Source organism: Neomonachus schauinslandi, chromosome X (genome assembly GCF_002201575.2).
Source record: "Neomonachus schauinslandi chromosome X, ASM220157v2, whole genome shotgun sequence".
Taxonomy (NCBI): domain Eukaryota; kingdom Metazoa; phylum Chordata; class Mammalia; order Carnivora; family Phocidae; genus Neomonachus; species Neomonachus schauinslandi.
In genome coordinates, this window is record NC_058419.1 from 10,365,940 (window position 1) to 10,510,118 (window position 144,179).

Genomic DNA, 144,179 nt, shown 5'->3' on the forward strand with positions numbered 1-144,179 from the left:
GTTTTAGAATATGTCCCTCATCCTCCAAAGTTCCCTCCTGCACCATTGCAAAGAATCCCCACCCCTATCCTTGACTCCAGGCAACCAACAAACTAATTCGTATCACTATAGTTTATAGTTTCGTTTTTGTTTTTGTTTTCTATTTTTTATTTTATTTTATTTTATTTTTTTAAAGATTTTATTTATTTATTTGACAGAGAGAGACACAGCGCGAGAGGGAACACAAGTCGGGGGAGTGGGAGAGGGAGAAGCAGGCTCCCCGCTGAGCAAGGAGCCCGATGTGGGGCTTGATCCCAGGACCCTGGGATCATGACCTGAGCCGAAGGCAGACGCTTAACGACTGAGCCACCCAGGCGCCCCTTGTTTTTGTTTTTTAACAAAAGAGAAGTTTATTGAGTCTGCCACAAGGAAGCGGCAGGCAAGATAGCAAAGGACAGGTCTGCCTACATCACTATAGTTTTTACATTTCCTAAAAATTCATGTAAAGGAGAGTAACAAAGTTTTCCACAGCCTGTCTGCATTTGGGCCCAGCAGAGACCAAGGCCTTGGTTGCATCACCTAGGCCGCCTGCTGACTCAATCTGGGAATTGCTCCTGGAAAGATAATCTGATCAAAGTCCAGAGAAAAGGGCAGTAAAGCTATGCATTTGGGCAGCCATTTTCTTTTTTTTTTTTAAGATTTTATTTATTTATTTGACAAAGAGAGAGCACAAGCAGGGGGAACGGGAGCGGGAGAGGGAGAAGCAGGCTCCCCACTGAGCAGGGAGCCTGATGAGGGACTCCATCCCAGCACCTGGGGACCATGACCTGAGCCGAAGGCAGACACTTAACTGACTGAGCCACCCAAGCACTCTAGGCAGCTGTTTTCCATATATATATATATATATATACTTAATTTTTAAAAATGACTAGGAAAAAAAAGAACTCCACAGGATATAAATCTATGCAACTAACTATACAATGATATAAAGTAGATTAATAACTATTATAAAAACAAAAATAAGTCCTTAGATGAAATTTTAATTTAGGATAGCTAAAGGGACACCAGAGATTATTTGGCTAAATGGTTTTTGGTGAATTGACAAATGGACCTAGAATACCCATCCATCTGGCTAACTTCATCAAGATTAATTTAAAGTATCTCCTTCTTTGGGGAGATTTTTCTAATGTACTGTCTTTGTGCACAGCACCATTTCCCGCATTATACTCCATTACGTCTTTTTCTTTTCTTTTTTTTTAAGATTTTATTTATTTATTTGACAGAGAGAGAGAGACAGGGAGAGAGGGAACACAAGCAGGGGGAGTGGGAGAGGGAGAAGCAGGCTTCCCACTGAGCAGGGAGCCCGATGTGGGGCTCTATCCCAGGACCACGGGACCATGACCTAAGCCGAAGGCAGACGCTTAACGACTGAGCCACCCAGGTGCCCCTATATCTTTTTCTATGTACACAAATGTCTCTGTCCTCTTTCTCAGTATGTTCAGGGCTTGAGATCTTTTGATTCCAAAAAACACCGGTTCTGAAACCTAGAGGTACGTGAAAATCAGCTAGGGAACTTGTAAAAACTGATGCTGGGACTCCATCTCAGATCAATAAAGCCAAAATCTCTGTGGGTGGGGCATAGACATTGCTGTGTTTTATTGTTGTTTCTGTTGTTTTGTTTTTTAACATATCAGGTCATTGTAATGTTCATTTAGGATTGAGAACCATTGTTCTATCCTTTGGTAGTTGTTAATAATACAGATTTCTGGGGCCCACCACAGACCCACTGAATCAGAAATTCCAGAGATTACCCAGTAATCTATGTTCTGACCAGCCCTGTGGTTGATACAGGCATATCTCTAAAATGTGGGAATCATTGATGTAGTCAGTGTTACTCAACTTTAATAGACTGGAGGCACCTGGATGCTTTTAAAAATACTGATGCCTGGGTACCTCCTCCCTCAGTAGTCTGATTTAATTGTTCTGGAGTGTGATCTTGACATTGAGATCTTTACAAAAATGCTCCAGATAATTTTAATGTGTAGCCAAGATTGAATACCTTACCAGTTTGTGAGCCCCGTGAGAACAGAGATCATGATATAACCAGCTTTGTAGGTTCTGAATTTGGTACAGGATTTGACACGTTGAATGAGGAGGAAACAAAAATGAAGGGGATCTTGCAGGGTATAGGGGAAGAATAGATCAACCATACTAAAAAGGATTAAGCATTTGGATTTTTCTGAAGGAATGCAGGTCAATTGCATAGTCTTCAAAAGTTATCCAGAGGTTCTGACTTTCTTCATATTAACTGAGACTTTCTTCATTTTGCTTTACAAAAATAAAAGGTATTGGTTCTAGAAAGACCACCTTTGGATAATAGGATCTACTCTGCTACTGCTCGTAAATAATCAGTTGGAATAGAAAATATATTCAAATGCTCAACTATCTTTCAGGTTTAAAAAATGTATCAGGCTGATCATAACTGGAAACCATTCAGCACCGAATGGATCTGTTAGGAAAATAAGGAATTTAAAATACATTCACTCCAGGAAAAGATCAGTCATAACGATTATTAAAATAATCAGTTTAATTATTTATGAAGACAGCTGCATTTCCTTTTTGAAATCTGTTTTATAGCAAAATCTTCACATTTCAAATTGTTTTAAACCAAAAGCAAGAAACAAATATTTCATTATCTTCAAAAAGACAAAAAAATTAATAATCAACCAAGTTTAGGAGTTACTGAAGATTTTCTAATTGAAATTTGATTAATGCTGGAAACAAGAGGGGAAAAAATCCCTTATACTATTTTTCTTCTCAATTTGGTAATATAATGTTAAATTACTTTTTAGTCTTTCATTTATCTATTATAATAATTAGTATCAGAAGTAGGTTAAATTAAAATGTGTTGTTGAAAATACGATTTTCTCAATCATAATATCAATATATTAGTCATGTTCAAGCAAATACTGTGAAAACATTCAACCAAAATGTTTTCCCATATAGTATTATTTAGTTTTATAAAACAAACAGCAATAATCAAAATTTTATCAATAGTGAATCAGAATCCTAATCAAATAGAGTTTTCTTTTCTTTTTTTTTTAATTTCACTGACACTTGAGCTTGGCTCTCTATAAACTCCTCAAGCTTCTGAGCTCCTCTGATCATTATGACCTGCCCTTCACTGAAGCAGATGATGAATAGATCCTAATCAGAGGAAATGACTACACATAGCTTCTAAGCATGATGGCCTCAGTAGACAAGAGGACACATAGACACAACAGCTCATACAATTTGCATAAAATGGCTGATGATTTGGTGAATTCTGTGTTGCAATTTTAATAACAAGGATCTAGATCACAACCATTATCAGAATGTTGGAAGTTGAATGGATCATCTTCCTTGCAGTCATACAATGAAACTCATCTTAACATTGCCTGCTTCTTATTTCAAGAGAGTTTTAGTATAACTAGTTAATATGCTTGGATGCAAAACTAATAACAGGTTAAACCTGAGGCATAAAGTATAACCACCATTCAGTTTAACAGTTTTCCCATGAGCACTTGGCACTGTATATAAGAGTAAAGGTAAATGAGCTTAAGTTTTCAGATCACACTGTGATGGTCTTGAATGCCAGGCTTTTTAGCCTCTCGGTAGCATCTTCCAGAGTAGGTAGATGCCCTTGGGTGGAAAACACCTTCAGTCCTATGATCTCCACTCTGGGTTTGTATCTTCTCCTGAATATTGACCTCGTATGTTCCTCACTGTCCTATTAGTTCTGCAATCCCTTAAAGCTATCTTATAAAAATGTTGTCCAGACCCTCTGGTTGTCCCCAGCATTATTGCTGGTCTCAATGACCTGATCTGCTTTTATTAAAAGAAGAAATATACATTGTTTTAAGTTTATTGTATATTTCATTTCTTGAAGTCTGTTTCTATGGTAAATTTGCTAGATCTCTGTTTATGGTTTCCTATTTCCAGACAGTTTCATACTTACAAGTTATATCTTGTAATAATCAGTTGTTTTATCATCTCTGATCACTCCAACATGAAGTTTTTTTTACTCCATTTCTACTACCTACGTTTATTTGTTTCTTCTTGTTCGTGGCACCTTAGATGTTAGGTTATTCTTGATTGTGTATGTAATGCTTATTGGTACCGAAAAAATTATTAGTATGGAGAATGTTACAAGCAAAAAAATGCCCATCCACAAATAAGTCCATGTCCTAATCTTTGGAGCCTGTGAATATGTTAGGTTACATGGCACTGGGAAGTTAAGATTAAAAATGGAATTAAAGTTGCTAATCAGCTGAATTTAAAATAGAGATATTACTCTGAATCAGGTAGGCCCACTGTAACCACAAGGGTCCCTAAAAGTGGAAGAGGGAGGCAGAAAAAAATATTGAGAAGGAAATGAGAATATGAAAAAGAATTGTCAAGGAGATGCAACATTGGGGACTTCAAAGTTGTGTGGACCGAGAAACATAGGTACCCTCTAGCACCTAGAAAAGGCAAGTCAATGACTTTTGACTTAGGGAGACACACGGTTGGACTTCTGCTATATAGACTCTGATCTATAGATTCTTCTAATCTCATCTAATATGTAGAACTTTCAGATAAATCTGTCTTTTAGGCCACAGAGTTTGCAGTAATTTGTTAAAGCAGCAAAAGAAAAGTAATAAACTCCTTGAGGTCCAGAGTAGAAGTACCTTGCTCCAGAGAAGATTTGTGTTTGCATCTGTCAGGTGCCTGGCAGCGATACTAGCCCAGGAATTCCTTAAGGCAAGTTAATATCTTGAGATTACCAGTTTGCAAATATGTGTGCTGGCCAGCTCCATTCATTAACAAGAAAATCTTTTCTATGGTTCCATGTTGTAGAAAAGAAGTGGGTGTGTTAGAAACCATTGAATTGTATACTTTAAATTCATGAATTATATGGTATATGAATTATATCTTCATGAAGCTGATGTATATATTTTATGTGGCTGTAGTTCTTTGGGTTTCTGCTTTTCTTACTAGGTTTCTGCTTTCACTCTGATATTGGCATGAAAGTTCCTTATTTTTGCAAAATGCTTCATGGATTAAAGAAAAAAATTATACATGAACATGCATATATATAATTTTGTAGGTATTGAAAAAATTTCAAATGTCAGGAGATAAAATAATATTTGGACTTTTCTGTGTATGCACGTGCATGTGTGTGTATAATCTTTGACAAAGCTGGTATCCTTACTTTTGTTTACATGCCATGGTCAGACTCCTGCCCATTTCTTTACTCATGCTCCTTATGTCCTCCCAAATCACAACACTACCTTTGTTTGGTTTGGTTCTATATTTCGTTAGCGTTTTTCTTTAGTCCTTAAGGGTTAAAGCAATAAATGCTATATAAACATGTATTAAAATGAAAGGTCTAGCTATTTATATTCAAACATCACTGGGATTGTGGCAAAGCACTAGAGAAAATCTTTCCTGGCCTAGAAAGGTGATGAATAATAATCATGCCTGATTTCCATTAAACTCCTGCTGATATCTTTCAGTCAATCATTTCTAAAGGAATTATACTGTGTATAAGTGATTATTTTTATTAGTAGACTTTATATTTTAGAGCAGTGCTAAGTTTAGAGAAAGCTTGAAGAGAGAGCACGGTGGGGGGGTCCTCTTGGCAGCAGTTTCCCCCATGACCCTCTTGTAGTGCCCTACATTTGTTCCAGTTGACTAACCAATATTGATATGTTATTGTTAACTAAAATCCATAGTTTACATTAGTTTTCACTGTTTGTGTTGTACATTTCCATGAGTTTTGACAAATGCATAATGTCATACAGCCACCATTACAGGGTCATTGAGAATAATTTCACCACCCTAAAAATGCCCTGTGCTCTAACTAAGCTCTCCGTTGCTCCCTCCCTCAGAAATCCTGGCAACCAATGATTTTTTTTTTACTGTTTCTATAGTTTTAACTTTTTCAGAATGTCGTGTGATTTTAATTCATTTCTGATCTGAGAACATGCTTTGTGTGATTTACATTCTTTTAAATTTGTTAAGGTATTTTTTTTACGGTCAGAATTTTGTTTATCATGGTGAATGTTCCATGTGAACTTATGAAGGATGTGTATTCTGCTATTGTTGGATGAAGAATTCTATAAATGTCCATTAGATCCAATTCAGTTCAACTATATCCTTGCTGATTTTCTACCTGCTGGATATGTTAATAATATTGTAGTGTTGAAATCTCTGAGTGTGATAGTGGATATGTCTATTTGTCCTTGAAGTTCTGTTAGATTTTGGTACAAATGTTTTGATTCTCTGTTATGTTAGATGCATACATGTTAAGGATTTTGATGTCATAGAGTTATGTCTTCATTATGTTTTGTTGACTTCTTAGAGAATTGACACTTTTATCATTATGTTAATACCCCTCTTTACTTGTGATATTTTTCCTTGTTAGGAAGTCTGACTTGTCTCAAATTAATATAGTTACTTCTGCTTTCTCTTGGTTTTGGTATAACTCTCCATCTCTTTACTTTTAATGTAGCTGTATTTTTACATATAAAGTGAGTTTCTTGTAGACAACATATAGTTGGGTCTTGGTTTTGATCAACTCTGGTGGTCTCTGTCTTTTAATTGGTGTATGCAAATGTATGACCTTACATTTAACATGATTACTAATATGGTTGGATTGATATCTATCATACTAGTAATTGTTTTCTATTTGTTGCCATTGTTCTTTGTTTCTTTTTCTTTTTTTGTTCTTTCCCTATTTTTCTCCCTTCTCTAGTTTTAATTGAGCATTTTATATGATTCCATTTTTCTTCCTTCTTAGAATATCAATTTTACTTCTTGTTTTAATTTTTTAATTATTTTCCTAGAGTTTGAAACATACATTTACAACTGGTCTTAGCCCATTTTCAAACAATACTATATTGCTTCATAGGCAGTACAGGAATCTTAGAATATTCTAGATTCTTTCTTCTTGTCCTTTATAACATTGCCATCATTCATTTCACTTATCCATAAACTATAGTCATCTGACACATTGTTGTTATTATTTTGAACAAATGTGTAAATGATTTTTTATGAAATCTTTGAAGAATACTAATTGATGTTTAGATAACACAATTATTGTCTTCAGTGAAATGCACCACTCAACATATTCACTATTGATTGGGCTGTAATTTCACATTCAAAAAGATATATGTGTTTCTTTCACTGCAAACCTGAGTGAATGATAAAACTAATAAACACATAATTCACTGACCACCTGCTATGCTCTAGGCACTGCTTCAAGTTTCTTACATGCATTATCACATTTCCTTCTCACAAAATCTCTGTATTCTTCTCTATTTTACAGCTGAATAAACTACAGCACAAAATATAATATAACTTGCCCAAGGTCCCAGGACTAGTAAATTCCAGTAATTGGAAACATAAGACTTGAACCTATGCGTTGTGGTTCCAGAGCCTTTTTTTTTTTTTTTTGTACACTATTCTGTCTCCAGGTTTAGGGGAAGAAATATAAAATAATGAAGGAAAGGAAACGAAATATTTATTAAACACTTACAATGTGCCAGAAATCATTTAATTACTTTATTTAATTACTAATTACTTTATGTATATCATTTCATTTAATCTTCACAACACCCTACTAGATTATATTTATCACCATTTATAGATAAGGAAACTATAGTTCAGAAAGATTAAATAATTTGACCAAGGACACGTATCAAAACAGTGACAGGGCCAGTATTGTAACTAAGTTCTGTCGGACTCCAAATAATGTGCTATACTACACTTACTGAAAAATCACCTCAGATTTCTCCATTGGGAAATACTTATAGGACACTTGCCAGGTTATTATACACTTGAAAATAACAGGAACATTAAAAACAGAAAACCCGGAGATAAAAGGTCCAGGCACCCTAACTGAAAATCATGGAAAAGCCCTTGGTTACTCTTTAAAAGACCACTGCTGTCATTATCATCACCACTATCATGATTTTCATGATCATCATCATTGATTTGGCCAATAAAAAGAACCTTAATTTCATTGTCTTCTAAAATATGATTTATGTGGTGATGGACTAAGTTATGCCATTACGAACAAAATATTTTTCTGGACTCATTTTAGTAAATACATGTTAAATACTATATAGTAAGTTATGATTTTTTCTTCCTCAAAATGCAAATGCTTTCAACACCTTTCCTTTTCCAAAGCTTAATGAGTTTGATTTAATGATCGGCAAATCTGTGGCGTAAGTTGTGAGAAATATTGACATGAAAATAATTCAGGACACTTATTCAAACTTTAAGAATTCTCAATTTAGAGCAGCTTTTGCAAGATCACCAGTTATAAGTTGTTATTTTCACAGAAACAGTAATGAGTTTTAAGACAAGCTGCGATTACTCACCCCAGTTTGTCAGAACCTGGAATAGGCTATACACTTTTTAGGGGGAATTGTTGAACTTTGGACATCATTTAGAGCCTTCTGCTACTTTTACCAAAGACCAATGACTTGAGGAATAGAGAGGCCCTCATAGTTTATGCCTAAGTGTTTCAGTATTTGTCCAAAAAAAAAAAAAAAAGAGAGAGATAATGTAACATCACTTTTTGTGAATCTTCTTTATACACCAAAACTAAACATAAAAAAGCAAAAATAACTCTTTCATCTTACTAAGTATCATGTAGTAATCATAATTGCCTCACCTAATTTTCACAAGAACTTTATGAGATAGCTCTTAATTATAATCACCATGTTATAGAGGTAGATGAGGCCCAGAGAGATTATTAAGCCTTACCCAAAGCTATATAGCTCTACTCTAGTAACATGTGAATCTAGAATTTGAACCCACATCTCTCTTTTACCAAAGCCTATGCTCTGAATACTGATTTTGCTTGCCACAGTGAGTATATAGTCTTAGTTACCTAATACCAAGGTTTCCTCTTGAAAGAGTAATTTCTGGTTCCATCTCATTACTTCTCTATTCAAAAGTATACTTCATAAGAGAACAAAATAAACTGGTAAATAACTCTGTTGGCAGCAAAGTTATTTTTTTACATTGATGTAAAACTTGCCTGTCACTTTCCTCCAGTGGTTTGCTTGATATGTAATATGAGACCGAAAGAGTCTTTTAAATCACAAAGAACAGAGACCCTCAAGATAGTAAGACTGGAAGAAGCCTTTTGAGCCACTATATAGGTCATTCTAGTTTCTTTTCCTTCACTGGGATTGTGATTCTCACAGATAAATTGAAGATGGAATTAAGAAAATGATGTAAACTCAAGGGAAAAAACAGCTTCATTTCCACTGGTGGTTTTAAAAATGACTGACAGAAATACTGAGTTGAAATATGTTCATGAAATTTAAGGCGAGCCTCCAGAAAGCCGTCATACAGGGACGGTGGAGGGCCAGGAGCCGAAAATTTACTTTATGAATCCATTGCAATGTTTAGTGAAAACGAGGTCAGTCGGACTCTGTGATCTTTGGTAACTCCTATCTCAGCAGACACAGGCATCTTCTCCAATGTTAAACCACAGAGCAGAAAGGATTTTCCACAAAATAATGTTTTCCTATGATTTATCTTTTTGGTGAAAAAAATATAGTGCAAAATGGAGTTTGGGGTTTTTAAAAAATAGTTTAGTATATGAAATATTATGTAGTAATATGAAATAATGACAAATTTTATGTCTAATAGACAATATAACCAAACTGAGAAAATAAAGTTAGACTCCCTCTGGTTCAACCCTCCAGATGAAAATACACAGAGCTGAAAAGGGAAAGAACATACCTAAGGCCTTCGTGGTATCAAATATCAGAGTTAGGGCTATAAGCTCTGTCCTTTAATTCTGTCTTCTGCACACGGAAACAATAATAGGTGACATTACCATAACATATATACATACATACAAAGACACACACACACCTAAATACGTATACACCTCACAAAAACCCTATGAAGTGAATACTATTCACAGCATGTTGGATGGATGAGGAAACAACCAGAAAGGATACAATACCTTTTGCAAAGTTACATAACTAGGAAGTGGTGAAACGGAGATTTGAATTCAGGTAGCCTGAATGTAGAGTCTATACACATAACTACTTCACTCTGTTGCCTCTGTAGTCCAATCTGAACCTTAAATATAACTAAGATTTAAGGAAAACTTTCACTGAGGTCTCAATTATGGGTGCACCTCAGAATGTTATTACCTTTATTTCGTCACTTAGTAAATAGCAGATGTAGATATACCTTGCCACTCAGAGGGCTCTTATATAACACTAATTTCAACCTCAGTTTCCTGTCATGAGGAAATGAAAGCAAGGACTTGTAAAGGACTCACTCAAGGTTCCAGGATGAGGAGAAAAATAATTCCAATACTGGAGCTCAGACATCCTTACTAACCTGTCGACCAGCACCATGTATTCCCAAAGCACAGAGGTTTGTCTGGCCCAGGGCAGGACCACGGCAGGGAAGGGACCTCTAACATATTCAAAGGCCATGGACCTGAAGGTTTTCGAAGAAATCTCCAAGCTCCTGGATATGCTGTAAATTATTCTCTCGGTAACTGAGGAAAACTATTTCTTCAGGTGGTCTCTCCCGGAAAAAGCATGATTTCTGGGAAGGCTGACATGACCTCTAAGGTCTGATGTCACTCTTTCACTCATCGTCTGACACATGAATTCAAGTCAGAGGGCATTATTTATATTAATCAACAATCAGCCTTATAACTGAAGATTCTTGAAACCACAGTTCAGGAATGTTCTAGTTGCTCCTTTAAATACACATTCTCAAATATATATTCATATGTGTAGACACTCTGGAATTTTAGTAAGGTGGATGGAATGAATATGCCAAAATTTATCTGTAGGGATACCGTGTCATTCTGAAATTAGTCATCCTAATAGATTTTAGATTTACATAATACAGTATATGGAGGCAAAATTTCTGTGTTATACCATGCTTATGATATTTATTTTTTATCTCTTTTCGATAAGCACGAGGTATTCACAAGTGTCAGGCAAAGAGAATAAAAAGAGACAGGTACTCCAGGAAACAGGAATTGCACATACATAAGTCTTGCACCAAGCTAAGGAGTGAAGATTACCTCTCATTTGACCCTTCCTTCCATGCAACACAACTAAACTTTTTTAAGAGTTCTGTGAATGCCTGAGTTCAAAATGATAGCTCTTCATTCTTTGAGAATGGTAAAAAAACCCCAAAAAAACCCCACTTATCTGATTGTAAACTTCCTCTCCATCCTGTCTTTCCATCATCACACCCCTAATCTTCCCCAGATCTGCTTGTTGAAATCTACCCACCCTTCAATAGGGAGATCAAATGGAATTTCTTCAAGGAATCCACCATTAAGCATGACCACCCGCATCATATTTCCACATGAAATTATTCTTGCTTTCTCCTCTGTGCTCCTGTATCACCTTTCTCATACCATCATCATTGCACTTATATATATTTAAATCAAAACACCAAAGAAAAGGTCTCAATGGAAATCTGTCTTGATCAACGAGAAAGTATGGATGATCACTTTCAATGAAAGCTGACAAAAAGGAGCAGGAAGCAGCAGGGGTCTTTGGGGCAACAATTCCACCACATCTCTCTCTCTCTCTTTCTCTCTCCTTGTATCTCTCTCTTTCTTTCTCCTAAGTATAGGCTTTCATTTCCAGGTACCACCCCTCTTGGGGGGGCATTTGACTTGTTTTTATGACCTTCCGAGGTTCAGGAGCCAATTGTAGTTTTACTCCTAGAGCCAGTCTGGTCCATTGATTTGAATTAAAGGGAGAAAGTTGTTTCTAAGAGAGATGATTTGTGCACCTGCTGACTGCTAACTGCAGTGGAACAAAATTAAATCATTGCTAACATAGGCCCCAAAAAGCTGGTTTCTAATGGTAAATATGGAAACCTTTCATTGCCTGAGTTTCTTTTTTTTTTTTTTTAAGATTTTATTTATTTATTTGACAGAGAGAGAGACAGCACGAGAGGGAACACAAGCAAGGGGAGTGTAAGAGGGAGAAGCAGGCTTCCCACGGAGCAGGGAGCCCGATGCGGGGCTCGATCCCAGGACCTGGGATCATGACCTGAGCCGAAGGCAGACACTTAACGACAGAGCCACCCAGGCGCCCCTCATTGCCTGAGTTTCAAGTTGAGCAATTGAAAAGGAGTCTTTTTTCTCAACCAGACTCCTCCCAAGGACACAGTGGTAAACCATAGGTTAGAGTGTCATCATTTAGGCTGTCTTAATAGCAGTGATTAAATGAGAAGGCTAGCTTACATTAACTTTAATAAAAATTGGGTATAGAGTTCAGGGAACAAGGTAAAATACTGCATTTGATTCACAGTATAAATATGACAATGTTTTGGGGGCGCCTGGATGGCTCAGCCATTAAGCGTCTGCCTTCGGCTCAGGTCATGATCCCGGGGTCCTGGGATCGAGCCCCACATCGGGCTTCCTGCTCGTCGGGAAGCCTGCTTCTCCCTCTCCCACTCCCCCTGCTTTTGTCCTGCTCTCGCTAACTCTCTCTCTGTCAAATAAGTAAATAAAATCTTTAAAAAAAAATGACAATGTTTTATACACATCACCATTATAATTTGGGAAAATCAAGACTATTTTCAAAGCTTTATTATATTTTGGCAAATAGACCACTTTTAAAGGCTATAGTTTATTGTTCTCTGTGATATAAACTCAGTTTATAACATGTCTACAAAGATTGAAACACACCTGTACTAGTTCATTGGCATTACCAATGTCAATTGAAATTATTAATCGCTTAAGCCCAACAGTGGGAGTCTCCCTGTTTACTAGGTACTTTGGAAATCCATCAACAATCAATACCAGAGGTGTTTTTAATTTAATTATAACAGATTTATGGAGTTATGATTGATATGCAATAAACTTTACATATATAAGGTATGTATTTGATAATTTTTGACATATATATATACATACACATGAAATCATCACTGTAATCAAAAAAATCACTCTCAAAAGTTTCCTCATGTCCCTTTGTAAGCCCTATTCCCACTTTCCTGCCTCCTGTAAATTAGTTTGCATGTTCAGGAATTTTAATACAAATAGATTCAATGGAATCCTTTTTTGGCATATTTCACTGAATGTATTTGCATTAAGATTCACCAAGGTTGTGTGTTGGACATTTGGGTTGTCTCCAGTTCAGGTGTAATACAATCAAACCTGGTATAAATATTTATGTACAAGTTCTCATGTGAGCATATGAATTCATTTCTCTTGGGCAAATACCGTGGAGTGGAATGACTGCAATATGATAGGCATGTGTTTAATTTTTTAAGAAACTGGCAAACTGCTTTCCAAAGTGGTTGCGCCACTTCTGATGAGGCTGAAATGAAGATTTGTTTTCCTGCCTTATTAAACACAGGGACTCTGAGATGTGTCAGGTATATATAGGTCATCTGGATTTCAGACAAGAGAACTGCCCCATTTTGTAATTTGTGCTCTTGTAAAGGGAAGCATCTGTTGGCTGATTTTTAACCATATGTCCTTTTGTTTCTCTTGGGTTTTGTTTTTGTGTTTTTGTCTGAGAAAGTTTTTATTTCTCCTTCCCTTTTTTTAAACAAGTGTTTTTGAGGATGTGGAAAAATTGTCACCCTTGCACAATGTAGGTGGGAATGCAAAATGGTACAGCCACTATGGAAAGCAGTATGGAGGTTCCTCAAAAAATTTAAAATGGAACTACTATATGATCCAGCAATCCCACTTCTGAATATTATCTGAAAGAATTGAAATCAGGATTTTGAAGTTTCTTTCATTTCTTTTCATGGCTTGATAGCTCACTTCTTTGTAGTGCTGAGTAATACTCCATCATTAGCTTGGCTTTTTTACTCTCTTAAAGGTGCAATTTAAAAAATAGGAATTTATAATTTTGATGAAGTATGATTCCCCAATATTTCTTTATGTTGTGGATCACCTTTGTTTTATTGTATTTAAGAAATCGTGGCTTAAAGGGTGCCTGCGTAGCTCAGTTGGTTGAGCGTCTGACTCTTAGTTTCAGCTCAGGTCATGATCTCGGGGTCCTGGGATGGAGCCCAGTATCAGGATTCTCTCTCTCCCTCTCCCTCTGCCCCTCCCCCTGTTTGCGTGCTCTCTCTCTCTCTAAAATAAATAAATAAATCTCTAAAAAAAAAAAGAAATCTTGACTTAAACCAGGGTTGCAAAGATTTCTTATGTTTTCTTCCAAAAATTTTGTAGTTTATGGTTTTACATTTAGGTCTATTATCTGTTTTGAGTTAATATTTGTATATGGTGTGAGATTTGGATTGAAGTTCGTTATTCTGGCATATAGAAATCCATTTGTTTCTGTAGCACTTCTTTTTTTTTTTTTAAGATTTTACTTATTTATTTGAGAGAGAGAGCACATGAGAGGGGGGAGGGTCAGAGGGAGAAGCAGACTCCCTTCAGAGCAGGGAGCCCAATGTGGGACTCGATCCAGGGACTCCAGGATCATGACCTGAGCCGAAAGCGGTCACTTAACCAACTGAGCCACCCAGGCACCCTCTGTAGCACTTCTTGAAAAGACTATTCTTCCTCTGTTGAGTTGACTTTGTACTTTTGTTGAGGAACAGTTGCCCATATTTGTGAAAGGCTACTTCTGGACACAAGGATATTTATTGATTTATTTTCTTTCTTAATGCCAGTATTACACTGGCATGATACTGTAGGTTTTTCAAGTTTTATTTTATTTATTTATGTAATCTCTACACCCAGTGTGGGGCTTGAACTCACGACCCTGAGATCAAGAGTCGCATGCCCTCCTGACTTGAAACCACGTTGTGTTTTTTCCCTAAATATATTCTTTTTAAAAAATTTGTTTTGGTTATCCTAGATTATTTCATTTGCCATGTGAATTTTAGAATTAATTTATTAATGTTTGGTAGAATTCACCAGTGAAGCCATCTGGTTCTGAAATTCTCTTTGTAGGGTGTTTTTTAAAAATAAATTTATTTCATAAATATAGGAATATTCAAGTTATCTATTTCTTCTTAAATGAGCGTTCGTAGTTTGTGTCTTTCAAGAAATTTATTCATTTTCTCTAATTTGTTGCAAGTATTAATATACAGTTATATATAATGTCCTCTTATTATCCTTTCAACATCTATAGAGTCTGTTGTGATGTCAGCTCTGATTCCTCAAGTTGGTAAGTTGTGTCTTTGCTATTTTTGTTTCCTGATCACTCCAGGAAATGTTAGGACATTTGTACTATTTTCAGTTAACATGGCTATCAATAAGTTCAGGGTTTTTTTTCCTCTAATACTCTGTCTTGAGAATTCTGCCTTTATCTCTTCAGATGCTCAGGGTATCTGTCAGTCTTTGGCTCCTGGGTTCCCCTATTTGCATCACAACCTGGAAAATATCTCAAGACAGTAAGGCAGAGGCTAGGGAACTTACTTGGATACCTCATTTGTTACCCATTTCTCAGGGATCACTCTCCTCTACTTCCTGATGCTCGAAAACCATTGTTTCATATATTTTGTCACTTTTTAAGAAATTGTTTTAGGCAGGAGGGTAAATCTAGTATCTCTTATGGCATTGTGGTTGAAAGAAGGAGTCCCAAATAATTCTGGTTATATTACATTTTATTCCACACATTCAGCATACAGAAAGATGTTTAAACATGTAAAATCTACCTAGTTTGTGACCATGAACAAATTACAGATGGATTTCATAAAAGCATTATTATCAAAACATATTTTTATCATGTTTACTTAATAGATTATGGTAAGGATTAAATGAGAGGTACTGCTTCATAATGAAGCCTGCTTGGACGTTAGGAATGAAATGATGGTATAGTATAAGCCAGGAGAGTTACTTAATTATGTCGCATATGATAGATATCCATGTTTCCACTCACTGGGAGATCTATTTTCTTTTATTTTATTGAGCTATTATTGACATATATCATTATATTCATTTTAGGTATGCAACACAATGGGAAATCTGTTTTCAAATCAGACCCCAAATAGTTGCTTTTCCTGCATAAGGAAGCAGATTAAATTGTTTCCTAAAATGTCTGGGTTGACTAACTGCGTGAAGTGGCTTAAGAGCCCTTGTATTAGATCTCTAAGCTTACTTCCAAATTTGGGAATCTTTAATTCTATCTTTTCATAGAAACATTGTACACCTATGTATAAGTAGAGGGATAGGATATTTTTTAGAGAAATAAACATAAAGTATTGACTTACATAGATGATAATGGTGATAATAGCCATCTTAGATTTGCACATATCTTTTCATTTCTCAAGGTTCCCTATCTAAAATTTATTTTCTCAGTAAAATACATAAGATGATCATAAATGTGCCCAGACTTACATTTCTTAGAGCTATTTAAATATTACTCATCTTTCCAATAGTGACACAGTGCATGTCATTACTCATCAAAATGGTTTTAATATCAATGCCAGATGATTTCATAAAATAAAGTAAATATAAGACTAACTGCTCAGGTTAATGAATAAAGTACATAATTATTCTATTTATGAATATAATTACTGTCATGACTAACATGGTTGGAAATAGCGGCCTTACAAGTCACATTATCAAATTCACTATGCAAAATCAGAGGGGGAATTTACCCTTTAGCCTTTTAAACATGACTCATATTCCGTTTACAAGGTATTGAGCTTCACTGTGGTTATCTAGCCTATGTAATAGGGAGCTGAGTAGGGGCCTATATATCATAAAGAGAAGAAGGAAAACGACAGACAGCCATCAAGATGTGTAGCACATGTTAAGAACACTGGACCCATAGCTTACATTTTTAAAGACATTATAATACCAAAGTATTTTTTATCATATTTCTTCATGTTTTAAGAACATCAAGAGGTGGTGCTTTATCTTTAAACATTTACTGTTAACCTTCTATTTCTATAATAGTATTGGGTTGTATAGATATCATTTTGCATTTTTTTATGGATTTGTTTTTGTGGAATTCTGGGGATCTGCTGAATAAGCACATTTATATCCTGACATTCTGTTAATCTAATATTCCCCCAATTTTATTTGATATTTGATTGCCTTTGGTGGTATCACACATCACTGCCATAAAGGTTCCTGTGGAATCATAAACAATCTTTACTAAGACTTTACATTTCTTATCTTTTACAACTTGGATGTTTTAGGACTTAAAGGAATGAGAATTCTATTACCATTTTAGTATCAGCTTCTTATAAACAACTTAGGTATATTTTCACCTTTATTTTTGCCATTTAACATATTTTGTGGTTGTGTTGGTCCTACTTTCCCTAGAAATATGGTTTGAGTTTTCTGTAGTTACTACATAAATTTAAGTCTTTCGAATATCCAAACCTTTCATCTGATATTATTTGCAACTCAAATATCCAAACCTTTTATCTGATATTATTTGCATCTCATATAATATATGAGATTACTATGAAAGTTATGAGATTATAAGGACTGTTAATAGTCAAGTCAAAGAAATATCTTTGTTTTGAATATGAAACAGGAGTCTTCATGAACTAGAAACAATATACTATAGGTGCCAAGGGTAGGCTTCAAAACGTGCCACAATGGTGTATTGATTATTTTAAATAAAAGTTACTTGAGAGACAGCTTGCGCCAGAAGGACCCTCCTCTGTCCCCCTGAAAGCAGAAAATAAATCTCCCATGTGAAAGGTACCCTTCCTGTACCAGGAGGAACAAGGACATCCTTATCACCAGAGGGGAAATTCAGAGCCCAGAAGACTGTTACATTTTATTAATTTACTGTCTCAGCTCAAATTCTGTTTAGAATTCCTTACTACTTGAAGTGTCCCAAGTTTTCTTTGTCCTGTCAAGTGCTCACAGATTTATTGTCTCTTTGTCTAGAAAATATAAAAACTGTTTGTGTCTTGGTCATTTCTTTAGGTCTCAATTTCATTATTGGGCCTCCATGTGCACATAATAAAACTGTTTTTTTTCTCCTGCTAATCTATCTCATGTAAATTTACTTATTAGTCCAGCTGAAAGACCTTATGGGTAGAGAAGACTTTCTCCTTCCCTTCAATATGCAACAAGTATTTCCATGATTTTTGTTAAGTGTGTATACAATTAATCAGTCATTTTCAATCAGTTCATTTTCTTGACTGAATTGGTCAAAAATGGTCAAAATCTTGGATCTTTACAGTTCTAGTTCAAGCAAACCTATGTGTCAACCACTGGTTCAGAAGTTGTGAGTGAACATCACTGAACATCATGTGTGTCAGACAAGATATGTGTGGTTGTGCTGATTACAATAGCCATACAATTTCAAGGGCTTAAAACAATAGAAGGTTTACTCTTGCTTATGCTATATGTAAATCTCCAGTTGGCAGGGGCCCTGATCATCATTGGTACTCAAGGACCCACACAGAGCAGCCACCATCTCAAATGTCCTTGGTTACTTTACCTTTGGTAATAGTCTTCTGGAGGGTGTTGTTTTGACAATTAAATCCTCCTGCTGGGAGTGATCATACATTATTTCTACTTACAACAGATCTCAACTTACTGAACAGATCTCATGAGACCCCACTCAACTGCAAGTTTAATCTTACCATGTGGCCAGAAGACAGAGTCTTGGATGTATTTGGTGAAAAGCATTCATGACTACTTCATATTATATATTTTTCACAGTTTGATTAAGAAAATATGCTTAATTAAATATATGTCTCAATTTAAAAGACAAACATGTGGAACTGACTTACATGTCTTATGTTCAAGTTAAATGCCTCATGTTCAAGTTAGATGTTCAAAGTTTAAGGTAGATATTTCCTGCTCAAGTTAAACTACCTCGAAAGCCAAAACAAACCAAGCAAAAAGAAGGTAGAGCATTTACATAGCATATAAGACAGCAGCAGGAATGTTCTGAGGAACTGACATTCACATATTACATCAAAATTCTCCTACTTTAAAAAAAAGTCTATATTTATTCTTAATTGAGAAAGGGCAATATTAATTTTTCTCTGAAAATTATTTTTTGCAATGGTTATGTATATAAAAATGTTTTTCCTTATATAATAAGATGAAATCAGAGAGGGAGACAACCATAAGAGACTCTTAACTCTAGGAAACAAACTGAAGGTTGCTGGAGGTGAGGTGGGTGGGGGAATGGGGTAACTGAGTGATGGGCATTAAGGAAGGCACGTGATGTGATGAGCACTGGGTGTTATATGCAACTGATGAATCAGTAAACTCTACCTCTGAAACTAATAATACACTATATATCAATTAATTATTATTTTTTTTTTGCTTTACAGAATTTCATGTTTATTCTTTTTTTTATGTTATGTTAATCACCATACATTACATCATTAGTTTTTGATGTAGTGTTCCATGATTCATTGTTTGCGTATAACACCCAGTGCTCCATGCAGTACATGCCTTCTTTAATACCCATCACGAGGCTAACCCATCCCCTCATCCCCCTCCCCTCTAGAACCCTCAGTTTGTTTCTCAGAGTCCATAGTCTCTCACGGTTCGTCTCCCCCTCCGATTTCTCCCCCTTCATTTCTCCCTTCCTGCTATCTTCTTCTTCTTCTTTTTTTTTTTACATACAATGTATTATTTGTTTCAGAGGTACAGGTCTGTGATTCAACAGTCTTACACAATTCACAGCGCTTACCATAGCACATACCCTCCCCAATGTCTATCACCTAGCCACCCCATCCCTCCCACCCCCACCACTCCAGCAACCCTCAGTTTGTTTCCTGAGATTAAGAATGACTCGTATCAGGGAGGTCATATGATATATGTCTTTCTGTGATTGACTTATTTCGCTCAGCATAATACCCTCCAGTTCCATCCACATCATTGCAAATGGCAAGATTTCATTCCTTTTGATGGCTGCATTATATTCCATGGTATATATATACCACATCTTCTTTATCCATTCATTTGTCGATGGACATCTTGGCTCTTTCCAATCAATTAATTATTTTTAAATAAAATTTTAAAAAGGAAATGAAAACAAAATATTTTCCCTTATGTTTATGAAGTTCTTAACTAAAAAACATCAAAACAACTTCATTTCTCTTATTTTTTAAACTATAATATTGGAATATTTCATTCAAAAGGAACTGAAATATGGGAAAGTTCCTTTTGGTAAATTCTAGCAGAGCTTAAAAAAAAGCAAGGCAAATGGGGGAGAAGCAAAAGTTTAGCCTTTTAGTCCTAGCCTCTTCACTGAAAAAAAGGAATCCTCTTTTATGCATGGTTATCAAACTTTTTTGTGATTTTTTTTCACAGCAAGAAATAATTTTGAATTGCTATTTAAAACATGTGTGTGTATGCCAAAAAAAAAATATCATGAAATAATACTTACCCTTAATTTGAAATGCTTTTCTGAAACTTCCTATTGTATTTTATTACATTATACTAAAAATATATGCTTCTTGTGAGCCACTAAATTTATTTCACAGTTAAATAGATGCTACCTAAAGTTTAAAAAATATTTTAGAGAACTTAAGCAATATAATTGTAAAAGCTCCCTCAACCAAGGAACATGTAAAATATAATATGTGAATATTAAAAATCAAATTCTAATATGAAATTTCTATTAATAACTGATCAGGGAGGACAGAGAATAGGTCTGATTCACTACTGTATCCTCCATGTCTAGTACAGGGTCTGGATGGTGTAGGAGTTCACTGTGGAAAGAAGGAAGGAAGGAAGGAAGAAAGGAAAGAGGGGGATGAATATTTTTTTGCCATGAGATCTTACTATATGCACACTTTTGGGGTGATAAAAATATAAATCATTGACAATTCCTCAAAAAATTAAACCTAGAATTACCATACGATTTCAGAAATTCCATTTCTAGGCATATACCCAAAAGAACTGAAAGCAGGGACTCAAACAGATATCTGTATACCCATGTTCATAGCATTATTCACAATATTCAAAAGATGAGCCAAAACAACCCAAATGTCCATTAGACAGAGGAATGGATAAACACAATGTGGTATACAAATAAAATGGGATTATTCAGTCTTAAAAAGGAAGGAAATTCTGATGGATGCTACAACATGGATGAACCTTGAAACCTTTATGCTAAGTGAAATAAGCCAGACACAAAAAGACAAATACTGTATGATTCCATTTACATGAAGTATCTCAAGTTGTCAAATTCTTTGCAACAGAAGGTAGAATAGTAGTTATCAGGGGCTGGTGCAGGGGGGCTGTGGGGAATGGGAAGTTACTGTTTAATGGGTACAGAGCTTCAGTTTGAGATGAAAAAGTTCTGGAGATAGGGATTATGGTTTCAAGATCAGGTGATTGTACTTAATGCTACTGTACTGTCAAAACAGTTAAAATGGTAAATTTTAAGTTATGTATGTTTTACCACAACAAAAATCATTATTACTGCCTTTAACAATGCTTCACATTTGTTACAGCTCTTTAAAGATTCCAAAATTATTTAATATATGATCTCTTTTGACACTCCTGAAAACAGCCCTGCAACACACACAGTCTAGCTGTTATTTCCCCATTTTGAAGATGAGAAAACTGGAATTCAGGGAGTTTAAGTGACTTGTCCAGAGATACATAGCTAACAAGTGGAAGAATAGAATCTTAAACTCATCCCAAGTTTTCTGATTTAAGTCTAACATTTTTCTCTGACACTCCATTCAAGAAACTAATGGTTCCATGGGGAATACGTTCCACAACCCCGTGGATGCCTGAATCCACAGGTAGTACTGAATCCTATACAGGCTATGTTTTTTCCTATACATACATACCTATGATAAAGTTTAATTTATAAATTAGGCTGGGGCACCTGAGTGGCTCAGTAGGTTGAGCATCTGACTTTGGCTCTGGTTGTGACCTCGGGATCCTGGGATCAAGCCCTGCGTTGAGCCCCATGTTGGGCTCCTCACTCAGCAGGGGGTCTGCTTGTCCATCTCCCTCTGCCACCCCCCGCATGCTCTCTCTCTCTTTCTTTCAAATTAATAAATAAAATCTTTTTAAAAATTATAAATTAGGCACAGGAAAAGATTAACAATAATAATGATAGACTAGAACAATTATACTGTAATAATAACTATGTGAATGTGGTCTCTCTCTCTCAAAATGTGTTACTGTATTGTACTCACCCTTCTTCCTGTGACGATGGGAGAGGATAAAATGCCCACAGGATGAGACGCAGTGAGGTGAATGACATAGGCATCATGACAGCGTCAGGCTACTGTCGACCTTCTGATGTTGCATCAGAAGAAGGATCATCTGATTCCAGAGTGCCACTGACCATGGAAACTGAAACCATAGAAAGTAAAACCGAGAGTAAGAGGGACTCCTGAAATCTCAAGTCTGCTATATTTCAATCCTTAGCTCTAGATTAAACTCTTATCATAATGCACACAGATAATCTGCCTTTAAATTTTTTTTTAAAGATTTTATTTATTTATTTGAGAGAGAGAATGAGATAGAGAGCATGAGAGGGGGGAGGGTCAGAGAGAGAAGCAGACTCCCTGCTGATCAGGGAGCCCGACGTGGGACTCGATCCCGGGACTCCAGGATCATGACCTGAGCGGAAGGCAGTCGCTTAACCAACTGAGCCACCCAGGCGCCCTCAGATAATCTGCCTTTAAAATTTAGACCGTAGATCAGATAAAAATCTTTGGAAGAGGATAATGAGTCAACCTATCAGAAAACAAAGAGCTGGATTAGATAACACTCAGACAACTTTCTGACTAATAAATGTATGATTTGACACTCAGGATAATCAAATAAATTCCCTAAAATAAACTTATTTTGAAACATAGCCAACGTCTTCTTTTATTGCCAATCCTCCCTTTCTCATCTGGACGCAGATGCTTGTTTTTTTGCCAATGGTATTTGATTCATGTTATTTGTTTGTTTTCCCTGCAGTGAAGTTGGAAATGAGAGAAACTCAATGCATCCCAACTGCACGTGGGTGTCAGGAAGCTCATTTCCATTTGCGAGTTAAATCCACAGCAAGAAAACAAGAACTGAGAAACAAGACCAGAATATGATCATATTGTCTGCTCTATACATATCCAATATGTATTTTTTAAAAAGATTTTATTTATTTATTTGACAGAGAGATACACAGTGAGAGAGGGAACACAAGCAGGGGGAGTGGGAGAGGGAGAAGCAGGCTTCCCGCTGAGCAGGGAGCCTGAGGCAGGGCTCGATCCCAGGACCCTGGGACCATGACCTGAGCCGAAGGCAGATGTTTAACCATCTGAGCCACCCAGGCACCCCCCAATATGTATTAAGTCTCCTTCCCCCCAATATGTATTAAGTCTCCTTCCCCCCACCCCCTCTCTCCCAATACAAGCCTTACTAGGATATAAAGTCAGCTTTTCCAAACTTGTCGAAATGCAACAAATACATTTGAGAGATCTTTTTGAGTTAATTCTGAAACACATAATTCACTGCTCACCCATCACTTCCCCAGGAACACAGCGTGGTAGTAACATGGGTGATCAGCACAATGGCGGCTGAAAACTGTCAAAATGATCTCCTCTTGCTTTTAGTCCCTGACAGATTTGACAGGTACAATTTCCTGGAGCTTCTTTCATTATTTCAGAACAGAGATGGGCTGGCGTGAAATCCCCAACCTGCCTGGCTGCCTGTGGCACATTCCAAAAATATATCTAACCTACCTCTAGGTTCACAGGGAATAGAAAAGAAGAGTGAAAGTTCCTTTGGACTTTCATACAGCTGTCTTCTTATAGATGTTGCCTTACAAACTACACCCGTCAGCAGGCATGACCCCTTGGTGGGAATCAAGATGGCAGTGAGCATCTTTTTTGAAGGTTTCTTTCTAGGAAACAGTCCTGTCCATTCTTCTCAGACTGTACTAGAGTAAATAAGAAAGCCATATCTTGCCACTTCCCTCGTTATTTTTTTCATTACATAAGACTTCTAAGTAATAAAGCAACAGAGATGACAGGACATATGTATTTATCCACAAGCCATCCTCCAATCTGTGATATGATACCTTCCATCGTTTCTCACTCCCAAATTCATCTCCAGGGGCTCCCATAACACACTATATCTCTCACTGCACTTAGTCACATCTGACTAGTATTATAGTTCTGTCTATGGTTTTATGAAACCTACCAGCGTAGAAGCTCATTTTTGTATTCCTAGCGTTTGGCACATAATAGGTACTGAAAAAATTGTTGTGAATCAGGTTCAGTAAAGTAAAACATAGGATCCCAGTAAGTTATCTAAAGGATGTGAATAATTCTCCATACATTACTTGCCAGTGGTTAACTGCTTACATTCATTTTAAATAAAATTTGATAAATCTAATATAAACGAAGTTTGATGCATCCTACAATCTCCTTGGTCTTGGAGAAAATATAAGAGCGAATTATTACTAAAAAATCAATTGTGGTTACTTTCATGTCTCACTGTTGCTCTTCCCCGAGCTCAAGGCTCTTGATTCAGAACTTACTGAAGGTTTCTACTCCATTACACCTTTCTACTTCCTGGGATGACCACAGAGTCAAATGACGAGGAAAGAGTAGGATGACTTCAAAGTTGAGAGGGATAAAACATGGAAAATGAGGTGAGAACTTCTAGCTAATTCCAGCAGGTGATCTTTAAAATCCCTAAGGGCTACACCAGCTCCACATGACTTTGACCTGAGGCACAGAGTCATATAAAACCACCCACTGAGCTACAAAATATGTAAGAAATAAACCCTTCTATTACAGGAATAAATATCAAGTGTTTCTTTATCATCTCAGAGTTTAATTCAGATGGAATCAATACACTTGGAGTCAAGTGTGCTGCACAGAGTAACTAAAATCTGATTCTATTCCTCATTCTTGGGTACAGCCTTATTGGAAATATCTGAGGGGATACATGATACCTAGAATGTTAGTTTATCTTTCTTGGTCATCCCCTCACCAATCAAGTACAAGTGGAATCTCAGCTTGTCCCTTTAAGAACACCTTTATTTCAATATTCTGATTGTATTTTCTTCACATGTCCTCCCCAAATGCAAACGTGTGCATACATCACACACCACATCACATCACAATATATTATTCATTGTTCTCTGAACACGAGGCTCAATCTCACAATCCTGAGATCATGACCTGAGCCAAAATCAGGAGTCGTATGCTTAACCTACTGAGCCACCCAGGTGCCCCATAGGTGCATAATTTTAAAGTCAACTGGTCCTTCAAAATACCAAAACAGTAGTCCCAGTCCCCAACCATATTTTTGCCCACCACTGATTTTCACTCTCTAAATCTAACTACTTTTACCAGTTAACTTTTTTTGGTTTCCCCAGTATTTTCCTTCATATTTAAAATAATCTCCATATATTTTATTCTTCAGGTTTTTAGAGATATAAATATTTTCTTGACCCCTACTATAAACAGAGCTTACCGGTCTTTTAGCACTGCACTTACCCATCACCCACTCCACATTCTTTTAATCACCATCATTTGAATAAAGCTATGCAAACATTTTTGGTTAAATAGATATTCAGTTTCCAAATTATTATTACCAAATACAAATATTTTACACCCATGCCACTTTGATTATATTTCCTTTTTTTTTCAGGGAGTTAATTGTTACTTATATTTTCCTGTTTGTTTGTTTAGTCATCAAAGTATCTATCAGGAATGCCCCTAACGCTCCTAGGGCAATGCATATCTTTTCTCTATACAAACACAATAGATAATCAATCAGGTTACTTTCTTTTCTTGAAGTCATTGCTCAAGTGGTCTTCTGTCCTCTGGCTCCACTGGACTGATTAGTGTCTGGGACTGCCACAGAGCTACCATGCTAAGATGCCCCTTTATAATCATCCCAGAAATTTAGTTTACCTCTTTCCTTTGTTGGGTCCTATTTCTTCATTTTTATATTTTTCTCTTTTTTAGTTTTTGCCTTCGTTTTTTTGTTGTTGGTGTTGTCATTGTTAAAGATCTCTCCTAGTAATTGGTTGAAGAAGAATGCATGTCAAATAAACTTTCGAGATGCTTGTATGTCTTCAAATGCCTATTGTGTTGTTCTCACACCTGATTGAAAGTTTGGATGCCATGGGATTCTTGGTTGGAAATATATAATTCCATTTACAGAAAAATATAATAGGAAATGTAAACTGATGTATAATGACAGAAAGCAGATCAGTCATTTATCAAGAAGTGGGTGGGAGGATGAGAGGACCTAGTAAAGGAAAGGAAAGAATTTGGGGGTTGTGATGGCTATGTTCTCTGTCTTGATTGTGATGATGTGTTCATGGCTGTACACATATGCCAAAAATTATGAACTTGTACCCTTGAAAGATGTGCAGTTTATTGTATGTCAGTTATGCCTCAATAAATCTGTTAAAAAATGTTACTGGGCAGGGGCACCTGGGTTGCTTAGTTCATTAAGCATCCAACTCTTGGTTTCAGCTCAGGTCATGATCTCAAGGGTCGTGAGATCAAGCCCTGTGATGGGCTCCCCGCTGAGCGGGGAGTCTGCTTGAAGATTCTCACCATCTGCCCCTCCTCCCACTCAGGTGTTCTCTCTCACTCTCTAAAATAGTAAATAAACAAAGCTTTTTAAAAATGTTATCAGGCAGCCTTTCATTAAGATTGTAGAATAGATTTCCCTGCTCTCAGACCAAGCCTCATGGTAACCCCCCATCATGTCCAAGTCTATCAATTATCAAACTTTGCTTTTTGTTTTGTTTTGTTTTTATTTTTTTAATTTTATTATGTTATGTTAGTCACCATACAATACATCATTAGTTTTTGATGTGGTGATCCACGATCCATTGTGTTTGTATAACACCCAGTGCTCCATGCAGTACATGCCCCCCTTAATACCCATCACCGGGCTAACCAACCCCCCCTCCCCCCTCCCCTCTAAAACCCTGTTTGTTTCTCAGAGTCCATAGTCTCTCATGGTTCATCTCTCCCTCGAATTCCCCTCCCCTCATTTTTCCCTTCCTTCTCCTAATGTCCTCCATGCTATTCCTTATGTTCCACAAATAAGTGAAACCATATCATAAAATTGACTTTCTCTGCTTAACTTATTTTACTTAGCATCATCTCCTCCAGTCCCATCCATGTTGATGTAAAAATTGGGTATTCATCCTTTCTGATGGCTGAGTAATATTCCATTGTATATATGGACCACATCTTCTTTATCCATTCATCTGTTGAAGGGCATCTCGGCTCTTTCCACAGTTTGGCTATTGCGGACATTGCTGCTATGAACATTGGGGTGTCTATGGCCCTTCTTTTCACTACATCTGTGTCTTTGGGGTAAATACCCAGCAGTGCAATTGCTGGGTCATAGGGTAGCTCTATTTTTAAATTTTTGAGGCACCTCCACACTGTTTTCCAAAGTGGCTATACCAACTTGCATTCCCACCCACAGTGAAAGAGGGTTCCCCTTTCTCCACAACCTCTGCAACATTTCTTGTTTCTTTCCCTGTCCATTTTGGCCATTCTAACTGGTGTAAAGTGGTATCTCAATGTGGTTTTGATTTGAATTTCCCTGATGGCTAATGATGATGAACATTTTTTCATGTGTCTGTTAGCCATTTGTATGTCTTCTTCAGAGAAGTGTCTTTTCATATCTTCTGCCCACTTTTTGACTTGATTATTTGTTTTCTGGGTGTTGAGTTTGAGAAGTTCTTTATAGATCTTGGATACCAGCCCTTTATCTGTAGTGTCATTTGCAAATATCTTCTCCCATTCTGTGGGTTGCCTCTTTGTTTTGTTGACTGTTTCCTTTGCTGTGCAGAAGCTTTTTATCTTGATGAAGTCCCAAAAGTTCATTTTTGCTTTTGTTTCACTAGCTTTTGGAGATGTATCTTGAAAGAAGTTGCTGTGGCCAATGTCCAAGAGGTTACTGCCTATGTTCTCCTCTAGGATTTGGATGGATTCCTGTCTCACATTGAGGTCTTTCATCCCCTTTGAGTTTATCTTTGTGAATGGTGTTAGAGAATGGTCGAGTTTCATTCTTCTGCATGTGGCTGTCCAATTTTCCCAGCACCATTTATTGAAGAGACTGTCTTTTTTCCATTGCATGCTTTTTCCTGCTTTGTCAAAGATTATTTGACCATAGAGTTGAGGGTCCATATCTGGGTTCTCTATTCTGTTCCATTGGTCTATATGTCTGTTTTTGTGCCAGTACCATGCTGTCTTGGTGATCACAGCTTTGTAATATAGCTTGAAATCGGGCAACGTGATACCCCCAGCTTTGTTTTTCTTTTTCAACATCTCCTTGGTGATTTGGGGTCTTTTCTGATTCCATACAAATTTTAGGATTGTTTGTTCCAGCACTTTGAAAAATGTCATTGGAATTTTGATTGGGATGGAATTGAAGGTATAGATTGCTCTGGGTACCATAGACATTTTAACAATGTTTATTCTTCCACTCCATGAGCATGGAATATTTTTCCATCTTTTTCTGTCTTCTTCAATTTCTTTCATGAGTGTTCTGTAGTTCCTAGAGTATAGATCCTTGACCTCTTTGGTTAGGTTTATTCCGAGGTATCTTATGGTTTTTGGTGCTATTGTAAATGGAATCGTTTCTCTAATTTCTCTTTCTACAGTTGCGTTGTTAGTGTATAAGAAAGCCACTGATTTCTGTGCATCGATTTTGTATCCTGCCACATTACTGAATTGCTGGATGAGTTCTAGTAATTTGGGGGTGGAGTCTTTTGGGTTTTCCACATAAAGTATCATGTCATCTGTGAAAAGAGAGAATTTGACTTCTTCTTTGTCAATTTGAATACCTTTTATTTCTTTTTGTTGTCTGATTGCTGTTGCTAGGACTTCTAGTACTATGTTGAACAATAATGGCGAGAATGGGCATCCTTGCCGTGTTCCTGATCTTAAGGGAAAGGCTCTCAGCTTTTCCCAATTGAGGATGATATTCGCTGTGGGTTTTCATAGATGGATTTTATGAACTTGAGAAATGTTCCCTCTATCCCTTTACTCTGGAGAGTTTTAATCAGGAAAGGATGTTGTATTTTGTCAAATGCTTTTTCTGCATCAATTGAGAGGACCATATGGTTCTTCTCCCTCCTCTTATTAACGTGTTCTATCACATTGATTGATTTGCGAATGTTGAGCCACCCTTGCATCCTGGGGATAAATCCCACTTGGTCATGGTGGATGATCCTTTTAATGTATTGTTGAATCCTATTAGCTAGGATTTTGTTGAGGATTTTGGAATCCATATTCATCAGGGATATCTGTCTGAAATTCTCCTTTTTGATGGGGTCTTTGCCTGGTTTGGGGATTAAGGTAATGCTGGCCTCATAGAATGAGTTTGGAAGTTTTCCTTCTGTTTCTATTTTTTGAAACAGCTTCAGTAGAATAGTTATTATTTCTTCTTTGAATGTTTGGTAGAATTCCCCAGGGAATCCATCAGGCCCTGGACCCTTGTTTTTTGGAAGGTTTCTGATCACTGCTTCAATCTCGTTACTGGTTATTGGCCTATTCAGGTTGTCAATTTCTTCCTGTTTCAGTCTTGGCAGCTTATAGGTTTCCAGGAAGGCCTCCATTTCATCCAGATTGCTCAGTTTATTGGCATAGAGTTGTTGATAATAATTTCTAATAATTGTTTCCATTTCCTTGTTGTTAGTCGTGATCTCTCCCCTTTTGTTCATAATTTTATTAATTTGGGTCCTTTCTCTTTTCTTTTGGATAAGTCTGGCCAGTGGTTTATCGATTTTATTAATTCTTTCAAAGAACCAACTTCTAGTTTCGTTGATCTGATCTACTGTGTTTCTGGTTTCTAATTCATTGATTTCTGCTCTAATTTTAATTATTTCTCTTCTAATGTGTGGCTTAGGCATCGTTTGTTGCTTTTTCTCTAGTTCTTTAAGGTGTAGAGTTAGTTGGTGAATTCGAGATTTTTCTATTTTTTTGAGGGAGGCTTGGATGGCTATGTATTTCCCCCTTAGGACCGCCTTTGCAGTATCCCATAGGGTTTGGACCGATGTGTTCGTTCTCATTGATTTCCATGAATTGTTTGAGTTCTTCTTTGATTTCCTGGTTGTCCCAAACATTCTTGAGCAGAGTGGTCTTTAGCTTCCAAGTGTTTGAATTTCTGCCAAATTTTTTCTTGTGATTGAGTTCCAGTTTTAGAGCATTGTGGTCTGAGAATATGCAGGGAATAATCTCAATCTTTTGGTACTGGTTGAGACCTGATTTGTGACCCAGTATGTGGTCTATTCTGGAGAAAGTTCCATGCCACTTGAGAAGAATGAGTATTCTGTTGTTTTAGGGTGGAATGTTCTGTAAATATCTATGAGGTCCATCTGGTCCAATGTATCATTCAAAGCTCTTGTTTCCTTGTTGATTTTCTGCTTAGATGATCTGTTTATTGCTGAGAGTGGAGTATTGAGGTCTCCTACAATTAACATATTGTTATCAATATGACTCTTTATTTTGGTTAACAGTTGGCTTATGTAGATGGCTGCTCCCATGTTGGGGGCATAGATATTTACAATTGTTAGATCTTCTTGTTGGATAGACCCTTTAAGAATGATATAGTGTCCTTCTGTGTCTCTTATTACAGACTTTAGTCTAAAATCTAATTTGTCTGATATAAGAATTGCTATCCCAGCTTTCTTTTGAGGTCCGCTGGCATGGAAGATGGATCTCCATCCCTTCACTTTCAGTCTGGATTTATCTTTAGGTTCCAAATGAGTCTCTTGTAGGCAGCATATGGATGGGTCCTGTCTTTTTATCCAATCTGCAACCCTGTGCCATTTTAAGGGAGCGTTTAGGCCATTCACATTGAGAGTGATTATTGAAAGATATGAATTAATTGTCATCATGTTGCCTTTGAAGACACTGTTTTTATAGATTGCCCCTGTAAATTTCTGTTGTAGATCACTCTTGGAGTCTTTCTCCTTTTATAGAACCCCCTTAATATTTCTTGCAGGCCCACCTTAGTGTTCACATATTCTTTCAGTTTCTGCTGGTCGTGGAAGCTCTGAAGCTCTGCATCCATTCTAAATGAAAGCCTTGCCGGATAAAGTATTCTTGGCTGCATGTTCTTCTCATTTAGTACCGTGAATATGTCTTGCCAGACCTTTCTGGCTTGCCAGGTCTCTGTGGATAGGTCTGACATTATTCTGATGTTCCTCCCTTTGTACGTAAGGAATCTCTTCCCCCTAACTGCCCTTAAGATGGTTTCCTTGGTTCTAAGATTTGCAAGTTTTACTATTAACATGCCAGGGTGTTGGCCTGTTTTCCTTGATCTTGGGAGGGGTCCTCTCTGCCTCTAGGACTTGAATGTTTGTTTCATTCCCCAGATTAGGGAAGTTCTCAGCTACGATTTGCTCAAATACATTTTCTAGCCCTCTCTCTCTCCACTCCCTCCGGGATTCCAATTATTCTGACATTGGAACGCTTCATGGTGTCACTTATTTCTCTGATTCTATTTTCATGGATTCTGAGTTATTTTTCCCTGGCCTCCTCTTTTCCCTTTTTATCTATTATATTGTCTTCCAGGTCGCTTATTCGTTCTTCTGCCTCAGTTACCCTAGTTGTTAGATTATCTAGATTGGATTGGATCTCATTGATAGCATTTTTACGTTCTGCCAATTCACCTTTCATTTCTGCCCTTAGAGACTCTATGTTGCCATTAATTGATTTCTCCATTCTAGCCATTTTCTTCACAATTGCAAGCCTGAATTCCAGCTCTGACATCTTGGTTATATCTGCATCCATTTGTAAATCTGCAGCATAAGCCATAATCTCTGAGTCTTTTCTATTTTGGGGGCTCCTCCTCCTAGTCATTCTGTTGATGGGTGTTTGAGGGAATGTATAGAGTCCAAATTATTGACCAGAACCCAAGCAAGATGCACCTGTTTTCTTGGGACCTTAGGGTTGCTGGCCTCTTGTTTTCCCAGCCTGTCTTCTGCGGGAGGGGCATGCCACACTGTTACTCAGGCAACCCTGTTTGGGCGGAGTTGCCCTGCCCCCTGTGGTGGGGGATGGGCTCCGCAGGAATCAGTTTTTGGGGCTTTTGTTCTCTGGCGGCTTTCTGCATCTCTTCTGCGAGTCAGAGCAGAAGAGACCATTTCCAACCCTCTGCCTCAGAGCAGAGAGACTGCAGTCTGTTCTTCAGTGAGCTCTCCAGGCCACACTGTCTCCATTTCTGTCCGTGCTGCTATAAACTGCAGCGTCCTGGGTTGTGCGCCCCTCCGCAGTGCTCCCAGTCCTGCCTCCAGGTCAGGGCACATCTCTGCCCTTTGTTCTTCTAAAACTGCCAGCCGCTCTCAGTTCTCACGCGCACGACCCCGCCCCTCCGGGATCGGTTCCGGGGGCTGCAGTTCGCAGGGGCGACCCCGCCGCTCCGGGTTTCCACCCCAGGGACTGCCCTAAAGTCCTTTCCCTGCCGCTGCCGGTCTGCGAGTCTGCGCCCGTCCCCAGCGCGCGAGGCTGTTGCTCACCGGCGGTGTAGGGTTCCCACGGCCAGGCACCCTCCCGCCGCCGTTTATCCTCCTATATCTGCCCGCGGAATCACGGCTCCCGGCTTCGTACCTCAAAACCAACCGCCCACGATATTCTGTTTGTAGAGATCCAGATCTTCTTCCATCTCAGGCTGGTTTCATGGGTGCTCAGAGTGGTCTGGTAGACATCCAGCTCAATTCCGGGGACCAGTTGAAATAGGGTCCCCTACTCCTTCGCCATCTTTCCTAGTTCCTCCAATTATCAAACTTTTGTTGGTAATCACTACAGGGAACCAGAGAAGGAGTAATCAAGTTAGGAACATGGACTATTACAGATTTTAAAACTCAGTGTTTTTTTAAATTTTTTTTTAACTCAGTGTTTTGATAGTTATTGTTTGTGACTCGATTGACAGATGGTACTTTTAAACTCTGATGAAGGTATAACTCTTCAGATGTTTAGGTTTTTAGGATGTCTTCAGGCTTTTCTGGTCTGGATAACTTGCTGGAGAGTAGTGCGTTTACCTCGAGAATGATGACAGGAGAAACAGACCTTGGTGGGAAAATTATATGTTTGCATATTGTACTTAAAGGAGAGATTTATAGATTATCCAGTAAGCAACTGGAGTGAAAAAGCGTGACATTTTGCATGAGATTCCTGGGGATTCATTGTGGGATCTGCCACATTCACACTATATATTTGTGTATTTATTTAAGCATTACTAGCAAGTTTTAGTTTCTTTATGTTTAAATCAGGTTGAAAGTAATACTTATCTCACAGGGTTGAATGTGAGGTTTGAATGAAATAATGGCTATAAATGTGATTTGTAAATGGTGAATTTCCATGTATGTAGTATGCTAGACAGCAGCGACAACAGCAGAGACTAGAAGATGTATCCTATCATACACACACCTATATATACATACTGCATGTACTTCAGTATCTGCCCTAGATGTCCTTGGATAAGTTTCTTGTCTGTACCACAACATCCCAAAGTCCATGAGTGCATAAATTCTACTTTATTTAGCTTTTTACTCCGAGCTTTTAGCTCTGATCTAGTACATAGTAGATGTTCAGTAAGTATTTATGGAAAGAAGAAAAGTGGAAGGAAAGAAACTTTTAAATATATAGCTGCATGAGGCAACTGGTATTGAGTTCACAGAGGTACACCAAGCTGGGGCTTTTTATATTAAGAAAGATGGTTTGTAGTTTATAAATGGACCTGGAGCATCTGAGAGCTTTTGCATTTTTAGTTGTGTACAAGAAACTATTTCCAAAGGGATGATGGACTAAGGAACTCAGAAAATCTACTCTTCCATAAGAACAACAAGAACATGGGCAAAAATTGTCAAAACGAACTTTTTCAGAACTCTGGAAATTAACCGAAGTTTTGCAACAATTCAAGTAACTCTTACTCAAGGAAAATGGCTGAATCTTTATAAGATCAGAGCTTTGTGACAATTTACTTGTACTTTTTTTTATCCCCCTCTCTGCAGCAATGTGGTAGCCTGGAATTCTGGAATCAGATAGCAGTGATGATCACACAATCCCAGGAATATCTTAACAAACATTAAGTTGTGAGCTTCAAATGGGTCAGTGGTATGGTGTGTGAATATATCCCAATAAAGCTGTTATTTATTAAAAAAAAATAAAGGAAAAAAGTAAGCAGACCATGGTTTTACAGAAACCACCTCTGTGAAGGGGGAATGGAGAGTGAATGCTAAAGAATTAGAGGATTGCTTTTTAGGGTGATGACAATGTTTTGGAGCAAGATAGTGGTGATGGTTCACAACCTGTGCCTATGCTAGCCACCACTGGATTGCACACTTTATTTATTTATTTATAAAGATCTATTTATTTTTATTTTAGAGAGAGAATGCTTGTGAGCAGGGGGGTGGGGAGGAAGGGCAGAGAGAGAGGGAGAGAAGCAGACTCCCCACTGAGCACAGAGCTATGCCAACCTGAGATCATGACCTGAGCTGAAACCAAGAGTCAGATGCTTAACCAACTGAGCCACCCAGGTGCCCCTGGATTGCACACTTTAAAAGGGTGAATTTATTTATGTGAATTACATCTCAATAAAATTGTTATAAAAATAGAGAGAGAAGCTATTTCCTTACCCATACCAAGGAAAATGATGATTATAAAGGTATATCTTTGAAATGCTACACTGTCTATAGTATTCTGGGGAGCCTAAGGTGACCTCAACTACTGACAGAGAGGATCCTGATACTATAAGAACTAAATGAAATAATGTCAATATGGCACTTTTCATAGTAGCTGGCACTTAGCAGATACTTGATAATTGGGAACTTCTATTCTCTCTCCTCTGTGCCTTCAAGGCTAACTCAAGTTCATATGACACAGTATGATAATTTATTCATTTTTATGTCTACTTTCCTACCTAGATTCTGTGTTCCTTCCTGGTACAGACAACCTCATACATCACAGAAAGTGGTGAGGATAAGCATAAAACATGTCGTGCTGGACCCCACTCCCTGGTTTCAAATTTTGACTCCTCCATTTCTTAGCCATGTGACCATCTGCAAATTAGTCGCTATGCCTCATTTTCCTCCCCTGCAAATGGAGATAATTATAACCCATAGTTCCCAGGGTGATGGTGAAGATTTATGAGTTAATTCACATAAAGTACAGTTGACCCTTGAACAACGTGGTTCAAACTGCACAGGTCCACTTGTACATGGATTTTTTTCAATAAGTACAGTGCAGTACTGCAAGTGTATTTTCTCTTCCTTATGATTTCCTTAATAACATTTTCTTTTCTCTAGCTGACTTTATGGAAAAAATATATAATACATATAACATACTAAATATGTTTGTCGACCAGGTTACTGGGAAGGCTACCTAGTGTGCGGGGCAACAGTAGATTATTAGTTATGCTTTGGGGCAGTCCAAAGTTATATGTGGACTTTCGGGGCACCTGGGGTGCTCAGTAAGTTGAGCATCCCACTCTTGATTTTGGCTCAGGTCATGATCTCAGGGTCGTGAGATCCAGTCCTGCATTGGGCTCCATGCTCAGCACGAAGTCTGCTTGTCCTTCTCCCTCTGCTCCTCCCCCCACTTGCATGCTCTCTCTCCCTCTCTCTCAAATAAATAAATACATACATACATACATAAAATATTTTTTTTTTAAAGTTAGACATGGATTTTCACTTGCGCAGGCTCAGTGCACCTGACCCCTGCATCGCCCAAGGGTCGGCTGTAGTTGGGCTGGCCGCGGGCCCAAGTACCCAGTCAGGCCGTGTTAGCTCTTATTCCGAATACCTAGCACAGTGTTTGGCACAGAGCAGGCACTCAGTGGAATTGCATGTGAGGAGGGTACACTGCTTATCTGTTTTAGAGGCTTCATGGCAGGAGTTGCATAATTTTGGGGAAATAGAACGCTGCGAGGCACAGCTACAAACTTGCCTAGGCCACCCATCCAGGGCCAGCTCAAGCAGTTGAGTGGGGCTGGGGGCAGGGGGCAGAGGAGGGGAGGAGATGTTGAGTTATCTGCTTCAATTTCACTTGATTCCTTTCACTCCCTAATGGTCCTGCCTTTCTGGCGAAAGCACCATCTCCTCTTCATCAAGTGGCCTCAGTTCTCACTTCTCGTCTTGTAAGTTGTGCACTGTGTGCATTCCTGGTGACTACTGAGTCTCTTCTGGTGATAAGTCAAGGGTGGATGTCACTGTTGAAGTGTGAGGAGCCTCAGCTGAAGCTGACTGATCATTTTCTAGAGTAATTAAACCCAAACAGAAACAAGTCTTGTTAGGCAGAAGGCTTGTTTGTGCTAAGAGATATGTACAGCTGTATTATGTGTCACCTCTAATTCATCTTAAAATGTCATGGTACATTTCCTTTACTTACAATAGATTGTGAAGGGAACTTGGTGAAGAATCCTAATGTTTGCTTCCAGAAATTGTGTATGTGAAAGCTGTTCAAATGAGGAAGTTTAAATTCTTTTTTTAGTAAAGGAATCTAGGCCTCTCTTTATACAGAGACTATTCCAAGCCTAGAATTGAGTGCCTTCCAAAAAAATGGCTCAACACCATGTGCATTGACATTGACTCCCTCAGCCACCGTAATTTATGGACAGCAATTAGATAATGGGCTGCTTTGCCTGTTTTTATGAAAATGCCAATTTGAAACCTTGGCATTGATGGCAAAAACCTCTTTTGCTGTGCGTGGAAGACAGCCAGGCAAATGGTCTGCAGGGAATTCCTTCATCGATCTGGAATGGCAGGCAGTAAACGATATCCTTTGAAAACAGTAATCACCTGCTAGGGGCCTCACCAAGGGGGTATCACAGCTACTTATTCACACCCTTGTGGCCAGGCAGAAGAGCCAAGGCTGTATCCTTATGAGCAGACACGAGGCCCAGAGGATCAGGATCACCAGTCATGGGGTTATCCTACATGCTGACCTTCGAGTCACCTTCTTCCCCACCAACAGCCAAGATCTGCTTAGTATATCAAACTCAGCATGCCTAGATCCTTCTTCTCTTACAATACCTTCTGTCTCAGGCAGCTCCTCAATCAGACCCTCCCAGCCCCCGACCAAAATCATTCTACTGAGCTCATCCCTTCAGTTGTCTAGGCTTTCCCAGACATGCAAAGGTCCTAGTAGTGGACACAACTTCAGTTCAGAGTCTCCACCTACTCCCCAGTAAACTCTTTAGCCTAGCAGACACCTCCTGCCTCTCCCACAAGCCCAGTTCTTCCAGCTCTACTGAATCACTTGCAGTTCACAGGGAGCATCACATTTTCTCACAAAGTGGCCCATGTTTGGGATACTCTCTCTCCTTCTCATCTTGTATGCCTGGAAAATGACTTATTCTTCAAGATTTCTCAAGAATCACTTATGCTCCCAAACCTTCTCTGATGACTCCCATGCCATCTCATCCCCATTCCTCAGCACACACACGTGCACACACACATGCCCACCAACACACGTGCTTCCAAAGGGATCAAGTGTTGTACATGGTTCTCAGTACTTAATATGTATTAACTCACTTAATCCTCACAACTGCCCTATGAAGAAGGTATTCATATCACCTATGTTTTACAGATGAGGAAACTGAGGCACAGAGAGTTTCATTAACTTTCATATCGTCACTCACAATTAGCATGTCATGGAGTCATGATTAGAACCCCAGCAAGGTAGTCTGTAGACTTAATCCCTACACTAGATGGAGACGCTCTCTCAGACACAGACACACACTTGGAATATGTGCCCTAGACTGGCGCAGCTCTTGTGGGAAAACAGGGGTGAGTCTTTCTATTAAACTGACAAAAGAGAGATAATAAATTGTCCCTAGGGTGGCCCAAGTGACTATCTCCCAACAGAATATTCCCTGTGGGCTCCAAGCCATTAACCAGGTTTGTTCCAACCACAGTCATGGCGGCAGCTACCACGCTGGGCTTTTGTAGTGACCTGTTCTGAAACAACAAATGTCAACCACCAGAAAATTCACAAGACACATTTCTAATCAGGACCACTGTTGGCTGCGTACATTTTCACAGTGTAGTATGAGAAGGTCAAACTCCACTTAACGACTTGAACTTAGAAGTAAACAAAACCCACCAAAACCAAAAAATAAAAAATAGGGCTCTGGTACAAAGCAATATAGACATTCTTTTCTTACTGCTCAGTTATATTCTTATTATATCACCTGTCAAAGAGGATAGGATGTCAAAACTCTAACCGCTCTAACCCTTTGGATTCTCTCCACTGAATACTGTTGGGTAGAAAAAAAAAAAATAACATTTCAATTGGGTCTTTGGAGACTTAAGTTTTGGAAAAATGTTTTGCTCTTCTTTGCAAAGCCTGGATAGGGAATCAACTTTCAAGTACCTAATGGGGTCTCTAGCTCAGAGCTAGAGAACTATGCTAAGAGGGAATAAGAAGGTAAAGATTTTTTATTTCATCCTTGTCATATATTTGCGTGCAAATATATGACACAATTTTAAGGTATTTGTGCACATGAGTTAATATAAAATATCATAGACAAGTCATAAAGAAGGATCTTTAAAAATTTGTCCCTGGTGCCTATGATGAAGAAATGAAAACAACTGTCTAGAAGTGAATGTATGTATTTCTTCCCTCCCTTTCCCCTTCTCTTCTTTCCTATCTGAAAATTTCACTCAAAAAGCCTTCAAGCAGGCCATAGGAAAGGAGGTGGCAATTGGGGCAGCTGACTGAGAGGATCTGGGTTTTAGTCACATTCAAGGAATTAAGTAAAGAAGTAAATATATTAAGTTAATGGGATCCGGGTTTTTCATTGAAGAGAGTTAACATTATGGACAGGGAGAAAAATTTACAATGAACTCTAGTTCATTACAATGAACTCTAGTACCATACTGGAATCAGAGATATCAAGTTATGTTTTGCAATATATAGAAAGAATTAGAAATACATATAACTGTCAGGTTGTATATGTGTGCCATCCATCAGTACATCTAGCACCCAAGATCACTCCTGGATGACCAGGGCAAGTTACTTAATCTATCTCTCAGTTTGTTCATCATATAATCAGGATGATAACAATACAGGGGCACCAGTGTAGCTCAGTCGGTTAAGGGTTGGGACTCTTGGTTTGATCTCAGGGTTGTGAGATCAGCCCCATGTGGGGCTCCACACTCACCACGGAGTCTGCTTGAGATTCTCTCCGTCTCCCTCTGCCCCTCCCCCTGCTCTCTCTCTCTCTCAAAAAAAAAAATGGTAACAATACCTTAGCAAGCTGGTTGCAAAGATCAGAGATGATGACTCTCTAAAGTTTCCAGCAGAGTTCCCAGATCTTAGAAGACACTAACCTTGACTAAAACCAGTATATATTTCTTACTAATCCAATATACCATGGCCCAATATGGTGCTATGATTTGATCTTATAAGGTGGCATCTACTGCAAAATATGATGCCTCAAAAAATAAAGGTAGGAGGGTGATCCATGATGTCTGTGTCACTTTGAAAGGACTGACAATTAATTTTAAATTACTTTCTGTCAAACCTTCAAGTGTTACAAGAGATTGTTTACTTACACACGTATTTTGCAATGCATTGATATTTTAATATAGGTTTTTTAAGGTCCAATGCAAAGAATAATCATTTCAACAACTCTACCGTCTTTCACTGTCTAGTTGAGACATGGTGAACCAATAAGAAAAGGTTTCCTTCACAACTGAATAAGTTTGGAATATTGACTTTGCCTAAATTTGAAAAACACATTACTGTACATGTAAATATGTCATTTATTTGCATATTTATTGAATTATTCATCAAAAGACTCCATTAAAATTGTGGATGCCTTGATAGTAAAGTTTTATCACCATGGAAAATTTATTCATATGGAAATAGCATCAAGAGAAATTTATTAAAATGAAAATGGCATTTAATATAATGCTGAAACACTTAAAAGAGATGAATTTACAAAGGAAAACATGTCCCACAAATGGCTTTTCATAAGATTTCTCAAAAATCTAAAGATACAGATTTAGAAAAGGCCAAGAATTCTTTTACAGGTAGGCAAAATTATTGAGTCTTATAACTCAGGCCACTGACTTCGCTTTTTCTATTAGGTAATAAAGCTTTTGGAACTAGCACATCACAGTACATACTGAGAATGAGAAGGGATAAGCTAAAAGAATTAGGTGCTAATTTTTCTCTTAATTAGCCTATAAATAACCAGCAGTAAAAGGACATTCAAAAACATAAATATGGCTAATAGTCTTTTTTTTATCTTATTGATTTCATCTCTCTTGAAAAAACAAGATGTTGGTTTACTTTTGTTTATTAGGTGTGTTTGTTGTAATTGTGCTGACAATTCCCTTCCTCAAAAAGCCTATATTATGAAAATTAAAAGTGAAGACAGGCAATTGTGGCCATAATGTTTGGAACAAAAAGAGTGGTTCCACTGTCAAACATGAAAATATACTGTAAAGCGCTTATAAAGACATGTTGGGGGGCGCCTGGGTGGCTCAGTTGGTTAAGCATCTGCCTTTGGCTCAGGTCACCATCCTAGGGTCCTGGGATTGAGCCCTGCATCATCGAGCCCCACATCGTCCTGCTCCTTGCTCAGCAGGGAGCCTACTTTTCCCTCTCCTTCCACCTACCGCTCTGTCTACTTGTGTTCTGTCAAATAAATAAATAAAATCTTAAAAAAAAAAAAAAGACAAGTTGGACTTAAAAATAGCTCGGAAGCAGACCCTAACTCTTTATGGAATTTTCACATAAAATTAAGGAAATAAGACAAGGTAGATAGATTCCTCAATAAATTAAACTAGATTTCTTTACATCATATATTAAAGTAAGTTTTAGGTGGATTATAATGAAATATAAAACACGAAATCATGGGCGCCTGGGTGGCTCAGTTGGTTGGGCGACTGCCTTCGGCTCAGGTCATGATCCTAGATTCCCAGGATCGAGTCCCACATCAGGCTCCCTGCTCAGTGGGGAGTCTGCTTCTCACTCTGACCCTCCGCCCTCTCATGTGCTCTCTCATTCTCTCTCAAATAAATAAATAAAATCTTTAAAAAAACCCCACGAAATCATAAAACACATGAGCCATTTGGCTTAAGATTTATAGTATTTCTAGAAATGCCAAAATGGAAAGAATTCTGTAAGCACAGAAACTATGGAAGCCATTAAAAAATAAAAACAAAAAGTAATTCAACTACGTTCAAAATTTTTTCACTAATCAAAGCACAAACAATTGAAAAGGGCAAATAATAAATAAGGAAAAATTGTGACAAATACCTGTAGTAGGAGAGCAATATACATACATAACTAAGCAATTTCCTTTCCCTCCAATTTTGTGTGAAAATAATTGTCACAAAAGGAGAAAAGGGGAACAAATTAGAAGCCAGAAAGTCTTAGACTCAATAATAGTTATTTTTCTGTAGGGAGATTTAAATTAGGTATTTTTAGAGCTGTAAGAATGTATAGTTATATAACCTACACACTACTAAGCAAATCCCATTTTATGATTTCTAGCATTGCTACCACCACAGTAGTTCATTCTTCCTACATATTTTTATCACTTTCATCCCTCGTATTTTTTACAGATAAAACAAAGAGTGACTGCAAAAGACCTTATTACAAAGGATATTTTTGTTATTATATGTATTTTTCGCCCTCCTGTGTTCCTGGTGCCCGTTTCAGATAACCAGAATGTTAAAACCAATTGCGAATTATGTTGCCTCATTAATGGATCACATTATACACAAATCTTTTTATGAACACCTTGAGCTGTAGGAGAAATGCCTGGATATATTAAACAACTCAATAATGAAAGCACCAACATTACAATAAAAACTTTCAAAAAGATATGAACAGTTAATTTCAATGGTGGGCATACAAATGTTCAGTCAGTAGGGAGCAAAAAAAATATGTAAATTTAAACAAGATACATTTTGCTTATCAAACAGGCACGTATTATTTTTAATGACAATACATAGTGCTGATGAGGATGTGTTAATGGAAATGTAAATTGTCAAACCCATTTTGAAAAGGATTTGCTAGAGAAAGAGAGAGAACAAGATCAAGAGAGAGCCATAAGCATAAGGAAAAATAATGTACAGAAGCAAGGATTCTTTTCCCCCCTAATTTCCCTGTAGGTTACTTTTAAGTACAGCTTGCTGCAAGTTAGGCTTTTTAAAATGCACTTTATTTTTTTTTAAGATTTTATTTTTAAGTAATCTCTATACACCAACATGGGGCTCGAACCCACAACTCCAAGATCAAGAGTCACACACTCCACCAACTGAGTCAGCCAGGTGCCCCCTAAAATACACTTTATTTTTTAGAGCAGTTTAGGCTCATGGCAAAATTAAGAGGCAGATATCAAGGTTTCCCATATACCCTTTGTCCCCATATATGCATAGCCTCCCCATCATCAACACCTATGTTTGTGACAACTGATGAACCTACATTGACATCATCTCTCAAAGTCCACAGAAACATATTATTATCAAAGATATTCACCATAGGGGTGCCTGGGTGGCTCAGTCCGTTAAGCATCTGACTCTTGATCTCAACTCAGGTCATGATCTCGGGGTCCTGGGATGGAGCCCCTTGTGGGGCTCCCTGCTCAGCGGGGCGTCCGCTTCCCTCCCTCTTCCTTTCCCTCTGCCCCTCCCCCTTCCTTTCCTTCTGCCCCTCCCCCTGCTCTCTCTCTCTCTCTCTCTCAAATAAATCTTTTTAAAAAAAAGATATTCACTATAATTGTCATGTTAATTTTAAGAATCAAAACATACAGCCAACTGATGTCTAATAATATGGTAACAGTGAAATCGACATTGGTATACATCAATATTTTTAATATTTAATATTTGCAGTTTTCAGTGCATTACCCACACTATAATTTTGGCTAAAACATGACAAAGTACTAACATATAAGTAAGCACATGAATATTTATTTAGAATAAGAAGGGAAATCAGGAAAAGTAAAAAATTTACAAAGATGATGAATAACACAAAAATTACTAAGTCTAGAAACAGAACGTTTTAAAAATTAATTAACTTCCTGACCCACCTCTGTGATACTCTTCTACAGTTCTGGCTGAATATGATTTGATTGCTTCTTCATATGACAATGATTTTGTAATATCCTTTTATATCATCAATATCATAGATAATTTAGCCTTTCCTCTAACATCGTCAACATTTTTTAAATGCAGTGGTACTTTATTTTTTTTTAATTTTTTAGAAGATTTTATTTATTTATTTGACAGAGAGAGACACCACGAGAGAAGGGAACTCAAGCAGGGAAGAGTGGGGGAGAGAGAAGCAGGCTTCCTGCCCAGCAGGGAGCCAGATGCAGGGCTAGATCCCAGGACCAGATGCGTAACGACTGAGCCACCCAGGCACCCCTAAAATGTAGTGGTACTTTAAAAAAAGTTTTTCCAAGCCTCACATTTTGTTATTGGTAGTGTTGTATGTGCCTGATTTGAGACAACCTCTGGTACATTTCTGTCCCATACGTGCTATTACAAAGATTTTCACTGTTTGTAGTACGGTCACAGGTTCATGCCCTAGAAACACAGAAATTCTCGTAAATTCTATTCTACCCAATACCCATTTTTAAAGAATCATGTCTTCCTAGAATGATTATGTTATTTTTCCCAGTTTCTAATATTTTCCATATTCTACAATTAGTATTTATGTGTTTTCTAAAGTACAAACTACATGATGAAAGTATTAAAGTAAATTAAAAGGCATGGTATAGAATAGCTTTCTATCCAGAAAAATAGGCTGGTTAAATGACTTCCAGAGTTTCTTCACTCTCTGTAACATTGTGTCCAAGAGGAAGGTCGAAGCTAATGGTCTTGTGCAAGGATGCGCTCATTCTTATTGACCTTAAACATGCATTTCATATTTACAAAGGCAAAAGACTGTGCACTGTGCCTTTCTAATCATTTGAATAGGTATTTGGAGAATGTGATGTATCTATGTGGCATGTGTGAATGATCAAGTGCCACAATCTCAGTTGGAATCACAGCTTATTTTATAAAAATTAAATGAACCTTTCCTCCTGGTGCTCTGGGGAGCATTAAGGCTGGCTATCAGAATAGCTAATTATAAATGCATGTTCATTGCTCCCCTTTGTACGCTATGCCTCCATGAGAATCAGTGCATCATTGACACTGCAGCTTGCCAAATGCTTGGCACAGAGGACAGTACTTTTAAGATCATTGAAAACATTATAATTGAACAGGGATTATTGGTTCCAGCTTCCAAAATTTCTCTCTGCACAAAGACATGGTTGCATCCATATGAAACGTGGATGAAGTGTATGAAACAAAATGTAACTGGTCCTCTGGTGTGACGAACCATGTTCTCAGGTAAAGCAAACCTGAACATTTTTGCCTGACCTTATCATACACTTCTGCATCGACTGCCATTCCTTTTGCCTGATTTGGTTTAGAAATTCCCTACGGTATTATCCTTATAGCTGACCTGCTTCTACCTATTTTTCCTTCTCAAGCTGTTTTGTTATCCTACCCATACTCTTTTAGCATCCACTCTTTCTCTGCTCTTGCATTTATTTATTTATTTGAGAGAGAGAGAGAGAGGGAAAGAGAGTGAGTGAGCACGAGTCAGGGGAAGAGGCAGAGGGAGAGGGAGAAGCAGACTCCCCACTGAGCCTACTGCCGACGTGGGGCTCAATCCCAGGACCTTGGGATCATAACCTGAGCCGAAGGCAGACGCTTAACCAACTGAGCCACCCAGGCACCCCTATGTATCTTTATTTTTGTCTTAATATTCACAAATTGGAACAGCCTTACACTTTCAAACAGACTGAAAGAGGATACATCCTCACAGAACTGACATGTAATTTCCTTCTTGTGGAAACATGCTTTACTTTTCTAGACAAAATAATTGATTACATAAATAAGCAATTGTCACATCAAGTAAGAAGTCACTGCCATATTTTCAGAGGGTTTTTTTGTTTGTTTGTTTGTTGAGAATCTTAGTATTCTAGGACTACTTTAAAAATTATAGTTCTTCAAAAAAAAAAATTTCTAGGGGCGCCTGGGTGGCTCAGTCGGTTAAGCGTCTGCCTTCAGCTCAGGTCATGATCCCAGGGTCCTGGGATCCAGCCCCTCGTCGGGCTCCCTGCTCAGTAGGGAGCCTGCTTCTCCCTCTCCCTCTGCCTCTCCCCCTGCTTGTGCTCTCTCTCTCTCTCTCTGTGTCAAATAAATAAAATCTTTAAAAAAATTTTTTCTAATAAAGATGACTACAAGATTTTTCCAGTGTTATATAACCAGATATCTTACTACTGTGTGTAGGTTGTTTGTTGTTGTTCAATTAATATGACTTTAGCACAAACAGCATATTATGACATGATTTGCAATAGGGCTCTTTACCGCAAGGAGACTTCTTATAACATGTACGTGATTATCTTAAAATATAAAATATTGAATTCGAACAAGAAAAATAGCTAACATTGAGGGCTTATTAGGTCCCAAGAAACTGTCCTATGCTCTTTATATGCCTTATTATTATTTTTATTTATTCATTCATTCATTTATTTTGAGAGAGAGAGCAAGCGGGGGGAGGGGCAGAGGGAGAGGGAGAGAGAGAGCATCTTAAGCAGGCTCAACACTCATCCTGGAGCCCAACACGGGGTTCAATCTCACAACCCTGAGATCATGACCTGAGCCAAAATCAAGAGTCGCACGCTTAAATGACTGAGCCACCCAGGCACCCCCCAATTCAATAGCATTTTAAAAGAATCATAAAGTGGGATTTATCACTGGGATGCTATTCTCATTAATGTTCACAAAGGGTAATTTTGAAAGTTCTTATGGATGTGTGCCATATTAAGATTTCTATAGGAGGAGGGTTATTCCAGTGAAAGCCCGTCACATTGCGGCAGTTCATTTCTGGCCAATGTTTATGACTTTCAAAGCACTTCAATTTTTTTTTCTTTCTTTTTATTATTACTTTTTTATTTTATTTTATGTTCATCATGATAAGTGTACTCTTCAATCCCCATCACCTATTTAGCACTTCAATTGCTAAGAGAGGTCAAAAAATCAGAAATGAGGAGCCTACTGGGCTTCATAATTGCTGTAAGCTCCCAAATGTAAGAAATCTGCTTCAAAGTGGTGGTGTTTTATTTCATTTCAACATCATGAAAATTGCCAGAAACTGCTGTAACCTCGCCTGCTTTCTTGGCTTAGTTCATACGTGAGAGAATATCATCTAATTCTTTGTCATATGCAAAACAAAGACCCTCATGGAAAAACTCTGTTAGTCTCTTCTGTAAACCCATTTATTTCTGAACTTCCAATTTTGCTTTTGGGGTTTTTGGATGGATTGATTAAGTAACTATTGATGGATAATCACATTGCTTTTAGAATGTATCAGCAGAATGCTTCAGTTCTGGCCTTCTTCAGGTTTGAACACACTTATTGAAATTAAAGCTATTCATCACATTAATGCTCTACTGTCATTTATAGTTAAGAAATAAAATTCTTTCCATCTTTTTTGGAAAAGGCAACAGGGTAAAACAGACACTAGCACTGAGATAAGGCATCAGCCAGTGTCACTAAAAAAGGGTAATTCTTTTGATAGTGAGAATGATATACAGATGACTTCCAGATTAAAATTTTCACTAAAATATGTCGCATTCCACGTTGCTCATTACCACCCCAAGTGGACAGTCCAGTGTAAATACCATTACCATTTTTATCATCATAGTGAGGTTTAGGGGTGAAGTAGAGAGAATGTTTATGTTGAAACCTAATGTCCAATATGATGGTATTGGGAGGTGGGGCCTTTAGGGAGGTGATTAGGTCATGAAGGTGGAACCCGGGTAAATGGGATTAGTGCCCTTACAAAAGAGACCCCAGAGAGCTTTCTCACCCCTTCTGCCATATGAAGACGTAGCAAAAAACAAAAATAAAAACAAAAAAACAACAACACGTGTCCATGAAGCAGGAAGCAGGACCTCATCAGACATAGCATCTGCCGGCACCTTGATCTTGGACTTCTCAGTCTCCTGAACTGTGAGAAAGCAATTTGTTGTTTTTAAGCTGCCCAGTGTATGGTGTTTTGGGTACAGCAGCCCAAAGCGACTAAGGTAAATGTTAAACTAGGAATTCCTATAAACTCTCTATTGTATCATCTCATGCCACCTACCACTTTTTCCAATCATAATAGTCTTCTGACAGTTTTAGAACATGCCAGTCTATCTTTTGACTCAATATGTTTTTACTTGCTTCTCCCTGGGCGTGGAGTTCTCTTCCTCCTTCTTTTAACCTTCTCCTCTTTCTTAAATCTCACTTTGAACATCAATCCTCAGAGAGACCTTCGCTGATGGTCCTATTGAAAGTACCCCCGATTTTATTTTATTATCTGTCACATAAGACTTTTATATTTTTTCCTTTAAAGCACTCATCACAAGTTTTTTTGTGTCTGCACTACAATTTTTGACTCTCCTGCTTAGAAGGTAAGTTCCACAAGAAAAGAGTCCTTGGGAATTTGGTTCACTGCTGTATTCCTGGTGCCTGCCATTTGGAAGAAACTCAGCAAATGTATACATAATAAACATTTCCAACATCACCCACTGAATGTCTGGAGACAGTTGGCACTTTTTCAGTATATATTCCTCAGGAAGAATGAACTTATGGGAAAAGTCCTGGGGAAAGATGTAGATTTTACTGAAGAATTATTAGGAGAGGGGTGCCTGGGTGGCTCAGTCAGGTGAGCATCCAACTCCTGATTTTGGCTCAGGTCATGATCTCAGGGTCATGAGATGGAGCCCCACGTCGGACTCTGCACTCAGCGAGGAGTCTGAGGATTCTCTCTCTCCCTCTGCCCCTTCCCCCACTCTCTCTCTCTAAAAAAGAATTCATAGGAGAGACAGAAGCAGCCTTCATTTCCTTCTCCACAGTCTCTTCACTCCTGCTTAGCTGGGCAGCACCGTCCCTTCCCTTTCCTGAGTCTCTCTACTGTCTTCCCAAGGATTTCAGCTCTGTGCCCAAATCTGTATACAAATAAACAAAAGTCTTAACTATCACAAGGCCCACCCTCTGAAGGAAATGTAATGACTAGCTATTAGTCAAGCATGCTCCCAGGGAGCCCACCAAGGAGTATTGCCCCGGAGAGGTGTTTTTGATAGATGGAATTTTCTCCATTTTGTTACCTCTCTAAATGTTGTATTTCTTTTTTTTTTTTTTTTTTAAGATTTTATTTTTTTATTTGACAGAGAGAGAGATAGCGAGAGCAGGAACACAAGCAGGGGGAGTGGGAGAGGGAGAAGCAGGCTTCCCGCCGAGCAGGGAGCCCGATGTGGGACTCGATCCCAGGACCCTGGGACCATGACCTGAGCCGAAGGCAGACGCTTAACGACTGAGCCACCCAGGCACCCTAAACGTTGTATTTCTTGGTTCCTTGTTCGTTTTGTTTGTTTGTTTTGGATCTGGAAAATGTCAGCCCAGAGAGCCAGGGCTCTAATGAGAGTCAAATTTAGTGTATGTGAAAACATTAGTTCTTTTAGAGATTTACTGGACAAATACTGTACGTTACATAGTGTGCTAGGTACTGAGCATGAAACAGTGGTCCCTGCCCACGAGCAGCCTACAATGCCCATTGTAAACAGTAGATCACGATGACGATTTAACTACTTATATCAAAGAATTGCATGTTTGCGCTGTCCCAACAATCATGATTGCTTATGTTATTAGTAGTTCTGAATTCTGAAAAGAGTACTCAAATCATAAATTCTTAATATGTTTGATGTGGTATTTCACAAAGGTTATGGCTGTGGAACCTGATGACATGTTTGTTAAATAAAACCAGCCCTCTTTTTCCATGAGTTGGTTTTATTCCAACTCAGAGTGAACATTTTAAACATTTAAAGAAGAAATTGCATGAGTTCTTGTCCAGTTGTTACTCCTCCACTGTTATTCAGGAGTCTGATCTTCAAATACCCCAGATATAACTCAAGCACGACACAGCTTAGAAACAATGTCAGGTCCACAGTGTTGTTCACCCTTAGATGGCCCAGAAGCAAGTGTCCTCCCACCAGCTCTTCTCTCGATGCTTACGGCTTCCAATTCCCCCAAGGAGCCTTAAAGAAGAACCGAGCTACCTGGTTCTACTTATCTGAATGCAGCTACAACCTAACAGGAAACACAATATGTAATTACATTGCAGTGTGATAAAGGCTCTAAGAATGAGTGTGAGCACATGGGATGAATAAGCCATGGGAATCCAAGGTGCAACATGGAATTTAAAAAAAAATAAAAAGAATGAACATGAGGGGCTATTGCACCATAGGTAGGGGCCCCCTTGGTGAACTTGGAGCATCAAGGAAGTCCTCTAAACAGAGGTGGTAGCTGCTTAGTGGCCTAAAGAATGAATAGATGCAAACCAGGGAAAGGAGGCTGGAAACAGGCAAAAATAGGATTTCCATAAAGACAGAGAGAACACCACACAAAATGGTCCAGAAATAAGAGAGCAACTTCATTTAGTTTCAGTAGTGGAACTAAATGAGTTGACAGGCATCTTGGGTACCAAGCTAAGGTGTCGTGGAGCCATTTAAGGCTTTCGAACAGGTGAGCAATTAGTCTGATTTAAGTTTTCACAGAATAGTTAGAGAGGAAGACTGGAAGCAGAGAGACCAACAGTTGGGAGAAGGCTCTGTATGTTTACAATCATCTGGAGCAGGCTGATGGTAGGTTAAAAAAGGGAAAAGCCGGAAGAGGTGTTTACAAAGCCCTGGAGGGAGGGAGAGAGATGTGAATGACTTCCAGAGACAGGGAGTCAAGACCCAGATACTGGCCCCAGCCCCACTACTTCCTAGCTATGTATTCTCACCCAAGTTACTTAACCTCTTCAAGCAAGCCTCCATTGCCCCAGTTGTCCAATGGAAATGTACTACCCTATCCAACTCACAGGACAGTGCAAGGGCAAAATGTCGATAAAACCTCCAGATAGCCAACGTAAGAGATGATTAATGAGCTCTCTGAACCACGGCATTTGTTGAATAGCCACATAATGCCTGATCACCCTTTGCTGTCACTTCTTTCCTTCATTCTGATGAGAGCAGTGATACTTAAAAGCTATGTTTAAAAAGTTGGACATTCATTGAAGATCTGATTCTGTATATTAATTTGTTCAGTGGAGAAGAGAGCTGAGAGAAAAATAATTGCAAAAAGAATGAAATTTCCAAGTATTACCCAATTTCTTCACATCGGGAACAGCACCAGGCTCTATGGTCAACACTATGGAGGATAGAGAATTGAGCAAGATCTGCTGTTTACTTTCAAGGAGATGGAACTCAATGGAAAGACGATACACAAATACATACCACTGTAACACAAAACGGAAATAAAAGGTACCCAGTAAAAGGGATAAGCCAAGTATGATCGGAAATTCAAAGGAAATGATATCATGGGTGAATACAAGACATCGAGGAAAGAAACATCAGAAAGTCTTGGTTTAAAACCCCAGATCTGCCATGTGTTGGCTGTGTGATCTGGGACAAATCACTGAACTTCTCTGATCTTCAGTTTTCTTATCAGTAAATTGGGGCTAATAATAGCACCTGTCCCACTTAGAATTTTGTGAGAACTAAATTAAATAAGATAATATGGTAAATGATGGCTGAATAAATTTTTGGTAGGCAGAAACCGCAGTGGTAGGAGTCTTCTACGCAGAAACATTAACACGAAATTAAATGAGTGTCCTCTAAGACACATTGAGAGGGAACAGTAAAGAATTATAAACCCTTGTGTCATTAAAGAAAATCTAGGTCGAGTGAGGGATGACTGCAAGAGTCTGCCACAATCACTCCAAACTCACAGGCCATCTTCATCATAGAGGTCTGTCCTGGACCTGTACCCAGTCTGTCTAGCTGAACTGGGAGCGTCTTTGAGATGGTTTCATATACACGACATCGGGGTAACATAGCACAGCTCTGGGCACTCAGTGAATTCTCAAGAAATGGTTTCCAAAGGAACAGAGGACTGCAAAAGCCTGACCTAAAGAGATTGTTTGGGTCAGCATTACTTCAAGTGTCATGGCAGGTGATTGATTGGCAGTGAGTCCTAAGAAAAAAAGAAAAATTCAGAACAGTGGTAGAACACTTCTTTTCTATAGCACAATACCTGTGCTATTAAAATCAAAATTACTTCTTTCCAGCTGGCGAAAAAAAAAAAATGACATGATCTTTCCCCTTTTTCCAGTAATGTATTAGTTATGAAGAAGTGTGATGAGGCTTTAGTAACTGCTGCTGGAGAGTAATATAAAATTAAATATTCCTGCAATTTTTCATTTCTGTCACCAACCATAAGTGTAATCAATTTTTTTTTTCCAAAAGAGCCAAACTGGCAGGTTATTTGGAAATTTGTTTTTAAAGTGACATCCATGATTGTACAAATAAACCCATGTGGCTAAGTTTTAGTAATAGTACCAATCAAAGCTGTTAAAATGGGAAGCATCATTTCTGTCTTGTAAGGAGCAGCACCCAGATTAACTATGAGAGAAAAGAACAAAATGTGAAAGCAAAAAAAGCCACATCCCGGCTATTGGGGCGCTATCAGAGAGCGGTGCCACGTAGCCTTGGGATCAAGGCGCAGCTCTGTGGCTTGCTAGGTTTATGAAGTCAAGCAAATTAATCTCCCCTGAACTCAAGTTTCCTTTCCTTTAAAATGCAAATATTAGATGGGTCAATGTATGTGAAACAGCTAGCATAATCCATGCGATCCATACATGTTAATTGTTGCTGCCTTTAAAGGTCATAGTATTATTATTAGCATTAGCATTATTATCAGTGCCATTAATTGTGACCTAATTATGCCCCAGGAACTCGAAGGCGATGATCTCCTTAACTGTAGCTATCTAGCCTGAGAGCTGGGCGTTCTCATCCCGGGAGGGAGGAGCGCATGTTTGGCAGGTGGGTGAACGTGGAGTCTCACCGGAGCTGGCCCTAAAGCCTCCGTTGATCGCACCACCAGGCTTCCTCTTGAGAAAGTAAAAGGAAAGATCCCGCCTTATTCAGCTGTGCTGGCAGCAGTCAGGAATTGGCAGAGTGTCAGGATTAGGTAAACTCTGATTTGGTACCCAGATTAAGGCCATTTATGAGGCCTGACAGATAATTCAGGGGTTTGCACTGATGGAAGCAAAGGATACCAGGAGGGGTGGTGTGTTCCTTGTGCTGCTTTCTGAGCGGTGTGCATTTTGTCATGGAGAATAAATATGCATCAAGTCGTCATCCATCTCCTGGGTTTTCTGCTCATCCCTCTTTCCCACCTTCCTTATCTGCCCCCACGTGGCTGCCATCAAGGTCCCACAGGGACCAATTATATCCAGCTCTGAGTGACGGAAGTTCCACCTACCCGAGGCTGGCTGCAGGCATGGTGCGCAACCTGCACACTCCCAACCCGGTAAGTGCTCTCGGGATCGGGGTTCACGGGGGCTCCCGAGCGCTATAGCAGTAAGGGCTGTCGACAGATGAAGGGCAAAGGCGATGGCAAGGGGAAATATAGCCAGCTATGCCATTTCGTCATCTTCTAGAGCCATTGCAACCTCCACACTCCTGCCAGAGTTACCTTTTCCAAACCCCGATCTAGTCAGCTTAGTTCTTGCTTGTAAATATCACCCGGCTCCCTATTGCTCAGAGTAAAGTCCAATCTGACGTGGTCGGGCCTGGCCATCTACATTTCCCATGATGTTAGACATCCACCACATAGTATATCCTCTCGTCACAGCGAATTACAGATCATTCCCAAGATGGGATTTCAGATGTCTGTGCCTTGCGCCCGCTATTCTCTCCGCATGGAGTGTCCTCCCCCTTTTGTCTGCCTGATAACTTCCTACCCTCTCTTTCAGTAAGCTCACTAGTCACTTCCCTGAAGAGCCCTCCCCAGCCTGTCTGTTGCTCTTCCCTCGTGAACAACACAGTAGCACTTAGTATTTAATATTAAAATTATTGTACTTTACTTGTCCTTCTTTTCAATTACACTAGGAGTCTCTTATTTATTTAAAATGTGTTTTTTGTACTGTGCTCTGATGATAAAAAGTAATACAAGATCATTATTAAAAATATAGAAAGGAGGGACGCCTGGGTGGCTCAGTCGGTTAAGCGGCTGCCTTCAGCTCAGGTCGTGATCCCAGGTTCCTGGGATCGAGTCCCACATTGGGCCCCCTGCTCAGCCGGGAGCCTGCTTCTCCCTCTCCCTCTGCCTGCTGCTGCCCCTGCTTGTGCGCACTCTCTCTGACAAGTAAATAAATAAAATCTTTAAAAAAATAAAAACATAAAAATATAGAAAGGAACATAACAAGACACATTTAGCTGCAACTCCAACCCTCGGATACAGTCAGTGTTAACATTTGGATATGTTTATGCTCACGTATGCACACACACACACACACACACATACACACAGAGGATCAAAAAGCTCATGTGCAAAGGGCCTGGGGGAAGAGAACGTGTGGCACATTTGAGGGACTGAAAGAAATTCAAAAGGCTACAGAATGCAAAGTAAGAAGAAAAGTGGTATGTGATGTTACTATAAAGCAATAGCTTTCAAAATCTCACTGTGACCTACAACAGTTATGGGAAACAGTATGCATATTCCTCAAAAAATTAAAAACAGAATTACCACACGATCCAATAATCCCACATCTGAGTATATATCCAAAACCATTGAAATGAGGGTCTCAAAGAGCTGTCTGTACTCCCATGCTCCTCGAAGTACAATTTACAATAGCCAAGATACGGAAACCACCTAAATGTTCATCAGCAGGTAAATGGATAAAGAAAACGTGGCATATACCTACAGTGGAATATTATTCAGCATTAAAAAATAAGGAAATCCTGCCATATGCAATATGGATAAAACTGGAGGACATTATGCTAAGTGAAGTAAACCCATCACAAAAGGATAAATACTGCATCATAACCACTTATCTGAGGTATCTAAAGTAGTCAAAATCACAGAAGCAGAAAGGCGAAATGGGTTGTTCAACAGGTATCGAGTTTCAATCATGTAAGAGGAACACATTCTAGAGATGCGCTGTGCAGCACAGTGCCCAATGTGTATTGTACTGCAAAAATTTTAGGAGGGTAGATCTCAAGTAAAGTGTTCCTGCCTCAAAAAAGGAGGAGGCAGGAAGAAACTTGTGGAGGTGATAGATATGCTTATTACCTTCATTGTGATGATGGTTGCACAGGTGTTTACATATGTTGAAACCCATCAAATTGTATACATCGAATGTGCACAGTTGTTTGTATATCAATTACGCCTCAATAAAGCTGTTTAAAAAAGAAAACAAATACATTTCTATAGTGACCCAGGAGTACACACATATAACTGAAACAAATGTTTCACCAAATACCCTTCTTATAGGAGATGAACTCTAATATTTCCTATTGTATTCTATTCCACTCTTATTCATTTAAAAGCAGATGCCGGTCACGACCAACTCAATTGATTTCCTGACCCTCCTAATGAGTTGCAGCAATAGTTTGAAAAACTCTGCTGTGGAAATAGGCAAGGGACATACTCAGGAGGTATTTGAATGTCATACTAATGAGTTTGGACTTCATCTGGTGGGGAAAGGGGAGAATTAAAGGGTTGTGACCATGTAAATATGATCAGACTTGGACTGTGGGAAGAACGCCTGTCTGCTCAGGGGTAATGGTATAGAGAGGGGTAAGGACTGATGCTGGGAGGCAGGTAGGTGGCAGTAAAAGACTCAAGATCTGCACTGGGAATGATGGTAGAGACAGAAATGAAGGAATTCAATAAATTTCAGGTCACATCTTACAAGGTGTGTGTGTGTGTGTGTGTGTGTGTATTCACTCACATACAGGCAATCAAAAGTTAAAGAAAACCATGTCAGTCACAGAGAGGGAGGAGTCAAGATTTATTTCCAGGTTCCTTGATTCCATAGCTGAGCGGGTGGTGACAGATTTACTGATACATGGAAGAATGGGTTTCTGTCTGCTTTCATGTGGGGGCTGATGTTGAACTCAACTGAACGTGAGACACCCACGAGACATTCAAATGGCGACAATCCGGTGTCTTAGCATATAATTGTTCACAGTAGTCTTTGCAATTGGCTGGGGCCTCGGACTGTGCTCCATCAGGCTGTGCTGCAGTCTGTGCCCTGAGGCTGGGTGGGGCCACAGGCTGGGCTGTTGTTGGGCAAGGTCACTAGACAGGTTACCTGGATGGGTGTGGCCATCAATTGTCCTCTGTATTTGGTTGGGGTTGGAGGCTGTGCTCTGGTCAGAAGGGGTCACTATCTGGGTCCCCCACTGGCTATGCTCTGCAACTGGTCAGGGTTGCTGGCTGGGTTCTCTGCCTGGGCTAGACTGTGCTTAGCAATAATAAGGCAGGGTCGTAGACTAGGCTCTGCAGCCAGGGGTAAAGAGCGGGGGTCGGGGGGTGGGGAACCATATGCTGGTATCCGAGGCTGCCCATGAACACTGTTCAGGCTCCCTGGTTAGGTGGGGCCAGTGGCTGTGTTCCACAATTGGGTGAGGCTGCTGGATTGGCCCCCTGCCCAGGTGGGATCATAACTGGGCTCTAAGGCTGCTTCAGTGTCATGATTGATCTCCCAGGACTTGCTTCCCTGCACAGATGGGCTCCACAGATACCTGTGTTCTCTGGCCAGGCTTCCTGGTCAGGTGAGGCTGGAGGTTGTGTTTACCAGTTGGGTGGGACTGCTGACTTGCTTCCCTATCAGGGCAGGAGGTAGGATGGACTCCAAAGCTGCCTGAGTTCTCTGGCCAGCCTTCCTGGTTAGGTGGGGGTGGAGACTATGTTCAGCAGCTGAAAAAAGCTACTGGCTTGCTTCCCTGTCTTGGTGGGGCCATAAAATGGGCTCCACAGCCAATTCAGCCCATTAGCTGGGGACCCAAATGGGGCAGATCTGCCAACGAAGCTCTCTGGCAAGACAGGGCCACAAGCACAGCTCTGCAAATGGGAAGGGTTGTTAGCTGGTCTCTTTGCTCGGGTGCCATCACCAGCAGAAATGCAGTCCACCAAGATAAGTGTGCTGGTTGCTGTGAACCTCAGCCACCTTCTCTATCTCTAGCTGATCCCCAATTGTCTAACCCCACTGATATTCCCAGTGAAACCTGTTGGGTAAAACCAGAGTGGGTCTTCTGTAAAGTGTCCCATAACACTGAGGAAGCTGGACATCTACCTAGGGCACTCTTTTTCCCCCTGGAGAAACCATAGACCCAGGGGGGCCCTCTTAGTATAATGTCCTGATGGCCTCCAGGAGTGACAACACAGTCAAAGTGAAACCACTCCTCTTACCCTTCTAATGTGTTTTTTTCTCTGTTTTTGTGGTCCAAGGGGGTGCTTCATTGTCACCCCCAGCTTCTGGGATTTTCACAAAGGCATCTTATCTATTGATAGTTGCTGGCTGGTCTTTCTGTGAGGTGGACTGAAGTTTGGAACAATGTATTCTATCATCCTGATGATGTCACTCCCCAGTTTGGCAGTTGCTTACAAAACTTAGCACACTTTTACCATATGTTCCAGCAGTTGTGCTCCTTAGGCATTTATTGAAAGGAAATGACAACGTATGTCCATGTAAAAACTTGTACACAGATGTTTATAACAACTTTACTCATAAATGCCAAAAACTTGGAAGAAATCAAGATGTCCTTCTGTAGGTGAATGGACAAATAAACTGGTACATCCGACAATAAAATACTATTCAGCCCTTGCAGAGGTGGTTCAGTATTCACAAATCAATGACTGTGATACACCACATTAATAAAAGAAAGGATAAGAACTATATGATCCTCTCAATAGATGCAGAAAAGCATTTGACAAAATACAGCATTCATTCTTTTTTTTTAAAGATTTATTTATTTTATTTGAGAGAGAGAGAGCATGAGAGGAGGGAGGAGCAGAAGGAGAGGGAGGGGGAAGCAGAATCCCTGCTGAGCAGGGAGCCAACATGGGACTCGATCCCACAACCCTGTGATCATGGCCTTGAGCTGAAACCAAGAGTTAGATGCTCAACTGACTGAGCCACCCAGGTGCCCCTACAGCATCCATTCTTGATAAAAACCCTCAGCAAAGTAGGTATAGAAGGAACATACCTCAACATCATAAAAGCTATATATGAAAGACCTACGGCTATCCTCAATGGGGAAAAACTGAGAGCTTTTCCTCTACGGTCAGGAACACGACAGGGGTGTCCACTCTCACCATTACTATTTAACATAGTACTGGAAGTTTTGGCTTCAGTAATCAGACAACAGAAAGAAATAAAAGGCATCCAAATCAGCAAGGAAGAAGCCAAACTTTCACTATTTGCAGATGACATGATACTCTATGTAGAAAACCCAAAAGAATCTACCAAAAAATTGCTAGAACTAATATATGAATTCATCAAAGTTGCAGGATATAAAATCAATGAACAGAAATCTGTTGCATTCCTATACACCAATAATGAAGCAACGGAAACAGAAATCAAGGAATTGATCCCATTTACAATTGCACCAAAACCATAAGATACCTAGGAATAAACCTAACCAAAGAGGTAAAAGATCTGTACTCTGAAAACTAGAGAGCACTTATGAAAGACATTGAAGAGGACACACAAAGAAATGGAAAAACGTTCCATGCTCTTGGATTGAAACAACAAACATTGTTAAAATGTCTATAATACCCAAAGCAATTTATACATATAATGAAATGCTTATCAAAGAAATGCTTATCAAAATACCACTGGCATCTTTCACAGAGCTAGAACAAACAATCCTAAAATGTGTATGGAACCGCAAAGGACCCCAAATAGCCAAAGCAGTCCTGATAAAGCAAAGCAAAGCTGGAAGCATCACGAATCTGGACTTCAAGCTATATTACAAAGAGGTAATCATCAAGACAGTATGGTATGGGCACAAAAACAGACACATAGGTCAATGAAACAGAACAGAAAACCTAGAAATGGACCCACAACTATATGGGCAACTAATCTTAGACAAAGCAGGAAAGAGTATCCAATGGAAAAAAGACAGTGTCTTCCACAAATGGAGTTGGGAAAACAGGATAGCAACATGCAGGAGAATGAAACTGGACCATTTTCTTACAACAAACACAAAAATAAATTCAAAATGGATGAAAGACCTAAATGTGAGACAGGAAACCATCAAAATCCTAGAGGAGAACACAGGCAGCAACCTCTTTGGCCTCAGCTGTAGCAATTTCTTACTAGACATGTTGCCAGAGGCAAGGGAAGCAAAAGCAAAAATGAACTATTGGGACTTCATCAAGATAAAAAGCTTCTGCACAGCAAAGGAAACAATTAACAAAACTAAAAGGCATCCTATGGAATGGGAGAAGATATTTGCAAATGACATATCTGATAAAGGGCTAGTAGCCAAAATCTACAAAGAACTTACTGAACTCAACAACCAAAAAACCAAATAATCCAGTTAAGAAATGGGCAGAAGACATGAATAGACATTTTTCCAAAGAAGACATCCAGATGTGCCAACAGACACATGAAAAACTGCTCAATGTCACTCATCATCAGGGAAATAGAAATCAAAACCATGATGAGATACCACCTCACACCTGTCAGAATGGCTAAAATTAACAACACAGGAGACAATAGATGTTGTCGAGGATGCAGAGAAAGGGGAACCCTTTTGCACTGTTGATGGGAATGCAAACTAATGCATCCATTCTGGAGAATAGTATGGAGGGTCCTCAAAAAGTTAAAAATAGAACTACCCTATGATCTATCAATTGCACTACTAGGTATTTACCCAAAGGATACAAAAATAAAGATTCAAAGGGGTACATGCACCCCATATTTATAGCAGCATTATTAATAATAGCCAAACTATGGAAAGAGCCCAAATGTCCATTGACTGATGAATGGATAAAGAAGATGTGGTGTATATATATACACAATGGAATACTACTCAGCCATCAGAAGGAATGAAATCTTGCCATTTACAATGACGTGGATGGAGCTAGAGTGTATTATGCTAAGCGAAATAAGTCAGAGAGAGACAAATACCATATGATTTCACCCATATGTGAAACTTAAACAAAATGGATGAACATTTGGGAAGGGGAAAAAGAGAGAGAGAGGGAAACAAATCATGAGAGACTCTTAATGATAGAGAACAAACCGAGGGTTGATGGAGGGAGGTGGGTGAGGGGATAGGTGGGGGATGGGCATTAAGGAGGGCACTTGTTATGATGAGCACCAGGTGTTATATGTAAATGATGAACCACTGAACTCTACTCTTGAAACCAATATTGAACTGTATGTCAACTAATCAGAATTGAAATTTAAATTAAAAAAAGAAATATTGGGGGATGGGGGAATGGGTTAGCCTGGTGATGGGTATTAAAGAGGGCACGTTCTGCATGCAGCACTGGGTGTTATATGCAAACAATGAATCATGGAACACTACCTCAAAAACTAATGATGTAATGTATGGTGATTAACATAATAAAAAAAAAGAAAAAGAAGAAGAAGAAAAAGAAATATTATTCAGCCCTAACAAGAAATGAGCTATCAAACCATGAAAAGACATGGAAGAACCTTAAACGCGTATTTCTAAGTGAAAGAAGCCAATCTCAAAAGGCTACATACTGTATAATTCCAACTATATGACATTCTGGAAAAGGCAAAACAATGAAGACAGAAAGGATGAATAGCTGGAGCATTGAGGATTTTTAGGGCAGTGAAACTATTCTCAGAGCACCTGGGTGGCTCAGTCGTTAAGCGTCTGCCTTCAGCTCAGGTCATCCTGGGATCGAGCCCTGCATCAGGCTCCCTGCTCAGCCAGGAGCCTGCTTCTCCCTCCCCCACTCCCCCTGCTTGTGTTGCCTCTCTGGCTGTGTCTTTCTCTGTCAAATAAATAAATAAAATCTTAAAAAAAAAAAAAAACTACTCTCCATAATACTATGAAGGTGGATGCATTTCATGATACATTTGCCCAAGCCCATAGAATGCATAGCACCAAGAGTGAATACTAATATAATGTGTGGGCTTTCAGTGATAAAGATGTGTCAATGCAGGTACATCATAACAAATGTACCACTCTGGTTCCGAACGTTGATAGTGAGGGAAGCTCCATGCGTGTATGGGATGGGGTGGGGAGAGACAGGGGAATATATGGGGACTCTGTGTCCTTTCTACTCAGCTTTGCTGTGAACTGCTCTAAAAAATAAAGTCGATTTAAAAATTTTAAAAATTGGGCAGAATGTATAAAAAAGTGGTTGGCAGAGAAATAGAGTCCTGGCATGAAGTCAGATGAAAGACCAGAGGGGGCACCTGGGTGGCTCAGTCAGTTGAGTGTCCAACTCTTGGTTTCAGCTCAGGTCATGATCTCAGGGTCGTCCTTAGATCCAGCCCCTGGTCGGGCTCTGCGCTCAGCAGGGAGTCTGTTGGAGATTCTCTCTCTGCCCCTCCCCTTGATCGCATGCTCTCTCTCTCTAAAACAAATAAATACATCTTTATAAAAAAAAAGAGAGAGAGAGACCAGAGAGAAGAGTGTATTCAAGAGTGGGGAGAGGAACCTGGAGCCATTTCCTGAGCTGACTAGCAGAAACATCTTTTTACAAAGGTCCATCAGAAGGGGTCTACAGGTGCCCTGAAGGTCTTCAAAGAACAAAGCCCACAATTACTAAACCTGAGAATTGCTTAATACTGGTTTCTGGATATATTGTGCAGCTCACTCAAACCTCTCATCTGCATTTAGGAACCACAGCAAAATACACACAATAGACATGGCATTATCAAAAAGGATATTTACATGCATTATCTCATTTAATTCTGACAACAATCCTGTGAGGAAGGCAGGGTAGGCCGCTAGCCACATTTTACAGAGATGCTAACACAAAGTAGAGAGGAACAAATATCTAGCCAGGATGTTAGCCCAGGGAAAAAAAATCAGATGACTGTGACAGATAAAATAAGCTAAATGGATAAAACTAGGATATGATCAATTGAGGGGCATCTCCTTTCATGCAAATTCAAGTATGTACAGCTAGGCTGAAGGCGGCTTCTAAAAAAAGAGAAGGCTGGATACCTTCTGCTGAATCGTGAGAAATCTCTAGCCTTGTGGGCAAAGCTAGTCCCACCTGAATTGCTGAAGCAGATGACAGAAGCCATACACGGGGGCTTCTGCTTTAACATGGGTTCCCCAGAAGACAGAACCTCAGGCAAAAGCTAATGTGCTACTGCATGTCATGTGAGTATAGTCCCGGAGTAGCAGAACGTGGGAAATGGAGAACAAGGCAGGAAAAGAGAACAATCAACTATAAGTGGGCATTACCAAGGCAGCCATTGCTTGTTAGAACAAGCGCCACTTACTTGATTCTGTGAGAATATCTTCTAAAAGAATATATTAACCATTGTCTCTCAAGATGGTCTGGCTGGTGGGAAGAAGGAAGGAGAACTTATCTGCCAAACGTCTGCCTCCCATTGTTCAATGTGTGCACAGGGGCCAAACAGATCTAAGTGTCCAGCATCTTCTCAGTATCTCTTGGGCAGGAGGTGAGGGATGGGTAGTGTTGCCTTAAGCGATGTGCTGTCTGCTTGTGCCTACATTGAAGTTGGTGGCTATGGTAGCACCTGGGCAAGAGCCAACCAATTTGGTCCCTGCAACTGGGACAAAACAAGTGACCAAGATCCCCAAAGACAGGGAACTAAAAGAATCTGAGCACTTAAAAAGTGTTTGATATACAAAAGCAATGGAAGGCTCTAAGAACATCCATGCCCGGGCTCCATATATAATTTAACAATTCTAGGTTATAATAAACAGACGAAAACAATGGATGAATGAGAGTGTATGGTCTCCTCGTCTAATGTGATACCTCACCATCACCATACCTCAGCCACCACACCTACACCAAAAGCAAAAACCGCCATCACCACCCTTAATATATTCTTGCATAAGTAATAAGATATTACATTATACTGTGCTCCATGGACATAATTTAAAGTAACATGTATGATTATTTATATTAGTTTTCTATTGCTGCATAACAAATTACCACCGACTTCATGGCTTAAAACAATATATAAATAAATGATTCTCTCACAGTTCTGTGGGTTACAAGTACAGGAGGGCTGACTGGGTCCTCTGCTCCATATTTCACACTTAAGGTATCAGCCAGGCCAGACTCTTATCCAGAGGTTCTAGGGGAGAATCCACTCCAGGCTCATTCATGTTGTTAGACGAATCCCGGTTCTTGTAGGACTGAGGCTCACATTCCCTTGCTGGATGTTGGCTGGGGGTTACTCTGTTGTTATGCGTCCTCTCACATTTTGAATTTCCTTATTCCCTTAACTGTTTAGTGTTTGATGGAATCACTGAAGTGTATATACCAAGGAGAGGGAAAAACTAGGGGCCAATGTAGAATTCTTCCTACCACATAATCTATAGCAGTTTCCAGCCAGCCCTGAACTGCAATTTGCTTTTTTACTTGTATATAACACAATGAAATATGTACGAAATTGATCTTTCACCCATGATGTGTGTCCATCCGTCATTTCTAAGGAAGTCAGGCCCCTCCCCCTATGTATCCTTAGAAGGAGACAGTGTAGGCCAATGGGGACTTAAGACCATTGGCTGTAGCTTCCATTGTACCTTTGTACGGTATGGACCTCTAGTGTATTCATGTTTCCCATGTGAATTTTCTGTAAAGGTTCCAGGTATTGATTAGTTTCGGATCTCTTGGATGCATACACCTTGAAATTAATTGTTATTTTTCATGAATTTAGCATAATGATGACATTCAACTGATTTTTTCCCTTCCATCTTCAACTTAAAGCTGTCAGCTCAGGTCTCAGGGAGGTGGGGGAGTACTCAAGAGCAAAACAAGTCTATACTCAGATGGGTGGTAATGAGCAAAACCTGACTAATTTGAGGTCACAATTCTTCGTGGCTAGAGGGGATCTTGGATGCCATCTTTTCAGAGTTGACCGTAGAAGAGAACTTCCTTTATCTACTGCCCAAATGTTTAAAACATACCACTTCCTTCCATGTTTCCTCAGTGAGCTAAAATTTGGACTGGATATTATCATAATTGGGCTATATTCATTTTTAACATTATTGGTGGCTTAGAATTCATCACTGTTTTCTCTCCCCAGATGTAAACTTGACTAGTGAAGCTAACTGTGGTTTGCTTCTGATCTAATTAAAAATAAAGTAATTCCAAGGACACATTTTTATGAAATCAAATGCATAAACTTATTGAAAAATATTTTAATTGTAATAACAGTCTGTGAGAACATTATTTTCATTTAATGAATATGAACAACAACATTTTCTCAAAGAATCTTGGAGCCGTATGGTAAATCATTTGTAACAAGATGCAAGAGTTAGAAATAAATTGTTGTTGGGATGAGTAGGCCACAAAGAAGTTTTTCATAGAAACTACCATACATTCTGACACTTAGAGAAATGAAATTTATACTATGGTCTACATTATGTCTATCAAGCTGTATTATCATGAATTATATCATTCCAGATGATAGTTGTGGAACACTGTGGATTGTCAGTGACTGAGATGATTTTCAGACATGTTTGAACACATTAACAAAGATGAATTAATTACTAATGTTCCTAAAACACATATGCTATCTCTACAGATTTCTTATATGTAGTAGTTTGTGGTGTCTTTGATTTTGAATGCCAGGATATATAATAGAGCAGTCTCCAAGTAGTCTCTCAGGTTAGACAAGAGAGCTGACTTGTTTCAAAGGGTATAATGAAGAAATGAACCATTTTAACTCTCTACAGGACATTAATCCTTTTGCTTTTGTACCTTGAAGATGTCATTAGCATGATCCTCTTAAAAAACTCCTTCAAGTAGACAGCAAAAGTTAAAGAGAAATCTACTTATGTCCATTTGTATCTTAAAAACTCAGTAAATCAACTGCACAAAAGAAAGCCTTAAAATATATGTAAGCAGGTTAATGTATATACTAGGCAGCCACGTTCATAAATCATGTTTTGTTGCTTATCAATCATATTTGACTTTACAGTATCATTTCATGGATCACAAATGATCCTCAGATTTGATCTTCAAGATACCATTGTGAGGTAGGCTTAACAAACATCAGGAATTCTATTTCACAGATGAGGGAACTGAGGCTGAACAGTTCCGCAGAATGCCAAAGGTTCCAGGCGCAAGAGGCAATGATGCAACTCAGTCCTCTGCTTTCTGATTTCTAAGGCACTTCTCCATTTACTATACTATTTAACCATAATTCAAAGTGAGAACATTTGAGCAAGGTGAAAGACTTGAGGCAAATCTCTGACCTTTTTTTTTTTTTTTGACTTATTTATTTATTTGAGAGAGAGCACGTGTATGGGGGGAAGGAAGGGCAGAGGGAGAGGGAGAGAATCTTAAGCAGGCTCCATGCTCAGCACGGAGCCCTACATGGGGCTCAATCTCACGTGCTGAGCTGAAATCAAGAGTCAGACACTTAACCAACTGAGCCACCCAGGCGCCCCAAATCTTTGACTTCTGTGGGGGTTTAGCAGAGGTAACAGCATTTAATTTTTGGAGGGGTTGAGGGCCTTCGATTTGATCCAAATTCTTTTTTTTTTAAGATTTTATTTATTCATTTGACAGAGAGAGACACAGAGAGAGAGGGAACACAAGCAGTGGGAGTGGGAGAGGGAGAAGCAGGCTTCCCACAGAGCAGGGAGCCGGACGGGGGGCTCGATCCCAGGACCCTGGGATCATGACCTGAGCCGAAGGCAGACGCTTAAAGACTGAGCCACCCAGGCGCCCTGGATTTGATCCAAATTCTTAATCTGATATTGCTTACCTCTAAAGTATTGGATTTCAGGATGATTTTTGACACATACAAAAAATATTAAGCCTATTCATATATTCAGTTAATGGCAAAAAAAAGGCATGCTGCAGCTAGAAAAATTTACAATAAAATGTATTAAAGATCTGGAAAATAGTAGCTTTCATCAAAAATTAAAGAAATAGGATTCTTTTTTCCTTTTTTTACATTGGGCCATCATGAACATCATTGTCCACTGTCAGTTTATTCTGATGATGGCATTGCTTACTGTGGAATAATAAACATTTAAAATACACACACATTTAACTGGATGGTAATAATAATCACATAAAAAATAGCTGTTGCTACTAAGTAACATCTTCTCCCAGAATGTCATGACAGTTACATAAAGTGCTCTCCATATCAGAATCTCCAGAAAAATGAAGCAAATTATTTTCTTGACACGAATCCTACATCATTTAAATGCCTTTCCAAAGGTATGTCCAAGAGAAGATATCTGATCTTCAGAGTATAGAATACTAGTTATTTTTAAAGAAATGAGATTCTTAAACAAAGAACAGAAGGCAAGATTTAATAACAGTCCTCTCATATAGTCTGAATTATCATAAAGAAGAAAAAAAAATTTCCCCCCATTACATCAAAGATAAAATGAGAAGTAAGAGAGTTCAAAGAACGATGAACTTTCTGAATGAAGCAGACTTGTCAAGGGAGACCCCTTCACTAGAGATCTTTAACAATAAATTGAAAATTATTTTAAAATTTTTTTACCTATCTTCTGGGGAATTCCATTATGAAACTCCTCAAGGTAATGAATCTGATTAAATCCAGTCATGCATAGACAGAATCCAAGAAAAATTACTGACTGGGAATATGAACATTCTAGAAATAATCAAGATGCTCTGTGATGGAATTGCTCTAAATTGAGCCAACTCCACATGGTTGACTTGATCAAGCCCTGATAAGTTGATCACCAAGGAATCAAAGTAGTAGTCAGAATTCAGGTAGGAGGGGACACCTGGGTGACTCAGTTGGTTAAGCATCTACCTTCTGCTCAGGTCATGATCCCAGGGTCCTGGGATTGAGTCTCACATCAGGCTCCTTGCTCAGCAGGGAGCCTGCTTCTCCCTCTGCCTGCTGCTCCCCCTGCTTATACTCTCTCTCTCTCTGACAAATAATTAAATAAATCTTTAAAAAAAAAAGATTCAGGTAAGAGGGTAAAATAATGAAATCATTATATTATATATTATGGTCATTCTAGTCAAGACATTGGACCTAGATATTACAGAAGTAGGATACAGTGAGAATCTGAATCAAAATAAAATTAGCATTGGAGTGGAGCATGTAAACTTTTAAACAATTCTTTTAAAAATTTTCCAAACCTATGGAAATATCATAAGACTAATACAATGAGCATTCCTATTCCCAGATAAAACAGTTGCTATGTTTGTGTATCTACATTATATGTGTAGGTGTTTATTACCTTTATACACATACATTATATATTTCACTGATCCATTTCAAAATAAACTGAAGATTTATTTATGATTCTTAAGCCCTAAATACTTCAGCACACACATATCCTAAAAGTAAGGACATTCTCTTATGTAGCCAAATATCAAATCACTTAAGAAAATTAGCACTAATCCCCTAATATCATTTAATGCCTATTCTATATTCTGATCTCTCCAGTTGTTCTTCAAATGTCTTCTCTTTTCCTTTTAACTTTTTTATTTTGAAATAATTTTAGACACAGAATACTTGCAAAATTGTATAGGGAGTTCCCATATACTCTTCACCTAGGTTCTCTTAATGTTAACACCTTGTACAATCATAGTACATGTATGGAAACCAGAAAATTAACATCAAGTACAATACTGACCACATGAGAACTTAACCGGCAATGAAGAAACAAGAAAATCATCACAACAACATTGTGATATAGTTATTGTCATCCTTTATCAGATAAACGAACTGACAAAAAAGGCTTAAATTACTCTCCCAAGGTCATAGAGGCAGTGAATGGTGAGCCTTATGAGATTATTTGGCTCTAAAGTTCACTCACTTTTCACTACATGGTCTTGTTTTTCCACTAATGTCTACTATATAACGGGGCAAATATTTGAAAGAGGAAAAATGAGGACTTAAATAGTTTATTGTCTAGAACTAGAAGTTCCAGATGATTTCAAATATTTAAAAATTCATTAAGACTTAAGTATTTAAAGAGTTTATATTATGAAACTTTACACTTTTTGTAAAAATTAGTAAAGCTTGGTCTGTTCCTTCTTTCTTTTATGTCCAAGCGAAATTCCTCTTGGTTGCTATAGTTATATAAGTGGCAGTAATTAACTCTGCTAAAATACTCTCATTTTTGTAAATTTATATACTTTTAAAAATCAGGCACAGTGAACATGACACCGAAAGCTTTTGTAGTGAGGAAACTGGGACCCAGAAGAGTTACATAGTTTTATAAGGGTCACAATAGTAAGCAAGTAATAAATATAGGACTACAACACCTATTTTCTGATTCCAGTAAAATATGTTAACTGTATCAAGGTGCTTGGCAAATAGCTAACAGTCATTAAACCTCAGTTGTCAGATAATTTTTTGAGGATAAAGAATGATGTTACAACAAACCCTTGACATTCATAAGGGATATATACAAAGATATTTTTGAATCACAAAACTTATAAATTTCAATATAACAAAGTTCATCACAAAATACGGTAGCATATAAATGAAAAATATAAGTGGTCACTTCAGGCTGTAAAAGATTTACTCTATACAAGACTAAAGTCAGTTTTTGTACTGAACTGAACATTTTATGAAACAATTTCATAAACTGCTTTTTTCTTTATTCTGTAGAGAGTGTATGATGGACATGATGTGACTGATCTGAGCGACCAAAAATATTTGACATTTTACTCCTTAATTAAAAAACTTCTCTGTTCAGGTTAAGAGCCACAATTATTTGAGATCTTTTTGCCTAACCTCTCCTTTCATCTCTAGCACTGACATTTGACTTTCTCTTCAGAAATCTTTGATCCCTCCCCCACATAAATGTAAGGGAGAAAAAAGTCACTATTTAAAATCACAACCGCCTTCTAGAAGGAGAGAGTAGGTCTTGTTGAAGTAATGTCTCTAAACTAAGGATGGCCCCTTTGTTCAGCTAGGAATGTTGATAGTTTTTATATGTAAAGGTAGGTCAAGAACTGAGTTTGGTTTTAGAATTAGGAGAGAACAGTTGCCCAGCCTCATGAAGAAGAAAACTAAGAGGTGAGAGGTAGTGAAGCCAATTTGGCGAGAGGTCAGGGTACCACATGAACTAGTGTGATCTGTGAGAAATACTCAGTGACTGGATGTCCAAAATATCATTTAATAATATTAACTTCTAATATGAAATACCAAGTTATTTGCCAATTGATTGATGTAATGTTTTATTCATTACATTCCAATGGTCATTAATTGTTCTAGGCACAGCAGTCCTGTGTTAGTGGTTGCTTTGAAAGGGGTGAGCAAAGAGAATAGCTTAGAGTATGTGTTTTAGGCAATTCCAGTTTGGAGATGAAGGCTGAAAGATTCAGAGCAGAGAACAAGAAATAGGTAGGGGTGCCTGGGTGGCTCAGTCGGTTAAGCGTCTGACTCTTGGTTTTGGCTCAGCTCATGATCTCAGGGTCATGATCTCAGGGTGGTGAGACAGAGCCCAGCGTAGGGTTCTGTGCTCAGTGGGGAGTCTGTTTCTGTCCCTCTCTCTCTCTCTCCCTTTGCCCCTCCCCCCGCTCGGGCTCTCTCTGTCTCTCAAAAGAATAAATAAATCTTTAAAAAAAAACACAAAGAAATTGGGAGAAGCTGGAGAATCACAGTAAAATTACAGGTTTCCCCCACTATGCAAAAGTAGAGTGTTCCTATGAAAACTTTCATAAGCCAAAATGGCATAAAGCAAAGAAGTAATTACCATTAATTTATATGGAAAACGTTTTTAGTGTTCCCAGACCCCAAAAATCACCTCTCTCAGGATTTTCTGATCCCTTAGGACACATCTTGCTACGGGATGCACAAAATAAACTGAGATAAAGCACAGATGCTCACAGACAGAATTCAAAGCCATGGTGGGCCGAAGCTGAGCTGCTGAGAGTGGTTTCTCGGGAAGGAGCTGGGCGGCGCCGCTCTCCCTGCTTGGGGTGCGAGCTGCCTCTTAAATGTTGGCCACAAAACACATGCTCAACGCTTTTTTTGCTATTGGCCTTTTAAAAATAAAAGTAAAAATCCCCTTCAGATTTCTTTCAGTTAACAAAAACAGGTACTAATGGAGGTCTTTCATAAAAGCCAAGTGGTATAACTCAGACTTTTGAAAGGGGGGGATAGCTGTATCCTGAAGTTTTATAACTGGCTACAGAATTTGCTGAAAAACTCTACTGAGGCGTTGATCTTACTGAAGCAATGGCAGCCATCTGACTTACACAAATAAACGGTATGTTTTCCTTTAGACTACTTGATGAGAGTGGGTAATGAGAAGAGAATACCAACTCCATTTGGGAATATATATATTAACTGTCCACTAGGTTTGCTCACTAAGAAATTGGCTGTTGCCGACAATCTCCATAGTAAATATGAATAGACACTGCCTCAAAAGATTAACAAAGGACTAATACATAGTTTAAATCATGAATATAAAATCCACAGATACCAGGGATCTACCATGTAATTTTTTCTCATTTTTCTTTATTAATAAACTTTATTGATAGAGCAGTTTCCAACTCATACCAATTGAGCATGAGGTACAGAGATTTCCCATATACCTCACGTCCCCACTACATGGATAACCTCCCTCACTGTCAGCATCCCCCACCAGAGTGGGACATTTGTTATAGTTGATGAACATATATTGAAATTGAGTGATAATGACCTCTTTTGGAATGTTATTAATTACTGATCTGATTTATTTAGTAGATATAGGCCTATTCAGATTGTCTATTTCTTCTGCTGTTTTAGCAGAAGGTGTCTTTCAAGAAATTTGTCCATTCCATCTAGGTTCTCAAATTTATTGGCAAAGTGTTGTTCACAGTATTCTTATATTCTTTTAACATCCATGTGATCAGTAGTGTTGTCTTGTCTTCTCATATTAGTAATTTCTCTCCTTTTTCCTTAGTGAAGCTAGATGGTTATTAATTCTATTAATGTTTTCAAAGAATCATTTTTTGGTCTTTAATGATTTCCTGTTCTTAATTTCATTAACTTCTGCTCTAATTTTTATTATTTCTTTTCTTCTGCTTACTTTGGATTTAATTTGCTCTTTTTTTTCTCCATCGTATTACTTTTAATCTACACATATTTTATATTTAAAATGGGTTTCTTCAAAACAGATGAACATTTGGGAAGGGAAAAAAAAGAAAGAGAGAGAGAGAGAAGCAAACCATAAGAGTCTCTTAACAGTAGAAAACAAGCTGAGGGTTGATGGAGGGAGGTGGGCAGGGGGATGGGCTAAATGGGGGATGGGCATTAAGGAGGGCACTTGTTGTGATGAGCACTGGGTGTTGTATATAATCACTAAATTCTACTCCTGAAACCAATATTACACGATATGTTAACTAACTAGAATTTAAATAAAAATTGGGGAAAAAAAGAAATCTATAGAAAAATTCAGTTTTGATTTAAGAAAAAAAATAAAGTGGGTTTCTGGTAGACAACATATAGTTGGGTCTTGTTTTTTGGGGGGGGTCTTGTTTTTTGATTCATCCTGAAAATCTCTTTTGTTTTTTTTTTTAAGATTTTATTTATTTATTTGACAGAGAGAGACACAGCGAGAGAGGGAACACAAGCAGGAGCAGTGGGAGAGGGAGAAGCAGGCTTCCTGCAGAGCAGGGAGCCCGATGCAGGGCTCGATCCCAGGACCCTGGGATCATGACCTGAGCCGAAAGCAGACGCTTAACGACTGAGCCACCCAGGCACCCCCCGAAAATCTCTTTTAATTGATGCATTTATACCACTGACATTCTAAGTGGGTATTGATTTTGTTGGACTAATTTCTACCGTATTTGTTACTGTTATCTATTTGTCTCTCACTGTTTTTCTGTCTTTCATGGTTTTATTTATTTATTTTTTAAGATTTTATTTATTTGAGAGAAAGAGAAAGCACAAGCAGGGGGAGGGGCAGAAGGAGAGGGAGAAGCAGGCTCCCCAGGACACTGGGATCATGACCTGAGCCAAAGGCAGACACTTAACCTACTGAGTCACCCAGGCACCCCTCGTTTTTATTGAATATTTTATATACTTGCACTTTCTCTCTGTTCTTAGCATATCCATTGTACTTCTTTTTTTAGTGGTAGTCCTAGAGTTTGCAACACACATTTACAACTAATCCAAGTCCACTTTAAAATAACACTATATACCTCTTCACAAGTAGTGCTGGTATTTTATAATGACAAAATAATCCTAATTCTTCCCTCTTATCCTTTATATCATTGCTATCATTCAATTTACTTATACATAAGCTAACATAGCTTTATATATAAAATACATATGTATATAAATGTGTATTTATATGTATCTCATATATAAAATAAAAGCTTTTTTAAATTCACTTATTCCTTCTCTGATGCTCTTCCTTTTTTATGTAGATCCAAGTTTCTGATCTATTATCATTGTCCTTCTCTCTAAAGAACTTCTTTTAACATTTCTTACAAGGCAGGTCTTCTGGCAACAAATTCCCTTAATTTTTCTTTGTCTGAGACAGTCTTCATTTCTCCTTCACTTTTGAAGTATAATTTTGCAGAGTACAGAATTCTAGGTTAAAGGCTTCTATCACTTTAAAATTTCACCCCATTCACTTCTTGCTTGCATGGTTTCTGAGGAGAAATAGGATGTAATTCTTCTCTTGTTTCTCTATAAGTAAGATGGGTTTTTCCCCCTAACTTCATTCAGAATTTTTTCTTTATCTTTAATTTTCTGGAATTTGAAAATTATATGCCTAGATGTAGGGTTTTTTGGGCACTTATCCTGCTTGGTATTCTCTGAGCTTATTGGATCTGCGGTTTGGTGCCTGACATTAGTTTGGGGGAAATTCCCAGTCATTGTTTCAAATATTTCTTTGTTCCATTCTCTCTCTCTTCTCCTTCTGGTACTCCCAATTACATGCGTGTTACATGTTTTGTAGTTTTCCTACAGTTCTTGGATATTTTGTCCTGTTCTTTCAGTCTTTGTTCTCATTGCTCTTCAGTTTTGGAAGTTTCTATTGAGGTATCTTCAAGCCTGGAGATTGTTTTCCTCAGTTGTGTCCAATCTACCAGTAACTCAATCAAAGGCATCCTTCATTTCTGTTTCAGTGTTTTTTATTTCTAACATTTCTTTTTGGTTCTTTCTTAAAATTTTCATCTCTCTTCTTCATTGCCCATTTTTGCATGCTATCTACATTGTCCATTAGAGCTCTGAGCATATTAGCCATAGTTTTAAATTCATGATTTGATCATTCTAACATCTCTGCCATATCTGAGTGGGGTTCTAATGCTTGCTGTCTCTATTCAAACTTTGTGTTTTGGTTTTTTAGTATTTCTTGCGTTGTTTTTTCCTCAATAGCAGGACAGGATGTATTTAGCACTTGACCCAGAGTTTTCTGCTTGTTGGTTCCTGCTCTGGTAAATTGTGATTCTCTATTTTCATTTGTTGATCTCTCTGATTTGGGGGCAGTGGGTGGACCTGTGCCCTTACTTCTCTTACAGATCTAAGAAGAATTGTGATTTTTTAGTTTGTTCAGCTTTTTAGTTATTGTTAGGACAGAACTGCAAACTCCCTACATCTTAAATGCTGGTCTGAGACCTGAATGCTCCATATAATGTTCATTTTGATCAATTTTATAAAACATTAACTCATTCAGTATTTACTGTACACCTATATATTTATAACTATGCTTAAAATCATGAGTTCTTTTTTTATAAAACTTTAAAAAAAAGATTTTATTTATTTATTTGTCAGAGAGAGAACAAGAGCACAAGTAGGGAGAGCGGCAGGCAGAAGGAGAAGCAGGCTCCCCACTGAGCAGGGAGCCCGATACGGGGCTCGATCCCAGGACCCCAGGATCATGACCTGAGCTGAAGGCAGACGCTTAACTGGCTGAGCCACCCAGGCGTCTCTCATGAGTTCTTTAAAACAAACTTAGACACCTTTTTTTCCTAGAAACCAGTTAACATGAGACACACTACATACAGAAAACATCAAGTTTACATTCTCAATAGGTTAGGTCATATGTTCTATAGTTCCAGAGAACCTAACAGTACTTTGAACCATTGCACTTGTATATTTTTTGTGTGATATTAGAATATTGTCTATTTACTCCACTCAACTGTGAGGGTCTGTGTTTCTCTGTCCAAGACAACATATAGGGCTGTGTCTGTATCATTCTCGTCTGTATTCACAGTGCCAGTGAGTGCATTATTCAGCACATACTAACAGCTCAGTAAAGTCTTGTTGAATATGAGGGAATGAATGAGAAAGTTTTGTGAACAATAGTGCTACATGCTGATATAAACAAATGTTAAATTATCTGTGGCAGGTAGGAAAAGTAGGACAAAATATAATACGAAGTTTAGCTAGTAAATACTGAAGGAGTTTGAAAAGGTAGGAAAATAGAACAAAATATAATATGTTAATTTGAAGTTTATCTAGTAACTGCTGAAGGAATTTGAAAAAGAAATAATTAATAATGAGGATCATGTAAAGGTTTTTCTTCCTTGTTTCTTTTTATTTTTTTAAAGATAGGAAGCACCAAATAAGTTTGAGATCAAAAGGGAAGAGGCCAAGAAGTGTGGGAAATTAATTTTGCATAAGAAGGTATATTATTCTACCTTTATTTCCAAACAGATGATAGCTGGTTATCATTATCAAACATCAATTAACAATTTATGCTAGAAATAAAAATAGAGGTGTTGCCTAAGTTTAAACATAGATGATATAAAAGTATTCAGAAAACATGGAAATTGAGTAATTGCCATCCTCATTATAAAATATTTTTCATGTATTTGAAAAACAAGAACTATTTGAAAAGCATCCTTCTTTAATAATCTCATCTTAAAAATCATACATCTGTTCCATTAGACCTATTTTATATATTTTTAAATCAATCTGATCATTCTTTGGATCCTCTCTAGAATTCCTACCTCCTGTGCAAAGGTTAGTAGCTCAAATTAATCTAATATTCTCATAGTTTTCAGACGAGGGCAGGACATTCTTTCTCAGTCATTGTATTTGCCTCTTGCTATAATCAGTGTCACATTGACTTTGAGCTCAGGATAGAAATGTTGCTTACAGGTATTCAGTTCCATCCTGAAATATCTTTCTCCCCTAGCTGGATGCCATTGTGTACATATCTTAGCCAAATTTCATTTTTCCAATTTATCATGATTACTTCAAATTGCATTGATACTTCCCAGAATGTTGGAAACTGCAAATGACTTAATTCTCTCTGAAATTTTGCTGGATATTACCACAAGTTCTTTATAGTGAAGGTTAACAAGGGTGTTGAATGCTATCAAGAACCTTCTTTATGAGTTACTATACTGTATAATCACCAAATTTGACTCCAAGTCCCCCAATAACTTATTCCCCGTTTTTACTCAAAGTAATGTGATCATTATCATAATTTAATTTTTTATTCGTGAGAAGGTCATGCAAAATAAAATTGAGAGCCCTACTGAAATCAATATGGACCACGTCTTTCCAGATGATAATATGAACTTGATCAGTTTGCTATCACCTGGGTCTAATCTTTTCCTTTGACATATGTAGGCTCCAAATTATCCCCTTACTAATGCTCTGGAAAGCTGTGGTCTCCTAAAAATAATAGCTTGTGGTTTTCCCAGATATCTACTAATTCCTTAAGTAGCCAAAAGTGACGGTCACCAATGTTTCTGATACAAATCATCCAACTTCTTATTTAACTTTCTTGATGCAGATGCAGCAAGAGACAGATGCATAGCTGCCCCTATATTTGAGTAATATTTGATCTTTGCTGACCTAATTAATATCAGCTGTTCTAATTTTTTGAAATGTATTGTGGGCTACAAGAGAAATTCAAATAAATGGCATCTTCCTGCTCCATTTTTGGGTTAAATAATTAGCCTTAACCTGAAGCCTCTCTAGGTCAATGTTACTGCACAAATTTTTTTTTAATAATTCTTTTTTTTTTAAAGATTTTATTTATTTATTTGACAGAGAGAGACACAGCAAGAGAGGGAACACAAGCAGGGGGAGTGGGAGAGGGAGAAGCAGGCTTCCCGCGAAACAGGGAGCCCGATGCGGGGCTCGATCCCAGGATCCTGGGATCATGACCTGAGCCAAAGGCAGACGCTTAACAACTGAGCCACCCAGGCGCCCCTGCACAAATTTAATTAGCTGATTTTGGCCATAACAGCTCCAAATTATGTTTAGAATGACCAAGCTTATGGACTTCAAGTTGCAGATATAGAGAAGTAAGTGAAGATCTCATTGTCAAAAATGGTCGTTAGAAATGCCCAACTGGACAGAAGGAAAAAAAAACAAACATGTGTCTGTCTCACCTCAATAGAGTGGCCTGTTTTCTTTTTTTTTTTTAATTTAAATTCAATTTAGGTAACATATAGTGTATTATTAGTTTCAGGGGTAAAATTTAGTGATTCATCAGTTACATATAACACCCAGTGCTCATTCCATCGTCAAAAGGATAACTCCTCAACAATTTTTCTACCTCTGAATATATTCATCTACCATCACAATGAGTAAGAGTCCCACCAGGTCTCATAAAAGTTCTTTTCACTGTTATATTCTTACTTCAAAAGGCAAAAAAATGTCATTTCACAATAACCTCCTTGTCATGAAACACTTCCAGTGAGGGCAGTCTAAAGGGATAATCCATAATCAAAAGAACCCAAAGGGATTTTCTGTCCAATTCGTGAAGTTGAAATAAAGCAAAATAAAGTGCTATATGTTTGTCTGTAGATTGAGTCTATGACATTCTTTCTGGGGAAATAAAGGGCGAGGATTGGACTACAATGTCAGCAATGACTTTTAGAAAGTTTCATTTCATAATCTAGTCTGTGTTTGTCAGATAATAAATCCTTTCTCATATGGATAAGTAGGAATGTGACCTGATGCATCCCTTTGAATTGTAGCTTAAATTATGTGTGTGACATTCTGGAGCATTTTTATATCAGAAGAGATTTGTGAGTACGTGTACTATTACTCAGTCCTATAATCATAATAATTTATGTGGTATGGAAAGAATGCATACTTTTCTTTTCCCCAGGAAGGGAAATGTCAATGCATAAAAAACAGACATGTTGGGCCCTGTTGCATTTCTAGCCTCTGAATCCCTTTTATCCTCACAAATGAGGCAGAGCATATTGTCGTGCTGGTCCGGGTCGGTGCACCCTCAAAGCCCCTCAGATCTGCTCAACTATCTAAGCTCCCAACTAGAATCAGCCTTTTCTTCTGGTCCTTAAGTGTTTGCATCAACTGGACTTCTGGGACCAAGGGCCCTGACAGCTGCCAAGGACCAGACATGGCTCTGAAACCAGAGCTGCAGAAGCAGTTGGCTCCAGTCATGGGAGGCATAAGAAAGCCACTCAGATCCTAAGGACTACAACTGGCATCTCAGTACTTTGAGCAACCTAAGGGGTGACTGCTTAAACAACATTTGTTCTCGATTCTCGGTACTCCTTGGAATCTTCTGGGGGAGATTTTAAAATACTGATGTGTGGGACCTACCGCATTTTAACTAAGTTGGAATCTCTGGAGGGTGTTCCCAAGGCAGTTGTGCTTTTAGAATGGTTTCAGGAGTTTTTAATGTGCACCTCCTGCTGAGAACCACTGAACTAGAAGGGCAAACACTGCTCAGACCTTTGTCTGGGTTTCAGATTCCCAAGGATACAAATGCATTCGCTAAATATTTATTAAGACTCTATCGTGCTGTAGGTACTCTTTTAGATAAGGGGATACAACTATGACCAAAATCACAAACTTTATTGCCCTTGTGGAGCTTGAATTCTAATAGGGATTTTTGTTGTTGCTGTTGTTCTGTTTTTGGTCTGATGGAGGGCAACAGAACCAGAGTCAGTTACCCCAGAGCTCCCTGAGATATCCAACAGAAAATGAGAATTCTCTCCAGACCCCTCGTCTACTCATCAGCCACGTCTTCTGAACTCTGACATGAGCTAGGGCCCCTGAAGGATGAAGACCCTCCCTCCTTCACCCTTCTCCAAGAGCTCTACAGTTTGAGAACTGATATTCAAAGTCAGGGTCAACTGGCATAATGATTGACCCTATCTTGATGATGCCAGTCTTAGCTCAAATGAGGGCCAGTGATAAAATAATCTGTGAATGGGGATATTTGCCAAGAACTATCCTATAGGGCTCAAAAGGTATTCCTATGAACCATACATTCGACCTGAGGTCACATTTGTACTTTCAACACTCTGAACGCCTCTAACCTTGTCAACAAAAAGGCTATATTCCTCAGCCCTTAACCTGGGCTAAAGAATTAGTGAGGATCCTTTAGAAGATCTCTGACCCTTGGGGCACCTGAGTAGTTTTTAATGACTACATTGTATTCCATGAAACAGATCCACCAGAATTTATTGTTGTTGGACATTGCAATTGTTTTTAATTCCTCACAACCATAAAGAAAGCAATAAACAATAATACAATTAAATCTCTCTCTCTCTATATATATAACCCTGATTAGACCAAACACCCTTGTGAATGTTCCCTGACTCCTCCTCATTCTCCTTAGCTGTTCCTCTTTATTTGCTAACTTGTTGACAATGAGGCACAGACCTCAAAACTTTTTATCTCTCTTGATGAAATCATTGGATCATATGGATTTAAATATCATTTCTACATTGATAACTCCCAAATTTATATACTCAGTTCAGACCTTCAACTGTCTTCCAGAATTATATAATTTACTGTCTCCTGCTACACCTCAGCCTTGGAAGTTTAATAAGCAATTGAAAATTAACATGTCCAAAACCACTCTTGCTTTTTCAGCAAAACACACCACTACAGACTTCTCTTTCTATCAGTAAATGCCAGCTTCATTCTTCTGGTTGTTCTAGCCCAAACTTAGATTGATTCCTGCCTCTTCTTCATCACAGCCTAGCACATGCTGTTAGCTCCATCTTCAAACTATATCCTTAATCCACCTTTAACACAAGGCACCATCATCTCCTTCCTGGACCATTCCAGTAGTCTCCTAAAGCCTTCCTGCTTTTCCCTTGCATTCCCCCAACACAGTCTATTCTCAACACAGCAACCAGAATGATCCAAAACCATTCATTTTCCTCTGCTGAAAACAATCCAGTGATCCAGTGATCCAATGGCTTCCCAGCTCATTCACAGTAAAATTATCACTGCCCCCTTGGAAAGTTCAGTTTCGTCACCTCAAACTTCTATTACAGCCTTCCCTTAGACTCCCTGCTCCAGCTACACTGATCTCCTCGCGACTTTCCTAATTGTCAGGCATACTTCCTCCTCAGGGCCTTTGCACTAGCCCTGCCTTCTACTTGGCATACTGCTCCTAGATATCTTCATGGCCAGCTGCCTCACCTTCTTCAGATCTTTGCTCCTCAGAAAAGCCTTCTCGAAGCATCCTATTTTAAGCAAAGACCCATATTTCTTGCCCCACTTTGTTTGTCACGATAGAAGTAGAAGCATCACGTATACTATATATTTTACTAATTTATTGTTTGCATTCCGTGTTTCCCTATTAGGTTGTAATTTCATGATGACAGGGATTTTTGCCTATTTGATCACTGTTGTATCCCCATCACCTATATTAAATGATCATGCTCTAATAACATCATGTTTATCTTCTTTATAACTCCTATCACATTTATAATTTTCAGTCTTTTTACATATCTGGCTAATGTCTGGCTCTCTGGCTAAAATGGAGGCTTCATGTAGGCCTTCAAATATATTTGTTGATTGAATGAGTGAACGAAGAAATACTTAAGTATTTTCGTATTATAAAATACATCAAAATGTATGCAGGTTTTTTTTTTTAAAGATTTTATTTATTTATTTATTTGAGAGAAAGAGAGAGAGACAGAGAAACAGCATGAGAGGGGAGAGGGTCAGAGGGAGAAGCAGGCTCCCTGCTGAGCTGGGAGCCCGATGTGGGACTCGATCCCAGGACTCCGGGATCATGACCTGAGCCGAAGGCAGTTGCTTAACCAACTGAGCCACCCAGGCGCCCCTGTATGCAGGTTTTAAGCTTCGTTCCAACTGACACCCTTAGTCTAGCAGCTTTTTTTCCCCTCTTCCTGCCTTTGGATAGTTTTTAAAAAAATTTTTATATTATTGTTTTTAAAGATTTTATTTATTTGAGAGGGGGGGGGGCACGAATGGGGGTGGGGGCAGAGGGAGAAGCAGGCTCTCTGCTGAGCAGGGAGTGGGTCAGGGCTCCATCCCAGGACCCCAGGGTCAGGACCTGAGCTGAAGGCAGATGCTTAACTAACTGAACCACCCGGGCGCTACTGTATTATTTATTGTTTATAACAACTTTGATTACATATAATTAACATACAAGTCTACCATTTAAATTGTACAGTTTAAAAGGTTTTTTTTTTTTAGATTTTATTTATTTGAGAGAGAGAGACAGATAGTGACAAAGATAGCAAGAGAGAGCACAAGCAGGGAGGAGAGGGAGAAGCAGGCTCCTGCAGAGCAGGGAACCCGACGTGGGGCTCAATCCCAAGACCCTGGGATCGTGACTTGAGCCGAAGGCAGATGCTTAACCAACTGAGCCACCCAGGCACCCCAATAGTTTTTAGTATACTTACATTGTTGTGCAAACATCGCCACAGTCAATTTTAGAAGATTTTCATGACCCCCCCCAAAGAAGACACATACCTTTTCATAGTCACCACCACCACACCCCATCTTCTCTCAACATTGCCCGCCCTGCCCAGCCCTGGGCATCCACTATTTTGCATCTCTAGAGAGTTGCCTACTAAGGACTTTTCATATAAACGGGATCATATAACATGTGGTCTTTTGTGACTGGCTTCTTTCTTAGCATCATGTTTTCAAGAATCATCTTTGTTGTGTTTGGATCAGTACTTCATTTGCTTTTATTGCTATATTATAAAGTCATTGAGAAACTAAAATCACATTAATCTTTCAAAGAAAGATTAGTACTCGTACAAATGTCTAAGAAGTATAAAAATTTCCTGCCTTGGTCATTTCTTTGGGTCTCAATTTCATTATTGGGCCTCCGTGTGCAAACTTTTTTTCCCTGTTCATCTGTCTCATGTCAATTTGATTCTTAGACCTGCTGGAAGACCCTGAACGGCAGAAGGAAGCAAATTTTCCTCTCCTCTATGCACATTTTACATTCCCATCAGCAATGTATGAGGTTTCCCAGTTTTTCATAACAACAGAGTTGTACGGCTATGAATCTCCCACCATCAGCATGGGAGAGTTCTTGTGCCCCTGGACACCCATGAATACAGCAGGATATAATTTATCTTAATTTGACAATTTCATAGCCAAAAATATTACTCTATTGTTTTAATTTGCATTCATTTGATTACTAGTGAGTTACACATGGTTTCATGTTTGAAGCCATTTATTTAAATGCTTTCTGAAATGATTCCCATGTCATTTGTCACTTTTCCTTTTTGTGTTGTTGTGAATTAATGTTTTGAAGAATTTTTCTATAATGAAGAAATGAACTCTTTGCCAATCCTATATGTTGTAAGTATTTTTCTCCTTTTGGTGGAAAACAAATTCTTACTTTTTAAATGATTTGAAATTTATACTGTTATGATGTTCTGGGCATATTCAAATAGTATACTTGGGAAGTCATCTTTAACTTACATATTCCTCTAATTTTTCTTTTCTTAACTTTCACTTTTTATCCTATATGGAATCAATGTTGATTTACAGTCTGAAGTAGGGATCTGAATTTTTTCTACCACCTAACATTTTCAAAAGTTGTAGAAGAGATGAGATGAAAGTAATTTTCAGTTTAACTCTCAGTAAATAAGAAAATTTAATGAGCCAGGGCCTGCTGTGCTCAATACAGTAATCTCAATTAAACCATACATGCATACAATGCTTTGGGAAGATTGATTTCAACTTCACCAAAGCAAACTGGAAGTGCCAAGTATTAGTAATAGTGGCTTTTGGCCAATTTGAATAATGTTACTATAATCAGATATATGTTAAAATATCAGAAATGCATTTTAGCAATATCAAAAAAAGAGTTTGTCCTAAATGAAGAAATATATTTTAAATCTCCATAGACTTCAAAGAAAGAAAATTATCATTTCTAGTTGAAAAGTAATTCTGAGAGCCAGCAGTGAAATTGGCATTTCTCTATAATATTGGTGATGACGTTTAGTTGTATATTCTGAAATCAAACTAGTGACAGTGTATCGAGAACTTCAGATATATCCATACATGTTTAGCCTAATAATTCCATTTAAATTGAATCATCTATTCATTCGACAGATATTGAATGAGTATCTACCATGTGTTGGATTCTCTGATGAGGCCTGGGGACATGGTGACCCCTGCTTTTACGGAGCTTACATTCTAACTAGGAAAGAAGTGGAGAGCATAGACCTTAAATGATCACACAAATGATTTTATAATTACAGTAGTAATGTGTTACCATAGGAAATTACCGAGTGTTAGCATAACCTGTTGGAGAGGTGCCTGACCCACCCTTGGAAGCCAGAGAAGCCTTCTCAGAGGAGATGACATAGAATTCAAGACCTGAGTAAAGACGAGGTGAGCAAGAATGCACATGAAGGGTGGCGTTCATATAGCCCAGACGACTGAGGCAAGTGAGCAGATAGGAAGGAACACATAATGGGGAATGTCCATATGAACGATAAGCAGAGGAAATCAGGCCTCTGTGTGAATGAATATCACATCTGAAATAAATTACCAAAGGGGCATATTCTTTTTTATCACATTGAAAGAGTCTTACTGTAAAAAAAAAAAAAAAAGAGTCTTATCATAAATTAATATGATAATGTTTCTGGATTTTAGCGATCAGTAATTTGGGTCTGCTGAAACACATGCCATCTGGAATGTTTAAAATATCATGGAATCTGTTCTAGAAACAACCTGGTCAAAATGCCTTGTCATAGTTGAAGGAGGACTTTAACTACCTCTATTTTGACCTCTGTCCGGACTTCCTAATTAAGTTCTTCTCTCCAGCTTATGTCTTAACTCAGGCAAGACCCAGGGGTGGGTAAAGCATCCCGTGATGGGAACTGAAACCACCTTCTCAAGCAATAGTGACTGCCTTGAGCCCTGAGCCCGAAAGCCCTCGCCATGACTGACCCTATGACAATCATCAACCTGACCTTTATTGCCCACTTGCGTGTACCCACCGACCTCTGTTCCATATTTTCTTTTCTTTCTTTTTTTTTTTTTAAGATTTTGTTTATTTATTTGAGAGAGAGAGAGACAGAGATAGTGACAGAGAGAGAGAGTGAGCACAAGCAGCGGGGAGAGGGAGAAGCAGGCTCCCTGCTGAGCAGGGAGCCGGATGCGGGACTGGATCCCAGGACCCTGGGATCATGACCTGAGCTGAAGGAAGATGCTTAACTCATTGAGCCACCCAGGCGCCCCACATATTTTCTTTATATAAACCTAGAAGTGTGTTCAGCACTTTGGAGACAGTCTCTGAGACATTCGTCCACTGTTTTCTTGGTGCTGGCCTCACTGAAATAAAAACCTTTCTCATTTCACCACCACTGTTCTTTCTGCCTTTTGGATTTTGTTGGCTGCGAGTAGCCAGCCCTGGTCTGTTTGGGATGCCTGAAGCCAGAGGCTCTTGCACCCTGCGCCCCAGTTACATTGTGTGGGAGAATAGTAAGCATGTTTCCTGATGATTCCCATACATGCCAGCTTATAAACTGCTCCTCTCTCCTCTTTCCTATAATACTCCTCACCCTGCATGCTTTTTCTCCTCTCTTTTTGTCATTCTTTTGTTAGTTAATGGCGTTACTCTCTTCTTAAAGAATCTGTTGTCTTACATATTTGGCTCCCAGATGACCTCCTTTACCCTGACCTCTCCAAAGCTTGTCAGGTTGGAATTCCTAATTATCTTCTCTTCTCTCCTCCTTCCAATCTAGCTGAGGTTTAATGGGACAGAGGCTAAGTGTTGCATACTTGCTCTGAAGTCATCACACTCAATCATCATTCTCAATTACTGGTAGAGAGTCTACTATTCTCTTAGGGCCTTAATACCAGGCTTCAAGTATTTGGAGCACTGTTGAACGGGAAGTCAGCAGTGATTACAGGTAACATACGGGATAAGAAATATCATAGAAACAGAGTTGGAAGGAGACCTTCAGAATCAATTGGCCTAATGCCCTCAGGAAATGCCATCATGACCCCTATTTCCTCCTCCCTCACCCTCTGTGACCTTGCCTTTAGGAACTTGGCTTGCTCTCTGAGCTTCCATAGCTTAGCATTCACGGCTCTCTACTGAGAATAAGACTGTTTACACTCTTATCATCTCTGCCACCCCTACAGCATGTTGAATGTGGGGACCAAGTCTTGCTCATCCGTGTGTTCCCCTGTGCCCAGCCAAGCGCCTGAAATGTAATGGAGACCCACTAACTATTTTTTGAATGGTTAAATGCTATTAGAATGAAGTGAGAGGCACTGAAAACAAAACTGTGCAAAAATCACAGCATGCGGCAGACAGCTTTTGTAGCTACACGCCAGGTCCAGTGGCCCAGTGGGGTGGACCAGGGAGATTACCAGCTGAGGGTCAAAAGCAGAGCACTAGTTCTTGTCAGATCATGCCAGGGGTTCTTCTCTTGCATGACACACTCCTTGGATCCCAGTGTGGATATCCATGGCCCGCATAGCACAAGATACCCTTCACCTCTAGTGTCTCTTGGTGCACCTAATTGTGGTTGATTGACAAGTGGTTTTCTTTTCTTTTTTTTCTTTTTTAATTTACCAAGAATTGGGCGGGGGGTGGGAATCTGAATAGATTCTGGGGGTTTCAAATAGGCAGATGACTCAGTGTGAAGAAGCTTGTTTGAGGAGTTGCCAACACTTGAGTGATGACACACATCACCATCCCTGGAGGCCCCCACATGGTGGGGGATTTGCTGTGATAGGCAAAACAAAATTACAGTCCTAATAGGCTGCATAAACCAGACCAGGAACATCAGCACTGCACTACACAAGGCAATAAACAGGGGAGAAAATAAAGTTAGATTGACATACAGAAAATATATGTATATTTTATTATTTATTTTTAAATTTAATTTAATTTTTTTAGATTTTGTTTTTAAGTAATCTCTACACCCAACGTGGAGCTCGAACTCACAACCCCAAGATCAAGAGTCAGATGCTCTACCCACTGAGCCAGCCAGGTGACCCTATGTATATTCTAAATATGCTTATATGGCATTTCTAGGTATACATCAGTATAAACTGACACTTTATGGAATGTTATCTAACAGATTAAATGAAAAGATAAGACTAACAATTAGCACATCAGATGTGCATTTACAAAGAGATACTGCTAAAATACTTCAAAAAAATGTAATCCCTTCAGAAATGTTAACAAACACGACAAAGTTCTTTATATTACTTAGCATATCCTTCATGGATAATCCAAAAGGAAGCTTTCATTCAACTCATACGGAATTATAAATTTCCACTGATGGAAGCTTAATCCACAATGTGCTGAATGATTTTCCTACAGCAAGTATTTTGAAGACATTCTTACAGTTTACATCAACATTTAGCTCAGGTTATCCATAATAACGAATAATTTTATTTTATTTTTGCTTAACAAACAATTACTTAATACTATGTCTCAGGTGTTGTTCTATATGCTTTACAAATATGAATGCAATTAATCACTATAACAACTCTCTGAAGTAGATACCGTTATTATCCATGATTTATGGATAGAGGCATTATAGCTGAGAGTGGTTTTAAAGTAACTTGCTCAGAGTTCCAGAGCTGGTAAATGCTAGAGCCAGGGTCCAAATGCAGGCAATCTGGATCCAGGGTGGTTACCATTAATGCTTCATATTGCAGTCAACCATCATTCTCGGTTCACATCAGAATGAAAAGCTGAATCTTCAGATCTCCACACTAGCACACCCTGCCTGCGAGACCCAGTGTGAAATGATTAGCAACAACCCCTGAGTGTTTGACGAGGTAAAATATTAATTCCGACCACCCAATCTCAATTTTTGTTTGGAGTGACTGGTTGCCATTTAGGGAAAATGTCAGAGCTTTATATCCATTTATGTGAGGATACATGTAGGGTTTTTTTTTTTTTTTTAAGACTAAGTGAACATATGGGGCGCCTGGGTGGCTCAGTTGGTTAAGCGTCTGCCTTCAGCTCAGATCAGGATCTCAGGGTCCTGGGATCGAGCCCAGCATTGGGCTCCCTATGCAGTGGGGAGTCTGCTTGTTCCTCTCCCTCTGCTGCTCCCCCTGCTTGTGTGCTCTCTTTCTCTGTCAAATAAATAAGTAAAATCTTAAAAAAAAGAAAAGAAAAGAAAAGAAGAAAGACTAAGTTAACATCCACTGGTGTTGAGGATGCCCAGGATTGTAGGCTAATGAGTATGCTTTTCCTCTATCCTGTCTCTTTATAGGGTTGCCTCCTGCTCATCAGCTCACCAATGACTTCCTCAGAGAAGCCTTCCTTAAGTCCCTATCTGAATACCTCCTACACACACACACACACACACACACACACACACACACGCACACACATCACTGGCTATCACAACATCCCGTTTTTCTTCATAGTACTACTTACTATATGAAATCATGTTGATTCCCTTTTCTGTTGCCCTCCCCTCCCAATATAAGCCCCATGGAGGCAGTCTTATCTGTTATTACTGACCTCTATACCCTCCCTGTCTAGGCACAGAGGTGGTACTCAGTAGATAGATTTTTGAATAATGGAATGGGAAGACTGGTGAGTAGAATTTCACAAAACGTCGCTGGCACTCACTGGAGGCAATGAAGGAGACAGCGCAGGGAGAGATGGAAGTGCTGGGGAACACAAATGGCTCCATTGAATGGAGAGTGCCTAAGCATTCATTCTCTTCATGATTTCACACTCAATCCCAGGAACATGGAGAAACCATTTGAGTTACTTTCCAGGGAAAGAGAATCCCCATGATTGCTAAATCAGAAACCCAGAGGATTTACTAATCTCTAAAAGATAGGATATGCCTCTTGCTAACTTTTCTATTTTATCCTTCAGCTTAAATCTGTTTCTGTTCAGTGGAGGACAGGTAGTCGCCATCTTTCTTTTCATAGTCCATGGAACAGTTTACTATCCATCACAAAAATCTGACCATTCTTCTTTCCAGCCTGAATGATTTCAGCTAGCTCTTCTTTCTTACATTTCATTTTGAGTAATTCTGTAATCATCGTGGTGCCTTCTCTATTGATTCTCATGTTGGGGTTCTGGAAAAGAGGAAGCAAGGACCCAGTGTAGTCACTATCAGCTTGTGTGGGCCTGTTAGTCTTTGAGCTTTCTTGGATTTGTAGCATTTGCACCTCCAAGGCGCCTTTCAAATGAACAGTTCACAGCCAGCATCCATTTTCACTGTTTGCTCTGAATGCTATTTCAGTAGGTTCTTAACAATATGGTCCTGCTGAATTTCTCACTCTGTGGGATTGGTATCTCTGGGATTAACAGACTGTGACTCCCCTCATGTGCTCTCTTGGGGCTGGGAATCCTGAATGTACATTTGTTTTTTAGATTTACTCCTCCTTAGAGACAGTCGGAATTGATTTTTTTTTCTTTTCCTTCCAGCAATCATTTACTACCTTTCTTCAGATATAATCAGTCTTCTCTACAAGATAGTGAAAACAAAGTGGAGTTTACATGCCATTAACTCCACAGTTGCAAGTTCCTTCTCTGATTTAAGTCAGCCATCTTGAAGGATAGCAAGGTGTTCTAAGGAAGGACTGCCTTGAGCAGGAAGGGAGAAGTGTATTTATAGAACAGAAGAGTCATCGTATGAGAAAGAGTCATGACTAAGTATATCTGACTAGCGGAAGGGGAGAAAACATTTTTCATTTTTTGTTTATAAGGACATCGGAGACTTTATTAGAACCTCCATTTTAACCTTTCGTATCATCAGGAAAGACATCTAAAGTTGAAAATACGTAATATCTGTAACAACTGGTAATAAAAGAAAGATTTGCAATACATGAGGAAGTGTTTCCACCTCCAGGATAAACAAAAGGCCTGGCAAGGCTCTTTGTCTGACCACATCCAATTATTCTTTTCATACCAAAAAGAACAACTGTGAAATTGGCTGTTAATTTGAAATAGATCACACTCAGGATGAATGTATGTATTTGAAATAGTTTTATATCATGGAAAAGTGTTTAATTATACTGTCTGTCATTTTATTATCTATTAAAAATCATTTTGACTTAACAGAGAGTTAATTAACTTAACACATAATTATTGATTACCTACTAGGCTCTGAGCATGATTTCAGGACCAAGGTACAGCAATAAACAAAGTTGTCAAAATTCCACTCTCACTCTAGTGGAACAAGACAATGACTATAATAAAAAAAATGATATGGGATGCCTGAGTATGACAACTGCTGTGTGATAACAAGTAGAACCAGGTAAGAAGGATCAGGAGTGTCAGGATGGGAGTGGAGAGATGCAGGTTGCGATTTGAATTAGGGCATTTGGGGTTGTCCTGACCAAGAAAGAAATATTTGGACAAAGACATGATAGAGATGTGGGAGTAGTGGCTTTCTGGGGAAGAAACATTCCAGGCCGAGGGCACCACTAAAAAAAAGTCCTAAGGCTGGGGCAGGCCTGGCATATTCAGGGAAGCAATGAGTGGGAGAGAATTAGAAAATGAGATCAGAGTGGTAACAGGAAGCTGTGGGAAAGTGGGAAGGCAGGACTAGCGTAGCATAGATTTCTGGTAAACCAGAAAACTCAAATGCAGACAGCCTGCTGGAAAGCCTGCCCTCCGCACACTCTGGCCTGATCCAGTAGGAGGCTTTCTGTGGAGACACAAGTTCATAGAATTGCTTTGACTTAAACACTATCATATTTTGGAATGGGTCTTCATCAGCAGAGTCTTCCAGTACTGTGTGGTGCACCAAAAATGATCAGACCAGCCAAAAATCTAACAGACCACGCTACTATTCATTAAGTATCATAAACTGTCTCCTCCTATCCCTGGGAAAAAAAAGAAAACAAAACAACAACCAAGCAACAAACAGAATAATAACTACAACCGCCATAAAATTGTGTCTCTTAGAAGGCTGCCATATTAAGCCCTGCAGTCATTTTATGCACCTGTAAGTGACTGACTTTATCAGCACATTTCCTGAAGAGCTGGTTTTGGGGCACTGAGTCACTGAGGGCTAGTTTTGATTGAATAGATGTAAGCGCAAGAGGCAAATGGGCTCAGACGGGATTGCTGAAAGAATATAAAGAGGATGCCTGAAAGGTCAAAGGCACTAAACAACTTTGTCAGTTTTGAATCCTGGCGGCAGGCTGAACATCGTACTCCCAAATGGTCCCAGTTAATAAGCTGGTCTTGACAGCATGAAAATCTGTTAAGCTTTGCTGATCATTTAATCATTTTGCCAAATGATTTCTCAATCTTCCCTTCATATTAGGCCTCTAAGATGAAATGCATTTGAAAACTACTTATCAAGCTGGAGTTGGATCAAGGGATCAATCCTGATCATGATGGTGGAGGAAAGGTAAAATGGAAGGATAAGCAAGTCCTCTTGTTTTCGGTGAAACAGGAAGCCCCCAAGCAGTGACCCAGCTGAAAAGGTGATCTTTGCAGTCAAGTCACTTGGCACAGGGGAAATTGTGAGAGTGGTACTAGCTTCGGTAGGCTTGATACAGAACATGTGTTCCTAATGTACAAGAGGTATTCACACTGACTGATTACTTGGTTCGTCATCTTTTCATTTACATCTGACAACGTTGAACTTTACTTAAGCCCAGTGCACCTGAAAAACATCCAGATTAAGAAATCCCTTGACCCTTTTGTGTTCCAGGAAAGGGGTTACTGAAAAGAATCACATGTCCCCACGTGACTGAGACAAGACTCAGGGATGACCTCCTTGTTGTACCTAGGACCAGGCCAGACACGGATCTACCAAATTCCCATTTGTTGTTTTATAAATGATTAGTTGAACTGATTGTAGACACTGACCAATCTACACAATATACCTGCTAACCTGACTAAATCAAACTTTGATTTTCTCTTCTTCCCCAAGGCCCAAGAATTGTATCTACCTTCAGCCGGCATTGTAATGCAGAACAACTCCTCCTTAAGGGCCCCACCTAAGATAGGGTAACCTGACTCAAAGGAAAAACATTTCCTGCTCAACTGTCTAATCATGCTACCTACTCCTCCCACTCCACCCTATCTGGTTCTTTCTAACCTTGTTTATCCTTCCCTATGAAAGAAAATTCCTTTCTGCCTCATTTTTGAAACACTTGCTGATCCCATGGTTGGAGTGTCCTCTCTATTGCAATAGTCTCTCTCCCCCTATTACAGTAAACAACCTCCCATTATGGCAATAATCCTTTTAAGAGAAGAATCTCCTTACCAAGCTCCACATGTGATTTTTATCTGGCACATCCCAACAAAAGGCAACAGAATTCTGAGAACATAAAATAAGAGAAGAACATATTCTTTTTGGTGAATATCTAAAGCCCTGCCAATCCCTTACTAACTCATAGACTGATTTTACCAGCTGGCTTCTTGAGGGGAAGTCGGTTTTGGAGGTTTGTGTACGTGTTTCTTCGTGTTCCCATGCCTTTGCCTTTCGGTAGGGGTATGGAGGGGAAGCTGACATGAGGGCAACGAGACGCCCATAGACATTACTCTGGTCTGAATGTTTGTGTCCCCCCAAATTTCCTATGTTGAAACCCTAACCCCCAAAGATGTTGTATTAGGAGATGGGGCCTTTGCGAGGTGATTAGGTCATAATTGGTGCCCTTATAAGAGACTCCAGAGGTCTCCCTAGACCCTTCCACCATGCAAGGACACAGGATGGCACCAACTATGAACCAGGAAGTGGGCCCTCACCAGCCACCATACTAAATCTGCTGGCTCCCAATCTTGGACTTCTAGCCTTCAAAATTATGAGACATAAATTTCTGTTGTATATAGGCTCCCCACTTTGTGGTATTTTGTTATAGCAACACAAACGGATTAAGACAAACATGCTCTCAGCTTATAGATATGTTAAAGAACAAAAATTCTATGGAGTCCGTTTGAAGATCTAATTGGCTTTATTAAGTGATTCGTGAGGGAGCAGCATCCCTTCTAGCAAGTAGAGAGATGGTCCGTGTTGTACAAAATGGGGGGTTTTTCTAGGCAGGAGGGTAGGGCAAGGAAGGGCAGGAGGGAGGGGCAAGGAAGTGATTAGTGAAACAAAACAAAAAAAGGATTGTTTCCTCTTCTTTTGGGGTAGGGAGGGAACAACTGGGTTTTTACCATGCAGATGACCTCACTAGTGCTGGTCCAGAAAGTTCAGATTGACTGTTACTTAAGAGGTCCTTCCTTGGAGAGGTTGACACTGTGATTAAGGCTTGGTTTGCTGTCCTGAGGGACAAAGGACTCTATTTGGGGCTTGTCCTTGCTTTTTCCAGAGCTAGGGGCTCCCCACGCTGCCTTCCTGATGCCAAAAGGGGAAGGCTGCTGAAGTTGGACCCCCTGTGGGGGGGCTCTCAGGGCCCCGGGGGGGCCAGGTGTCTCCCATGATGCCCTCCCTCATCAGGGAACCTCCCACAGTGCCCTGGATGGCCAGGCTAAGGAGTGCCCATGACATCTGGCCTCAGGAGAACAGGAAACCTGCTATGGAGCATGGTGGGATTTGGCATCCCTCTGTGAGTATCTCTGAAGTCCCCACCAATGGCCTGGTTCATCCTGAGTTCCAGACCCAGACCGAGCTCAAGGTGTGGAGATGCTGAGTCACAGGGGCTCACCTTGTTTCTTTTCTAACAGGTGTTAATGACCCTCCTCCTGTCCCTTTTCAGACCTGGAGAAACTCAGTTTCTGCGAGAACAGAGTTTAGACTTTCCTCATTTTTATAGTAATTTAATGCAGAGTTATTTTGTGTAGACGTTAACATATATTTAAATTGTTTAGTAATTAAGCACTTAAAAACAACATAGCATTTTTTCAATGGAATTTTGAGCCATTTTCTTGCTAATTGTAGTTAAAAAAAAAAAAAACATAATGTCTCTAATTTACCCAATTAGGGATTATACTGCAAAATATTTTAGAGAGTTGTTCAAATGATTGTAGCAAATTACTACTCAGGAAAAGATACAGCAATCCTATGACTTCAAAAAGATGCCAGGCATGTGTATATCATGAATGCTATTTCTTTCATGAGCTTTTCTACCAACTTCAATTCATTTCAAGGGGTAAAGAAAAATCAGTGGTATCTCAGAGTCTTGCAATTCAAACACCGTGTGTCATCTTCTCCTGTTGTGGTTATGGTATCAAGCTCTCTAAATCCACAAATCCGCTTTCATTTTTTGTGATGTTTGTTATATTCTTTAGTTAATCTTCCGCTTAGCAGTTGTAATGTTCTTCTACAGACTCCTGACATTAATGCAGCTGAGTTTAAGAGCTCACTTCAGCTTCTGTCAAAGAGATTTCAAATCTACTCTTACACGAGGGAGTGGTGGTCCACCAAATTTGCTTTAATTTGGGGAATTATTATTTAATTTTATAAAAGATATCCCAGAAGTTAACATAAAAAAAAACCAAAAATCAATACCCACAAATGTCACAACCTAGAATTATGTGCCAATTAGGAAGAAATGTGATTTCAAAAGGCCACTTAAGCAACCTAATTATTGGCCACCCAATGGGAATGTATCAAAATAAGTTAAAATAGATAAAATCAGTACTAGCATTAGGTTCATCTCAAAAGGATTGACAAGGGCAAAAGCAAAGCAAAAAGAATAATGAAACCACAGCAAAGTAGTATATGAAGACTGACAAGGAAGGAACTTCCAAGTCAATCAATTCTCTTCCATGAGACTGGAACTCTTATTTTTATTTTCATTTTTTTTAGAGAGCAGGGAGAGGGGCAAAGAGAGTGGGAGAGAGAGAATCCCAAGCAGAATCCACACCCAGCGAGGAGCTCGACACGGGGCTTGATCCCACAACCCAGAGACCATGACCTGAGCCAAAATCAACAGTTGGATGCCCAACCAACTGAGCCACCCAGGCTTCCCAGACTGGAACTCTTTATGCTAGTGTGTATCTATGACACAGAAAACAAATAACTCCAGCAAAAGAAACAGATTGGCATGAAAGCTTTTTTCCTCATTGTTATTATTCTTTTTTTTTTTTTTAAGATTTTATTTATTTGACAGAGAGAGAGACAGCGAGAGAGGGAACACAAACAGGGGGAGTGGGAGAAGGAGAAGCAGGCTTCCTGACGAGCAGGGAGCCCGATGTGGGGCTTGATCCTAGGACCCTGGGATCATGACCTGAGCCGAAGGCAGACGCTTAACAACTGAGCCACCCAGGTGCTCCTCATCGTTATTATTCTTAACTGATGACTATTTCTCTGTAGTATGGGTAGTAGAGGGTGGTAGTCCAGAGCACAGGCTCTGGAGCCAGGCCATGTGGATTCAAATCCCGGTGCCATATCTTTACTAACAGTGTAACTTTGAGCAAGTCACTCAACATGACTGCACTTTATTTTTATCCTTTGTAAATATACATAAGAAGGGCCACTTCCCACAACTATGGGAACTGACTGTGTAGACTGACTGAGTGAAGACAATGCCTGACTTGTAAGTAGTAAGCCCTTATTACTAACTTGGCTAACCTCAGTAGTGTCTCCCCATCCCTTTTATCAGAGACCGAGACACACAATAAAAGATAATCAGTAGAGACTCGGAATTCCAAGCAATTTCAGATCAGAGATGTCTACATTGGTTTTCAATGTACAGGGACAAATACTTAAAAGTAATAAAAGTGATGTCTGGCAGAGGAAGGAAGTCTAAAATGCCAACCTTTCACATGAGCAACAGAGAAGCTGACAAAAACTGTCAGATTCAACTTTTCCAGAACTCTGGAATCTAATCTAAACTTACAACAACCAAGGAAATGCTTAACAAAGAAAAAGTGCTGAATTTTGGTGCAAGAGCTCTGTGGCATTTCAATGTACCCTGTTATCATCTTCTACACCTCGGTGTGACAGGAGCTTTGAATGGCACGCGAAGTGAAGGTTGCCAGTACAAGAGAAAGCAATATGGATTTTCCTCTCAAAGAATTATGGATGTTTTGACCCTGCCTATGGCTCCCTGAGGGATTGGGAATAAGCGTTTGCCTTTGTTTTGCCCATCTCAGAGCTTCCCCAGGACTGAGGTAGCTCCCCTGGGCACTGTTTGTCAAAACTATTTAGAGGCAAATATATTAGGTGTTGCTGCCCAGGACAAAAGGTAATGGTTGGGGTAAGAAATACACCAAAAAAAAACAAGGAAGAATCTTGGGAAGAAAACATGTGGAGAATAAAGGCTTTGAAAAACTCCCATGAATTCTAAAGACTCTAGAAGTCTCCATGAATGCCTAGGTCAGACCACATTCTCAGAAATGACCTGAGAAGTCCTTAAGCTCTCACTACTGGCCAACCTTCAGACTCTGTACAACCAAGAAGTGAAGACTAAGGTAGAGTTTTAAACTTCCTGGCTAAGCAATGAAAGAGTGCCCCAACACAATCTGATCTACAAAGACTGGAATAATCTTTAGCTTGGTTTGGTTTGGTTCCAGGTACTGAAGGAAAATACTCTAAAATCACTAGCTACAACTCAGCTAATGGAACAGAGACTTCGGTTGGCCATACACAAGAAAGAATACAGATACTACAAAATTAATTTTAAAAAGCCAGTAAACAAACAGCAACAACCACACAAGCAGCAACAAGAAACCTTAGGGAAGGTGGAGAATCTAATTTTCAGAGTTGCCACATTATAGTATTCAAAATGTCCAGTTTTCAAAAAAAATTTCAAAAAAATTATAAGGCATGTAAAGAAACAAGAAAATGTATCCCATTCACAAGAAAAAAGCAATTAAATAGAAAATATCCCTGGGAAAGCCTAGCCTAGAATCACTTTTCATATGAAAATAATTATAATCATTCTCTAATACAAACAAGTCAGAGTTTCTCTTTTTCTATCTTCAAGTATATGATGCATGCATAAAGACATCCTTGAATTATCTTAAGCCATTGTGATACAAGTGATTTTTAAAAGAGAACCTTTTCATTTAAAAGTTGCTGAATTTTATGTTTCATTCTTCAGATTATCATCTTTAGATGTCTTGACATAAAATTAATCAGCAGTCTGAGGGAGATGGTTTTGCAACAGAAGTTTCCACTGACATTTTTTGGGGGATCAATACAAATTAACTCAGAGAGCAGATAACACATTCTGTCACTATGTGCCTGTCAATTAATGGTACTCCTGAGAGTTAAATTATTTCAGTATTCAGGGGAAGAATTAACAATGGGATGGCCTTGTTACTGTTTTGAAATAAGTTAGCTTCCCTGTCTTACTCTAATACATCTATGTATATCTTTTCTTTTCTCTTCTTTTTTCTTTTCCTTTCTGTATGTATTTTTGATGGGCATTCTTACAAGCTCCAAAGAGAAGGACATTAAAGTGATGGAACATGTTTTGGAACCACCAGTAGTAATGACACATAGATATATCATAGTTGGTCAGTCTCGAAGATATATGCTATATCTGAAAGTATTTAAGCAATCAGAAAAGACATAGGACCTTCTGAGATCAATGATTTCTACTATCCAAAGTGATTTCTAGAGGTAGCTTTTGTTTGGAAAAAGATGATATTCTCTGTGTAATGATAAATAAAGCACAAGAATCAGATCTGTCACTGATCACTTATAGCTGAAAATCTTAAATCCAGTTTACAACCTTGTGGCATTCAAAGACTCACACAATCTGTTTCAAATTTACTTTTCCAATCTCATTTTTAACCATTGCCCTGTTTGAAACTTTCACTCTAGGCAAACTGATCCAATTACTGTCTCCTGACATGACTTAAACCTTTCCAACTCTACACCTCTTTTCAGAACACCCCTTTCTGGCACATCCTTACCATCCCCACTCCCCAAATGTTGCCTCTACTCCCATTCTGACTCCCCTATTTCAGCCTGATGAAAGCCTAAGGCTTCCAGAAGGAGGTGTCACTGCCATCTCCTCCCTGGAAAAGAGGTATGCATCTTTCATTTGGCACGAGACCAAGCCATGTAGTGTTGGTTTTATTTCAATCTAAATTGGAGGAGAATTCTGGATACCTCACTAAACATCATAGCTCTGGAGTCATTTGCTCTTGGAGAAGGCAATATCATAGCCTTCTACCCTGCCCTTCCTTAACTAGTCAAAGAAGCCCATTCCCTGATAACCTACCTTCTTTCTGCTTACAAAGACTTTTACTATTTTCTTAGTTAATACATAGGCTATCTGTAATCTTATAATCATTCTGTACATAGAGAAGAAATGTAAGTGTCAGGATGTCTAGAAAGGTACAGAAAAGTACAGTGCTGGTTCATAGAGGACAGACAGAGGTCAGGTGCTTGTGAGCCGACAACCATTTCTTAACTAAGGGTTTTTAAAGTTGCAGTGGAACACAAATTCATCCCATCTTTCCTGATAATGGGAGGGATCAGGGTGGCGTGTTGAGTGGAAGCTGAAAGTTGGAAAAGATTGTGAAATGTAGGAAAAATGATTTCTTGGAACTTCATAAATCTTGGTCAAAAATTTATATCGTCGAGCAGTCCTGAGTTATTGGCTGCTCTATCTTCCTTGTGACAGCTTCATGAATGACAGCTTCATTTCACATATAGCTTCATGAGAATAATGAAATCTCCAAGCTAAGGAAAACCACACTGGTATTTGACTGTCTTGAAGTTTCTCAAGGGCCCCAAAGAACTGTCGTGGCTCAGAAGGGTAACCCGAACCTGGCAACAGTTGGTTTTTTAGTTATTTGGTTACATGTCTCATTGCTCTCCCTAAACTGTCAACTCTGGGTGAGCTTTGATAGAGAATGAAATTTCTTATTCTACCTCCCTGATTCCTGAGACTCATTTCCAAAATGATGGGCTTAGAGTATATAGAGACTGGATAGAAAGCATAAATTATGGGTTTTGCTGATGCTTCTTTAGTAATAGACTTCTCTCACAGAAAAGGAATATGTAGAGATTCTCCATCAATCCTATTCACAGTTATTTTCACTGTCAGCAAGGACTCTTGGGAGCATAGAGGTAGCTTGCCCCAGTCTCTTCTCCCCAAGACAATTTCTTGTTTCTGTGATTCAGCTTTTGTCTCAATTAAAAACTATTTTTGAATCTGAAGACCTCATTTTTTTGGGGGGTGGGGAGACAGTGGGGAAGGGATTGAGGGAGCAGGAGAGAGAGAATCTTAAGCAGGCTCAAGGTCCAGCACAGAGCCCAACACGTGGCTCCATCTCACGACCCTGAGATCATGACCTCAGCCGAAATCAAGAGTTGAACACTTAACCTACTGAGCCACCCAGGCACCCCAAATCTGAAGACCTCTTATTAGAAGTTTGTAAATTTGGAATTGAATAGTATCACAAACAATGGCAAGGTGTTAGCAGGGTTTCTTCCAATATCCTATTTTCCAGGCTTTTTGAACTTGACCAAGGGTGGGAAGTCCCTGACCTCAGTGGGATCTGGATCAGAACATTCCGCCCAAGGCTTCTCCTAACTGCATAGCAGAAATCCAGAAGATGACTTTATTCTGGTTACTACTGCCCAGTCTCAAACCTCCATGCACTTGTTGGCAGGAGTGAAAGGATGCTAAGAGCTTTGTGCGCTTCTAATAAGAACCCCTCCCTCTCTGGTCAACATTCAACGCCTCCCGTCTATTGTTTACCTTGAGATCATCAAGACAAATGATATTGTGCCTGTTTTCTTGATTTCCAATTATTACCACACAAGGGCTAGTACTTTTTAGGATTCTAACCTACATATGGCTCTGGAGCACAGAGGCGACCCCCACCCTGCATTCTTCCTTCACTCCTCTCCCATTTTATTTTTCCCCATATGCCACCAAGTGATACACTATGTATTTTACTCATTTATTTGCTTAACTCCATCCACTGAATGAGGGCAAGATTTCTTTATCTGTATCCTTCATGAAATACCCAGTTGAACTTAGAGTCAAGTGTGGATGCACACATAGCACCAACAACAATAAAAGAAGTGGGGCACCTGGGTGGCTCAGTTGGTCAAGTGTCTGACTCTTGGTTTCAGCTCAGGTCATGATCTCAGGGTCTTGAGATCGAGCCCCACACTGGGCTCCACACTCAGCACAGAGTCTGCTTGTCCCTCTCCCTCTGTTCCTCCCCCCTGCTCACATTCTCTCTCTGCCTCTAAAATAAATAATAAATTAAATTAAATCTTAAAAAAAACAGTGAAAGAAGTGCACGATAAAATTTCAAGGTCTCACCTTTTAAACTTGATAATTTGTTTTAGTTTTAGAATACAGGTGCCGCAGAGGTGGGGACCTTATCTTTTGGGGACTCCTAGCACAACCCACCAGTGGCTTTATTCACCAGTATTTGAGGACAAAATGCCTGTTTCCTTTCTCTTCACGAGGAGTTAGTTTCTGATTTAGATAACCAAACTCATCACATTGAAGCATTTAAGGAAGTGATTTGGATTTCACTGTTACATGTATGGGGTCTTTAATGGAGAGAACAGCAATTTTGGGTCTCCTGCCATAATTACATCAGAAATTCTTTCACTGTGTAAAGAAAAAAGCCTCGAGCTCTACTCCAATTGCCAGATGATCATTTCCTGTTACTACCTTAGTAATACAAAGCAATTATTTTCACTATTTTCCCCAACCACAGATAATGGTTATCTGTTCTTTTCTCTTGACATGTGAAGATTCGTGTGCAAAAAGAAAAATAGGCCTATTATGGTCTATTTTCTCTGGTTATCATACTACATTTTCAAATTTGTCTCAAAGATCTGAATTTTGCCTTAGGATACTCTAATAGGACCTTTATATCTTTTCCGTTCGAATTTTGCTTACACGGACAGATCCAGAATTTTTTTCTTCTTTCCTTGTATAGACATCCTTTTGTGCCAAAATTTTAGATTCAATCAATATCTGCTTAGGGTTCTCATTAATTCATTCAATAAAAATCTACTGAGTAGCAACTATATTGTAGGTATAATGCTAGGAATGCCTTTTTAAAGACACCTAAGACAAAAGCATTCCCTTTATGGAGTTTTTAGTTGAATAGAGAGGGTAAACATTTTATAAATAAATGTAAGTAGAGGGTGGGATTCCAAAGGAGTAAAAAGATTATTTTTATTTTGGAGAAAGCATCAGTTAATGGTCAAACTAGGTAGTAAAAGATAAGTAAGTGGTTCCGGGAGGATCGAGTCAGGTGGAGCCTGTGGTGCAAGAAAGTAGACGGTCAGAGTTATGGCTGGAGAGGTTGGTGTAAAGACATTGTGTGCCAGGAAAAAGAGTTGGGACTTCATTGCTCAGGAAAATGGATTAAAGAGTCTGAAAATTTTTACCAGCCTGACAAATTTGAATATAAGTAAGCTCATTCTTTCTTATCAACAATCTTGCTAGAGCAAGACTAGAGGGGGTAATGTTGTTGCATTTCCAGTAGTCAGGCCAAGGGTGCTGATGACCTAAATGACTTTTCCTTTACTATCCATTTCTAACCCATTGTCATGGCCAGTGATGTTTAAGTGTTTAGAAGCCAGAGATGAGGTCTGCAAGAAGGCACAGATAGACAGTAACGGGGATTGTTGAGTTTTGATTTGCTGAAAGGATCACCAATCACAGTAACTCAGCCCTTAATACCTTTGATTCTCAGGCCCTAGAATGCCGGTGTGAGGGCTGAAGTTTTTCCCAAGTTGTTTCTTGGAGAAACCTCGTGAATAATGAAGCTCTAGTTTAAAAGGGTGGGTGTCCAACTGCACTACTAGGTATTTACCCAAAGAATACAAAAAAGACTAATTCAAAGGGATACATGCACCCTGATGTTTATAGCAGCATTATCTACAATAGCCAAATTATGGAAGCAGCCCAAGTGTCCCTTGGTAGATGAATGGTTAAAGGAGAGGTGGTATATATATATACACAATGGAGTATTACTCAACCATCAAAAAGAATGAAATCTTGCCATTTGCCACAACATGGATGGACCTAGAGAGTATAATGCTAAGTGAAACAAGTCAGTCAGAGAAATACCATATGATTTCACTCATATGTGGAATTTAAGGAACAAAACAAACAAGCAGAGGGAAAAGAGAGAGAGAAACAAACCAAGAAACAGACTTCTTTTTTTTTAAAGATTTTATTTGTTTATTTGAGACAGAGAGAATGAAAGACAGAGAACATGAGAGGGAGGAGGGTCAGAGGGAGAAGCAGACTCCCTGCCGAGCAGGGAGCCCGATGCGGGACTCGATCCTGGGACTCCAGGATCATGACCTGAGCCGAAGGCAGTCGCTTAACCAACTGAGCCACCCAGGCACCCCCAAGAAACAGACTTCTAACTCTAGAGAACCAACTGATGGTTACCCGAGGGGAGGTGGGTGGAGGATGGGTGAAATAGGTGATGGGGATTAAGGAGCGCACTTGTCCTGATGAGCACAGGGTGTTGTATGGAAGTGTTGAATCACTGTACTGTACACCTGAAACTAATATTACACTGTATGCTAACCAACTGGAATTAAAATAAAAACTTATAAAAATAAATAAAAGTGTGGGTGTTCGACCACGAGGGCAAACCACTCACATGACTGATTTCTGACTTGGATCTTCTGCTTTCTACTTTCTGACTCCAAGGGAAAAAATGCTTCAGTAATTTCAAGAGAGGAAGAAGCATTTTGGACTATATGACTGTGATAATGTATACCTCTAGTGGCAGCTCTGGCCTACAAAAAGGAGAACCTGGCCCAGACTGCAGTTATGAGGCATGGAAATGGTGTTGAAATACAACAGGCAGTAATATTCAGTGTACTGGCTCATTGAAACATTTCCAAGAGGAGGTTCTTCACTTCATCACGTTTTGCTTGTCATAAGTGAAACATTTTTTTTTTCAACTCCTCTCCTGTCACTTCAATTAGTTAAGGCTCCACTACACCTTTTGCAAAAATCATTTTTGCTAATCATTTTGTGATTACCCTACTAGAGTGAGCCACTCGGGGACCAATAACTACGTTTTACTGGTTTTGTTGTGTCCATGGTATCTAGGACAACTTCTGGCACCCAGTTACTAACTGAATAAAAGACTTAATGCCATTTATTTAATCACTTTTCAACTTCCCATAATATACTTTTTACTACATAAAAACATACATTGCATGGAATAACCCTTTCCATCAACAGACAGTGTGCCTTACGGGGGCAAGGGCCATGTTGTTATTTCCCCCTTATCTGGCACAGAGCATAAACATGAATTGAATTACATTTATAAATTAAATGTTATGATGATGCCTTTGGCAACTGAATTATCAAAAGAGCGACCGTGATTTCACTATTATCATTATTATAAAATTATTTCACTCAGATTATGGTAAACAAAGGACAAATTTTAAATTGAGTGCAGAGATGACTATGTAAAACCATGACCCAATTAGCTATATTCACTTCTGACAGGTTTCTCTAAGGCATGGGATAGAGCTGTTCTGTGTAAGAAGTGAATTATTTCAATTATTGAAATAAACTTAGTGGAACACATTAACCACTAAATGGAAAAGTCAGCTAACTAGTTTCCATTACAATACTTGCAGTATACTCACAAACACACACGCGCATGTGTGTGTGCACACACATGCACACACTTACACACACTTCTCTCTTGTCCTAGAATGATCTTTGATTTTAATTGAGTTCCTAAATATGACTCTAGCAATTTAGCAATTAAGTAAAACAAGTCAATTCATTTGAAAATAGAACTTTCAAAATTACATGAACTAATATAGTTATTGAAGAAAACATATGTGAAAAAGAAGTGTATTAAAGTCTCCTACAACAGCAGCGCCTGGTTATATATCTTTATCTATAATTATAATAAAAATGGGATCATACCTATGCATTATTTGGCATCTGCTCTTCTCACTTTTTTTTTTTTAAGATTTTATTTATTTCTCAGAGAGAGGGCGAGAAAGAGAACACAAGCAGAGGGAGTGGCCGGCAGAGGGAGAAGCAGGCTCCTCACTGAGCAAGGAGCCTGATGCGGGGCTTGATGCGGGGCTCGATGTGGGGCTCGATGTGGGGCTCGATCCCAGGACCCTGGGATCATGACCTGAGCTGAAGGCAGATGCTTAACTGATTGAGCCACCCAGGCATCCCTGCTCTTTTCACTTCTTTCCAAGCCACCAAATACTACAACACAGCATAATCTTTTTTTTTTTTTAAGATTTTATTTATTTATTTGAGACAGAGAGAATGAGATACAGAGAGCATGAGAGGGAGGAGGGTCAGAGGGAGAAGCAGACTCCCTGCTGAGCAGGGAGCCCGATGTGGGACTCGATCCCGGGACTCCAGGATCATGACCTGAGCTGAAGGCAGTTGCTTAACCAACTGAGCCACCCAGGCGCCCAACACAGCATAATCTTAAGAGCCTGAGCCTTGGCATTTGATAGACCTAGTTTTGAATTTTTGGACATGACGTTTATTCTGATTATCAATTTTTTCATTTGCAATATGGGGAACTAAGTAGTCCCTAGTGTTGTAGTGAAGAGTCGATGAAATAATGCAAATAAGGTAAGTAGTATATAATAAAAAATCAATAAATGATGTAGTATTTCTTGGCATATAGCACATCTCAATGTATTTAATTAGTTCAAAGCCAATCAAACCAACATCTAAATCACTTTTGGGTTTCTCAATATTAGAAGCAACTTATATGATAAATATCCTTGCATGTTTATAGGTGCCTACTTGCCCAATTATTTTATAGGGTATATTCCTAGAAGTAGACTTGCTGAGTCAAAGGGTATAAACATTTTCTAGACATTCTGTTTTGCTAAATGGCTCTGCAGACTGGAGTACAAATTCACACTACCACCAGCAGGGTGTGAGAGGGCTCATTTCTCACAATTTTGTCAGCTGAATACTTATCATTAAAAACCCTGCCAGTTCCCGGGGGTGGGGGGTGTATCTCTTATTTTAATTTGCATTTTTATTACTAGTGAGATTTATTGAGACCATTTGTGTTTCTTATTTTGTATCTGCCTGTTATATCTTTTGCTCATTTTTCTCTTTATGTGTGCTTTCTTTCCCTACACATACCTTTTATGTATTAAGGTTGTGTGCTTTTGACTTTAAATACATTACAAGATTTCTCTAAACTTGTTTTACTTGTATGTGTGGTGTTTTTCAATGACAGAAATGTTAATACATTTGAGTGAATTTTAAAAATCTCTTTAGATAATTGTATTGCTATCAGAAAGAAACAGTCTAACGGTTTCTATTTACTATAATTTTCAATATCTGTAGAATCAGACTGTAAATAGAGAGAACAAACATGGCTGCCAGAGAGGCAGGAGTAGGGGTTTGGGCAAAATGGGTGAAAGGGAGTAGGAGAGACAGGCTTCCAGTTGTGGAATGAGTCAGTCACAGGAATAAAAGGCAAAAATTTTCCCCTATATGATGGCAATACTGTAAATCAGAACAGAACCTACATAAGATGCTTGTATTGCCTTCCATCTGTTACATTTTTTTCTAATGATAAAATGAACAATTTAATTCTAATATGGCTGCTAGCTCATCATTCTTGATATTAACACATCATCAGGTTAAGTTAAATACCAAGGAGTAGTCTTCCAAAGAACAAGGTATTTATCACAAAACTCATCAGGATCGAATTGGCCCTGCCAACACTGACACTTTATTCTTTACTATAGTGAAAATAATTTCACTCCCCATCTACAATGGTATTGCCCTTTAGTACATCTAAAATCATAATTTTTCAACCATGATCCACTCAATCATTCTTTTAGCTAATATACTGAGCTCCTACTGTCCTAAACACCATGCGAGACACTGAATTCAAGTAACAAACAAGACAAAATCTCTAACCTTATAGAGCTTACAGTGCTGTACAAGTATATAAATTATGTAGAATAGACTTTGAAGATTAAAAACAAAAACAAAAGAAAATGTGAAACAGCTCTTGTTTAATAAAAGGCTTCATTTAAATTGTGCTCACTATATGCCAAGTGATATCCTACTTGGTTTATATGCGTATGTATTAACTCATTTCATCTTCCCAACAACCCTAAGAGGTGGGTAGTATTTTTTAAAGTTTTCGTATTTGAGCATAGTTGACACGCAGTGTTTCATCAGTTTCAGATGTACAACATAGTGTTTCAACAAGTTTATACGTTATGCTGTGCTCTTCATAAGTGTAGCGACCATCTGTCACCACACGACGCTATTACAGTATCATTGTTTTCCTCATGCCGTGCCTTTCATTCCTGGGACTGACTCATTCCACAACTGGAAGCTTGTCTCTCCCACTCTCTTTCACCCATTTTGCCCAAACCTCCACTCCTGCTCCCACCCCGGCAGCCATGTTTGTTCTCTGTATTTACAATCTGATTCTGCTTCTAGTTTTCGTTTTGAGATTCCTCATATGAGTGAAATCCTAAGGTATTTGCCTTTCTCAGTCTGACTCATTTCCCTTAGAATAATACAGAGGTAGGTAGTGTGAACTCACCTCCACTTTACAGATGTAGAAACGAAAGCATGGAGCTGGGAAGGGAATTCTTCAGTGTCATCCTGCTAGAAAGCAGAGAAACTGAGTTTTAGACCCAGGGAATCTGACTCCTGAGTTCATACTCCTAACCACTGTACTAGAGTACCTCTGGAATATGGTGAAATGTTTTCCTGTTTTCATACAATATATTTTACATATTTGTTTTATGGCTTTTAAACATTTTAAGATTTAAAATTTTAAAACACAACTTTCTAATACCTCACAGTTGGTTTAATATGGAACACACATAAATAAAATATTAATTCTCTTCATTTCCTGTGCTTTGATTGAAAGGATTCACTGCTAGAGCTCTTCTTAAAAGTACCTTTAAGGATTCTACTTTTGAATACCTCTTGCCATCTCTCCTTATCCAGCTCTCATGTCCACAGCTTCCTTAAGTATTCAGAACACATATGAAAACCAGGATATAAACAAACAAACAAATGTCTTCAGCAGCCAAAATAGATGTCATAAGTTTATTCATGAGGGAACATTCCAGGCTCTCACTCAGAGGTAGTTTAACTTTAGACAGAATTATAATAAGCTTTAATAAGCTGCAGCAGATCGAAACTAGAAGGGGGTTATAAAGAGAGGATTTTGACAGCCTGACTAGAATGAATAATGCAGGAAAACCATAAATATGTCATGCAAAAGCAGTCAAAAATATTTTCTGAGGCTACTTAGTATAGGGATAAACCATCATTGTATGATAACCAAGAAAAGTGATCAAAGTTTAGAACGATAACCCACATCATTAAAAAATGTTTGGGTTCAGTCGATTTTGTTGAAAAAGTCAGTGGACTTCCAGTAAGAATGACATGTGATTAAAACCCAGAGTTGATGATGATGTGACAAAAGGAGTAGTGTCATAGAAAGTACAACATTCATATAAGGCAGTTTGGCAATACTTAGCAGAAGCATTAGCATTCTCTTACCCACTTTTCTGTATCATGAAAATTATTACACAGTAAAATTCAATTTTTTTCTTAACAATTTTAGTGCTTTCTATCTAGGTTTCTCTGATTTTACCTGATACTGTTCTTTGTTCACTTCACTTCATGGCTCAAAGAGTCATCTTTTATGAAAAAGATAGAGCAATAAGCCTCATCTACTGTCTTGAAGTTATTTGATATGACAAGATCTGAAGCTGTAGACTCATGTGTAAGACTGTGGTTGACAAGGGCTAGTTAAATGTAGTTTGCCAGTAATCTCAGGCTCATGACTGAAAATACCTTGTTGCTAACTAATTTCCTGGAAGTGTCGCTACAGAGTCATATGATGCATCATCTCCTGATGGCACCTTTTTTCCTGGGGTGCTCTCAATCTGGGATGGTCTCTCTGAACTTCCATCTCCATACATTTCCATCTATCAAAATCCTGCTCATTATTGTTCAAAGAACCAGCTCAAATACCATTTTCTCGATGTAGCCTTTCCCCGCCCATCCAGTGAGAGGCAAAATTAGGTAATGACTGTGGGCTGTGCACTCACACACACCTGGTTTCAAATTCTGGCTCTGCCACCTACCAGTTGGGTGACTAAAGGAAGCAATTTTGAGATCCAGCTTCTGACACTTGTGTCAAAGAAATACAGACAAGGAGGTTGGGACCTGGGTGACACCATTACACACATTTGGTGAATGTCCCTGGATGAGTTTTCATCAGAAAATTCTAGGGCAGAATTACAAGGTAGGAGGCCTTTTCATTGCACCTTGGTCTACATGTTTACAAAGGATGATGGAGATCATGCAAATAATGGATGAGAAGGAGAAAAAAACCTTGAAACTGCAGTCCTTTCACACTCAACCTTAGTACTGGTCACCATTTGTGTTGACTCCATGAAATGACATATAATTCAGCTGACTAAAGAATCCAATCATGCGCAATGTTTAAAACCAAAGGTAGCTCGCTACTTCTTTGGGGGTGGAAAAAGTTGTTCTTGTAAAAGATGCCTGAAGAATGCTGAAAATTGTCTTTGGCCAAATATCCTGCCTGCCTTTTTACTTTTCTCTCTCTCTCTTTGTTTTAAGATTTATTTATTTATTTGAGAGAGAGAGAGAGAGAGCACGCACTCGTGAGCACACACACGCACAAGCGGGGTGGGGGGAGGGGGAGGAGCAGAGGGAGAGGGAGAGAGAGAATCTCAAGCAGATTCCCTGCTGAGCTCGGAGAACAACGTGGGGCTGGATCCTATGACCCTGAGATCATGACCTGAGCTGAAACCAAGAGTTGAAAGCTTAACCGACTGAGCCACCTAGGTGCCCCTGGCCTTTTTACTTTTTATTGCTACTTTCTGCCCACCCACACCCCCCCGCCCAACCTCACACACCCTTCCCCAGGCTTGCCTACTCCGGGCTGAGGATGAGTTGAAAGTAGAACTAAAGTGCTCTGCCTAAGATAGGAATGGTGATTTGGGGAATGAAAAACTGTGTAGGTAAGGGAAAGAAGACACCGAGGACAAGACAGAGGGAAGGCTGGTAATACGATCAGAACCTGTATTCCAAAAATAAACAAATAAAAAGAGCCTTTGGAAACTCTATTGGAGAAACTAATCAGAGGACTTTTATGAGTAGAGGGCATTAATTTTAAATAGTATATATTTTATTGTTTTCCTCCGGCATGTACCTTCTCTCTACGGTCCCAGATTTTGACAGTCAGCCATGCACATTACCTTTGTTCAGTGATACTTAAAGAAGTAAAAGGATCTGAATAGTATCCATCAGAATACGATTATAAGAGGATGAACTCAAAAGACCAACCACCCTGGACACCTAGGTGCAGGGACATGAGATCATGTTCTCAGATTTGTGAAGCAGTAGAGCCCTAACTTAATCCCAGATATCTAGACTCAAGATTCCTTTCTCTTTACTACCGCACATTGGCTGATTAGGGAAGTGTCCTTCCTGTGACCTCTAGCAGTGTCTCTTACCTGGACTGCCCATTTTTCCCTTGGCATTTATAGTCATACTAATAGTTATCTTTGCACGGATAGGAAGTAGATTGCTCCAATTAGATTATAATCCTCATGAAGCCTTCCTTTCTCTCACAATGCACCCTCCTGTACTAAAGTCAAATTAAATATTAGCTGAATGAAAACAACTTTTTACGCACCTATCTACTTTTGTGCCTGAAGGTCACCATTATATTGAAAATGTGGATATAGTTAGAAGATGCATTCGGTGTTAGAAAAATCTCACTTTGAATTCAAAGGCATTTTAACGAGTATTGTCAGCTTTACAAGGAAACAATTTTCTTGCATGTGCAAACTAGAGAAGCTCTGGGTTTTCCCTATCATTGACAGCATGGTTCTTGGCTCATCACAACATAAAAAGTACATGATACACTGGGGTGTCACTATAAAAATAATGTTATTCTTCCAATTTTATCCTGGCAACACTCGGGAATCCTATCAATGAATACAGATGCACACAGCTAAAGTAAGATAATGCCCATAAACCAATTTCTGAACCAATTTTTCAACAAACCCTTCAGATCTGTTTGGTTATATTATTTAGGGCAAACTGGGATGGCTTTGAAATGTAAAGTTTCCTAAGAGCTCAATCCTACATTTTAATCCAAGCTTAGTAATTATTGCCATGCCCCACTCAGCAGGTATTTCCAGCTAGAAAGAACAAAATAGATAAAATTGAAAGGCCAAATTCACAATGAAGATGTCAAAATAAACCGGCTACTAAAGAATCAAATGAGCTGGTTTATTTTCAGCTCCTGCCTCTTTGATTCACCTATAACATACCCTTGAATCACGAAGTTTCCATAAACACAAGTTCTTCTCAAATGATTGCTTTTGACTTCAGAAAATGGCCATTTTCCAATGTGCATTCCCCTGGTTAAACCCATGTCACTATAGAACATGCTATATTTTGCCCTGAGGGTGTAACACTTGAACTGAAATAGGACAATGTGCAGCAGGGTCCAATTCCCATCTTTATCTTACATCAATGCTGTCCAATAGAATTATCATGCAAGGTGCAAATGTGAGCCACCTATGCAATTTTAAATTTTCTGGTGGTCACATTAAAAAAGAAAATGAAACAAGTGAAATTAATTTCATCAAGTTTATTATATTAAAAATGTGATCACTTCAATATATTACCAATAGAAAAACATTAATGAGAGATTTAAAATTCTCATTCCTATGCTACTCCCTCAACATCTGATGAATACTTCCAGCTCATCTTAATTTTGACTAGCCACATTTCAAGTGCTCAATAGCCACATGCTCTAGTGGCCACCATACCCGGCAGCACAATTCTACACAAAAGCATTTAGGAACTATGATCAGAAGGGAGAGAATCCTTACCATCACCTCCCAGTGGAAATAAATCCCTACCAGACACAAGAGCCTGCAGCCCCATGACCAAGATGTGGGAATGGTAGTTGAGAATCAGCTAAGAGTGACTATCCAACGGAAAAAAACTTACCAGGGACCATGCCTCCACATAACCATCAATTCCTTATTCTGTACAATGCACAAATTAAAAAAAATATTTCTACAAATATAAATGGAAATGCTCCACATGTTTTAATGCTTTTTGTCTCTCTCTTTCCTCAGTATATAAGTCTCTGGATCATTTTCGCTTTGTCTAATGCTTTATTTCAGTTTTCCTCTTCACAATGTATAAATGTGTTCATTTGTTCTTTTTTTTTCCTACTTGAGTTTCTCCATCAGCTCTGACTGTATGTTATAAAATATTTACATAGTTCCAAAAGCCTTTTGCCTTTCCTGCCAAATCTGACATTCCTCTCCTCCCTCAATTCTTTCTTCAGTCTTATCTTTTTGTATCCTTTCCCGCAAACTTCATCTAGCACAGGATTGTTGCTTTGTCACCTTCCCAAACTCTTCCCTGCTTCTTGTCTTCCTTTCTTCCCTCACCGGGACAACGAAAGAGTGCTACCTTTTGAAATTTCCACAAATGTTCCAAATTCCCAAAAGTGATGGTATGAGCTTGGCCTCGTTGGCAGTATGTGTTCGTGCTCAGTGACTGAATTTTGTGTCATACCCAGCTTACATTGCAGTGCATAACAAGGACAATTTAAAAACAATAACATGATTTTCCCCAAGGCAGTTTCATTCCAACTTTCCCGGGATCTAGAGGCTTCTTCCGTCACACATTTTGTCTTGTGATTCTGTTTGGCTTCTCCCAGATGGGAAGAACCGCCCTTGCAGCCTACCTCCCAAGCTGTGGCTGGCAAGAGCCATCCTGAGTCTATGCTTTCTGTTTAAAGACAGAAAATAAAGATGGAGTTGGTTGGTGACATTACAGCTGGTGTTCGTGAAGACTTTTGTGAAAGTCTATTTAAATTCTAAACTTGACAGCACAGTTGTTGGTTTGTCAAAGCACTGCGAAATGAAAAGAGTGAAGAGAATCTAAAGACCAGAATCATAGCAGTTTTTTGTTGTTGTTGTTTTGTTTTAATGGAGCTATGGATCTAAAAGTATATATTTGATTTAGTCACTTTGCCCAGGGGAAGAAACACATTAACAAAAGGATAATACCAAAATGACCTTGGGATAAATATACTTTTGAGCCTTCTAAGCAACAGGAAGTTACAGCTTGCCTTTGCCCAAAAAGTGGTATTATAATTTCAGCAATCTCCATTTGTGAAAAGTCATCTCTCCCATTACTAATTCAATAGCTGAATTAGGTAGGGTGATATTTTCATATTTGCTCTACATGCTATTGCTTTTGTGTGACTTCCAGTTGCTAGGAAGCCTGATCAGAGTCTCCTGGCTGGTCTAGGTTCTGCAGTTTTCTCTGGAGTGGAGGTCTCTAAACACATAATCTTCTTAATCCTATTAATCAAGAAAAGCATCATGTCTTCTTGACAAGATGTTAGAGGCATTTCACAGTTGCTGAATTCTCTTAGGGTTTGTCAGAGAAGGGGAGCAATTTGTTTCCAAGGTACTGAAGCTCTGCCACAGTTGGAGGAGGTCACCCAAAAGAAATGGACAAGGTGTTTTGCTGGCATGTTGACTTTGGGTCCATGAATATTTCATGAGTAGAATAAAAATTCACAAAACACATTACATCTGCTTCACTTAGGCATTCTTTAGTTTTTTTTTTCAGATCACAAGTCTTCAGGAAAATACCCCAGCTGCCCAGCTGTTCTATTGTGGAGGCTAAATCAAAAGGCCACTCAACTATGGCTGTAGTTTTCAAATGAAATGCATTTAAGTATAAATGCGTTTCAATAGAAATATAAAATGCATTTAAATAGAGGTCATTTTGTTTCGTTCTTAACAACAGTACAAAGCTGATTTGATTATAGTCACATATATTAGTTTAATATATTTTATAACATATTAATTTACTCTTATTTGCATTTGTGCCATTTCTGAATGTCAAAGATTTTGAGGAAAAAAATTGGCAGCTGGAACTTAACTTATTTTCCACTCTCAGTCAGTGAATTTTTATTGAGGGTTACTGCATGCCATGTCTAATCTCTATGGAATGGCTCCTGCGACTTAGCTCACAGGATCCCAGGAGTCTAAGCTGGAGAAAAAGCCTAAGAGTTTCTTCATATTGTTGGGGAGCTTGAAGCTCAGGAAGAGTTTCATCCTGGCTCCCAGGTCAACCCAAAGTAAAGGATATGGCACAGGACAACCCAATCTCTATATGGCAAAATAATTCTACATGAAAGTATTTAGGAACTATGATCAGAAGGGAAACAATCACTACCATCACCTCCCAATGGAAATAAATCCCTATCAGACACGAGAGCCTGCAGCCCCATGATAAGATGATGGTTGGGGACACCTATACAAAGCGATCTGTTTGACCTGGGGAAAGTTAAGAAACATTCAGTGGCTGTTTTATGAGTTGAAAAACAGCTCACCAGATCACTGAGGCAAGAATACAAATAAGTAGGGGTGCCTGGGTGGCTCAGTCAGTGAAGCGTCTGCCTTTGGCTCAGGTCATGATCCCGGGGTCCTGGGATCAAGCCCCACGTGGGGCTCCCTGCTCCGCGGGGAGTCTGCTTCTCCCTCTGCCTCTGCCCCTCCCCCACCACCCTGCTCATGTTCTTTCTCTGTCTCAGATAAAATCTTTAAATAAAGTACAATAAAATAGGCAAGAAGGCAGTGTTTGACTGATGCCAATTGCAAAGTAATAGGTTCAAGGTGTCCTCATAGTTTGCACACATTTTACTTTAGGATTCTAATAAAGCAAATGCCATTTTTGGACAATTAACAGTAGACACAAACAATCACGACAACAGTGGTTGCAGTGCAAGCCTTGGCAGTTGTTGTGGGGTTATTTCTTTTTTTGGAATGCAAATGCCTGACTTAAGCTTGGATTGCAGAGGCATCCCTGTCAAAGGCAGCACTAGATGAAGAGCCAGGCAGCCTCCCCTAACCCAGGCTCCTTTGTTTTCAGAAATCTTGGTTGATTTTGGTAACTGACCATTTGGGCCACTTGTTTTTTTCTCCTCCCATACTTTAAATTCCCACTGTATTTTAAATTCACCAACAAAGGGTGAACTCATGCATGAAACCCTGGGCACCCCCCCTCAACCCCAATAAAAGACAACCACTGGCCTGCACGTCCCCACACTCTCTCTCTACCTCCAACCTTGCTAAGTGGCCCCAAATGTGCTGCATAATTTCTAGGTTCCATAATAAACCTTTATTTTTCCAAAGTTTCTTGATGGTTGTTGCTGAAGTGTGTCTTACAATCATAATAAGAACCACAAGGCCTGGTCCAACCACAATATTGCTTAATAAGACTGAGATTGGCACAAAGCAGCATTAAATCTGGTTGTTGTCTCTGAAGGTTTTCTGTCTGTCTGTCTGTCTGTCTATCTATCTATCTATCTATCTATCATCTATTTATTTTAGAGGGAGAGAGAGAGAGTGTGAGTGGGGGTGGGCCAGAGGGAGAGGAAGAATACTCAAGCAGACTCCCCGATGAGCGTGGAGCCAGACAAGGGGCTCAATCCCACTATCCATGAGATCATAACCTGAGCTGAAACCAAGAGCCGGGCGCTTAACCAACTGAGCCACCCAGGCATCCCTCTGAAGGTTTTCTAATACCTTTGAATATCACTTTCCCATTCTTTGTGCATCATACAATTTGCAACGTTTGAGACCTATCAGATTGAGGCCCATGATCAAAAGCCCATTTGAGAACAGCACACATATACATATAAACGTAAGTGTGCACAGATATGCACACACACTGATGCACACACACATACACACTCTGTCCCCATTCATCTCAAGTGACTATTTCTCACTTTAATTAAACATAATTTCTCATTTTTGCTCCAGTCTTCATATAACTGGAAAATATTTAACCTTTTATGAAAACTACCTCACAGGACTACTGTGAAGGTTAACTCTCTGTAAAGTACCCGTCACAGAGTAGGTATTTTATCAGTGTTGGTTCCTTTCTTGTTCTTACTCAGATTCTGAAAGTCAGTTGCCAATAACATACTAAGGGTTTAAGAGACTAGTCACTCATTAAGCACATGTTATAGTGGAGGGGTGGGGAAGGACGACAAGACAGATGAAAATAAGTAAAAAAACAAAACTTAATAAGACCTGCTTTCCCAAAGGTTATAGTCTCATGGTAAACACGTGACAGAGGGTGTGTTGGCAATTGCCAAGCATCTGAATTTCATCTGATACGTCTGTGGATTTAAACACTTGATATTCAGAACAAACTTTGACTTTTTAAAAAATTATTTAGGCGTTTACATTGTTTCAACAGAAATGTAGATATATACATTTTTAAGAAATCTATACTATTTATAAATAACTGCTAACCAATGGAGGTGATACTAATCAGTTGAAGTGTTTCTCTGATAGCTTCTCCCTGTATGTCAGTCTCCCTGTATATCAGAAAATTTGTTCGAGCTCCACATCTGGCTCATTGCTCAGCGGGGAGCTTGTTTCTCCCTCTTCCTCTACCTGCTACTCCTCCTGCTTGTGCTCTCTCTCTCTGTCAAATAAATGAATAAAAAATCTTTAAAAAAAACTTATAAAAAAAATTTGTGCAAGAAGCTTCCCTTCATCAGCATTCGGCACTATTTATTAAACACCTACTATATGTGCTACCCATATGCCAGGGGCTGGGGATCTAGTATTGAACAAAATGCCCTGCTCTCCAGTATCCCATTCATTTGTGACACGTATTTGTCATGGATGTATTTGACAAGTATTTGACATGTATTTGATAAGTCATGGATGGTTCTCCTGTGTCAGTCATGCTCTTCCCATTAAATTGCTACAGTGTGACCAGAACCTTCCTTTGTGGGAATGCTGTGATCATCACGGCCACTCGTTGGCTCCCTAATGTGTGTGTGTCATTACACTATACACACAAATTTCACAGAATCTTCCAAACAATCCTTTGACTTGAGTGTAGCATTATAATCCCCATTTTAAAGATAAGGAAGTGAGGTTTCGAGACACATTGTATATCAGGTATACTCAAATAAAATTAAAAAAAAAAAAGACATTCCATGATATGCACAAAGCCACAAGGCTCATAACTGATACATCTTGTATTTAAACTCTGGTCTTTTAAATTAACTCTTTGAACTATAGCTTGTTTTTTAAGGGGGAATCCAGGTTTTGTAGGGTCTGAATCTTACAAATTGGTGGCTCTCTTTAGAAAACAAACAAACATGAACACAAATAGAAAATTAGGTATGAACATGGCTATGTATTTTATTTTATTAACATAGAGTGTATTATTAGTTTCAGGGGTAGAATTTAGTGTTTTGTCAGTTTCATATAACACCCAGTGAGTGCTCATCACATCACGTGCCCTCCTTAATGTCCATCACCCCAGTTACCCCATTCCCCTACCCACCACCTCTCCAGCAACCCTCAGTTTGTTTCCTAGAGTTAAGAGTCTCTTATGGTTTGCCTCCCTCTCTGTTTTTATCTAATTTTATTTTTCCTTTCCTTCCCCTTGTTCATCAGTTTTGTTTCTTAAATTCCACATATGAGTGAAATCATATGGTATTTGTCTTTCTCTGACCGACTTATTTCGCTTAGCATAATACCCTCTAGTTCCATCCATGTTGTTGCAAATGGCAAGATTTCATTTTTTTGATGGTTGAATAGTATTCCATTGTGTGTGTGTGTGTGTATATCCACTGTGTGTGTGTGTGTATATCCACTGTGTGTGTGTGTGTGTGTGTGTATATATATATATATCTCATGTCTTCTTTATCCATTCGATGGATATCTGAGCTCTTTCCATAGTTTGGCTATGGTGGACATTGCTGATATAAACATTGGGGTGCAGGTGCCCCTTGGGATCACTACATTTGTATATTTGGGGTAAAGACCCAGTAGTGCCATTGCTGGGTCGTAGGGTAGCTCTATTTTTAGCTTTTTGAGAAACCTCCATACTGTTTTCCAGAGTGGCTGCACCAGTCTGCATTCCCACCAAAAGTGCAAGATGGTTCCCCTTTCTCAGCATCCTCCCCAACTTCTGTCATTTCCTGCGTTGTTAATTTTAGCCATTCTGGCAGGTGTGAGGTGGTATCTCATTGTGGTCTTGATTTGTATTTCCCTGATGATGAGTGATGTTGAAAATCTTTTCATGTGTCTGTTGGCCATTCGTATGTCTTCTTTGGAGAAATGTTCATGTCTTCTGCCCATTTCTTGACTGCATTTTTTGTGTTTTGGGTGTTGAGTTTGATAAGTTCTTTACAGTGAACATGGCTACTTATCAAGAATGAGAAACTCACTGAAGCTCAAAAATTTGGAAATCTCTTTAGGCTATTTACCAGAAGTGCTTACATGAAAATGCTTCTTGATTGCAACTTGAATTCCTCTTGCAAGACTGAACGCTGTACAACAAACACACCCAGAGCTCGCAGGGTCCAGTCCAAGGGAGAGGTTCTGAAGCTTAAGCTGCGTGAGCTTCAGAGTAAACTCACTCTGTTCTCACTTAGGATGCTGATGATTCAGAGAGGATATTGATTCTGCATCTAATCCATCCTCAGCATGCAGATACTCTTGATAAAGCTCATAGAATCCTATGAACACTAGCAGCCACTTCCTAACCCACAGGTAACTGGAACATTCATGATACACATGGAACCTCTGGAAATCCCTACTTCACTTTCTAGACAAAGATCATACCACTTTCTCCCACCATACACGTGCATGCACGCATGCACACATGTACTACACAGGCCAAATCACATGGGGCCTGCATGCTTTAGCCTAACTCTGTTATTAGCCTGTGAGTCTATTTTGATTATGGAAACAACAATATTAACAGCATATATGGAGACTGAAAATCAAGTGAAAGCTAGATTCATTATACACACAACAGGATTGCTCTGACAAAATTTTTGTTGCATTCTGACCTCTCTGATCTCAGAGGTCATGTGCATATGTTGCATTTTACCTGCTAACACTATTTTGGTCTGGGTTCACAAGAATTCTTGTGAGGGTAGGCTTGATCGGATTATTTAACACTGGAAGATCTGTAAAAGGATCCTCTAACAGTATCATAAGAAAACTTTTGAAAAATCCCTAAAGCTATAGGGAATGTCAATTATATAACCAGAGCCAACTGTATACTTTGGAGGGTATGGGCAGGGAAATACTTAAGGCTGGCTCGCTCTTTTTCATGGGAATAATTCATTCCACACTGAAGTTCAGGTTTCTCTCAAAGTTGCACAGATCTCCCTTTGAAAAAAAAAAAAGGCTCCATAAAGTGTCCCTGAAAATAACTTTTTTGTTGCAAAACTAATCTGTTTTAAATGTGGTTCTCTGATTTAGATGTGGTTTTCAAATGTAATCATACCTCAGAATGACCTGGAGAGCTAGTCTGAGGAAGGACCCAGGAATCTTTTTTTATAACTCCCTTCCGGCCACTATAATGCAGGTAGTCAGGGATCACACTTCTAGAAGCACTGCTTGACTAGAGGATCTCTCTATTTGAGAGTCCTACAGTGAATCCTTTTTTTGGTATAGTCTCATCATACACCCCACTCCTCTCCACAAAACACGTCTTCTTTCATATCTATGTTCTGTGTAGTTTGGTTTCCATATATATTATTCTTGAGCCAATTCTTTGCATACCAGTTCAGCCACTGACAGGACCATCTGGAAGTTTGAAGTAGATGATCAGTCTAACTGCATCTAGATATGAGCCTCTAAGAATTGGGCCCAGAAATATGAAGTGATTTATTATTGATGTTTCTTATAAAATCTAGCAAAAATAAAACAAAACAAAACAATATGACTGGATTTCTACAGAAAACACACGGTATGGTCCAAATGCTTTTGATCAGCACCACTACCAAGGAAAAAGATGTACTGAGTGGTATTTGTTATGTATACATGCATCTGCAAGTGGCATTTGATCAATATTGTAGATTCTACCAGATTTGCCTACAACACAATAAACTGCTTTGTCTCGACCAAAATGAATAAGTCATGCTCCTTGAAAGTAGTGTTCTTGAGGGGCTCTGCACTGATTCCACTGTGCTGAACTACACACAGTGGTTTTGTAATTCTGTTTTTCAGTGACAAATGGCATGCTTTGAGGAGAGTGGTTGGGCCCAGGAAGATGAAGATGAAACAGTGAGATGTTGAAGAAGTGGGCACAAAGTCTTCCAGGCTAACCATGCTGAAATACCAGCAACTGTGCAGCACGCCACCTGCTGGGATTTTACAAATGGAGGACTGTATGTTCAGTAACTTCAGAGGCTGTTAGACGGAGCGTCTAAGCATTTCTACCACTGACTACAGGTGACTAGAGTTGACTCAAAGAATCTGCAAAATAGGAGAAGAGTATCTGACAGGATTATTGTGAAAGTTAAAGGTGATGTTGTATGTGAGGCTCTTATCAAAGGGCCTGGCACAGAATAAGTGTCTCCTTGATATCAGCTATCATTATCAACATCATGTGAGCGAGGTTTGCTTTGAAACTGTAGGTAACGTACTATTTTATCTACTACGAAAATTCTTCTATTTTAGGTTATCAGTGAAAGGCCTTGGCAATATCCTGTGAGTTTTAGGGATGAACCACATCGCATTCCTTGAGAAACTGATGTCACTCATAATATAAAGGCCATTGAAGGCATTTCTGAGATGGGGGAGGAACGAAGATGAGAGACTTCTCGTACCATCCATCCAGACTTATCATATAACTACAATAAGTAAGACTGTGAAACCAATAGTAGATAAAATAGATAAATAGAACAGAAGAGAAAGCCCAGAACCAGATCCAGACATATTTGTGCACTTGGTGGAAAAACAACTGGTTTTCCGCATTGGAAAAAATTTTTTTCACCCCTCATGCAAAGAATAAATCATAGAGAGGTAAAAGACCACACAGGAAGAAAACAAGATTTTGAACAAATAAGTGAGCATATATAACATATATTTATGTCCTTAGAATAATAAAGAACTTCTTAAAACAAGACCACCCCCCAAAAATATACCATAAATGAAATTAAAGATGACCACAGAGTGGGAGGTATTTGTAATATGTCACCAAATTATTAGTATTTCAAGTATATGAAGAATACATACGAATCAAAAAAAGGACAAACAATATAAATCGACCACAGATATAAACAACTGAAAATAGAAGAAATAAAAATCACTTAATATATAAAATATCAGTGTTCTAATAATTAAGTAAATGTGAAGTAAAAAATAAAAATGAGAAGCTTTTATACTCATTAGATCAGCTAACATTAATATTGGACTCCAGTAATTTTTGGAAGGTGTTTAAAAACGGTCACTGTCAAATGATGATGTTAGGAATGTAAATTGGTGAAGACCATTTGGAAAATAATTTCCAGGAGCTAGTAACATTTAAAGTACATATGCTCTGTGATTCAAGGACTCCACATCTAATTATATACTCCAAAGAAACCAAACTCTTATACAACTCATATGCACAACAGGAGATGAAGGAGATGGTACAAAGATAAGTTATTGCAGTCTGGTTTGTGTTAGCAAAAAAATGGAAACCATTGATAAGAGAATGGATAATTCAACTGTCATGTGTTTGTACAATTAAAATGAATGAATGAGGTCTGTATGTATTAACAAAAACCAATGGTAAAAACAATGATGCACAAAAAGGCAAATTTCAGAAAGAGAAATTGTTCGATACCATTTCTGTAAGTGGAAAAACTAAAACACCCAACACAAGAACATCCTACATGGATAAATCATGATCTTGGCTATCTTTGGGAAGGAAAGGAAGGAAAAGAGAGAGACTGGGGCAGAAAATAAATAAGACTTCTTTATCTTTCTTTCTTTTCAAGTGAATTCTTCTCCTTCCTTTATATATTCCTTAAATGCTGGACATTAATGCTGGAGTTGTTTTAGGTCTCACTCTGGGACTCTCTTCTGTTTATTCTCTTTCTACATAGTGCCTAAATGATGCCACACCCTTCAATAGCTTTGGTTACCAAAAACATTATGGTTCCTCTCAAATGTTTGTGTGCAGTCCAGCTCCCTGCCTTAACCTCAAGACTCCTGAACACTTACGGAGTTAACTTATTTCCATTTGAATGTCTCATGCACCTTAAACTCAAAGTGCCTAAAACCAAGCTCATCATCTCTTCATTATAAAACTGGTCTTGCTCCTGTGTTCTCAAAACTGGTGAATGGAAAGACTACGTATCCAGTAACCCATGTGAAAAATCTGGACTTCATCAGAGATACTCTCTTCTTCTCACTTCCAACATCTAACATATAGATATATCCTTTGAACTTAATATATCTTGAATATACCCCATATTCTCCACTCTTAGTATGCTTTTGTCTATTCAGCCAACATCATTTCTTTTTTTTTTAAAGATTTTATTTATTTATTTGAGAGAGAGAGAATGAGAGAGAGCACATGAGAGGGGGGAGGGTCAGAGGGAGAAGCAGACTCCCTGCCAAGCAGGGAGCCCGATGCGGGACTCGATCCAGGGACTCCAGGATCATGACCTGAGCTGAAGGCAGTCGCTTAACCAACTGAGCCACCCAGGCGCCCCAGCCAACATCATTTCTATTCAGCCCTTAAAAGACTTTATGTCATTCATGTTCCACTACAACTCATCTACCAAAGAGCTTCCGACATGATCTCTCTACAATTTCTCAACAAGTCACTTCCCTTCTGAAAATCACACTATGTTCCCCATTGCCTGTATAAAAAAACCCAAACTCCTTCATTGGCATAAAGAGCCATCCATGATTTAGATCTGGACACTTTTCAACGTCATGCCCCATCATTTTCCAATCACAATATACATGCTCTTCTATAGGCTAACATTTGCATTTCCCTAAGCATGTTTGATGTTATACACTTTCAGGACATTGGACATGCTGTTCACTATGCCTGAAACATTTTCACTTCCTGTCTCTAATATTCTTTGACTTCCAGCACCTTCCCATCTTTCAGATCTCAGATCAGCTGTCACCTTCTATAGGAAATCTCTGATTTCCTAAATTTGCAGTGGTTTTTCTCTTCACTGGTCTCCAGGGCTTCCCATATTCAATCACAATTGACTTGTCTTTTATCATTTATCCATCTGACATTCCTTACTAGATCCTGTAAAGCCTGTGAAAACAGGGATTGTGATTTATGTACTAAGATGTCCCCAGTGTTTAGCACAGTACCTGCCACATAGTGAGGACTCAGTTAAAATATGTCAAATGAAAGAATAATATGGATTGTTTTCTATTAGGTACATCATTGGCTTTTAAGAAAAATCTTAAAGGAGGGCACTTGTGATGAGCACTGATGATGTACGGAAGTGTTGAATCACTATATTTATACCTGAAAGTCATATTACACTGTATGTTCACTAACTGGAATTTAAATAAAACCTTAAAAAAAAAGAAGAATCTTAAATAAAAAGATCTTGCCTTTACAGTTAGCATGCACTTTGAGGGTGTTAAAACACAAAATCCAACAGAGTAAATTTAAAGATTGAATTGGCTTTATCCAACAATTTATGAATCAGGAAGCATCCCATCTAGCAAGTAGAGAGGAGCTCCAAGGAGCTGTACAAAATGGAAGGATTTTATAGGCAGAAATGGGGAGGGACAAGGAAGCTATTAACAAAAGAAAAGAAAGGATTGTTCTGGGTATAGTGGCTTTCCCCCCTGAGGGGAAGAGCAGGGGGTCTCATCATGCAGATTACCTCACTAGTGCTGACCAGAAAATTCCAGACTGATTGGTTTAAAATTCCACTTCTGGGAGAGGTTGAAACTGCAATTAAGTCTTGGTTTGCTGTCTTGGGGGCAAGCGACTCCACCTTGGGCCTGTTATTTCTTTTTTTTTTTTCAACAAGGGGAAACATTTTTTTCTATGCGTAATTTCTGGTTGGCTTCCAGAATAACCAGTCTCATTTCTTCCCAGACAATTTGTATTTCTGATGAGAGCAAAATTGCTGTGAGGATGCTGTAAAAAGTGTGAGTGTCTACAGCTGCCAGAAAACTGTCTTTTGAAAAAGTAATCACCACAGCAAATGTGTGTTTTCTCATAATATGGATTTTTGATGTGTGTGTGCCCGATATGTTTCAAATTCCCTAAAAGATAAGAAAAATGCAGTCTGGCAAAAGTTACTATTGCATTTTAATTAGGTTTTTCATGTTATAAGCCTCAAGAAGGTTTGTACTTAAAATGAAGCAAAGAGTAGCAAAAATCGAGGCCAAAGTTTAGACGTGGCAATTGAAATGTAGTCAGGTGTTCATCAAAACAAAAAAGATTTGAGTGATTCAACATAATTCTTTTTAAAATAGTAACATTTTTATAAATCTCTCCAAGAAGTTCCAAAAATGAAATACTATTTACTTATTTCAAGCTGAACCTGTTGGTGATATGAATATATTAATTGTATATTGAAAATGTGTCCACTAGAAAAGCAATGGGTCAAAAGACCTCATGTTTTCTAAGCTATCATAAAATTTTCAGATGTATTTCAAATATTTACAGGTATAATTTTATATGTATGTATATTGTGTGTGCATATATATACATATGCAGATATATGTATATATATACAGCCTACTCTCTTTCAGATATTGTGTCATGACTCAGTATCATTAAGATGTCAATTACCCCCAAACTGATCTATGGACTTAAAGCAATCTCAATAAAAAATCTAGCATTTATTTTGTAGAAACTTGCTATTTCTGCAATTCATATGGGAATATGAAGTATGTGTAAATACAAAAACAACTTTGAAAAAATAAATGCACACTGTATGATCTACTTCTCTCTTGCATATTTTAGAGAGTTTGTCTCACCCCTAGTACAAGAATGTAAGCTCTAAGAAGACAAAGATTTGTGCCTATTTTGTTCAGTGCTATATCCCAAGCAACAATTGTGCTGCCATATAGTAGTTTCCTAGTATTTGGTGAACAAATGAATGATCAAACGAACAAATGAAAGGATAACAGAGAGAGCCCTAAGAACATGTCTATTAGCACTCGCTCTATGAGAAGGGGGCCACTAAAGAGCAGCAGAGAGAGGAAGGATGGGCACCAGTAAATGGTGCTGCGAAAATTGGTTCTTCAAATGAGAAAACTACAAAATTGGATTCACACCATGCATAAGAACCAGTTCCACATGAGTTATGGAAGTAAAGGGAAAAACAAAACTTTGAAATTCTTAGAATAGAATATATTAGAATATCTTTAGGACCTCAAGACAGAGAATGATTTCTTAGATAAGACACATGCAAAAATACAAATTGTCAAGGAGAAGAATGATCATTTTGACAAAATTCAAGTAAAAACACATCAAAGAGAGAGTAAAGTGAGAGCAGTGTGTACTAAGGGTTACTATGATCACAGCAGCTTCTGTCCCAAATATAGGCTCTAGGTGCTGGGTGCCAGGGACGGGGTTCTATGCCTGCATGAAAACAGGAGAATTGGCACATAAGGTTGGCATTTTTTTTAAAAAAAGGTTATCCTGATTTTGTTGAGGATTCATAAAAAATAACTCCCTTAGAATGTCGGTGTCACTGCAAATTGGTGTAATCACCCCGGAAAATAATTGGCAGTATCTAGCATAGAGGATGACCCAGCAATTCCATTTCTAGGTAGAGATCATAGAGAAATTCTTGCACACATGACCAAGGAGACATGGAGTTGGCTCTCTGTTGCAATACTGTTTCAAATGGGGAAAATCCAAAGCAACGTGTCTACTGGTAAGAGAGTTGATGAGACACATTGATTCGTGGAAAGAACTTACAAGTTTCTGACACAGAGCATTAGATAAGTGTTGTCTATTATTCCTATTTGTAATATGTTTGAAAGATGTCATAATACATAAAAGGAGAGAGCATGAAAAACAGTTTGGCAGTCAAATGGATGGTCTGTTAGTTACAGTTTCAAAGAATTAAGCAAAGACTGAGCTACAGTAATAAAGTGCTAATTGTCATGATTGAGGCTGGGCTCCATGGGGGACAGAGAAGCATGAAAGCATAAAGAAGGCCCGCAGGGGCTTAAAAGTTGAGGGAAGTCCTTCTAAAGGAATTAATTACATTGTTGAGGCTTGAAAGCCACAAATGTGAGCATTACCCTGCTAAGGGACTTAGTGGAGAAATTTCTTGCATACTTTTCATTTATTTTCAACACAACTTTATTTGTCCACCTTGAAGTCTAAAAGTGACGTCTGCCACACCCTTGTCTCAAAATGTTTCCTAAGAGGAAATGAAAGGAAAGATGTGAAATAGAGATGTCACCACAAGAACTGACAGGCTGTCCAGGCAGAGGTAAACTATTGGAAGAACATTCAGGAAGGCCTCCATCCCTTCAGTGAAAGGGCCTCAGCTGGAAACTTACTAAAAACCGTTAAGAAATGGTCAAAGCAACCATGTGAACAGGATGACATTCACTTAAAAGGGGAATTACAAACACATAATCTTGAGCTGTTTGCAACAGATGAGGGTCCTGATCAAAATGCTCAAAGTGATGAGCATGACTTCCCTGGCTCAGAGAACAGGGAACGGATTTGCAGCAAGGAAAACTAGAGCCCAGCTGCCAACCTTACTCTTTATATATCTTGACTCCACAATTCGTGGTCCTCAAATTTAATTTATACTTCGAAAAGAAATTGAATGAAGCAAAAACAAAACAAAACAAAAAAACAGTCCATATTTCGAAAGCAGTGACTAGTGACTACAAAGCTAGAGGATCCAAGTCTTTGGATGTATGTGTACACAAGGGGGCATCAATAGGTATGTGTGAGAGATGTGCTTCTTCATCACACAGGCAGCATCCCATTGTTTTCCAAGAGTTGGTTTATGACTGCAAAATGTAAGTTGCCATAGAAAGAATGTTCCAGATGAAGGATGGGCTCCCAAGCCAGCCAACAAAAGCCAAATAGCCTCTTTTATGAATGCACGAAACCCTAATTTGTAAACTTCTTGAAGGTGGGATGTTGTAATAGAAAGGACATTGCACTGGGAGTCAGGAGACCAGCATTTGAATCCTGAATCTTTACAGTACAGATGGTCATCAATTCCTTTCTTTGAAAAAGAAGCCAGGAAATCACGCATGCCCAGCTTTCTCCTCCCATTGTTTGTAAATGCGGTCAAGACCTGAAAAGAATTTAGCATAGCATTAGTGACTGGCTGGGAGCAAGAGGTAAGTGGGAAAAAAAAAGGGGGGGGGCGCCTGGGTGCCTCAGTCAGTTAAGAGTCTGCCTGCCTTCGGCTCAGGTCATGATCCCAGGGTCCTGGGATCGAGCCCCGCATCGGGCTCCCTGCTCAGCAGGAAGTCTGCTTCACCTTCTGCTCCTTCCTCCAACTCATGTGCTCTCTCCTTCTCTCAAAAATAAATAAATAAAATTAAAAAAAAAAATGAGGGAGGTTGGCAGCTGTGTCTGAGCAATACCAAGGCAATAGCAGGGTTTAAATCATGACCCCACCACTAACCAGCCCAGCGACCTTGGACTAGTCACTGAATGTTCCAAAGCTTCAATTTCCTCATGTAAAATGGGCATTATAATACTGTCTATCTCAAAGAGTTGGATTAAGTGAGAAAAGGCATGTAAACTGCTTTAGCATAGTGCCTGGAAAATACTAATTGTCAGGGCATGTTATCTATTATTACCAAATAATCCATATTATATTCTATTAATACTAATGGGAATGTTTTAATAAAAATTTTACCATATTCAAAAGGAAATAACTATACCAGATCCTTCCATTTTGGACAGGTTGTCTGCTGAAATTTTTATCTCCCTTCAACTAGTCCCTAGGGAAATCAATCAAATAGATACTCCCTGACAAACAGATACAGCATGATTATCTAAATAACATATCTCCCAAGATTGGATAAGCATTTTACCCTTACATGTCCCTGGGCTTTGGAAGTCTCCAAGGCTCCCAGAATTCATAGTCCTAGAATTAAGGGGTCAAAAGGACACAGATCTCACTGTAAAATGTCAGGGTCAGCAAGAAATTTTAGATCAATGTTATTAGCTGATTGGTCAATTTCTAGTGTAACACCGCCCTTGGAGAGAGGTTGATATTTTCATGATTTGAAAAGAATATCAAGGGCTTCAGTTTTAAAATGGTGTCTGTTTAGCAGCCCATGATGCAGCTTTTCTAACATCTCACAAAAAGACAGAAAAAGATAAAATCACAATATCATTAAATTCTAGGAATTACACTTAACATTTGTAGAAGATCCAGGAAATGATTCCAGTAATTCCTAAACTAAACTGAAGAAAGCAATTGTGAAGCTCAACAGATAACCCCTACAATCTCCTGATAAACTGGTCCTCCTGTTATCTCCTTTTTTTTTTTAAAGATTTTATTTATTTATTTTTGAGAGAGAGAGAGAGACAACAAGCACAAGTACAAGGAGGGGGAGGGGTAGAGGGAGAAGCAGGCTCCCAGCTGAGCAAGGAGCCCAATGTGGGACTCAATCCCAGGACCCTGGGGTCATGATCTGCGCCGAAGGCAGCTGCTTAACCGACTGAGCCACCCAGATGTCCCCTGTTATCTCTTTTTTTAACAATAAAGAAACAGAGGGGCAGAGAGGTGAAATAACTTGCCCAAAGTCACACAGCCACTAGATGGCAGAACCCGCCTTTTCCAGTCCTGAGACATTCACTGAGTTCTAAACGATTATAATGAACTTCCAACGTGGATATCTAATTGTATCTTAAACTTAATATGACCACATTAAAAGTGATCCTGCCACTGATCCTGCCACTCTACTCACTATGGCTGAAGCCTACTTCAGACCCAGTCTTACGTATCTCTGTAAATGGTGTCTCATCATCCATCCAGTAGATTGAGCCAAACAAACAAACAAAATGCACAAAAAAAGCTAGAACTCAGTCTTGACTCATGTTTCTTCTTCACCCTGGTCATCCAGTATGTTAGATGTTTGTGTCTGTTAGCTCTACCTTTGAAATATATCCTAAACCTGACCAGTTTTCACCATTTCTTTTTCTTTTTTCAAAGATTTTATTTATTTATTTGACACACAGAGAGAGAGCACAAGCAGGGAGAGTGGAGCAGGGAGCCCGATGTGGGGCTCGATCCCAGGACCCTGGGATCATGACCTAAGCCGAAGGCAGACGCTTAACACACTGAGCCACCCAGGCACCCCAGTTTTTTCCATTTCTAATAGCTACCACACTAGTCTGAGCCACCACCATCATTTCTCTCCTGAATTATTGTGAACGCCTCCCAAATGGTCTCCCTCTACACACAGCTTTAATTATGTTTTACAAATACAAATCATATCATATTCTTCCCATGCGTATAACCCTGGAGTGATTTTCCACAGTTCTCACAAGAAAACCCAAAGTCATTAAGGGGCCTGTCTACAGGCCCATTCTATGACCTGGTTCCCAAATACGTCTCTGACTTCATCTCTCTCTCGTTAATTTTATTTAAATTCAATTAACTAACATATAGTATATTATTAGTTTTAGAGGTAGAGTTGCATATAACACCCAGTGCTCATTTTATGACGTTGCCTCCTTAATGCCCATCACCCAGTGACCCCAACCCCCTACCCCTCTCCCCTCCAGCAACCCTCAGTTTGTTTTCTATGATTTAGAGTCTCTTATGGTTTTCTGACTTCATCTCTTCTGTTTTCCTCATTCAGCAGGTTATGGCAACACTGACCCTCTTCTGGTTTCTTAAGCATGCCAACTTGTTCCTGCTTTGTGGGCTTTGAATATGCTATTACCTCTGCTGGGAAGTTTCTGAATCAGATCTTCACACAGTTCTTTCATTATTGACATTCAGATCAGCTCAAATCCCATCTCAAGGAATCATTCCCTGACCCCCCATTACTTTATGACATCATCCAAATGTGTTTTCTTCAAAGGAGTTATCATTATGGAATCATCCTGATCACTTATTTGTTTTGAGGAAATAAATGAAGACCAACCAAATAAGAAAAGGAAAGACTATTTATTTAGAGTTTTCTATAGCAAAGATGTCAGCTACCATCCCTTGTGTTTGGCAGAGACTCAAAGGCAGAGAGAGAAATGGAAAAGCTTTATAATGGAAAAATCCAAAGGCTTTAGGTATGACCAGATTGGAGTCTGTTGGCATGGGGAAGCTGCTGGATAGTCACCTAAAGCCAGGCATCCTATGTGACTGGTGATGGGTGCATCTTTGTTTATTTTCTGGTTGGTCCTTAGTTGGAAGTGGGGGCAAAATTAGGGAAGTTGCCAGTTATTAGTCAAGTCCTGGCCATTTGGGGCCAATTATTAGAGACAGCAGTCTGACCTCCTACAAGTCTGACAGCAGGCTGGCTTTCTGGGCTGTTCATTGTAGGTAAGAAGCTGATTGCCTAGGCAAGTTGGTACATGTTATGGGTCAAAATTCTATTTTTATATATGATTGCCTGCTTGTCTACTTAGTCTTTCAATTTGCTGGTCATATATGTCTCCGAAATGGAATCTAAACTCCAGGAAAGGAAGTCCCTTGTCTGTCTTCTACAATGTGGGCTCCCTAGTGACTAAAACACTGCCTGACACATAGTAGTTGATACATATTTGATAAATGAATGATTGAAAGTTCAACTGAGTGCTTAAATTCTTTACTACTGTATATTTATTGTTTGTGAAAGCTAAAAGCAGAATGAAAAGATATAAGTACAGAGATTTCTCTTTGGCCAGCATGATTGACTGATTTTATTGATATATTGATCTGATAGAACTCAAGCACACTAATTCGGTCCCAGTGGAATAAGCTCCTTACCTTTAAAATGGACACTAAATTCTATCATAAATTATTCATCAAGGCAGAAGATGTGTAGTATTAATGGCAACTCTTAACAGTAAATGGGTACTTTGGCACAGACTAGGGTAGGGCACTTTTGTCAATGGCTCTGGAAGGAGTCAAACTAGTCATGACAGGTTCATTCATAATTTGATAGACTTGAAAGAGGAAGAGAAGCCAGGCTTAAAAAAAAGTTGCAGATAAAGAGCTGGTTATAGTAAATTTTTTTATTTTTCACATAAAGGGAGTTTAAATACAAAAGAACAATGTAGCATTGAATGCTAGAAATGAGCCTCCTCAACTGTTAGTTCAAAATCTCCTTCGGGAGCTTCCTGTGGGAAGTCTGCAGCTGACCCCCTTACGTGGAGGGCAGGGGGAGACTGAAGAAAGAGGCAGTCACTCCAGATTGGTAGGTGGCAGTTTTAATAAGCAAAAAAACCTACATACAAGGCTTGACTTGGTTGAACACAAAACGAATCCATCTCTGTACCTGCCTGCAAAATCTTAAAAGTTGGTAGAGACTCCTTAACCGGGTTCTGTTATGTATACCATCCCGATGGTCTCAACACATCACTATCTCAAGGCTATGTCCTAGGGGTAGCTTCTGGGAATGGGAAAGGCAAGTGTAATGCACATTCCCAGGACAGAGGAGTGGGTGAGAAGCCTCTGATTGCTGGGGTCCAGTTTGCAGGTCTTCGGTGGTCACATCCTCTCAATGACCTCCCCCAACATCAATTCCATCCCTGGAGTCCCCAGAGCATTTAAATATAGGTTCTCTTAGTTACTTGCTATGGCTGGTCTACACGGCTGCCTTCTTCACTGGAGCATGAATTCTTTAAGGGGAACTCCATATAAGAACTGTGACCCATAGTTATATCCCCATCCCCTAGCACAGGGTAAGTATTAAGTCTATGTTTCTAAGAGCAAGAAATGAATACTGCTCACACTCTGTGTGGTATAGCCATTCCCAGCACAGTTCTATCAGGCTCCCCGCTCAGGTCCATCAGGATAAGCTGGTAAAAGAAGGGAAAGATCCCAGAGAACATCTTTCTGTCCTATCAGCTAATATCATAGGACAGCATTTGCTGTGATTTTTCAGAGGTGCTGAATGTGGCTTCACAGCTTCAGTAGAAGGATTGGGCCTAGAAGCCAGGGCTAAGATGATTTCAATGATGTCTCTTTGGAAAGTTTTGGGAATAGATGAAATGGTGTAATACTTTAGCCTTGTGAAGGAGGCTGCTTTTCTTCTAGAACTCCTAGCTTTTTAAAACATTATTTCAGTTAATGGGACTAAAGAAAGTTCACAATTTCAAAGCCTTTTGGTTTAGATATAATTTAGTGAAATGCTTCTGAGGGACAATTTGTCAAAGTATACCGAAAGCTCTAAGAACCCGACATAGCGCTCTTAGGAGTTGGTCCCAAGAAAATAAAAAAATAACATATGGCCTCTATATGATGGAATACTAGACAACTATTCAAATTCTTGCTTTGAGGGAATATTTAAGCATATGAACATATGTTCATGCTGTGGTGCTAAGTGTTAAAAAGCTAAAGGATGGCATGTAAATTTCAGATGTATTAAGAATATTGATAGCTGCGAGTTTCCAAGGCAGCCACAGGGAGAGGAAAGAAAAGAACGTGAAAGGAATGAACGAAGAAAGGAAAAGCACGGCCATGTCAGACGTGCACTGGTCAGAGGCTGCTTGCGAGTCCGCCATGCTTTTCTCTCTTGAACTAAGGACTCCAGCCCACATCCTATCAGCTTGGTCTGTAATGCCACCTTAGTCATGTTAACATGGGCATCGCCAAGAGAGCAGCCCTATCTCAGCATGCTGTGTTCCTTGGCCAGAGACTAAGGTGGCATTACAGATTCGGAAGCCAAATATCAATTGAGTTGTTTTAAAGTGCTCATTTAGTTTAGACTGCAGTGATTTATAAAATGTGCCATCACACAATACCGGTCCATTCATTTCCAAAATACCCATGCATTAATGGGCATTAATGAATTGCAGGATGGTAAGCAGTGTGGAATATGGTTACATGTGGGCCTGCTCTTGTAGTCTTACACCCATCTAGTCACAAAATACACTCTAATTTCATTGCTGAAACCAAGCTGATAGGATATGGTAATAAGCTGACATAATTAATGGACATACTAGCTTAAAAATTGTATCAAATAGATTCCTTATGATGAAATGGCATAATTATTGCATCAAAGGCCAACAATCTCTCACTAAAACAAATTACTTTGGGGGGCATAATTCATTGATGATTAAATAACAATCAATGTGGAAATATGTAACAGTGTCTATAAAAGACATTTTACTGGTGATATGTATGTTGCAAAGTCTATTGGCTCAGGGCAGATGCTCTGTAATAATTGGAATTTTTTATCTTCTACAGTGAATATTTTCTAGGTAATCTACGAAATTAGATCTGCATTTTAAATACACATAATGAATTTATAGTTGCTTCAGCTTGACTACCAAAAATAAGTTCCTGATCTTAAAAAAAGATGTGTTTTTGGGCGCCTGGGTGGCTCAGTTGGTTAAGCGACTGCTTTCAGCTCAGGTCATGATCCCAGGGTCCTGGGATCGAGTCCCGCATCGGGCTCCCTGCTCTGCGGGGAGCCTGCTTCTCCCTCTCCCACTCCCCTGCTTGTGTTCCCTCTCTCGCTGTGTCTCTGTCAAATAAATAAATAAAATCTTAAAAAAAAAAAAAGTTTATAAAAAAAAAAAAGATGTGTTTTTACTACCCAAGGTCCCTTATATGCCAAAACACAGCATAAGCATTTGTAAATAGCAGATAAGGGAGGGTTTTCAGATCATGATGATAAAAAGCCACACTTCTGTAGAAGAGATAAAGTACTGGATGATTGGGGTGAGGGAGAAAGTCCCTAAAAGAGCTATATGTATGAACCTTGCAAGGAAAAAAAATCAAGGGAATGACAGTTTTCCTGGCAGAATGACCTCCAAGGCCAGAGAGTAAAGGTGTTCTATAGGAGTCTATAAGCCATATAGTTTGAGAAAATAATGGATGCAAAAGAAGAATCTAGTCAATTCAGAAATAATATGGGGGGGGGGGTGCCTGGGTGGCTCAGTCAGTTAAGCATCCGACTCTTGATTTTGGCTCAGGTCATGATCTCAGGGTCGTGATATTAAGATTCTCTCTCTCCTTCTCCCTCTCTCCCTAATAAAAAAAAAAGAGAGAGAAAGAATATGGGGGGGTCATCCTGAAAATTAACTGTATATTGATGGTTGTATATTTCTAGGAAAAGGATAATAATTCGTTTTCTTCAAGACTGAATGGAAAGAGTGCTCATTGGAGGCTGGAGAGACAACAAAGGAAGAGACTTTACTATTTACCGAGACACTCCTGTGTCCTAGGCACACCGTGAAGCCTCTTCACACAAGCTCACCATTCTAAGTAAAAAGTATGATAAAATAATTTCCTGGTAAGCAGAAAAATAGCATGCTTTCTCAGAGCAAATCAATTTAGACCAGCCAAACCAATTGGACCTGAAAAAAGATTTTGAATAGGCAAATACTCTGAGAGCACCTATCTCAGAGTAGATAATTTTGTTAATTTTTCTTAATCCAATTAGTTTACAATTATTTATAGATAGCCTGCAATTTGTCTTGTCCCAGAAAGACAACCAAATTTTATTTTTATTTTATTATTTTAATTCCAGTATAGTTAGCATACATTGTAATATTAGTTTCAGGTGTTCAATATAGTGACTCAACGCTTCCATACATCATCCAGTGCTCATCACGAGTGCACTCCTTAATCCCCACCACCTATTTTACCCGTCCTCCCACCTCCTCCCCTCTGGTAACCATCATATGGTTCTCTAGAATTAAGAGTCTGTTTCTTGGTTTGTCTCTCTCTCTTTTTTTCCCTTTTCTCATTTGTTTTGTTTCTTAAATTCCACCTATGAGTGAAGTTGTGTTGTATGTGACTTTCTCTGACTGGCTTATTTCGCTTAGCATTATACCCTCTAGCTCCATCCATATCATTGCAAATGGCAAGACTGCATTCTTTTTATGGCTGAATAATATTCCACTGTATAAATATACCACCTCTTCTTTATCCATTCATCTGTTAATGGATTCTTGGGCTGCTTCCATAATTTGGTTATAAATAATGCTTCTATAATCATAGGGGTGCATGTGTCCCCTCGAATTAGTGTTTTTGTATTTTGTGGGTAAATACCCAGTAGTGCGATTACTAGATTGTACTCCATACTGTTTTCCACATCAGTTTGCATTCCCACCAACACTGCAGGTGGGTTCCTTTTTTTCTACACCTTCACCAACACCTGTTGTTTCTTGTGTTGTTGATTTTAGCCGTTCTGACAGCTGTGAGGTGATTCTTCATTGTGGTTTTGATTTGCGCTTCCCTGATGATCAGTGATGTTGAGCATCTTTTCATGTGTCTGGTGGCCATCTGGATGTCTTCTTTGGAGAGATGTCTGTTCAGGTCCTCTGCTCAGTTTTTAATTGGATTACTCATTTTCTGGTGTTAAGTTTTATAAGTTCTTTATATGTTTAAGACAACCAAATTTTAAAGCAAGGCAACGATAATGATGAGGATGGGGAAGAGGAGAATGATAATATCATCTCATATTTTGTTTTATGATACAGATGATGAAACACATCCCTATTGGTTATTTTGCCTAATCCCCAAAGATACGTCTTCGTGTCTGATGTCACTTCTTCACCCAGCTGTCCAAGGCTGCTAAGGCAGTCACCTTGTACAGGTATATGTAATCTGACAGCATCTCAGCTCAGCAGCACCTGCCCCTGTACCGTGAGCCTCTTGCTTCCTGCAGTGGAGTATCTCCGATGCTGCAGCACAAGACATCTGCCCCCACACATGCGTAATGGGAAATATGAGAGGGTTAACATCTCATGGGGAGAGCTGCTACATTTCACAGACAGAAATACATGAGGCCCAGTTAAATCTGAATTTCTGATAAACCAGGAATAACTATTTAGGATAAGTATGTTCCATATAATATTTGGGACATACTTATATGAAAAAACAGTTGTTTATCTGAAATTGAAATTTAAGTGGGGGTCCTATAGTTTATATGCCAGTCTTACCTGTGGGGTAGCACTTGGCTGGTGCAAGGATAGAATCCCCATCCCTGGTGGGATGAAGCTACACTTACTCACAAGCATAACAAGCTCAATGTCATATGCATGCATTATTTTTCCCTCTTTTCCCGTTTAACCCTCATTGAATGCCCATTCTTTTTCCCTCTTTCTCCAAATAAACTGTCTGCATGAAAGCCTTCCTCTCATACTCTTTTTTTTTTTTTTCTGGAAGAACTCAGGCTAAAAAGGTACTGGCAAATTATATGGAATTATTGTAATGTTAGAGCTAGAAGGAACCACTTTATAAATGTGAAAACTCATTTCTATAAAGTTCAGTTGCATTGCCTAAGGTCACACTGCTCAGTAGAGGAAGATCTAAACTTAAACTGGGTGTCCTGACTTCCATTCAATGTCCTTCAACTAGAAGACTATATGCTTATGTTTGTTGCAAAACTGGGTGTCCTGACTTCCATTCAATGTCCTTCAACTAGAAGACTATATGCTTATGTTTATTGCACACTGCGGGCTTTTTTGAACATATTTTTAAACAAGATTGATTTATTTATTTGAGGAGGGGGAAGGGCAGAGGGAGACACTCTCCAAGCAGACTCCCCACTGAGCCCAACTTGGGGCTCTATCCCACGACCCATGAGATCACGACCTGAGCTGAAACCAAGAGTTAGTCACTCAACCGACGGAGTCACCCAGGTGCCCCGGCACACTACTGTTTCTAAGAAAAATCAATTTAATATTTCTGTAAATGTGGCATAGTAACACCATTAAGAATGAAAAGCACAGATGCTTTTATTTTCTACCAAAAAACAAAAAACAAAAAACAAACAACTCTCTAAATCCCACCGAACAAAAGAACTGACATTGGCAAGTAGAAATTTATTATTCCAAACATCTTTCTACACATCTATAGCAAGATACCAATACATGGACTAAGAAAATTTTATAGTGGGTGGCTCAGTCATTAAGTGTCTGCCTTCGGCTCAGGTCATGATCCCAGGGCCCTGGGATCGAGCATCCTGGGATCCAGCCCCACCTGCTCAGTGGGGAGCCTGCTTCTCCCTCTCTAGCTCCCCACTGCTTGTGATCCCTTTCTCCCTGCCTCTCTCTCTGTTAAATAAATAAATAAAATCTTAAAAAAAAGAAAAAGAAAATTCTATAGTATATATATAAAATGTAATTGCATTTCATTTTATAAGTATAATTTTACTTGAACTCAAAAGGAAAACAGAAGAAAATGTTTTACTTCAGATACATGCTTCTTTACTACAAGAGATAGTATTTCTTAAAATATCCCTCTAAGAGTGATAAAATAGATCATAACCCTACGAAGAAATTGGAGTCATTATTAGTTTTAATTAAATGTTTCCTTTTTGTACAGTATTCATTGATTGTTCACTGCAAAAGATGAGGGCATTAGCTCTCTTACATTTTTTCCCATCTCCTTGGCTCCCCACCTCCCAGTTTTTGTGAATTATGTTATTAATTTTACATTGCCAAGTTTTCTAATATGTACATCTTATTTCATGATAATCATTTCCACATTTGTTTTGTTATTAGTTCTAGGTTTCAGTGGACTCAAATCTAACTGACCCTCCCCCCATCCCCATCCCCTTCTCCATTTCTAAGGTCCTTATTTTGAACCATCTCCTAATTAGCTACAGATTTCTTCATGAAACAAAAATTTTATTTGCTTGCTTGTTTTAAAGAAGAGCTTTTGGATTCTGAGGGGTTTTTTTGTTTGTTTGTTTGTTTTTTTAGTTCTTTCGACTTTTGAGAATGTCTGCTTGCTATCCCTGTATTTGAATGATATCTTTTTTGATATAATATTCTTGAGTCTCATCTTCTTTCCCTTGGGAACTTAGAAGTATGTTTTCATGATCTTTGGAAAACACAGTAGGCAATCGGATTTATTCATTTCATAGGTGATTTGCTTTTCTGGCCTGGATACCTATAAAATTATTTTTTTTTATTCTAGAAATCCAATAACTGAACTAGGATAAATCTTTAAGCATCTTGTATGAAAATTTTATACAACAGTCTGTGTATTTTAGTCTACAGATAAGACATTATACTTTTTATATGTTTACTTGTTTATTCACTGTTTCCCTTAGGAGAAGGTAAGCGTCATGAATCCAGGAGCCTTTGACCTACTAGCTATCGTTATGATTCCCCAGCCTCTAGAATGGGGCCTGGCATATTGTAGGTACTTAATAGTTATTGAATGAACACTTTTGAATGAATGATTTTTCTTATTTCAGATAACTTCTCTTGAAATATATTTTTCTGCTAATTTTCAGTGCCAGTTTGCTGTTCACTTATAGGAGCACGAGCTATGACTTAAGTATCTGTAGGCTAATGTTTTATGGTTTCATTTTCTAAAGGTTTTCTGCAGCTAGAATGTATCTGGAATAAGGAATGGAGTAGAGGCCCACATTTGCATTTTCACAAACAGATCCAGAGCATATCTCTTATACATTATCTATCATATCTATTACATAATCATTCTTTTCCCCACTTACGTTTCAAGCCATCCTTAAATATAAGCAACCTTCACATGGATTTGGGCCCATTTCTGAGCTCCCCAGTTTATTCTGTTAAATTGATGATTTTCTTCCATCCTGAACTCTTTGAAATATATTTCCATGTAATTTGTACATACCGTCTCTGCCCTCTGTATCTATTGGCTCCTTTCTTAGCATGCTGATCGCTTTCTTTTTGTCACCCACGTTCATGGACATTATCTCAGGCCTTTGCAAAGATGGGTTGCCTATTCTGCTATTCCAGTATTTGAGCTGTTCTCTTCCTGGATTCAGGTTCTCATGAAATTGTTTTAAAATGCAAAATGCTTGTGAGAAATTTTCTTTCATTCCTTAGATTGTTTTCATCTAGATTGAAAGCTTTGGTTTCCACATGCTAGCTCCACCTTTTTTTGTTTGTTTGTTTTGACAGAAGAATGCCTATTATGGTCCATTGACCTATTTGTCCCATGATTTCTGTTCACCTTGTTCATTCCTAAGTGGCTCTATTTAGAATTCTCCTACAGTATTAGGATTAGGCTTTTTGATTTCTTTCCTGTCGAATCTGGACCTGCATTGCTGTCCTTTCAAGCACCAGTTTGAGAGCTAGGCTTTGGTATTTTACCCCCTTTTCTGTACCAGGAGGACATGGGGAGAGTGAGGAATACAAGTGAGGCAAAACTGACATGCTCCTGGGGTGGAATCCCTGGATTTTTAATTCTTTTAGATTTTTGTGTCTGTTGGTTTAATATTTAGTACAGGATTCACTCTACATAGCTGGGAGGTATTTTATATTCTCAACATAAGCTATTTTGGGGTTCCAATCATAAGCCCAATTTAGGGCAACTGTCAACTATCTTTCACTTTCCCCATTTTGCCTGTTTCTCCCCAGCAGTCATGTTTTTTTGCTTTTTCCTATATCCTAGTCAAAAGAGGGACGAGATAGGGATATCTTCTGAGTAATCTTTTCTTTCTTTCTTTTTTTTTTTAAGATTTTATTTATTTATTTGACAGAGAGAGACAGTTAGAGAGGGAACACAAGCAGGGGGAGTGGGAGATGGAGAAGCAGGCTCCTGGCTGAGCAGGGAGCCTGAGGTGGGGCTTGATCTCAGGACCCCGGGATCATGACCTGAGCCAAAGGCAGACGCCTAATGACTGAGCCACCCAGGCACCCCCAAGTAATCTTTTCTTGTCCAAATTTTGGGAAATTGAGAAGTTTTAGAATTTTACAGTGTTACCTGGAAGTCCCCTATACTACCTTTTCCAGAATAATTACAAAATGCCATGGATAACTGCACCTTTTGAAAGTAACACACAATGCTTGTTTATTTTCTAATTGACTCAATCAAAACGTATTAGTGGACATCATTGGGCTCTGCAATGATTAACAAAAATCTTTCTTAAAATCTTAGCAGCTGTGTTGGGTGGCAGGTGAGGGGGTGGGTGAAATAGGTGAAGGGCATGAAGAGTACACATCATGATGAGCACTGAGTAATGTATAGAGGCACTGAATCACTATATTGTACACCCAAAACTAATGTAACACTCTGCTATCTATACTGAAATTAAAATAAGAAACAATAAAAAAAATCCTAGCAACTATGTTAAAATTTAATACAGGAAATTTTTTACTTGAATAGAAATCCACTGGCATCATTATTCACAATCAGAGACTTAAATCAATCTATTCAATAAGGAAGAACTGGTTAATTGCTATTGAACGGTCATGACTAGTTATAATATTTTGTGGAGGAGGGGTTAATATTTTATTCTAACCTGCAGCTTTCTCCTAGGCCATATTTACCAAACTGATAAAATAAAATGGATGCAAAATGAAAAGAAATACTCAATTCAGAAGAGCAAAAATATCTAAATTTACTTAGACTAGTTTGATAAATAAAAGTGTTTTATTGCTCAAGTATATTTAACTTTGTTCCCTTTTATTAATTTCTGATATAGGAGATCACTAGTGACCATTATATTTCTCAACTGTTCAATATATCAAATAAAAATCCAGAGCCATGTCCAACTTTCACTGCTTTCTGGAAAATGATATTGAACCACTGATACATATATGAAGGAAGTATGGAGGTATGCAAACTCTAACTTTAAGAGTGGTCAATGTTAAGACATTTTAACACTCTCAAAACAGTTCTTCATGAAATTCAGGATCTTGGGGCACCTGGGTGGCTCAGTCGTTAAGCGTCTGCCTTCGGCTCAGGTCATGATCCCAGGGTCCTGGGATCGAGCCCCGCATCGGGCTCCCTGCTCCGTGGGAGGCCTGCTTCTCCCTCTCCCACTCCCCCTGCTTGTGTTCCCGCTCTCGCTGTCTCTCTCTCTGTCAAATAAATAAATAAAAATCTAAAAAAAAAAAAAAAAAAGAAATTCAGGATCTTTTTTTTGCGTTTATTCTAGCACTGGCCTCTTGACTATTTTCTCTCTTAGCCTGTACTGACATCAGGAACAATTCAATTGATTAGTCAATCATGTCCAGCCAATGGCCAATATAAAATCAGAACATTTGAGAGCTGGCAGGGTCTTTAGAAACCAGCTAATCCTATTCGCCCTGTTAGAGATGAAAAAACAGAGGCCAAAGGTGGAAAAAGTAATAGCTCAGTTATGGCATAGTGCAAGATCCAGAATCAGAATCAGGACCTTCTGATTCTCAGATTTTGCATTCTTTCTCCTGTGATTCACCACCTCCTGAATTTGATTAGTAATTTTCTGGTTTGTGTCTTTATTTGAACTAAATTATAAAACCTTTTCTAGAATTGAATTAGCCAAGCAATGATTTTGACATCATGTGGATAGAGTCTTTATTTAGCAAATACTTAGCATTTATGAGGTTTGTCTACAGCATGCCCCCCCCCCCACTCCGCCCCATCCCCCTTGGTCCTTCTGCTCTGTGCTGGTCCTTCTCTACTGATTTTTATTCTTTCAGAGACAACAAAGACTTGCTTTCAGCAGGCTTTTTAATAGCCCCAGTAAAGTTTTACTGGTGACAGCTCCCAAGACATTTGCTTTTTAACAGATGCCGGGCATTCAATTCACTCTCACAGAGAAGGTTTCTCTGGGGCATCTTAACACTTATTCTCACATCCACCAACCCCTACCACATCCAGGGCAATATCTACTCTTCCCATCAAAGGCAATGACCAAGTACTTATTTGTCCCTCCACCTGTCGGCAAACATGGATTGTGTGCTTGCCCTCTACCATGCACGGAGCCAGTTACCAGCGACAGGACGAGAAATGAGGTCCAGTGCCTGTCCTCAAAGCATTCACTGTCTAGGTCTCCAAGAACAAAAATACTGTTTGCCACAAAAATAAATACAAGGAGGGCGCCTGGGTGGCTCAGTCATTAAGCGTCTGCCTTCGGCTCAGGTCATGATCCCAGGGTCCTGGGATGGAGTCCCACATCGGGCTCCCTGCTCGGCAGGAAGCCTGCTTCTCCCTCTCCCACTCCCCCTGCTTGTGTTCCTGCTCTCGCTATCTCTGTCAAATAAATAAATAAAATCTTAAAAAATAAATAAATAAAAATAAATAAATAAATACAAGGAAACAGTGCTTCATCTTGAAAAGTTTTTCATTTCCTGGTTTTGAAACAAATGTAACAATGGGCCCTTAATTAGTTCTCTAGGATCAAAAGTGTTACTCGACAATATCTTTGCTCTGTGGATTGAAGAGCAATATTTTACACCATGACCTCATTAAAACTACCGTGGTTTCTATAAATAAAAGCCCTTGGATGATCAGTATGAGAACTGACATTCGCATCATTCATTAAAAAAACAAAAGGCAGTTGTTGCTACAAGTGCATCTGCAGCACAGATATATTGATTTGTTCATTTCCTTTGGGGGGGGGACAAAAAAGGATACACGAACTACACCATCCTAGCTGTTTTTCATAATGAATACCTGTGGTTAGGGAAATAATTTAGGAGGAACTGAAATGTCAACTAGATGTTCTCCTCTCATCAAGGTATTATCCAGTACATTATTTCTCAGTGCCAGGAGGGTAAACATAAAGGATCACATTTTCAAATAGCTTAGCTAATGTTAAGACATATCAATTTTCATGTGTGAAATGAGTACAGGAATTGTTTGGGTGTATGACAGCAGATGCATGAAAATATAGATACACATTTGTGGTGTGGATTTAAGATGGATGTTAGAAAATTTAGCAGAACCTTACACATTTCCATTAACCATTTGAAAAACGTGCGGACTTATATCCCCCACAAAGAAACACCAGCACTAAGATAGAGTGGAGATTTTATATATTAACCTGTAAACATCTATAGGATTTTCACATTGTTTCAGAATTCCTTCCCAAACTGATGAATATTAAAGCTTAGCCATATTTATGGATATGTTAGGTACAAGTAGATGACTATATACAGAGAGTGAAAAGTTCAGAAATGCTGAGCTACGAGCAGCAGTGGGGGGGTAACATGGGATATGCACAATAGAGGAGAAAAGACTTGGAAGGGACACACAGTTGGCTTCTAATATCTGAAAGGGTGATTAAGACAACAAGCAGTATACTGATTCTACATAGATCCTGAGGGCAGAACAGGTCAAAAAGGTTTTGTTACAGAGATCGGAGCAGTTTGATAAAAGGAAGGGTCAAAGAAGTTTCTACCAATCAGAGGTGTCTGAAAATGGAGTGTAAAGCAATCTCTCTCCTGGATCAGAAGTGGTCAAGCAAAAAAAAGGTTGGCTAATCATCAAGTTTGCTGCATAATGCATTGATATTTTTTGATGTTTTGTGCTTTTAAAAATTATTAATCAATGTTATATGTCAATTATACTTCATTATGTGTCAATTATGCTTCATTAATAAAGTTGGTGAACTAAAAAATATATTAATATATTGTGTAGTTGCTTGTTATGCTGGCTGCAATTTTTTGTTATTGAAATAGATGTCTTTGCAAGAGTCATTGAGTATTACTTATAAATTTTAGTTGTAAATAACAAATTCCAAGCAATTAAATAAAGAAAGGAAAATGTGAGGGGACCAGTATAATATGTGTATTAGTCACTTCTTACTTTCCAGATTAGGACCCTCTGGTGTGCATAGTTCAAATCTTTCACCCTCCACTGACAGTCTAGGTATAGTTTATAATCACCTTTCTCCTTCTTCAAAAGAGAAAGACAAATAGGAACAGCTATAATCTGCTGCAGAAGGAGTCAGAGCAGTTTCATGGAAACTAAGAGCAAAACACAATGGCGGAGGTCTTAGAAAGGACTTGGTCTATGTGATAGAGACAGACATTGCATGAGTCACAACTTATTCATGTCCTTCCCACTTAATAGACCAGACCAAATGCGAATTTTCTCTAATCAAATTTGAATATCAGAAGATAATCTGATTGGCCCTGCTGGGTCAGATGGCTCTTCCAGGCCTAAACAGCAATGGCTGGAGGTTGGGCACTTATGGTATAGATCTGGTGGAAGAGCACTGATCCTTCTGGATCAAGTGGCTTTCGAAGAGGAGATGATGGTTTGGAACTTGTATACCACATGTGTTCTCAAGGGAACACCATATATCAGCAACAAACAAAGCATGGATATTTTTCTTTGGAAAGACCTTAAAACGTGATAAAAACAGCGTTGATTTCATATCTATTTTCAAACATTAAACATTATTTGAACACTATCGACAATGTTTAGGCACGGTAATTGCTTATCTTAGAAATGTTTTAAAATGTAAGGGTTGGATGAATTTGGTAGTGTGTAAAGCAAAGTGACAAGCTTGATTCCTATCAACAGGGACAGAACTGGGCTATCATTGATCCTTCTACTTATGCTAATTCCCCCTAATATGGAAGGAAACAAGACGGTAATGTCCTTTATGCTAAGACCATTTTATAACCATTTTAAAAATACCTTTAGAATTGGCAAGTTAATAGCCATGAGACAGCAGACATGAAATGTTAGCAAGTAACAAGACTTGGTTTTCAACATATATTAGAATGCTGGCATATAAGTAGGCAGTTGCACTTCCCAGTTTAAAATCCATTCCGGAAATCATACCTATTATTTTATAGCCAACATATTTTCCTACTAACACAAAAGGGACAGCAACACTAGATTTTCTTACACATCTCATTCCCGGTATTTGGCCCTAAATGGTTGAGTATGTTCCAAAGTAAAACTAACGCACAAAGCACAACAACCTAGAAATTTGGTCAAGATTGCAAAGACCACTTGCAAATGTCAGAAAAGTTTGGAATAAAAGCTGTGTCTTAGTCACTGCTGCACAAGCATAAGAAATCGCAATGTCTTGCCATTTACCAGAACTGGACTTCTGCTGCACTGTGCCTGTCTCCTGGGGCCATATTGCCATGGCCCCGTGCCCTTGCTGCAACCTGTCATCCCTAGTTCTGAGCTCAGGACCTTGGTCCTGCTGTCGTTTGGAGTGCCTGTGCCCCAAATACTGACACCGCAGCACCACAAGCACACCAGTGCCAAGGATCTTGGCACCGCGGTGCTGCTTGCATACCAGCATGCCAACCCAACAAAATGGGAAGGCAGCCTATGGAATGGGAGAATATATTTGCAAACCATCTACTGATAAGGGCTTTATATCCAAGATATGGAAGGAACTCATTCAATTCAATAGCAAAAAATGAAATTATAAAATGGACAAAGGAAGAGTATGGACGCTTTCCCAAGGAAGATCTACAAATGGCCAACAGGTACATGAAAAGGTGCTCAACATAACTCATCATCAGGGAAATGTAACCCAATACCACAAGAGATAACACCTTACACTTGTTAGGATGGCTGTTTTTAAGAAGACAAGAGATAATAGATGTTGGCAAGGATGCAGAGAAAAGGAAACCCTTGCATACTAGTGGTGAGCATGGAAGTTGGTGCAGCCACTGTGGAAAACAGTATGGAAGTTCCTGAAAAAATTACAAGTAGAACTACCATATGATCCAGGAATCCCACTTCTGGGTATATATACCAAGGAAATGAAATCAGGATCTCAAGGACATATCCACATCTGCATGTTCATTGCAGCATTATTCACAATTGCCAAGACACAGAAACAACCTTAAGTGTCCATGCATGGATGGATGGATAAAGAAATTGTAAAATATATACATACATAGCATGTGTGTGTATATAATTATATATTATGTACAATGTGTACAATGTATATATGCATATTATATGTAATGTATGCAATGTATACATGTCATTTATAATGTATATATAACATGTGTTCTATACACATACCATACACGTATATATACATACCATATATATGTGTGTATATATATGTATATATACACATACCATACACACACACACATATATACATACCTATATATATATATATATATATATATACGTATATACATATACATACCTATATATATATATATATAGGTATATATATATATATATATATATAGGTATGTATATGTATATATATGTATATATATATATATATAGGTATGTATATACCAGACCCAGAAAGAGAAATACTGCATGATATCACTTATATGTACAATCTAAGAAAGTCGAACTTAGAGAGGAGAATGATGGTTGCCAGTCTCCATGGAGTGGAGAAAATGGGGAGATGTGAATCACAGGGCACAAAATTTCAGTTAGAAGATGAGTAAGTTCTAGAGATCTAACGTGCAACATGGTAACTATAGCTAACAATAATGTATTGTATACTTGAAATTTGCTAAGAGACTAGATCTTAAGTGTTCTCACCACACACACACACAAAATGGTAATTATGTAAGGTGATGGATGTTAATTACCTTAGTTGTGGTAATCATTACACAAGGTATAATTATATTAAAACACCATATTAGGGGCGCTTGGGTGGCTCAGTTGGTTAAGCATCTGACTTCAGCTCAGGTCATGATCCAAGGGTCCTGGGATTGAGCCCCACATCGGGCTCCCCACTCAGTGGGGAGTCTGCTTCTCTCTCTGCCCCTCCCTCTCCTACCCCCCACTCATGCTCTCTCTCTCCTCAAATAAACTTTGAAACACCATACTGTAAACATTAAATATACACAATACTTTGTCAAAATGTTTTTTAAAATGTTGCAGTAAAAAAATTTTTTTTAATATGGAAAGAGTCCAGATGTCTATCGACAGATGAATGGATAGAGAAGATGTACTACACACACACACACACACACACACACACACACACACACACACAAATGGAATATTACTCAGCCATCAAAAAGAATGAAATCTTGCCATTTGCAATGACGTGGATGGAACTAGAGGGTTTTATGCTAAGTGAAATAAGTCAAAGAAAGGCAAATACCATATGATCTCAATCATATGTGGAATTTAAGAAACAAAACAGATGAACATAGGGTAAGGGAACGAAAAATAAAATAAGATGAAAATAGAGAGGGAGGCAAATCATAAGAGATGCTGAACTCTAGGAAGCAAACCGAGGGTTGCTGGAGGGGAGGCGGGTGGGAAGATGGGGTAACTGAGTGATGGGCATTTAAGGAGGGTGCGTGATGTAATGAGCACTGGGTGTTACATGCAACTGATGAATCACTAAATTCTACCCCTGAAACTAATAATACACTATGTGTTAACTACATTGAATTTAAATAAAAATTAAAAATTTTTTTTAAAGCTGCATCTGTGGTCAAGTTCCCAAGAAGCAGTCTGAGGTGAGTATTCTTGTTCAAGTGACTGATTGAGGGGTGAGGTGCTCTCAGAAAAAGTGACGTGAGGGAAGCAAAATAATGGAGCTGAGGGACCTTTAGCAAGAATGTAGTCTCATCTGGAGATGGGCCCCATCTGACAACTTGGAGAAGCTCTGGAGCACAAATTTCATCACAAATTTGGTCCCATGGGGCAGAAATCTTCGATATATCATAAACAGAAAATCACCCAGTTTCAATTTTTTAAAAGTATTTGAAATGAATTTAAAAATCTTTAAGATGACACAGCTTCTCCTGACTCCATCACATTCCCCTACACCCATTCAACCTATAAACAGCTCGAGGAGAATGTGGCCGATGTAAAACATGCTTTGCTATTACTCAGACAACATCCGGAAGAGCCCTCCAGAGATATTTTTTAAGTTAACCTCTTACCAACTAGAGCTATTTACATATATCTGCAATCTACTCTCAGACATTAAATGTGAGCAAACACTGCTTAATGAAAACTCTAATATAATTACTTTCACTCTACCCTCAATCAATTAACTGCCTATAGAGAAAAATCCACCTAGTAGAGTTTTAGTAGATAAAAGAAGAGAATAAAAAGAGAAAATCATTATCTATGAAAAAGAAAGGAAAATACGCTAATATTTACTGAGCACCAACTCCGCATGTCCCAGGTGGTAACTTAGGTCCTTTGCATATCTCATTCCATTCAAACCTTGCAGCGATCCTTTGAGGTAGATATTACCATCATCTTAATTTTGCAGATGTGTAAACAATCTCAGAGAGAATAGATAATTGTGGAAACTTACAAGCAGCAGAGCCCAAAATTGTATCCAGATGTGTCTCATTCCAAAGATTTGCCCTTTCCATTAAACTCCCAGCTCTTAAAGACAGTTCCCAAACCAGCAGCAACAGCCTCATCGGAACCTGCAGAATCAGAAATGTGGGATAAGAGGACCATCAATCACTAACTATTCATTAAGTAATTACTGAGTGCCCACTCCATGCCAAACACTGTTCTAGGTGTTAGGTGCCGGGTGTATTCTCTTGAAAAAGGCAAGGTTTGGGGGCGCCTGGGTGGTTCAGTTGGTTAAGCATCTGCCTTCAGCTCAGGTCATGATTCCAGGGTCCTGGGATTGAGCCCAGTGTTAGGCTGCGTGCTCAGCGGGGAG